This window comes from Neofelis nebulosa, chromosome 11, assembly GCF_028018385.1.
Source record: "Neofelis nebulosa isolate mNeoNeb1 chromosome 11, mNeoNeb1.pri, whole genome shotgun sequence".
Lineage (NCBI taxonomy): Eukaryota > Metazoa > Chordata > Mammalia > Carnivora > Felidae > Neofelis > Neofelis nebulosa.
The window spans coordinates 46,266,563-46,410,741 of record NC_080792.1 but is presented as its reverse complement, the minus strand read 5'-3'; the positions used below and the strand labels follow the sequence as shown (position 1 = coordinate 46,410,741).

General features: G+C 40.4%; 1 long non-coding RNA gene across 1 annotated transcript; it reads right to left on the bottom strand.

Moving 5' to 3' along the window:
* Positions 1-97,260: 97,260 nt before the first annotated feature.
* LOC131490259 (uncharacterized) lies at positions 97,261-143,883 on the bottom strand. Its single transcript, XR_009251008.1, has 3 exons — positions 143,761-143,883; positions 119,364-119,478; positions 97,261-97,522 (listed from the first exon to the last, which is right to left on the bottom strand). It is a non-coding gene; the product is annotated as an uncharacterized LOC131490259 (long non-coding RNA).
* Between the last annotated feature and the right edge of the window lie 296 nt (positions 143,884-144,179).

Below are 144,179 nucleotides of genomic sequence, written 5' to 3'. Positions count from 1 at the left end.
TATGTAAAAGTTAACAGGAAGTGCATACTCTTCCTACATTTCCAGGACTAAGGGAAGAACCCAGGCCTCCTGGATCTGTTACATCAGTGTGACCACCCTGGCTGATTGGAAGAAGTTCAGCGCCATGTGCAAGTAAACTCTATGTGGAGGAAACTTGGAATACAAGACACCAAGGAAGCTGACGGTTTGGGCAAATGCCTCACTCACGTTGACACTCGTATGCATTAGTCACCACTCAACGTGTTTTAAAGTAATTAAAACATCACAATCTGATAATTATTCTTTTATCTACGTATTCAGAGAAATGGTTCAAATTTCTCTGAAAATAATTTTGATCATCCGTGGATTTCTTTATCCATGTTAATTTTCAACACATATATTGTAAAAATGAAATAAGGTAGCAAGTTTACTGCAAAAAAATGTGATAAGTATGTGAAAATATTTTCATAAATTATCAAATAGTACATACATGTAAGGACTTATCATAATTATTACTCATTCAACCATAGCACAGATAACTTAGAGTTGGTTTTATTAAAATATTCTTTATAAAATTGTGAGGATTCACTAAATCCTTGGAAGACACAGAATAATCAAGTAAAGGAGATCATGTTGCTCTGATGTGAGAACCAATTCTAGCCTAAGGAGACGCTATGTTGATAGAGCATACTTAAATGTCACTGAATAGCTGTGGGGATTAAATGAAAATTTGTCTCTGAAAAGTGCTTTGCAATATGCTGTATAATTCCAAAATCAAAATATTATCATTCTGTTCTCATTATTAGAATTTTTCATTATCCTACTACAATGAATTGGCTGCAGAAATATAGATGCCTAGACTAGGCCAACTCTACCTGACAATTAATATCAGAATTCTGGCACACAGCATGGGCAAAATCAGTTAACAGGTTCCTTATACGCAAGTGCTTGGATTATTAAATCCACCTCTGATAGCTTAATTATTATTTATTAGTAGAGGACACAATCTGAAACATAGGGACTCTGCGGCCACTCCATACATCACAAATCAATCTTAGAAATATTTCTTGGGGCGCCTGGGTGGCGCAGTCGGTTAAGCGTCCGACTTCAGCCAGGTCACGATCTTGCGGTCCGTGAGTTCGAGCCCCGTGTCAGGCTCTGGGCTGATGGCTCGGAGCCTGGAGCCTGTTTCCGATTCTGTGTTTCCCTCTCTCTCTGCCCCTCCCCCGTTCATGCTCTGTCTCTCTCTGTCCCAAAAATAAATAAAAAACGTTGAAAAAAAAAAAAAAAAAGAAATATTTCTTATGTTAGCAAAATTGCATTTGGTAAAAGCACTAGATCAATAATACAAGTATGTTGGAAACCTATATCAAGACAACATCCTTAAAAGGAATCATTGAAACCATTTCAATTCTCCATTATCATAATTCCAAAAGGCCAATGGGTAGGATTTATAAAGCCTAAATATTCTATAGATTTGTGTTAGTGGCTTTCTAACAAGATATATCTCATAATCTGGGATAGGGGATAACTAAGAAATAATAAAGCTGAACCTTCTCATTTTACAAATGCGAAAACAGAGGCCTTATCCAAGGTAAATCAGATGGGGAGAATGGACTTAGACAAGAGACAGGAAAATATTACGTAGTCTTTATGGTAAAATCTGACCGCACATTTAACAAAATTACCCATTATATCTGTAAGCCTTTTTTTATGGTCATGATCTTCATGGAATATGTATTATTAAACATGTGAAAGAAGGCCTAATAGAAGTTGGATGTTGTATTCGAAGGGCTATGGTTTATTTCCAGTAATAACCAAAATTACAATCAAAAAGGAATAAAAATGGTACCCAATACAGCAACACACATGAATACACAAGGAAACCAAAATTACTCCACTGCATGTACAAGTTCTGCAAAGAGATATGTTGAGGCATGTACAGCTATGGAAAATATGAAGGACTTGTAAGAAACGTATGATACATTTTGTGGGAAATACTGACCTTGTTTCCACTTGGGATCAAAAAATGCAAAGAGATTCTTTCGTATGTTTTATTTCCCTGGGGACAGCATATGACTTAATACAAAAAAAATCCTTGAACAATGCAATCTCTCTAGTTTCCAGTGGTGCTTTTTTTCCTCCTAGCCCGACTTTACCTCAGAATTATTTTTGCATTGTTCAAAAGCAAAAAGGAAAATTTTGGCAAAGTTTAACCCGGTCAAGATGGATGTTAATTGCAATGTTATAATACTAATTTGTGCATCCTTACTCAACCATAGGAAACTCATTATGGCCTCATTTAACATTCTGAAAACATTTTTAGACCATTTATAGCTTCAAATGGAAATAAATATAACTATATGTGTAGAATTGTCATTTTAATCAAATTAAATTTTCCAATTAGAGAGAGAAGTCTTGTTAAGATCACCTATAATTCATATTCATAGAAGACTTCAGTTCAGGTTATAGAACTCGGGAAGACCATTTGGAACAGGAAATTTTGATCCTTGCAGTGATGTATTTATCAGTTTTGGTGACTTTATTAAACACAGAAATACTATTTTATGATAATGTATTAATGATCCATACTTTAAATCTTTTAAAATGCTGGCTAGTGTAGGACTCAGAGGTTGAATGTTGAAAATGGTAAAAAAGTGAATAAATATATCCCTGAACAGCATCATCTGTTTAGAAGGAACAAAGAGTTGAAATTTTGCTTTTCAAAATAAATGAAAACTCTGACAGTCTCGCAGTACAATTGGCCAAATGCTTATCCATGGTGATTTAAAAATAGTACATGGTTTTGGGGGCATCTGGGTGGCTGAGTCGGTTGAGCATCCAGCTCCTGCTCTCAACTCAGGTCATGTCCCAGGGTTGTGAGTTCAAGCCCCACTCTGGGCTCTGTGCTGGACGTGAAGCCTACTTAAACTTAAAAAAAAAAAAAAAACCCAGAAAAGAAAAGTACATGGTCATAATATCTATAAAGTGTAAGTAAGAGGAACCAAATCAAAATAGAAAGTTGAATCTGGCCAGCTTGAAGAGTTTAATAGTATCCATTAATAATAGATCCATAAACTGTGTCCATTTAAATACCAAAGTTGAGTTCTTAAGCAGAATAAATAAACGCACTCTGTGGAATCAAAGACTTTTTAGGATGACTCATTACTTTCAACCCTGACATTCAGCTAATGATGATACATTACACTGCATTTATATCACATCACATTTATATTACATTAGGAACAATCTCTATGACCCGATGTTCAGGGTCTAATTTTTTCCTTCCAAACTTACACTTTTTAAAAACATTTGATTTCAAAAAGCACAAATCTGTGTGCTATAATTAACATGCTGCCTGAGGTGTATAAGATTTAGAAAGCAAGAACTTCTAGGATTCCTGAAGAGATCTAACCTTACAAGACAGATGGTAATGCAGCCATCTCAAACAGCAGGCTCAGAACTGGGTCTAGGCAGAGGAGGCTGTGTCCCCAGATGTGTGATTGGAGGGGACTGGAAAATGTCTTCTGTTCCACCTCTGGCCTGAAGAGTATGTTATTCTGTTTTTCAAAAATGCATCCCTGTGGCTAAGGCCTGCATCTGCCAGAGTCTCCTATTAAAATTTATTCCACACATTACTGAGAACATTTGTTCAACAAATATTTACTAAGTACCTACTATGTTTTAAGTACTACAAGGAATACAGAGATGTGTAAGCTGTGGGGATACAGAAGTACTAGGAAGTGAAAACCATTAGGGAAGGAAAAATCTGGGTTCACACCCCATCATTATCTCTTACTGACTATAGGATCATGGAAAAGTAACTAAGCCTCAGTTTCCTAGCCTATAAAATGGGGATGATAGTACCCATATATTAGATTGGATTGTGATTAACTGAATATATAAAAGGGACTTAGAAGAGTGCTTTGCACATAGTAAAAGTTGAGTAATTATAGTTGTTGCTATTATTATTATTATTATTATTATTATTATGAACTATAGACACTACCCTCAAGGAATTCAAAGTGAAATAAGAAGATGAAGTATGTGCACGCATAACTGCAAGTCAAAGTGCAAGGAGCAGTTCAGAAAAAGATAAGACTAAACATTAAAAAAAAAAGGGAGGGGGGGGCGCCTGGGTGGCTCAGTCATTTAAGCGTCTGAGTTCAACTCAGGTCATGATCTCACAGCCCGTGAGTTCGAGCCCCGCATCAGGCTCTGTGCTGACAGCCCAGAGCCTGGAGCCTGCTTCGGATTCTGTGTCTCCCTCTCTCTCTCTCTCTGCCCCTCCCCTGCTCATGCTCTGTTTCTCTCTGTCTCAAAAATAAATAAAAACATTTTTAAAAAACTAAAAAAAGGAAAAGAAAAAGATAAGACAACCTCCAGAAGTAGGGGTCAGGGGAAGTTTGAGAAAAGAGGTCACATTTGTGCTGGATCTTGAAGTCTGAGCAACTATTTCTTTAAAAGTACCAAGTACCTTAATACCCAATCAAGATTTAGTTCATTCATGCCTGCATGCATTCATCTATTCATCATAAACATTCTTTGAGTTTGAGAGAGCAACTTGAACAGTACATTTTGATTACCATGAACGATTTCTGGGATTTTTGTGCTTGTAGGGAGGACAAATCTGGATGGGGTGCTGATAGAAGAGGCAACGGTGAGTACTGGGAGTCAGCTGTAAGTGAAGTAGGCTGAAAGGACTCCTAGAGGAGGGGGAAATGGGCAGAAGGCAGGGAGGAAACTTCCCCTCATTCGCCAAAAGTTTATTTAGAGAAGGACAGTTCCATTGGAATAAGAATGAAATGCATCCTGATCACTGGCTCAGGTCTGAAGACTGGAAAACAAAGGATCAGACAGTTTGCATCGAGGAGATTTTCAGTAATGCATTTCATCTCCAATATTGGCTTATAAGCCATGCCTCTTTTTAAATTTTTTCCCGTGATTGCTCTGGACTTCACACTATGCATCCTTAATATATTCTAGTCTACCTCCAAATAATCATTATACTTCTTCACGTACAGTGTGAAAACTATTGACAGTCTACTTCCATTTCCCTTCTCATGTTCTGTTATTGTTTCATACATTTTACTTATACGTATTTTATGAACCCCACAATGTGTTGTTATTATCGTCATCCTTGCTTTAACCAATTATCTTTTAAAGAGATATAACAGTGAGTTGGAAAACATCTTTTATCTTTGCCAACTTATTTACCATTTCTGGGCTCTTCATTCTTTTTCTTTCCATCTGGTATTTTCTTTCTACCTGTAGATCTTTCATTAACATTTTTTTTAATGTGCAGGTTATGAGTAATGAAATCTCTCAGTGTTTGTTTATCTGAAAAGGCTGAAAGTGTACTTTCATTTTTAAAGATATTTTCTCTGAATATAGAATTCTAGATTGACAGGTTTCTGGTTTTGCTTTTTATTTCACCACCTTAAGGATATTATTCCATTGCTTTGACCTTGTATATTTCTGATGAGAAATCTGTAATATTTTTTGTTTTTTTCCCTCTGTACGTAATATGCAGTTTTGCTACGGCTTCTTTTAAGAATTCTTTTTATTGATTTTCCTCAATTTAATGTTTCTTGCTATATTTTGTCTATGTATGTGCCTGTTTATCTTGCTTGTGTTTATTAAACTCCTTGATCTGCAAATTTATAATTTTTGTCAAATTTGGGAGGAACAAATCAGGCATTACTTCTTCAGATAGCACCGCCCCTCCCCCAATTCTTCTGGGTGCTCCAACTGCACAAATATTAAACCACTTAGTATTGCCCCACAAGTCACTGAGACTTTCTTCATTTCTTAAATTGGTTTCTCTCTTTGTTTAATTCTTGATCAATTCTATTGCTGTGTTATCAAGTTCACTGACTTTTCTTCTATTGTATCCATTTGCCAGTAATCTATTCAGTGAAACTTTCCTTTCTGATGCTGCAATCTTTGTCTATAGAAGTTCCATTTAGGGGTGCCTGGGTGGCTCAGTTATTTGGGTGTCTGACTCAGGATCTCGGCTCAGGTCACGATCTCATGGTTCATGAAATGAAGCCCTGAATCTGGCTCTGTGCTATTACTGCAGAGCCTGCTTGGAATTTTCTCTCTCCCTCTTTCTCTGTCCCTCCTTACATCCTCACTCTCATTCTCTATCTCTCAAAATAAATACACAGACATAAAAAAAAAAGGTCTTAGTGTATCTTGCACTTCTCTCCTCAATCATGTGGGTGGTTTCCTTTAAATAGTTTAACATAATCTTATAATAGCTCTTTTAACATTATAATCTGTTAGTACCATAGTCTGTCATTTCTTGTCAATTTCTTTTGTTTTTCTTTGCCATTTTAGGCCTTTTTTTTTTTTTTTTTTGCTTCTTGGCATATCAACTTTTTATTGGGTGACGGCCATGGTTAATTTTCACATTGCTGAGTACTGGATATTACTATGTCCCTTTAATGAGTATAGGCTTTGTTTTCAGTGGTCATGTTACTTGCAGATCGGTTGGGTCTCTTCAAAGTCTGTTTTTAAGCTTTCTTTGAGTTGCTTGAGAGTAGCCTTTATTCCAGGGATTTGACTCAACCTCTGCTGTGTGACTGCTCGATTATTTTGAGCTTACTAGTGCTTGGTTGCTCTTTGCTTAGCCTTGCAGTGATATACTTCATGCATGCACAGCTTGGTATTCAGTAAAGACCCAAGGAAACTCCATTATAGATTTCTAGAACTCTTGTTCTGAGTGGCTCTTTCCTTTCCAAAACCTTGCCATGCAACTTCCAGCCATCTCAGCCTCCCTCCTGTACTCTGATCACCATCTCCTCAACTCAGTAAGACTACCAGCCTCAGTTTGGGTTCTCCCTCCTGGCGCTTATTATCTAGAAATTGTTTCCAAGCCAATAGTGGGAATATTATAGAACTTACATCATGCTTCCCTTCTCTGAAAGGTCACAGTCCTGTGGTACCTGTTGTCCGATGTCTTTAAATGTTGTTTTACACTTTGTAAATAATTTTCTAATTTACTGTAAGAGAGTAAGTCCAGTCCTTGTCACTCCAAGTCCTTTGTCGTGGCCAAAAGGACAAATCCAGAATTGGAGGTGCTGAAGAAATAAATTTAGACTCTTATATGGTAAATGATGCCATTAGAAATAATAAGAAAGAATAAGAAATACAGTGGTGATGCAGGGTCTTTTTTTTCTTTTTTTTCTTTTTTTTTTTTTTTGCAGTGCTTAAAAAGTCTATTAGGGCTTGTAGGTTTTAAAAAAGTACTGCCAAAAAGCATTAGGTAATTTTACTGTGTCCATTTAGAGGAATATTTCTAGAAGAAAATTTTAGGTCCCTATCCTATTCAACATTTTTATTAACGGCTTACATTGAACAAGTCCATCAAATTTGACAAAAAATACAAAGCTAAAAAAGTTAGCTACTCTTCCGAGTGGATTCAAAAAGCTTCCGATAGTTGAGACAGGCTGAAATTTAATGTGAGTAAATGTAAAATTTTTATTTAAGTCCAAAATACCAAGGACACATGTAGAAGATAAAAAGATCTGTTTCCTTAAACAATTTACATGAGAAATGTCTACCATTTTATTTGCCATAAGCTTGTCTTTTTTTTAATGTTTATTTATATTTGAGAGGGAGAGAGAGACAGAGCACGAGCAGAGGAAGAGCAGAAGGAGAGGCAGACACAGAATCTGAAGCAGGCTCCAGGCTCTGAGCTGTCAGCACAGAGCCCGACATGGGGTTTGAACTCACAAGCCATAAGATTATGACCTGAGCCCAAGTCATATGTTTACTGAGCCACCCAGGCACCCCTATTTGTCACAAGCTTAATGTGAACTGTGTTGTGACTGATTTTTTTAAATATTAGTAATAATGAAAGGAAAGAACCAAGGAAAGAAATGGAAAGAAAAAGAAAAGAAAGGAAAATAAACTTCAGGCCAAAGACAATAATCCTGCCTTTAAGCCCCTGAGGGCGTGGACTTTGTTCTACTTATTAATGTATCCATCTCACGATGTTTTTTAAAAAAATCCCAATATGCTTTTGTACAACAAATTGTGTTCAGTTCCAGGCATCACATTTTAAGCAGTACATTCAGTCTAGGGTGCATCCAGAATAGGGAACCCCACATTCTGGATGATTTTGGAGAGTATCCCAATATAGAAATGTTTGAGGGGCGCCTGGGTAGCTCAGTCAGTTAAGCATCCAACTCTTGATTTCAGCTCAGGTCACGATCTCGCGGTTCGTGGGATCAAGCCCTGTGTCGAGCTCTGTGCTAACAGCATGGAGCTTGCTTCGAATTCTCTCTCATTCCTCTCTTTCTGCCTCGCCCCTGCTTGCACGCTTTCTCTCTCTCTGTCTCTTTCTCTGTCTCTCTCTTTCTCTCTCAAAATAAATAAATAAAACTTAAAAAAAGAAATATTTGAAAGCATTTCGTATTCAAAACAAAGAAGATAAAGTTAAGGGGAGAAATGTAGCCTATTTTCAAATATCTGAAGGGCTAGCAAATATTTGATGGGGTTGTCAAGTTGCTCCGTGTCTCTCTACAATAGAACACTTCAACTAAGGGAGGAAAGTTACTGCAGAATAGGTTTGGATCTAGCAGTGGAATAACATCTTTCTATAGGCATGAAGTCCCATGCACTGAACTTAATATATTTAAAATATTAAAATCATTCAAAATATTTTAAAGAGGTGTTTTAAGAATGCTTCCAACTCTGGGGGCGCCTGGGTGGCGCAGTCGGTTAAGCGTCCGACTTCAGCCAGGTCACGATCTCGCGGTCCGTGAGTTCGAGCCCCGCGTCAGGCTCTGGGCTGACGGCTCAGAGCCTGGAGCCTGTTTCCGATTCTGTGTCTCCCTCTCTCTCTGCCCCTCCCCCGTTCATGCTCTGTCTCTCTCTGTCCCAAAAATAAATAAAAAACGTTGAAAAAAAAAAATTAAAAAAAAAAAAAAAAAAAAAAAGAATGCTTCCAACTCTGTAAAATCCACGAATCTCTAGTATCAGTGAAACAGAGTAAATGTTTATGCCTCCCTCTGGATCATGACAAAAAATCCTTGGCATTGTTTTGCTGTCATGTCTTCTGCCACAGACCAGTGTTTTTGCTCCTAGAGGATAATCAGTTTTGAATTTTGCCATCTTACAGAAGCTCTTGATGTAAAGATGGAGGAAGAAGAAGAGATAGAGGAAAAGAGGAAAAGAAGCACGTAAGGGTTCTGTATTGGGAGGCATGCAAAACACACAGAAATAAGCCCTAGCCCTTCCCACGGGCTGTCACAGGTTTGTATTCTATAAAGCAACTGCTAGTGTACTCAAGTTTCGCATTAGTAGGCAGCATTTCCATCTGGTACTACTTTTTGACTGTTCCAATAACTAAAATATAAAAATATACATCTGTGGCAAAGTGCTTAGAAAACTGTTGAGGCTAAATAATAGGCACATTGTGATAACTACACCATTGGCTCTGTTTTTGTTCATGTTTGGCATTTTCTACACTAGAAATCTCTTATTTTTTCGTCTATCAAGTGTCCCCCAATTATATTCAGAAGTGTTCCCTAGCACAACACCCTTTGCTTCTATGACCCCTGACTCCAATTTCCCCTGGGAAAGTGGAGGGACTTGCCTGATAGGAGAGTTTGCCCCCTTTTGAGGAAGGCATAGATGTCATCTACCCTTCCCATGCTGTAAGTTGTACAGAGGCGGCTTCCATAAGAGGAGGTTGGTTCAGTTATACTTGTTGCCAAGAGAGTAAGTTCAGTTCGGTGGTAAAGCATTAGAAAGGCCACTGCTACACATTTAAGGCTTGTCCTCTAATCCAGCCTTCATAAAGCTAATAGTCGAATACCACTAACCAAATTTGTTGTCTTTCTCAGAGAATTCAGAACTCTGCAAAAAAAGGGTGATATATGTCGGTCCCTTAGAGTCCCAGCAATTCTACCCCATGACTATACAGACTTTCCACTCCTTCTGCCCTGGTAGGTTCATCTTTGTTGACCAAGCTTCCTGAGACTTTTCTTCCAAAGTGCTATACTTCCTCATGTGCTCTCTCAGTGCTCTGATCATACCTATCTTACACGACGTACAGAATTATGTTGTCATTATCTGTTTGCAAACCAGTGTTGCCAACTAGAAAGTGCCTTCTAAAGCAAAAAGAAAAAAAAAAAGAAAAAAGTTGTCTTTTTCACCTGTGTATATCCTACACTGACATAATAAGGGGGCCTCATTTAGGTGTGCTCAAAATGCTCTACAGCAGAATGAGCGAATGAATGAAGTACTTCGTTTTTGAGCAAATAGTTATTAATGCTGAATAGTGGCTCCTTTTTAAAACCTTAGTCATAGGGGCGCCTGGGTGGCGCAGTCGGTTAAGCGTCCGACTTCAGCCAGGTCACGATCTCGCGGTCTGTGAGTTCGAGCCCCGCGTCAGGCTCTGGGCTGATGGCTCGGAGCCTGGAGCCTGTTTCTGATTCTGTGTCTCCCTCTCTCTCTGCCCCTCCCCGTTCATGCTCTGTCTCTCTCTGTCCCAAAAATAAATTAAAAACGTTGAAAAAAAAAATTAAAAAAAAAATAAAACCTTAGTCATTTTTGGGGCGCCTGGGTGGCGCAGTCGGTTAAGCGTCCGACTTCAGCCAGGTCACGATCTCGCGGTCCGTGAGTTCGAGCCCCGCGTCAGGCTCTGGGCTGATGGCTCGGAGCCTGGAGCCTGTTTCCGATTCTGTGTCTCCCTCTCTCTCTGCCCCTCCCCCGTTCATGCTCTGTCTCTCTCTTTCCCAAAAATAAATAAAAAACGTTGAAAAAATAAATAAATAAATAAATAAATAAATAAATAAATAAATAAATAAAACCTTAGTCATTTTTGCTGAGACAGTCTAAGACCCTTAATGCCTGAGACAACAGTCACGTATCTCAATTGAATTTTAATTTATATTGACTTTATTAATTTATAATCTACAGGGTCTAAAGGCAATATGTTAATTTACTGAGTTCTTTAATATTACACTATGGAACTAGGAGTCAGGAATCCTGAGTTTTATTTTTGGCTCTGTCAGTGACACATCTCTGCCTTTGAAGAAATCACTTAACCAACTGGTGTCTCAGTTCTATATGTATGAAGTAGAGGCAATAACCTTCTTGGTAAAATGTCCTAATATTCCTTATCAACTAACACTTTCCACATAAAATCGTATTTCAGTTTTAGTAATAATTTCAGACCACAGATGAACCTTAGAAATTATTGAAAGCCATTATACTTAATACCTGGATATATGGTTTTGTAAAACTTTTCATTGGTATAAAAAAATTCTTTAATACTGAAAGAATCAGAGTCCATGAAATTACTCCTGTTCAATGGAGAAGTAATCATTTATATACTTTGACTAAATTAAGGAATAGAGACAAAATTTGGATATTATTAAATGTGGTGATACTTGAGGGGGAAATACTCACATTAAAATATAATAATTTATCTGTTGAATAGTTATTTTAAGAAAGAAAGTCTGATTCAGTATCAGAATAGAATTACATAGCTTCTTAATTTCTAGTAACTGGAAAATCTCCCTTTGACACATTCCTGTTTCTATAATTTATTCTGTGAAAGAAGGCAAATGAACACAAAGAGATATTACTACAATGGCCAGGGCATCTGTAACCAAAACTGCCATTTTCCCACTCAGTAACTATTGCTCCCTTTTTCCTAAATACAAAACTCTAATTCTGTTGTTGGCAGCAAGATGTTGGGATTAAAAAAGAAAAAAAAAAAAAATCCCTCCCTCCTTTGCAGCTAAGTGTGGCCCAGAGATTGAGGTCTCACCAAAAAGATGGCAGCAAATGTATGTTGGATGTGGTTTCTACGGAGAATCCTTAAAAAGATAACAGGTGTCTCTAACATTCCTGTTGCCCTTTGCCTTTCCCTGTTCCTCTCATCTGGAATATGGACATGGTGACTCAATGATCAGTAATCATTTTATGACTTTGAGGATGGAAGCCACAGCTATAAATTAGAAGACACCTGTGTCCTGGGCAACATCATGGAATCATCATATCAGTCCCTGGGCTTTTCACAGAACTAACTACCTCAAAACTTCCTTTCTGTGAGAGAAAATAAACCCTCATCTCTTTAAGCTATTAGGATCAGCTTGATGATGCTAGCTGTCAAATGGAATTTCTGCACAAATTTCTGTACAAAACACATCCCGCTGCAAGATAAAGGCAGTCCCAGACCCACATTAGTTTAGAAGTTTTAAGGGACAAGAAAAGCATTGCGAGATGTTTTACTGCCTTCACTTGCCAAGTTAAATTTTAAAATCTCCTACTGAGAAATAACGAGCTACCCTCAGACACTCTGAATGGGGCTATGGCCCCAAAGGAACTTTTTTTGCCTTCTTTCTACCAGTTATCCAAACCAAATAGCTCTTCACTAAGCACAAAAACAGATTCCATTAAGCTTTTAGCATCTGCGACTCCAAGTATACGTGGACCATGAGGAAGATGAGATTGGCCCCTCTGGATATCGCCACTATTGTTTTTGTAATTACAAATATCTCTCCACAGGTTTGTTTCTCCCTACTGACTGAATTCCTTGAGGGCTGAGATGGCCTTATTAGTCATAGTGTCCTCCACAGATCGATGTCCAGTGAGTGAGTGAGTGAGTGAGTGAATGAATGAATTCCTAGGGTCTGAAGTTCTCAGGGACACTCTTCAGGTGCCTAAACTCTAATATGTGGACTCACAGGAGTGAGAGCCTTCAGCAGGCATCAAGCATATCCAGATGCCAAGAAAAGCCAGTTAATGCTTTCCTCTTCTGAAAAAAAGAGATGGGTAAAATGGGGGATAAGAAAGGAGAGCAGTCCCTTTACCTCCACATTGAGGATTGAGACATTACACATGAAAAGGAAAGTACTTATTGTACCACTGGTTAATCTTTTTAACATTATGACTAAAGGAATCTTTGTCTCCTTTTTTAATGTAGGAAAACAATCCACATTCAGATCCACAGGAAAATAGCATAAATTTTGTGAGAAGAGTCTGGCAGGGTGAGTAAGCAGTCACAAAGTGAAGTGGGGCATTTCCCTCAGAAAGAGAAACGTGGTGGCATGAAAAGACATGGAGCATTTGGGAAGTCTTTACTACTACATGCTATGCCTGCGTCCAAGCACAAAATTCTGCTCAGATTTAACAAGAACAATTCTAAAACCAGTCCCCAGAGGTTGTTTTTTTTGTTTTTTTGTTTGTTTGTTTTTTTTTTTTTTTTTTGGTTTTGAAACACTTTAATCAAAGGAAATCTTTAAATAAAGTCTAATATGCAAAACACCAAAAGTGGAACTTCCATGGTCAAACTTCCCCGGGTGAGAGATGCAAGGACTACCTGCTCCCCATTCTTCCATGTCCCCTTGTCCCCAAGTTGCCCTTGGTAGACAGAACACAGTTTGAAAACCACTCAGGACTATTTCTTTGCTTGGCCTATAAATAAACCTATAGGCTATGGAAATATTCATTCTTTTACTCATTTCCCAGAGAAGCCCCCCAACAAGAAGCTCAGAACTTCAACCCGAGCCTGGAGTCCAAAAGACCTCCCATTCCCCTGCCATGCATTTTACCTGCCTAGTGTCCCTCAATGTGAAACAAGAGATTCAATTATTCTTTTAACATTTGACGGAATACATTCCCTTCATTTGACAGCATACTTCAGTTTAAAAGAAGTAATTTGTTAAATGGATTATGCAAAGTTTTAGCATTACTGCCTAATATCTTTCTTCACATATGCCTTTTGTTAACTTCCCAAAACAGCCTTTGGCTATCGGAAAGACTAGGGGAGAGTCCAATTAGCTACGTTGGTCCATTCTCCTTGAGCAAACAACCTATTTGGTGTTTCACATTCTTTTAGTTTCTCAGGTATAAATGTGATTTAGTGCCGTCCTATCTGGACACCAGATGTTTTATTTGAAAATAGTTACTAGGATATAAGTGGAATGAAAACTAATCAGGTTTTTATAAATTCAAGTAAGGTAACTTGTTTCTTTGAGAAAATCTTTGGTGACTGAGTAAGTAAAGAAGTATTCCATCAGATGAAACTTGGGCACCACACAAGAAAGCACTGTGTAATCTTCCCACACAGCTGTGGGTACTCCATAAATATTAAACAGTGAACAACAAAACCACCACGGCCATGACCTGCAACACCCCTGGATTCTCTTGGCTTTACATGAACATAACCTAATGTTGGTAAGGGAAAACCTGTAAACTAATAGTCTAAGTTTACAGTTAGTAGGAGAGGGAAGTGTAGTTCTTGTCAAGCAAGTTTAAAAGTTCCAGTACTTATTTCCAGATATAGATAATGAACTTAGTCATTTCTGCTATGCTCAGTTATTTTGTTGGGATAACTTAGGGTCAGGTTGTTGGTTTTAAAGCCAAGTTCAATTATAAGCGGTTGGTGTGTGTTCTTCAAGTTTACTTATTGTATGGGGGAAATCAGTGAGGTGGTCAAAGGGTACAAACTTCCAGTTATAAGACAAATAAGTCCTGGGAATGGAATGCACAGCATGGTGACTATAGTTACAATACTACATTGTATGTTTGAAAACTGCCAAAAGAATAGGTCTTGAAGGCTCTCACCACACACACAAGAAGTTATAGCTATGGGAGGAGATGAACGTGGTAACTAACCTTATGAGTGGCAATTATTAGTGGTAATCATCTTGCAATATATGTGTGTATTGAATCATTACATTATGCACCTTAAACTTACACAATACTATGTCAATTAATATCTCAATCATGCTGCAAAAAATTTTACTTATTGTACTTGTTTACTAGAGGTGCCATAACAAAGTTACCACATATTGGGTGCCTTAAACAACAGAAATTTATTTTCTCACTATTCTAGAGATTAGAGGTCTGAAATTGAGGTGTTTCCTTCTGAAGCCCGTCTCTTTAGCTCATAGATCATAGATGACCATCTTCCCCCTGTGTCTTCACATGTCTTTTGTCTGTGTGTATCTGTGTCCTAATCTTTTCTTGTAAGGACATCGACCTTACTGGATTTGATCCAACCTTTATTACCTCAGTGTAACTTGATTACCTCTCTAAAGGCGTGGTCTACAAATACAGTCACATTGTGAGGAGTTAAGGATTGGAACTTCCACATGTGAATTTTAGGGGGATATAATTTGGGCCATAAAACGTATTACAACTAGAAGGGACCTTTGTGTTTACTTTTTACAAATCCTTCATTTTATAGTAGAAGAAATTGGATGTAGAGAGGTACAGTGACAAGCCCAAGAAGAGATTTGCCATAGAGGTAGAATTAAATAGGGACAGGATTAGAACCACAACAGTCTGTGAGACTCAGAGTCCATGGCTCTTACTCTGAAAAAATTAGAGAAAAAAGTTGTTTCATGAAAATCGTGCTTTATGTCCAGTGGAGTTGTAGTGTTAAAAGCATTCCAGTAGTCCTTGATCACCGTTAATCTCTGGACTGGGCACAGTGAAGTTCACACAGAGCTGCAGACTTCTTCTTCGTTCCAGATATAATTCTGGTCTTCATGTATGAGGGAAACTATGTGACTTCACTTACCCACGAAGAAGTGTATACATTCTGGGTGCCCTCACGATAACTCACTGCAGCTGGGGAGAAAATATTAGAATTTCTATCTCCCTCTGCTCATCCTAAAGTAACAAACAAATTTGTTTAGATGTATTAAGTGTGCGGATTGATAGTGGTCAGGTGTCATGTGGCACCTAGGAAGGAATGGACATTTTCCAGAGAGGCACTTTGAAGTGTTGCCATGACTTACAGTTTGTATCATGTGTCTGGTTAAATGAATTTATGGCTTATATCATTTAGTTCGAACTGAATCACCCCCTACAAAATTGACAAATGGCTTTAAAAGATTCTTTCAAAGAGACTGACAATTGAAGATAACATAAATAATACAAGAACAAGTAAATAAAAAAATAGCTGAGCTGAATACTTTTGTTCCTAGTATAAGTTCAGCATCTGACACAATATGAGATAAAAAGCAATGATGATCTAATTATAACTGACATATTGAATCACATGCTCTTCTTTTCTTTTTAAGGGGGCAAAAAATCATGGAATTTCTATAATTGATGGAAAAAAACTTCTTTTTAAAATTTTGCTTATTCTATCTTTATCTCATCTTTTACATACTTAATTGTGGTCATGTGTTCATGTGTACAAAACATGTACATAGGGTGCTATGATGTACTAAACATATTTTACAGTGTTCATAATGAGTACATGTGTAAATTCTTGCTGAAACTATTTTTTTTTTTTTTGCTGATGTATGATCTAAAACAGTTGGTGGCCACTGACCACGGCATTTGGAATGGAGAAATGTCTTCCCACAAGCAGCTACCCTGCCTTTACTCTAGAGCTTTCTGGAACACAATAACAGATCTGTATGTGAGGGTATTACTGCTTGTTTTGTTTTTAGTTGTTTATTGAAGTTGAACATACATGTAGAAGTTGCACAAATTACAATGACTTTTCTCAAAATGAACATGTACATGTCTCCAATACTTAGATCAAGAAATAGAACTCTAAGACCCCCAATCTCCTCTCATGCTCCAGTCTAGCACTAATCCAGCCAAGGCTAATAACAACCCTGTTTTTACACCGTAGCTTAGTTGCGCCTGCTTTTGAACTTTATATAAATGGAATCATGCTGTCTTTTCATTATTGATTTATACTTTATACATTGTGGATACAAGTTTTTTATAGTGAAAATACATATGAATTTGCATGTTTTGAAAATATCTTTTTCCACTCTGTGGCTTGGCTTGCCTTTTTACTCTCTTAAGAGCATCTTTTGATGAATCGTTCTTCATTTTAATATGGTCCAATTTTTCAAAAACCTTTCTTTTATACTTAGAGCATGTACGCCCTGTTTAAGAACTCTTTGTTTATTAAAAGGTCATGAAGATGTTCTCCTCTGATTTATTTTAAAATTGTATTTTTTGGCCTGTAAATTTAGAATCAAAATTTATCTGGAGTTGATTATTTTTATATGCTATGAGGTAGTGGCTACAATTCATATTTTTATATGGATATCCCAATCAACCAGCATCATTTATTTTAAAATACTCTGCTTTTCCCACTGCACTGCAATGTCACCTTTTTCATAAAACTGACTACGTGTGGGTCTGTTTCTGAATGTCCTGTTCTGCTGGTCTATTATCTATCCTTGCATCAATATCACACTCTCTTAATCACTATAGCTTTAAAATAAGTCCTCAATCTGGTAGAGTAAGTCCTCCATCTTTGTTCTTCTTCAAGGTTATTTTGACTGTTTAGATCCTTTGTACTTACATATGAATTTTAGAATCAGCCTGTGAATTTCCATTAAAAATACTGGGATTTTGGCATGATTTCATTCTTTTTTATAGCGGAGTAATATTTCATTGTGTATATGCACCACTCTTCTTTATTCATCCATCTATTGATGAACACTTGGGTTACTTCCATAATTTGGCTATTGTCAATAATGCCACAATAAACACAGGGATGCGTACATCTTTTTAAATTAGTGTTTTTGTATTCTTTGGGTAAGCATCCAACAGTGAAATTACTGGATCATAAGGTAGTTCTATTTTTAATTTTTTAAGGAACCTCCATACTGTTTTCCACAGTGGCTGCACTGGTTTACATTCCCACCAACAGAGCATGTGAGTTCCTTTGTCTCCACATCCTCACCAACACTTGCTGTTTCTTGTGTTTTTTATTTTAGTCATTTGGACAGGTGTGAGGTGCTATCTCATTGTGGTTTTGATTTGCATTTCCCTGGTGACTAGTGATGTTGAGCATCTTTTCATGTCTCTGTTGGCCATTTGTACATCTTTTTTGGGGGGGTGGTATTGACTTGTATAAGTTCTTTATGTAGTTTGGATATTAACCCTTTATTGGATATGTCCTTTGCAAATATCTTCTTCCATTCAGTAGGGTGCCATTTGCAACAACATGGATGGATCTAGAGAGTATAATGAGGAGTGAAATATGTCAGTCACAGAAACATATATACCATATTATTTCACTCATATGTGGAACTTCAGAAACAAAACAGACAAAGAAAAAAGAGACAAACAAGAAAACAGACTCTTAAATATAGAGAACAGACTGATGGCTAAGAGGGTAGGTGGGTAGGGGGATGGGTGAAATAGGTGAAGGGAATTAAGTGTATATTTACCATGATGAGCCCTGAGTAATGTACAGAATTACTGAATCACTATATTGTACACCTGAAACTAATATAACACTTTATGTTAACTATCCTGGGGAAAAAATGCTGGGATTTTAATTGTAATCACATTGAATGTATGGTTCAGTTTGGGACAAACTGACATCTTTACAATATTGAATCTTCCAATCTATGCCCATGGTATATTGGCCTAGTTATTTAGATTTTTAATTTCTCCCAAGAATGAATTACGGTTTTGCAGCCTTAAATGTGTATTTTAATTTTATATCTTACATTAAATTTATTCTCAGACATATGATGTTTGCTGTTACTATGGTAAAATGGTATCATTTTTTAAGTGTTAGTGTCTAGTTATTTGTTTCTGGTATAGAAAAATAGAGATCTATGTTAGCAATTGATCTTGTATCTACATACCATGCAAAATTCACTTATTAATTCTAATCATTTTTCTTGTATCCTGAAATCTTGCTAAATTCACATATTAATTATAATGGCTTGTTTCTAGGTTCATTTACATTTTTGAGAAAATCATGTCATTTATAAATAATATAGATATTTTATTTCTTCCTTTTCAATACATGTGCCTTGTTATTTATTTATTTGAGTTTTGTTTGTTTGTTTGTTTTTGCCATTAATGTGCCAACTGAGGCCTTCAATTCAATGTTGAATAAAAGTAGTTTGGGGAGACTTTCATGTGTCATTCTCAGTCTCAGGGGAAATCTTCCCCTACTGCACCACAAGTATGATTTTTGCTTTAGTGGTTTTCATTTTTTGTAGATAATCTACAAATTTAAGAAAGTTCCCTTCTATTTTTAAGAATTTTATAAATAATAAATTCATTTGAATTTATTATTATTATTATTATAAATTCATTGAATTTTATCATTTTTCATCTCTTTATATAATGAATATTTTCTTATTTTCTTGGCTCTGTAGTAATGTCTCCTATTTCATTCTTGACATTAGTAATTTGTGTTTTCTCTGTTTTCCCCTTGATCGATCTTTCTAAGGACGTATCAATTTTATTAATGTTTTCAAGGAACCAATTTTTGGTTTGGTTCATTTACTCTATCATGCATTTAATTTTCTATTTCATTGATTTCTGGTCCCATCTTTACTGTTTCCTTCTTACTACTCTATTTGGATTTGGCTTGCTCTTTCTGTTTTCTAGCTTCTTGAGAAAGAAGCTTAAATCATTGATTTTTAGCTTTTATTATTTTTCAATATATGCATTAAAGTCTCTAAATTTTCCTCTGAGCACTGCTTTAGCTCAATGCTATAACTTCTGATATACCATACCATTATCTTTCAGATGAAAACATTTTCCAATTTCTATTAAAGCTTCCTCTTCATCTATTGGTTATTTAGAAGTTTATCAGTCAACTTACCAAACAGTTGGGCATTTTCTAGTTACCTGTTTGTGATTCGTTTCTATCTTATTTACACTGCAGACAGAGAACATGCTCTGAATAATTTCAGTATTTTGATATTGGTTGGAGCTTACTTTGACCTGGTACATCATCAATTATAGTAAAGATTTGCTGTGCACTTGAAAAGAATATGAACTTAGATGTTGTTGGATATAGTGTTCTGAATATGTCAATTAGGTCAAGTTATACCGATATCCTATATTCTTAATAATACTGACATATTTCTGGGTCTCTTTTTTAGTTCAACTAATGTTTGCTTAATTTTTAAAGTATATTATTGGGGACATGCAGATTTAAAATTGTAGTATCTTCCTGTTGAGCTGACTCATTTGTACCTATGAAATGTCTCTTCATCTCTGGTAATGATACTTACCTTAAAGACTATTTTGTCTGATATTAGTATAGCTAATTAGTAGAGCTTTCTTTTGATTAGTACTTTGTTGTGTTCCATCTACTATCCTTACATTTATGGTATAACCCTTGTAATCAACATATATGTAGATTTTTGTTTTTCAGTCTTACCTTGTCTTTTAGTGATGATAGTATTTGGTCCATTTACTTTTAATGTAATTAATGACAAATTGGGTTTGCATGTAACATCTTATTGTTTATTTTTTATTTGACCCATCTGATTGGTTTTTTCTTTTCTTTCCTTCATCTAAAATCTAATTATATGTATGTTAGATATTTTCACTATACCCCAAATATCTACTACATTCTTATTCTTACTTCAATTCTTTCTTCTATGTATTGCTTTATTTTGAGATATATTCTATTAATCTGTCTTCTCATTTTTTAATCCTGTCTTGTTCTGTGTCTAATCTATGTTAAATTTATCCACTGGTACTTAATTTCACATATTTTTTTTATTTCTGAAATTTCTATTTGCTTTACCTAGAGTCTAATTTTCTGGTGAAATTTTTCCATTTTTAATCTATATTTCTTTTGTTTATTTTTTTAGCATAATAGAGTTATTTGAAAGCCCATGTGATTTAATTACAATATCTAAATCACCTATAAGTGTGTTATACAATCTAAATTTTCTCTTGGAGTTTGATTGTATTATGATGTTTCTTGTCATACCTAATGATTTTTTGTTTGAATGATAAACATGATGACTCCAGATGATTTTACCTTTCACCAGAGAAAGTTAATCATTTCTTCTGCTAGTTATTATGGACTCAGGAGGAGAATGATCCTCTTTATCCAATCAGGGAATAAGGTGAGTCAAGGCTTATCTTCAGTTATCGTAAGACAGTATGGTTCTGACTTAACCTGGTTCCTTGAGTAAGGCACTTTTAAAAGCAAGAGTATTAACTGAGTCTTTGTTTCCCCACCACCCGACCCACCATCCCCCATCTGTTTTTAAATTTAGATTTATTAGCTTCACAGAAAACATTAGAATTTGGCAAATATTTTTTTAATGTTTATTTTTGAGAAAGAGAGTATGAATGGGGGAGAGGCAGAGTGAGGGGAGGACAGAGGATTCGACGTGGGCTCTGAGCTGACAGCAGCAAGCCAGATGCGAGGCTGGAACTCACAAACTGTGAGTGAGATCATGACCTGAGCTGCAGTTGGGCAGTCAACCCATGGAGCCACTCAGGTGCCCCTGGCAAATATTTAGAGAGAAAAGTAATCATGTGTTTGAGGCTCCCCAAAAAAACACTTCAGCCTAGGCCCGGTACTGACAAAATCTTTCAAAAAAAAAAAAAAAAAAAAAAAAGAATGAAGATTGTTATTTCTAGAGGTTCTCTCTTTTCCAGAACGTAACCCTTCTGTTACTCTTTGCTGCTCCATTTCTATGATGTCCTTAAACCTGTTTTGTGTGTGTGTGCGTGTGTGTGTGCGTGTATGTGTGTGTGTGTGTGTGTGTGTGTGTACGTTTTACCCATCTTTTCTGGTTCTTCTAAGCAGGATCGCAAGTTTGACACAAATAATTCCATTTTACCCAGTAACAGAAGTTCCCAGTGGCTGGTAAGTAAAGAAAGCAGCAGTCTTGATTACTTATTACCTGAAAAAGGCTTTTAATCTCTAAATTCCATCTAAGGAGTTTTCCTTCTTTGGTTGTTTTATGGGGGAAAGATTACTTTAGGGCCAATATTCATTTTTAAAATCTTGTTTGATTAAAAGCTAAGGGTAACATGGAATGGAAAGGCTGAATTCTCCCTTTGTAGTTTGAATTCTAGCCAGGCATAGGGTAACTATAAAAAGTTAAATGGACATAAAGCAGGCTGGCAAGAAAACTGCAGAACATGGTGACTTGTGTAATGTTCTCTTTTCACTGTCAAGTAGAAACCCTCTGTTGCATTAACTAAATGTCGAATGGAGTAGCTGATAACACTGTGGGCTTCTTAAATATACTACACACATCATTTGCCAACTTTCTGTACAACAGGGGTAAGTTATTCATAAAAACTACTTTTTCATTATATATTAATTCTGATCTGAATTTCATTAGGGTATGAAAATTGCATAGAGTAAAATACTTATTCATATGAATACATATCTCTCTGAGGATGTTGTTTTGGAATTATTATTTATCATATTTTTAATAGGAGAATAATCTTTTCCTTCAAGTGTTTAAAGATGCCCAATGAGTCCTAGAATGATGTATTAAATTTTTCCTATTAACATAAGCAAATTCTGCCACTCCACTTTGTTTTTACTTATGATCAATAATAATAAAAATATTCACAGTTTTAATAACATAATGTCTACAGATTGTTAAATGCACACTATGAGACAGGTCAAGTGCTTACTGCTCAAATATGCACCATCTCACTGAGTTATCACATCAGCTGTGCCAGGTAGATATTCTTGACCTCATTTCATCAATGAGGAAACTGAGCTTAGGCTCATACTCATTCTCTTAACCACAACTGTGTGCTTATTTCTGAGGATAAATGAAAGCTGATATAATTATTTCCAACTTGATAGATGCTTATCTCTTGTTCAAATTTCATCAGGTAAATGGATAGATAAATAGAGAAAAGTACAAGTCAAATTTATCATTTGTATTATTTATCAAAGGCTCAAATAAACGTTGACACAGAGAAAAGAATGCAACCATAATGAATTTCTGGAATTTTCTGAATCACAAATTTCTGTCCCATCTTTGTCTACCAAGCACTTAAAAAGCCAACCTTATGATTGCTTCCCATCCCTGATCTTTCTCCCCAGATAGTCCTTCTGTCCCTCCTTTCTTGCTTCCTCTGCAGTGCACAGCAGACTAATCTGATCCCTTACTGTCCAACAATCTAACGCTAATAAAAGGAACTGTGTTAATCCAATCCACTGTCAAGACTAGGTCTATTGAGTTGTGTTTAGTGATTGATTATTGTCTGGATAAAATCATAACCACACCGAATGACCTTTACCCACCCTCACTTCCTTTTTCCCTTCACCTTGGCTTTTAATTATTATTACCATCATTACTGCTGTTACTGCTGCTGAAACTGTTATTATTATTGTTCACATGTCTTAATTAATGCTTTCATTTTACACCACTTAGCCAGACATGTCTACCTTACTGATATTTCTCCACCATATGCCTCTTTCTTGTTATAGTCTTAATAGAGATATCAAAGACTCCTATCTCATCACAAATTAATTTGACTTCCTCTGGGATACTTAAAAGTTTTAGGTCTCTATAAAAGCATCTGGTATAAATTTACTTATTTTTTTCCATCCTACAGTTTTTATATCATTTGTTAATCAAACTAATAATAAAGGTATGTCTTAAATAATAACCCCCATGCCCATGTTTATCTACATGATATTCAATTTCAATTTTTCTGGTCTTATTAGCATTTCATTATTCGAAGTAATACTTTTCTCTTCCCTCACACTGAATCAACTTACAGTTAAAATTATTTTTAATGGTTTTAGAAACTTCCTTAGATAAATTATATAAATTATAGTCTAGTTTTTGGAAGTAACACTCCTGAACATAACCCCTCTGGGCACTGGCAGATAATACTCTAGGAAATAGGGATCGGTGTAGCCAGGCAACAGTTTCAAAATCATCACATGGTCAAGCAGTAAGGTGAATATGAAAAATGCAGGCAGAGGTTCTATAGAACCTCTCTGGAGGGGATGTCTTAATATGTTAGCATTACAAAAATGTCTCCGGCTCCCCAATCTTAAATACATAATTTGTGAATAATATTATGGGTTTGCAGCTGGCAGTGAAGTGTGATATATTGTTAATGCTTTTTGCAAATGTTAGAGTGGGTATCTATCAAGACTCTATTGTCTCTGATGGCTTTCATAAGGCACAATCCAAAAAATACTTCAATCTCCTGCTAAACTAGAGATTTTACTGTTCTGCAGATCATTAGAATTTTTATTACATCTAAATAATAAAAGCTATTATTAGGGTCAATTCATAGCTATGGAGTTTGCAATTTTAAGATTTTCTCTGTGGATTTGGTTTGTACTCTCTAGAATCTAAGCTTTCATTTTAGAGGGGAAAAAAAAAGAGATAAGTTAACTTTTTGTAGCTTTCTTGGATAGGAAGACAGCCCTGACAACATTTAAATACTGTGCCAGAAAGCCAAGCATATCAGTTTCCAATTAACATTCTCAATCCAAACTCATCTCAATTTTTCTCAGGTGGAAGGAGATTGGGCTATATCGAAGGGTTGTACTTATAAAGTGATTATGAAATTTTCTCCTGTCATCCAGTTTTGTGTGATATCTCTGGGCAATTTCTGATGTTGCTACTGTAGCAACAGCATATTTAGTGTTTGTCATAGACAGGAGCATTCTGAATTGTGAGGGAGGGGCCATGATTTATAATGCTACAAATGGCTCTCAGCGCTAGAATACAAATTCAAATATGATAGTTGATACCAATCTGCAATGTATTTTGGAGTAATCCCAATTGCTCATGAAAATCCCTTGATGGTTTGGGGATACATTTTGTCTACCAAACAGTCACTCTGACTGCATTGAGAATTCAGACACAATTTTTAAAATGCAAAAGGGATTTCAGGGTAAATTAGATTTTTTTTAAAACCCCAAGTGTTCAAAATAGAGGCATCTTTGCTTTAAGCACCAAGACCCTGTAAAACTCTGCAGATAGGGTGGCTCTGAGAAAAATTCCATTCCTGGTAAATGTGACTGGGAATGTCAACTGAGAACAACTTTAAATGATGTGTGTATGGTTGGCATTTTCCTACATGAAGAGAGAATAGTGTATATCTCATCATTTCTTTTCCCAATGTCTTTATTGAACAAGAGCACCTAGTATGTGCTAACACACACACACGCACACACACATTCACTGGCAGCTATTTCTACCAAAGCCTAAAGAGTACCAGAGTGGAAACAAGTGTGCAATATAGCTATTGGACCAACAGAGTTAGAACATATTTTGATTACCTATTTAGACTCCAACACATCTATAATACATTACTTGTTTAGAATTTAAGAATAAATTCATCATAAACAAATCTCAAGTTCAAGTGCCTGTATCTAACTTGAGGGAAGAAAAGCAGATAGGCACAACTAGCTAGACTAATCATTATACTGTCACCAGCAGTGAGAAGGAACATTCCCAATGGCCTTGCCTTCAGCCATTGTTATCTGAATGGGATGGCCAGCAAGAAGACATTGAGGGCTGGGAAACAGAGAGGCTGACTTTTTGTAGCAATGAACATGGCCTTTGCTCTTGGAAAGCCCCAAGAGAATTCCTCAACACTAATCCCTAAATCAAGCATAGACCAGAATCATTTGCTATTCTTCATCATGTCATAGATGGGGAGGAGGTCAGTAGACATTTCTCATGTTGTAAGTTAAAACTGGAGATGTCATAAAAAAAAAAAAAAATGTCACGGACTGGGTGACTTAAACAACAGAAATTGATCTCTCACAGCTCTGGAGGATAGAAGTCCAAGTCCAAGATCAAGACGTCAGCAGGTTTGGGTTTCTTCTGAGGCCTTTCTCCTTGGCCTGTAGATGACCATCTTTTCCTTATGTCTTCACCCTGGGCATGAGTGTCTGTATCCTAATCTCTCTTTCTTATAAGGACACCAGTCAAGTTGATTTAGGGCTATCCAAATGACCTCACTTTACCTGACACACTTTTAAAGGCCTTATCTCCAAATATAGTCACACTCTGAGGTACTGGGTTTTAGGACTTCAAAATATGAATTTGGAAGGGACAGAATTCAGTCCATGACAAGCTTGGACTTGTCATGTCTTATGAGTTTCCTGATTCTTCATGGTTTTGCAACATTAGTTAAAAGAATGTTGACACATTTGGGTACCCCGCCCCTGCTTGATATGGTAAGAATATAGTGTTAGGGAAGCTAATAGAGGAATTTAACACTTGTTGATTTCACAGTGTATCCGTTAGTATCACTTGTGCAGCTATCAGCTACCTTACACTATAAGCTGTGGAGTACTGTTTTATAGTTGAAGCTTGGTTGTGTGACTTGCTTTGATCAATAACATGTGAGTGGAAGTGAGGTGTGCCTTCTCCAAGAAGAAGCATAGAGCCATTGCATGCCTTAACCATGGTCTCCTTTCTTTTGGCCATGAGTTCTAAATTTTCCCAGGCAGGATGCATACCATGGGCAAAATAAGCCTTTGTCATAATTCACCAACGTTCTGGAGTTGTTCCTTACCACAATATGGTTTAGGTCTAAGCTGGATGATACATCTTGTACTCTCATCCCTGCCCCGGAGGCTCCTGTCCATCTGTGTGGCACCGTTTGTCAGTTGCTAGAAACCCTACTAGCATGTCCCACTCAGATCCTTCTGCCCATCCTGGGCAGTGTTATAAGTTTTCCCTGCCCAAATAAAACTCTAATTCCTTTTTCCCTCCAATCAGCACCAGGAAATCAATTGAACCAAACTGACATCCCTCCAATCAGCACCAGGAAATCAATTTAACCAAACTGACACATAGGAATATAGATGTCTGGAAATCTCTGCTGCTCAGTTTGACATATAATTTTGCCATAGGAACCTCTGCTTTAAAAAGGGATACAGTGATCCAAATAAAAGTCTCTCTAACATTGAGATTTCAAAAAAAGTTGTTTGGGGAACACGGACATTCCAGCACCTCTGACACTGCCATACGTACTTACCGGATACCCCTTCCTGCTACTGTTAGAAAAAACTTCCGAGCATAAATCCTTATGATAGAGCGACACCTGAGCTGTATATACCTGACAATTACTTACCATGTACGGGCACTGAGAAAGGCTCTTCACATTCATTATTTCACGTAATCTCTTCAATAGCTCTGTACAATAGGTACAATTTATTATCCCCATACTATAAATAAGTAAATTCCTCTCTAGCCATATGGTGGGGGGAATAAGGGGTTAGAAGTGGAGACAGGTATTTCCTCTTAGAATAGCTTGGTGAGTTCAAAATTCAAAGTTGATCTACCTCTTCTGTTTCAAACACTTATAAATAACAGATGAGAAAGAAAACATAACAAAATGAAAAACAAACAACAAACCAGAAAGACGTATCAAGGCTCCAAAGCAAGCCAAAACTCCCTGCGGATCAAAAAAGAGACAGGAGCCCAAAACACAGATGGAAAGGAGTGATAATGCTCAAATCATGACCTATCAGATGCTGGTGGTAGCTGTAATGCTTGCTCCTACAAGATAATGGAGAGCTAAGTTCACTACTCGAAGCCAGAGCTGGAAGGTGGCTCTCCACTAGTCCTGAAAGGAAGTTTTTAAAAATGCTGCTAAATGAGGCCCCAGGCTTCAATTTTTACAAAGCCAGGAGTCCAGCCACGTGGGAGGGACCAAGCTTCATTCTAGCTCTTGTGAATAGATCAGCTATGTCCCCAGTACCATCAGAAATATGGTACAATTGGGGTACCTGGGTGGCCCAGTCGGTTAAGTGTTGGATTTCAGCTCAGGTCATGATTTCACAGTTCATGAGTTCAAGCCCGACGTCGGGCTCTGTGGTGACAGCTCAGAGCCTGGAGCCTGTTTCGGATTCTGTGTGTGTGTGTGTGTGTGTGTGTGTGTGTGTGTGTCTGCCTCTTCCCCACTCACACTCTGTCTCTCTCTCTCTCTCTCTCTCAAAAGTAAATAAACATTAAAAATTTTAAAAAATATATGGTACAATTATAAAACCTTGTCCTCAACTAAGGTGTGAGGGGCCTGAGTAAAGGCAACAGCAAAACCTCTAGGCAGAAAGAGGGAAGCACAAAGGAAAGGAGCAAGGGAAAAAACAATCTCCCCACTTATGATGAGCTTATAAACCCCAATTCCAAAACACAGAGAAAAGTAATGTTAACAAAGAGAGCTATAAACTAATCAATTAGCTAATTAAACTCACTCCAAATAAAATCAATGTCATAAAACAGTCTAACAAAGACTGTAACATATTTATGATTAGTATGGCCATAAAAGCAGCATTATCCAAGAAAATATAATAATGAAATAAAATCAAAGAAATAAAACAAGGTGCTTATGAAAAATAATTAACTAGAAGTCTTATAAAGGAAAAGAAATCAGAGAAATAGAAAAAAGTAAAGGACAAATCTACTGGATAAACCTTACACTGGAAAGGAAGTAGTAAATTTGAACAGTTCCAACATGTATCCAACAGGAGCTCCAGAAGAAGAGAATTGAAGAAATAGTGGCTGAGGATTCCCAGGGTTAAGAAAGACAGGAGACCTTAGGTTCAATATAACTCCAAGTTCTGAGCAAGATAAAGAATAAATCCATGCCCAGATTAAAAACAACAACAACAACAACAACTAAACTACGAGCTGCCAAAAATGACATATGGCCACAAAATAATGGCAATTAAGCTGGCAATAAAACTTTCATTAGCAACAATACAAGCCAAAAGACAATGGAATGATATTTTCAAGTGCTCAGGAAAAGAAACAGTAAGCTCAAATTTTATACACAGCTAAACATTTAATTAAGAGTAAGGGTAAAATAAGGCTTTTTTACACTTATAAAAATAAAAGAGCTTACCACCCACAGATGTTCATTAAAAGAATTATTAAAGAATATGTTTCACAGGAAGGAAAGTGAAAACAGAGCGACAGTGGATGCAAGTGACTTGCAGAACTCACCAAGACCCGACGTTCACCACCGCCCCCCCCCCGCCCACAGAACTCACCGAGGCCGGACGTTCAACCCCCCCCAGAACTCACCGAGATCCAAAGTTCACCCCCCACACAGAACTCAGGGAAACCCGATGTTCACCCCCCACAGAACTCACCGAGATCCGACGTTCACCACCCCGTCGCCAGAAGTCACCGAGATGCGACGTTCACCCCCCACACAGAACTCACCAACACCTGACGTTCACCACCACCCCCCCCCACATACACACGCCCCCATGGGAGAATTATATTTTCCTGTCCCTCTTCAAGTCAGGCGTGGCCATTTGACTTGATCTGAGCAAATGTGAGCAAAGTGATATATATAATTAATTCCTTTAAGTGAAAGCTCTAAGAGCCAGCACATGCCTTCCTGTTCCCTTTCCCCTCTGCCTCAGCCACCAGCACCCTTCCAGATGGACACAGTAGTGAGGATGGGCTTCAGAATGCAGAAGTTGAACCGCCAGCCGACCTGGAATGTGCGCAGGAAATAAAACTTTGTTTTATCAACCATTACTTTTTAAGTTATTTGTAACCATGGTATGTATCATCATGGCTGATACAAAGGACAATTATAGGAGTCCCTCCTTATCCAGTTTCACTTTCCATGTTTCAGTTACCACAATCAACCATACTCCTCTTCCTGACATAGCCTTCGAAGGTCAATAGCAGCCTAACACTACCTCACAATGTCTATGGCATTTACCTCACTTCATTTCATTTTATCATCTTACGTCATCACAAGAAGGGGGAACACAGTATAATAAGATATTTTTAGAGAGAGAGAGAGACCACTTTCACATAACTTTTATTACAATATATTGTTCTAACTGTTCTATTTTATTAGTTCTTGGTGTTAAATCTATTACTGTGCCTAATGTATAAAATAAACTTTGTCATAGGTGTTTATACATAGGGGGAAAAAACCATCATAGATGTAGGGTTCAGTACAGAAATTGATCAAACATGCTGGAAATTTTAATTAAAAATCAATTATGAAAATACTAACTTTTAATGAGCATCTAAATCTCTAGGCAACAATAACATGGAATATGTTCAAAGGAGAGTTAAAGCATATTCTGGAAGAGAATAAAAATACTGAATATTTTTAAGCTTTGTTTAAAAATGTATAGATAAATGCACATGCTTATAATTTAAGGATATCGACCAGAAGAAATCTAAAGCTTTCAAATGGCAGGATAGAGAAAGCTTATTTTGAAAACTCATCCAGCTCATGTGAAATTAGGAGAACAAAGAGAAAATAAGAGGGAAAAAAAATAATAAATAGAAATCATAAAAGAATATGGCAGAAATGGATCCAAATATAAAAATCACAATAAAATGAAAGAAGATAATGTCACACATAGAAGACCAATCAGATAGTATCAAACTGAATCTATTTAAATTGCATTTTTAAAAACCTAGCCATTTGCTGCTTTATAAAAAAACATGCCTAAAACAAAACCACACAAAAAATTGAAAGAAGGGTGCACTAGATAAATACTAATTGTTAAGGGCTGAACAGTGTCTCCCTTCCCCCAGTTCATATGTTGAAGTCCTACCCACAGGGCCTCTGAGGATGGCGTGTTTGGAGATAGAGTCTACAAAGAGCTATTTAAGTTAAAATGAGGTCATTAGGGTGGGTTCTAATCCATTGTGACTGGTGTCCTTACAAGAAGACGAAATTTGGACACAGATACATATAGACGGGAAGACGAAGATGATGTGAAGACGGCCATCTCCAAGCCAACGAGAGAAGCCTCAGAGGAAACCAGCCCCACTGACACCCTCAATCTGGGACATTAAGCCCCCAGAACTGTGAGAAAATTAATTTCTTTGTTTAAGCCACCTAGTCTGAGCTACTTTGTTATGGCAGCCCTAGCAAACTAATACACGTATCCAAAGAAACCTGAACTAGAGTAGAATTCAAGTCAAAAATGCACTAATAGCATTAAAATAGAACACTAAACATGAAATAGATCTAATTCTTCCTTGCATCCTCTCCAATCAAACTTGAGTTCATGCCACAAAAAAAAAAAAAAAAAAAAAAAATCAAGGTTACCAAAGACCTTTATGTTACCAAAACCAATGGTCAGTTTCCAATCTTCATCCTACACAACTTTTTGCGACATTTGACAGAGTTGATGATACCTTCCTTCTAGAAAGCCTTCTAGAAAATCTTCACTTTCCTCCCGAGTCACCATACTCTTTGCTCTTTCTGCTCTGCCTTGCCTCAACCTTTGCGCTGAGGGTCAGGCTCTGGATGTCTCCTCTTTCCATCCTCACACCCACAGCAGAAGATGCTAGCCATCTCCTCAGAACAGCTGCTGTTGTGGGGGAAGGGTGAGAATAACTGCAGTCCCCTGTGACTCAGAGGAATAGGGAGGAGGGATGCAGAGAGTGGATACGAGAGCAGACAGGCAAACAGCCGGCACAATAGTTAAGAGGCATCACCAGAGTAATACTACAGTGTTAGTTATGAAGCATAACTCTTCATTTGTAGATCCTCTAAGTCTTTCCCCTTACTAAATGGCAATCCTATTCAGCCAGTTGCTCAGGCAAAAATCTTAGGACCCATTCTTGATTCCTGTCTTGCTATCTTAGCTGGCATCCAGTTCATCACCAGGATTCAGAAATCCTCCTACATCTACCATCATCCCTATAGTGCAAACCACTGTCAGCCTGGCCACCTGGACTGTGACATTAACCTCCTTGCTGGCCCTCCACTCCCCTCTCGTTTCATTACCTTTATAATTTTTTTTTTAACGTTTATTTATTTTTGAGACAGAGAGAGACAGAGCATGAACGGGGGAGGGGCAGAGAGAGAGGGAGACACAGAATCGGAAGCAGGCTCTAGGCTCCGAGCCATCAGCCCAGAGCCCAACGCGGGGCTCGAACTCACGGACCGTGAGATCGTGACCTGAGTCGAAGTCGGACGCTTAACCGACTGAGCCACCCAGGCGCCCCTCGTTTCATTACCTTTAGCTCTCCATGCAGCCCACAGATGTACCCTTCCAAAAAGAAAGTCCTACCCTGTCACTCTGGCCCTCACCATTCCTCAAACCTAACAGTGGCAGTCCTTGATACAGCATGCTTCCTCCTCGGGGGCTCTCCCTTCATCTCTGCCTGGAACGATCTTCATGACTCACCTCCATGCTTTGTTCAGTCCTTTTCAAGTGTCATCTCCTCAGGCTGCTTTCTCTGATCATCCCGGGAACGGAACTCCCCATCCCAGCCTGTCATCTCCCACCCCTCCCCTGCTTCCTCCTCCTTTACAGCACCTGCAGCTCCTGACCTCAGTTGCTGGCTGTTCACGATAGATCATCTCTCTCCCCAGCTAGGGCATAAGGTCCCCGAAAGCAAGAACTTTCCTGGTTATGCACACTGTTTTATTCCCAGCACCTGGAACCAGTCGGGCACATCAGAAGTACCCAGTAAATATTTGTTGGCTGAATGAATACATACGTTAGTGAGTGAAACATGCCATCATATGTACCTAAGAGCAAGACATTAAGTTGTTCTGTCTTGAACATGCTCTAGTCAGCAAGCTTTGAAATATAGAAGCCAAATATGAGAAGATTAATGAGAAATTAATAATCCTCAAGTATAATGGGTAAATCAGATTTTAAAATAGAGTAAGACTATAAAAGATTTGAACTACAAAGTACTGGGTTTGACCTAAGATACATGTAAATCCCATATGCCCAAAATAGAGAGCATATATCCTTATAAGCACACATTGATGAAAACTAAAGATAACCTAAATCAGAAAGGGAGCCCTAACACATTACCACTCATCTATATTATAAAGCCTATATTTTCTGAACATAATGCAAAAAAATCAACCATAAAAATAGAGTAAATTAAGACATATGTGTTTGGAAATAAAGAATTTGACTTCTACACATCCATGGATTAAAAGAATCAGAGCAGAAGTTACTGAATGTTGCTAAAAGTATTATATTTCAAAACTCATGATATGCAACTAAAGTGTTATTAACTCTATGGCCATTGATGAACTTGTTGCAAAACAATCAATAGTTTTTTAAAGGGATATGTTCATTAACCAGATGGTAAGAATCCATTCACAATGTGTACGTATATCAAACTACTGACATGTACACTTTAAATATCTTACAATTATATTTATCAAGTATACCTCAATAAAGCTGGGAAAAATAAAAACATACATACATACATAAAATAATTAAGCCTTCAAATTAAAAAAACTAGAAAAAGAACAAAAGTACACCATAAAAGGATATGAGGAAGGAAGTAAAATGTAGAAGAAGACATTTATGAAAGAGAAAAAAGGCATGCCTGAGTGGTTCAGGAGGTTAAGCATCTGACTTCAGCTCAGGTCTGATCTCACTATTCGTGGTTCGAGTCCTACACCAGGCTCTGTCCTGACAGCTCAGAGCCTGGAGCCCGCTTCAGATTATGTGTGCCTCTCTCTCTCTGGCCCTCCTCCACTTGCACTCTGTGTCTCTCTCTCTCAAAAATAAATAAACGTTAAAAAAAAAATAGAAATAAACAATAGGGGGAATCTAGAAAATAAAAGTTGATCTTTGAAAAACTAGGATCTTATTAAGGAATATTACAAACAAAAAGATCATAACTATAGATAGAGACGGATACATCCTTAAAAATACTTTGAATAAATTTATGCCAATAAATGGATAATCTTCTATAAAAATATAGTTTACAAAATTGACTGGAGAAATAGTCAGCTGCTAAACTACACACCAAAAAAAGTAGCAGTCAAAAATTTCTTCCACCTGCAAAGTCACCCCTCTCAAAACAAGTTATATGGGTGAGGTTACAGAAATTTACAATCTCCACCTTAAAAATTATTTCGGAAAATAAAATATAGGAAGGCAAGCCAATTAAATTCATGAGATTTCTAGAATTTATACCCAGAGAACAAAGACAATAGAAAAAAAGGAACAAAAACAAAACGAAAATATAAGATTGATACATTTAGCTTATTAAATTAGAAGTTTTCTACCCTGGGGCGCCTGGGTGGCTCAGTTCGTTGAGCAACCAGCTTCGGCTCAGGGTTCATGAGTTCTCTGATGTCAGCACACAGCCTGCTTTGGATCCTCTGTCCCCCCCTGGTTCTTTCTCTCTCTCTCTCTCTCTCTCTCTCTCTCTCTCTCTCTCTGTCTCTCTCTCAAAATAAATAAACAGACTTAAAAAAAAAAGGCTTTCTGCACCAAAAGATACCATAAACAAAATGAAAACTCTAGCCCCGAACTGGGAGAAATTGTGTGTGTGTGTGGTGTGTGTGTGTGTGTGTGTGTGTGTGTGTGTATACAGATACATATATATGAAGTATATGAAAAACATAAAATCAGAAAGAAAAACTCTTAAAAATATATGAAAGACATAAAATCAGAATATGAAAAGGAATATATGAAAAACATAAAATCACAAAGAAAAACTCTTAGAAAAAATAGGCAAAGTATATATCCAAGCACTTCACAAAGAGGAAACTAGAATTTATAATAAACTTAAGAAGAAATGCTCCATCTTGTTTGTAATTAAAGGAATGCAAAGTAAAACAACGAGACACCATTTCATTCCCAACACATTGGCAAACTTAAAAGCCTAATAGTACCGCATGTTGAGGAGAATGAAGAGAAAGACCTAGCACACAGCACTGGTGAGCATACAAACTGGCTCCACAACTCTGGAGAACAATATGGCAATAATTAGTAAAGAGCATGTCTGACAATATAACAATTCCAATTCTTGGCATGTAATCCAGATAAATTCTCCAGCATATGTGCCCAAGTAGACATGCACAAGAATGATCGCTGCAGCTTTTTTTGTTGTAGCAGAAAAAAAAAAAAATTGGAACCAATTTAATGTTTATTAAGGGCGAGTTGGATAAATTGTAGTATATTCATACATGAGAACTGTATGCAGCAATCAAAATAAATGAATTAGAGCCACATGTATCAAAATAGATAAATCTCAAAAGCATTAGATTGAGAAAAAAAAGAAAAAGTCCAATGGTAGAGTATCAATATATTGTCAGTACAAAGATTAAAAACATGCAAAACAACACTGTTTAATGTTTGTATGTGAGATATATATATATATATATATATATATATATAGTGAGTCTAGAATATATATATAGTGAGTCTAGTATATATATAGAATATATATATATATAATGAGTCTAGTACTAATATAAAAACATGCATAGGAATAAAAAGGACAGATTGAAGACAGTGCTGACATCCGGGCAATGAGAAACTATTACAGTATCAAGAAGATGTACCCAATAGGCTTTAACTGAGTTGGGGCGGGGGGGTGGGGGGGTGAGGCAGTATTTTTATTTCTTAATAAACTATAAGAAAGCAAATAAGGCCAAATGTTAACATTTATTAAAGTTTCATAGTATGTGGGTGTTTGTGGCATTAGTCTCTGTGATTTTTTTTTCTGTATGTTTAGACTATTTCATAATAAAAAATAAAAATAAAACTGGAGGCTAGAAAAATGTCAAGAAGAAAAGCTAAAAGACTAGGCAATGAGCCGGTGGGGGGGTGTGAGTGCGGGGGGGGGGGGGGGGGTAAAGTGGTTTAGGTTTATCAGGAATTGGAGAGAAGGAAATAATAGGAGAAAGTAAACCCAAAAGGAAGAGCCAGAGAGACAAGCAAGGTGAGCGGGAGATGGACAAAAGCATACCCCTGCTGGCTAACGTGTGAGGGAATGAAGGCATGCCTAGACCATCTCATCCTCTCTTCCCCTGCTGCCCACACTCACTGGATCGCTCCCCAGGAAGCAGGGCTGGTGGGGAGAGAATCCTGGCTCGCACTGAGCCAGGCCACGGCACCTGTGCTCTCCTCGCTCCCAACAGCTGGGTCTTTAATTAGTGATGGGGGCTGGAGGAGTCAGCTTTATTCATTTATCCCCGCATAGGAGCAGTCTCTGCCATGACTCGTGAAATGTGAAAGCTGAGAAAGAGATGTTAGCACTCCTAAGACTGCTTTTTCCTGCCATGGGGAATCACTCCCTGAGCAATGCCAACTTTAAGAAACTATTGACCATTTAATTCTAAGAAGTAAAACGATTTTTACTTTTAGGAGAAATGTTACTGTGAAAGGGAGAAATCACAGTACTAGGAGAAACTGTACTGTATATTGTGTTCACACAGAATAAAGTAGAATTTACCATCTTTAGCTCCAAATATTTCCACCTCTGAGGTTCCTTCTCCCCACTCCAGTGAATAAAGTGTGGCGCCATCTTGGCTTCTCCTTCATTATCTCCCACATCCAGTCAGTTATGAAAGCTGTCAGTTTGCTCCTTCTCAACATGCTTATCTCCCCACCGTTTATGTCCCCACCTCTTGTGTAATTGGTCTCCACACCTGGGTCTGTTCTTCCTTAAAGACATCCTCTACACCGTCACATGATAAAGGGTGTTCTAGCCCAGTCCTGATTTTATTACACCTTTCCTCAGAAAACACGAATGGTACCCTAATGTGTAAAGACAGAGCTCAAACTCTCCACTCCAGTATTCAAAGCAAGCCTGCCGAGATCCGGTCCCTTATCTCCTGCAGCTGCTCCGCTTGGCTCCTTCCCCCATTCCGCTCCCACACTGTGCCCTGCCACATGGTCATTCTTAAACATTCCCTGCCATTTTCCACCTCTGAATAGTTAGGAAGTTTCCTTTATTTTCTCTTTCCCCAACTCCACCTAGGGAAATCCAATCCAGGCTTCAGGTCCAAGCACTAATGCTGTCTACTCTGTGGAACATTCCCTAAAGCAAGCTCTACCTTCCCCAGGACTGGCAAGTGCTGATTATAAATCACAGAGGGCCAAGGTGGCATTTCCATTTCATTGCCAGATTTCCAGTTAAGTCTAGCACACTATCTTACATATGATAGGTGCCCAACAATATTCAAATGAATGCATGTAAACATGCATTTATATATGTACTACCTATAATCACATGTATTCTTATAATCACAAAATTGATACAGATCTAATTTTAACCCTGCACTTCTGTCATCTAATCGGCCCTCAATATGTAAGTGTGAATTAATGGTTGGCTGAGTAAACGAATGGATGGATTTTCCTATATTTACTTTCCAATGGAATGAGATATCATAGGTCACTATATATCATTGTCAGTTGCCCTATGTTCTTGCCAATATCTTTGCTCAAAATCCTTGTGAGTACATTTCTAAGTTCTGAGAGCAATAGATAAACATTAATTCTATTTAATATGGTTTGAAAGGGAAAATGTAAATGTAGGAATCTGTCTACATGTATATAAATGCATCGCACTTTACGTTGCAAGAGACAATGTTAATCGCATAATTTGATGTTCTTCCACATCTTTTCATTTTTTTTCTGACCCCTCTCTCCTGAGTTGATTCCTTGGCCTTATAATGAGAATGACTCCTGGTGAATACTAGCCATTTGATTCTTTTTTAAAAATATCACTCAATTGCCCTCCTTGGGACTAATAGCATCTTTCCCTACAAATGACTGCTGCAGGTTATTAGGTCATACTTTCTTGGAATATTCTATCCTTCATTTATAACTTTTAAATTAACCCAATTATTTCTAATGGTGAGTTGGAGTATCTTGAACAGAAAAAAAAAAAAAAAAAAAAAAAGAAAGAAAGAAAAGAAAAGAAAAGAAAAGAAAATGTGTTGTTATGTGACTCCATTCATTGTTGAAAGGAGATGGGAAAACTTGCTTGAGTGGAAATTGATCATTAAATCAACACATCCTCCGTGCCCTTTACAGCACCTCCTCCCAAAGGAGGCATCACCACGCAGAGACTGCCAGGGCCTCCAGCACCCTCTTGCTTCTGCACATCTAACTGAGAAAATGACCACGCAAAAAAGGAACTCAATTTTTAAAAACGTCAATCAACTGATATTACTTCCAATGTAATATGTTCACCCACACTGCATTAAAAATATATATGCACTAAACCTCCCGTCAGCTAGAAAAGAGGCTAACGAAGTTTCACTCTATTTCAATAAGAGTGAGTCAATTTAGGGGCCTTTGTTGTGTCTAGAGGCAAGATTTTTCTCTTGGGTTATCACAATACCGTGGGTGTCAATCAAAGAGCCACCGTCGGAGGACCAAGAGAATATCAGATGAGATCCATCACCAGGCTGAATTTTGGGCTGTATTTGTAAATGATTTCCTCGGCTGGGTCATCAATCACAAAGTCATCTGCATGGAGAGGATACTTCATTATTGTTCTATGGGGCTCCAATTAAGTAGGACATGACAAACAGCTATCAAGTTGACAACTCATCCAAGTATTCAGCAATTACCACAGCCCGTGGCCATGAGAGAAACGTGGGTCTCTCTGCTTCCTTCTCAGGTGAAGGTTGACGGGAGTGAAAGATTTACTTCAAATAGCCTTCTGAGTGTCTTGCTCCTAACCAAGAAGTCTCCTTGCAAAAGGCCCCTGACTCAACTTTTCATGTGGAATCATCACGAGTGAACGTCAATTTTAAATTCCTCTACGCATGCAAATAGTTTGACACGAACGCAATGACTTCCCGTGCAAAAAGGATAATGATATATTTTCATTCATTCCCAGAGTTCCCATGAAGCCATAGGCATTGCACCCGAAAGGTAACCAAGTTTAAGTACTGTACTTAGTAGAAGTACAAACCATTGACTTGATTTTCATATTTATGCAGAAGTGTTTAGTCTCTACCACACCACTCCATAGGAATGATAGGTGTTTTCAGATCTTCAGGGGGAACAGCATAGTGGCATTTAAGCTGCCTTTGATTGACTAAGGTGATTTGATTTCCACTAATAACTCACAAGAGCTGTTAGGAAAATTGGATGGTATTTATAATTCTAATTTGTTTTACTCTGTAACTCTAGGAAACATCATTGTGGTAAATAGATTGAAATGTCAGGGTTATCACTTGCCACACAAAGTTTATTTTATTTTTTCCCCACTGAACAAATGCCAGCATCGCAGCCTGCTGAGACCAAGCTTATGTGAACTAGTGATCCAGGCAGCCTTTGGCAGTTCCGAGTGGCCATTTGGCCCGCCGGAGCTTACGCTGCATAGATTCCCCGGGACGGCCTCCAACTTCAGGGTAGTCAGAGACTTCTCAACGCTGCTGGGGCCCCCGTGTCATCCCGCAGCAGCAGGCTGCTTCCTAAGAAGCTGGCTCCTCTCGCCGTTCCAAGAGGGAAACTTGAATGCTGTTTTGGCAGCTTTGCAGCGCCGTTCACTCTCTCCCCGTGGCTGAAGAAACTTTTTGAAAGTGCTAGGAGCACGGTTTGGAATCTTCGTCCAGAACGACTTGGAGGAAAGCTGCTGTGAAAGTTGGGACTGGCTTCTTTGGCGAGCTCTGCTGAGGAGCCAGATGCCATTTTTGTGTGTGATACATGCATACGGGGAACATGGCTCCGAAGACAATGTCCAAGGCGTGACAGCGCTGAGGCTCCAAGAGCTTCTTCATCAACAGACCTTCAGTCCCGTGAGTGTAAATCCGTCTTCCACAAAACGCGGCGATCGGTTTCAGGAATCCTAAATTGTCCTTCACAGTTTGTTTGTTTGTTTGTTTTTTCTCATTCCCCAGTAAATCTGACCAGATGACTTAAGTACATCTTAAAAAGATGTCTTTTTAAAATTGTGTTACCGTTGACTTTGTTAAGGATTCATGTCACATACCTGCGAGACGCCCATTTTCCAAATAAAGAAAGGAGATGCGATGAGAGCAGGTTGGTGAACCAACCAAGATAGAAGAGCAAATCAGATCGTGCCTCTGGCATCATGTTCCATGAGCCAGAAATCAGCTCCCGATGCCTCAGTTTCTGGGTCTGCACAAATGAAGTTTGTAATACCATCTCCTGGCTTGAGTTCATCTGCCTCGTGAGGAATACATTTTTTTAATTCACTTGTTTCATTTTGCTTTTGATTTGGAGGGCTTGCTAGTTTCACTTTGACTTAATTCTGTTTGTTGATTATGTAAAACATATACGTAGATCAAAAGTCAATGCCACAAAACACTGATCCCATCCCCCTGATCTTACACCATCTCCCAAGGGGTAACCATTTTTATTAGCCTTCGGTTTATCCTTTCATTATTTAAGCATAAACTGATATATTCATATCTGCTTACCCTACACCTTTCTTGGATACGAGATAGTTTATTCTGCACTTTGGCGTTTTCATTTAACCAGGAGATCACTTCAAAGCAGTGTATGCAAAGACACTCCACATTTATTTTCACAGGTGCATGGTACTCCACTGTGTAATTGTGTAATTGTTCTTTCACCTGAACCCTTGTGGATAGACAGTATAGGTTATTTCTAGTCTTTTGAAATTAAAAGTAGTGCTACAATAAATAGCTTTGTGCACGTATGTTCTAATATTTTTGTCAGTTTATTTTGGGGGCAGATTCCTAGAAAGGGGACTTCTAGTCAATGGAAATGTGCACATGATTTAGTTAGCTATTACACAATCCCATCCATTGGGTTTATACCATTTTTTCTTCCTACCAGCAATGTATGAGAATGTCCTATTTCCCCTCAGACTCACCAAGAGAATATTTTCAACATTTTGGATTTTTGCCCATGGGAGTCTGTCATGCCCATGGGACGTCAGTCTCCCATGTCCTGATTATCAGACCTAGCTCCATATTTTCTGTAAGAAACAATTTATTTCACCATGTGCTCACTTCAGAACGTGGCTTGATGATATTATTATTACTAACCTGGACTCCCTCTTTCATCAAAAGAGCACTTCTTCTCTTGGAATGAAGGGAAGAAAACCCCCCTTCAATGAGTTCAGGTGATAAAAAGGATTGTGAGGCCACACATCCTATTCATTCAACCAAGATTTGCCAGGTACCTACCCTGAACCTACTAGATGCTACTAAAGCATTCAGGGACTGGAATATAGGCCTGTAATGTGGTAAAGTTCTAGAAAAAATGTCTAACGTGCCAATATACAAGCAAAACCATAATAGGTCTCAAGTAATCCCAGGCAAACGTGAGATCCAGTCCTTGCCTAACGGTCTGTGAATAACAACATGATGCTATTTGCTCAACTCTGACATTCTGTGCAGCCCCATCAGAAAGGAAAATGAGGGAATTTTATGGATATGAGAGTTAGATGAAAGAAAATGAGAAGAGGAAAGGCCAGGTAAATAGGCATGAGATTTCTCCTTCTACTGGGTAGAAGGCTGATTCAACCGTATATTGCCATTAGTACCCAGAAGCATCTCGCACATAGAAATTCACCAGTAAATGTTTGTAGTGTAGGGATCAATTTTGTAAAATAGTATTTGTGCATGCTTGTTGACACCAAAAGAGAAATATCTCAATTCTTCTTTCTTTAAGCCCCATGACATGAAGCACTTTGCTGATTTTAGTCTTCCAGTTTGAAAAAGGTTCTTCCCATTAATCAACTTCTAGAAATAATAATAGCTGACCTTTGTTGAATGGTTTCTATGTGGGATCACTTCTAAGCCCATAACGTGTGTCATCTCATTTTATCTTCTAAACAACCCTGTGAGGTAAACACAATTATTTCTCCCATTGTACAGATGGGGAAAGTGAGGCACAAAAAGGTTAAGTAACCTACCCACAGAGTTCAGTTCTTATGAGTTCCAAGAATGAGGATCTAGAAATAGCACACTCTTCAATTCACTTGTAAACTGAGACCTGCAAAAGAATCCCTTTGAGAATTTAGAGTTACTATACATAGACTGACCTTCTTATTCCTAAATGGGACTGTCACACCATAGCCAAGTCCCATCATCCTCCTCCTGCTACATCTCCAGGAAGTAACCCCACCCCCTACCCATTCTGTGTGGGTCTGATTCTGAGTTCCCCCTCTGCCTCAGACTTTTTCTTCAACTTGATTTTTTTTTCATTGTGAAAGGATTCTGTCTCCTCTAGTTAATTAACACATCTATCACTTCATGTACTTATCTTTTTTTTTTTTTTTTGGTGAAAACATTTAAGTTCTACTCTCTTAGCAAATTTCAACTACACAACACAGTGTTATCTATTATACTTAATGACGTTTTGCATTAGATTCCTTTTCTCAAACTCTCCCTATTTCTCCTACCCCTCAGCCCCAGGCAACCACTTTTCTACTCTCTGTTTCTAAGAGTTTGACTTTTTTTTATTTTATTTTAGATTCTACACAGTCCATCTAGTATTTGTCTTTCTCTTTCTGGCTTATTTCACTTAGCACAGTGATAATGTCCTCAAGGTTCATCCATGTTATCACAAATGGCACGATTTCATTCTTTCCCATGGCTGACTAATATTCCACTGCATACATTTGCCACATTTTCTTCATTCATTCATTCACTGATAGATACTTAGGTGCTTTCTATATCTTGGCTATTGTGAATAATGCTGAAATGAAAATGGGCATGCAGATAACTCTTCAATATCCTGTTTTCATTTCCTTTGGATATATACCCAGAAATAGGATTGCTGGATCATATACATGGTAGAGTTCTATATTCAATTTTTTGAGAAACCTCCATACTATTTTCCATAGTGGGTGCACCAATTTCCATTTCCACCAAAAGTGTACAAGGGTTCTGTTTTCTCCCTGTGGTAGCACTTGGTATCTCTTCTTTTTTTGATAATGGCCATTCTAAAAGGTATGAGGTGATATCTCATTGTGGTTTTGATTTGCATTTTCTTGATGATTAGCGATGTTGAGCACCTTTTCATGTACCTGTTGGCCAGTTAAATATCTTCTTTGGAAAAATGTCTGTGTGGGTTTTGCCCATTTTTTTAAATTGGGTTATTGGGCTTTTTGCTCTTAAATTGTACGAGTGTTTTATGTATTTTGGATGTGAATTCCTTATTGGATATGTAGTTTACAAATATTTTCTTCCATTCCATAGGCTGCCCTTTAATTTCGCTGATGGTTTCCTTTGCTGCTCAGAAGCTTTTTAGTCTGATGTAGTCCTACTTATTTATTTTGGCCTTTGTTGCCTTTGCTTTTGATGTCAAATCCAAAATGATCATTGCCAAGATTGATGCCAAGGAGATTACTCCCTATGTTTTCTTCTAGGAGTTTTAGAATTTCAGGTCTTATGTTCAGGTCTTTAATCCATAAAGTGAGTTGATTCTTAATCTTATTTCTATGCATCCAATAGTCTATTCACCACTTCCCAGAAGCCTAGGCCTGGGTTTATAGCTTAAAATTCTTCACTATATATTAATAGAAATTACATTGCTCAGCCTTTCAGCTGTTTAAATCACTGCGATGATTTTCCAGGACCCAGCTGTCATTTGCCTTCTCCATATGCCATCTAAGGAGAGATGAGTTGCAAGGTTCTATTGCTGGACCTCCTGCCTTACAATTTGATATCAATTATGGCATTTGGGTAATGCTGTCAAACAATGATCAAGAAGCTCAGCGTAATATTTATAGGCAAATTACTATTCTCGTTTCTTAATAAGTTGCTCTAAACTATGAGGTCAGGAAAGGGCCACATCATCTTAACCTTTCCAGAAAACATACTGAGTTTCTTGATTCTATTTTATTTTACTTTTTTGTGTGAATAATTATCTAATGAAAACCAATGCAGAAACTTTCAACTATATATTCACTCACACTGGTTCTAGAAGAAAAAAAATCAGCCTGATCTCCAACAAAGTTGGTCTAAAGAACTATGCTGATTTTACAGAATAATCTGAAACCTCTTGTGTGATCATGTGCTGTTAATGGCTGTATAACTGTAGCCTTGATACAACGGTTGCAGTAACTACCTGGTCATTTAACATAATCATATTATGGATGTGATACAAAGACACTAAACCTATGCATATAGAAATGATTAAGATATAGATCCTGCCTTAAAATATCTCACTTTCATAGGAGACCTGGCACAAAATCAAAAAGTCATCATATAATAGTTAAATGTTATTAGAAAGTAATGCACAACATTTGTCTCACCATTTTCTACTTGATCATATATGGTTTTTGTAATTGAAAAGTCATTTTCCTTACTTTAAAAAAGCCTTCAGACTTTAATGTGTGCCTCTTGCCCCAGCACTGACTGTCTGGAACTCCAGAAACTTGGTGTCTGAAGTTGAGGGCAGGGCTCATTCATCCTTGCCTGCTCAAGTGGGATAAAAATGCTATTTCCCTTTGAAGTTTGCAACTCTGAGTGCTTGCATCTTCTTATCCTCAAGGCAAAGCAAAAACAAATGAACACAAAGGAAAGGAAGGTTTACATTAACACTGCTGGGCAAAAGTGTGAATCCTTGTAACTGCATGTTTATAATACCACCTAAACACAGCAGTTACATGGACACTGAACGGTGCTGTGGTTTCTTTCACTTATTGAAGGCTTTTATGCCATGTTATGGGCTGAGGACTTGAGGAAGAGAAGCAGCTCACTTAGCACTGAGGGATAAACAGTTCACCAGAGAGGACCTCTGCCATAAACCCCTAATAGAAAATATTTCTTTTGTTAAAAACATTCTGGCATTCAAAAATCCAAATCCAACATGACCAATTGGGGATGAGGAATAAATCCAAGATGGTGCCATCAACTGTAACATAATTGAATAGCTCATCACCCAATACTTGCTCCAGCATTGTGATGAACTCTTCCAGATAGATTTCATTTTTCACGTATTCTCAGCAAAAACTAAAATCCAGCATAAACCTAGAAAGATTTACAATATTATCCTCTTTTCTCATTTTTCCAGAGAATACTATTTGGCACAGATATTGAGAAAAGTGTGAGTTGCAGAGGCTGGTTTGACAGTTGGTATATGGAAGAGTCTCAAAGAATAAAGTATTTTGATGTAACTGAAGTCACATGAAACTGAATCAACTTCTGGAGTCAGCCTCTTTAATATGGAACTATGGGGTGCCTGGGTGGCTCAGTTGGTTGAGTGTCCAACTTCAGCTCAGGTCATGATCTCATGGTTCGTGAGTTCAAGCCCCATATTGGGCTCTGTGCTGACAGCACAGAGCCTGGAGCCTGCTTCAAGTTCTCTGTCTCTGTCTCTCCCTGTCTCTCAAAAATGAATAAATGTTAAAAAAAATTTTTTAATAAAGAAAATAAAATGTAACTACACGGGATCCTATGCAACAAGTTTTTCCATCAGAAAATTAAAGCAAGCCTTTCATTATGAGCAATGTCCACCAACGTACCCATGAAAGATGATTATTCAACCTCAGTTTGTTGTTGAATCTCCAAATCTATCTCAGAATATATAATGTCCCTCTTCTATCAAATCAGATAGTTTGCTTATCCCATGTTAAATGTTATTTGACATCTAATTTCTCTTCAGATACAAGGAAAGATCCAAACATATATTTCTATTCCAAACAAAAATATATAAGAAATACCTCTTTTTTTCCCAATGGCTATTCTCAGCTCTTTTCTAATCCATATTTGAATCATGCTTCTATTATTATGAATTAGAAATGCACAATCAAATGTATTTAAATTTTATTTTCTATAAACCACTTCAGGCCACAAATTCCAGTGGATCCATGACTATAAAACCCCAATTCTAGGGCAGAGATATCAGAGAAACAGTGGTAGTCAAGACCAGAACTAGACCTAAGATATACATTGCTCTTCTTTGGTGATATAACAGATTGAATCAAAATTAGTCAAATTATTCAAGTAATATTCATTTATTCAATCAATAAATAGTAATTGAACATCTTCTAGTGCAAAGATCTGAGTGAGGGGCTTGGTATAGGACTGTAAATAAGAAGTTGTAATTGTTCAACTTCAAGACATGTATATTCTGCCTGGGAATTCAGATGTTGAATAACTGGTTGCACAATATATTATTTAATTATATTTGAGATTTGGGTCACCAAGAAGAGATACAAAATTTTTAACTGGGGAAACAGACCTAGTTCAAGGCAAAGTAGAAGGTTTTATGTAAGATTCTCTGAAAAACTACTTTGAGCTAAATTTTAGAAGTGAATTAACTAGGAAAAATGAAGGAAAACACATTCCAAGTAGAAGGAGTACCAGGTGCAAAGGGCCTGGGGCAGAAAGGATGATGTACTACTCCAGGATATGAAATAAAGTCAGAGAAATGTGTGCAAGTATTCTACATTATTAAGTTGAAATAAAGAGTATTTTCTTGGATAAATATTAAGTAAATATGATCATAATGTAGAAATATGATATCTATGCCATCTGGAAGTTTTAGGCCTCTTATTTAGAAATCCAAACCCCAGTTGGTAAAAACAAACAGACAGACAGACAGACAGACAAACCAGGAAAACCATAACTATGGTTTGGAAACAGAACAGATTAATACAAAAATAACTTTATTGAATGCCATTGAATTTTCCTTAGCTCTGCAAAGGCATGTTCCTAACAGAAAAAGTCAGAAATCAATCTCTGAGATTGACTTCAAGGTCATAGCTAGATGGCAATATAAACACACTACAGAAGAATAGGTTTTTATTTTCATAAGCATTTAACTGCAAAATGTCCTCAGAGCACTGTAGGTTCAGGGAGAAAAAAGAGATCAACCGTATGTTCCTATTAGGATTCAATGGAGGTTATGGCTTCATTGGGTCCTTTAGCCTCCTGGTGGTTCCTCTCTATTATCAGAGAGGGGGCCTAGCTTAGCCCATATGTAAGTTGTTATCTACGACCATGTGACACCCATAAAAACCAGGCCCCAAGATAAGAATTGTATAATGCTGACTGGAATAATTAGGAATAAACAGCAACCCTCTCATCCCTTGCTTCCAAGAGTATTTGGGGCAAAGTTTTCTGAATTATTGCTCATGTATCAACTTGCCTATGTATATTTCACTCATTCAAGCCAAATGGAGTAGCAGCTATACATTTAGAAGTTTACACACAGTTGAGAGAATTCAAAATTGTTTTATGGAAAAGATAAACATTGAAGCATTGTGTCTTGCCTTACAGCTTTCGGAAACTTCTATGAGACCTTTCCTTTCACCTAATGGTTCACAAGGACACCTGCTGTAGTAGCTCTGTCTCCTAGCAATTTCACATACAATGGCTACAGCTCTCCCACACTGTGCTTCAGGGCTACACTAGAGAGCCCCTAAAACCTTCGGCAGATCTGGTTCCAGCAGGTTACAGGCCCAGAAGAGAAAAACACACAGGCTTAGTCCTTTCCAATCAAAACCCAAATCCACAGCTTCTGCACAATACCATAAAAGCAAGACCATCACACTTGTGAAAAAGTAGAGAATATTGTAATGGGATCATTAAGATCAACCCTAAAGTATGTTCACAAATATCATGACAGCATTGTGGATGCTAATTGCTGTCTGAAAACACCACTCCAGTCTAAGTGCTGGTATTAGACAAGGGTGCATTCTGTCAAATGTTGTTTGGCCCATAATTGAAAGGGTCATTAAAAATTTACTGAAAGGGATACTGGAAACACCATAGAGGACAAAAGGTATGTTGGAAGCTCCAGTCACTGTCAATGATGCCACATCAAGTGACAAGCACCAGGGGTCTAGATATGGAAGAATGGATTTGAAGGCCATGGTGCAGAGTGGTGGTTTTTTTTTTTGTTTGTTTGTTTTTTTTGTTGTTGTTTTTTTTAAATGAATACCAAGCCCAAGGCTGCCTGCCTTTGAGCTCTTCAGCCACACCATGATGAAGCTTCAGTGGTCTCATGCACTGCCCATCTAAGATGGACCTACTGATCTACATCTTATGAATATTTCATCCAGCTACAAATTTGAAAAAAAATCACTAGTCTCTGAATTATTTAATTGTTTTGTGCCAAAGCCTTAAATTATTTTTCCCGTAATAAAATAAAATGTATTGGGTGGGAAACAAGAGTCCAAAGAAACAAAACCAACTCCAGCCCTCACAGCTGAGGTTCCAGCCGTGCTGATTTTCTTTACGACATAAGTGGTCTACTTGGCTGATAGCAACAGAGACTTGGGTCAATACTGTCATTCCCGCCTGCCAGCGCTGCAGACTTCAAGCATTCTCCTTTGAATTAACTTGACCACAGGCTATTTCTTGTAGGTTATAATGAAGAAATTGGCCAAAGTTCCTGCAAGAGATATAATGTTGACATGAATTCTTTAAAACACATAAACAAGCCTTGAAGACTAGAAAGGTCATGGTGAAAGAAGCAAATTTCCTTCCTTTAATATTTATGGGAAGAAAAGAATTCAAATCTGGAAAGTGACTTATGATCATTAGCAATAGGTCAAGAGCAGACTGTTGCATGTGACCATGGGGACCAGACTGGTGACAAGTCTTTGGGAAGGGCTGTGAAGAGATGCTATAAGGTGCTATACTCTGTGTGTGTGTGTGTGTGTGTGTGTGTGTGTGTGTGTGTGTGTGTGTGTATGCACCTGCGCTAAAATAGTGATATGGAAGAATTGTAACAAAAACTTATTATATGCTGAAAGTTCACAGAAGGATAGCAGGCTTAAAAGTAGAAAAAGAGGGAGCCAAAAAATCTTTAATCAGAAACAGCCAGCAGGTATTTTCATGATAGTTGCAGAGGATGTTGACAAGGAAAATCCTCAGAGAACTGTAAAGGTCATAGAGATATCCAAAAGAATGGATGCTGTGCCAGACAGACTCTAAAAACGGTCTCCATTGTTCCACCTCCTGGTATTCATGCCTGTGGCATCCTCCCACCATGTGCACAGAGCATTGTGACTTGCTACTAACCAACAGACTCTGGTAAAAGTGATGGCACGTCCATGGCTCTGTGCATGTGATTATGTTATGTAAGATTGTCATGCTTGCCTTGAGAAGAGAGCCTCTCCCTTGCCAGCTTGAAGGAAACCATGCTGGAAAGGCCAATGTGGCAAGGAACTGAAAGCAACCTCCAGTGACAGGCAGCAAGAACCTTGGGCCCTCCAGCCAGCAGCCTGCAAGGCACTCAATGCTGGTAGTAGATCATTCCCCAGTCAAGCCACAGATGAGTCTACACCCCAGATGACACCTTGAGAGCAGCCTTGAGAGAGACCCTGAAGCAGAGGATCCAGCTAAATTGTGCTCAGACCCGTGATGTATTGGAACTGTGACATAATAAATCTGTGTTGTTGTAAGAGCCTAAGTTTGTGGTGATATTGTTATGTAGCAACAAATAAATAATACACACCCCTAGGACTTTGACTAGGTTCTTTTATTCCTAAGGGCTCCTCCTTTTTTACCATGTGGTCATCAATTACAAGTGCTACAAAAAGTAAAGATTACTAGAAAGATACAGGGAACCAAATTATATGTGAAAATATCATTGAGGAGACAAATGTGATACATGGTAGAAACTACAGCTCTGGTGCATGTGGATCCCATTTACTCTCCAAGGAGGATGAATTCTGACCTTCGAAAGAAGTGATAGTAATCCATAATCCATGAGACATAAAACAGCATACAGACGTGTCAGCAAATTAGCCTGTGGTACATTAGAAAAAGCTTTGGAGTCAGACAGAGCCAGGCCCAGATCCCAGTTTTGCTCTTTACTAATCTCCATTTTCTCATTGGAACAACTGAAATCATCAAACTAACCCCAAACAGTGCTGAGAAAATGAATAAGGTACATAATACTGGGATGGAAGACAGTAAGCACTCAATAAATACTCATTCTCTTCTCCTTTCTTTTTTTTTTTAACTTTTTAAATTTTATTTATTTATTTTGAGAGAGAGAGAGAGAGAAAGCACGAGTGGGAGAAGCGGAGAGAAAGGGAGAGACAGAGAATCCCAAAGAGGCCCCTCACTGCCAGCTCAGAGCCCGACCCAGGGCTCGAACTCACGAGCCATGAGATCACAGACTGAGCTGAAATCAAGTGTCGGATGCCTAACCAACTGAGCCACCCAGGCTCCCCTCTTCTTCTTTCTTTATGGCATAAAACTAGTGCATCCTAGATTTTTAGAAAAGAATATTTTTTAATTAGGACAAAGCAGTATTGGAGGCACTAAAAATCAAAGTCTGATTATATAATAAGGAATAATATTAACAAAAGGGAAACATCCTGAGGAATCAAGGTAATTGCTTAGAGGATCCTCCAATAAGTTCATTTTTAAATAAATCACATGAATAAAAAAGAAATAAGAGTTATATAATCAGTGATTCAGAGGAGGAAGAAGAGGAGACAATGAAACCAGATGAAGAATGTCACAAAGTCCACACAGGCCAGAAGCTGACTTGGTCTGGTGAAAAGTACAAAGACAAAAAAAGCATTCGTCATACTTGTTTGTACAAAGAGATGAAAAACAAAAAGGATGATGTTTCTGTTTGGGAAGATGGTGCAATATTATCAGGTGATATGAAAAAAATAACTACTTTTACCCTGAAATCATCTTCACTAAGGAGGGGGATCACCAAACAGAAAAGTGAAAAATAAACATAATTAAGACACGACCAAAGAGTAGGATTGTGGAGATGATAGGAAAATTGTATCCTGGCTCAGATAATTACTCCCAGGAGTAAGGGCTTGCAAATGCAACTGGAGAACCACTGTTGGTAATGTTTGAAAAATCCTTTAGAACCAGAGAGGCCAAGGGAAAAAAAAAAAACTACAAGTAGGCAAAATTTTTAATTTTTAAATAGTAAACACTTCAGAATAAATCTTGAAACTGACACCCAACTAAATTCTCTAATGGACAATTAACTAGGTGGCTTGTAAAGCACTTTGAGAGGAAAACAGGATTACCACTAGGAGCCCAAATGGGTTCACTAAGAAGACGTCAAGCCAAACAAATTTCATTTATTTTCTCACAACATTACAGAATTGGCAAATTAGAAGATCCTGCAGGCATACTTATGAAGTCTGGAAATGATAACTGAAAAAAATATTTTATATTTAGCTTAAAGGGCTTGAGGGAAATGCTGTCTTCATGGGTTTCAAAGACTACCTACCACACAGGGTTAGATCTCAGCTGCATTCTTCAGCCCTCAGCTTAGATGGCTCTTGAGAAAGCTCTATGATCACTGGTTCAGCTTTTAGATCGTCCTATACATTGCTATAGCACACCTGTATTTCCACTATCACAATACTTGTGAGAAGGTATTATGATTGTTCAATTAATTGCCTACCTCTCCAGTGGACTGTGAGATCAATAAAGTCAAGGAAAAGTCTGCCTTTTTTATTATTTTCTCTCCCAAGTCTAGCACTGCACCTGATAAATGGTGGGTGCTCTATAAATACTTGCTACAGGAATAAATGGAGTGAGTAAATAAATGAATAAAAAGTATTTGTATGTTGGGGCTCCTGGGTGGCTCAGTTGGTTAAGCGTCCTACTTCAGCTCAGATCACGATCTTATGGTTTGTGGGTTCAAGCCCCACGTCAGCACAGAGCTTGGAGCCTGCTTCGGATTCTGTGTCTCCCTCTCTCTCTCTGTCCCTCCCCGACTCGTTCTCTCTCTCTCTCTCTGTCTCTCTCTCTGTCTCTCTCTCAAAAATAAATAAAAAATGTAAAAAAATATTTGTATGTCACAGACATTATTTTCATCTCAGCATAAGGAAGAACTTCCTTATACTTAGGAATCTTTAAGATTTCTTTATAAATCCCTTATTGTGAAAGTGTTCAAGAATAACCTAAAAAAACAATCATCCATGTGGTATTTGTACAAAGAATGGAAATTCAATTAGAGGATTCTATACTCCCTTCTAACTCTACACTCAAAGCCATATCACTTTTTTTTATAACATAGAGTCAGTCCTCAAGAAAAATTAAAACCTACAACCCCCAAATTCCAGAGGTAAAATAGACATGCAAAACACAAGCTCCTATTCCTTCAGTGTCTGCTATCTGTCCTAGAGCAGGGCTTTGCCCAAGCCGACAGTTAAATTCTTGATAAATAAATGGTTACAATATGTATGGATTCTTTCTCAAGTGAAAAGAAGGATTAGATATTCAGTCTGACCACATCATGTCACAAAAAGGAAGTGCAGTCCTCATGGTTTCAGTGACTTCTCAAGAGTCACAAAGCTGTCTGAGGTAAAGCCAAAATATGAACCAGTTTACTGCTATTTCCATTTCTCTGGGTTGCCTTGGAGCTCTTTCCAGAAACAACTGAAGAAAAGAAACCCTGGATCTCAAGAAAACTAGGCCATTTTGAAACATGGTAAACATGTTTATAGTCAAAAACCAAGAGGTTTAATCATCACTGTAATGACTCCAGGAGGGATGTTGCCCAGGACCAGAAGACACAACACAGAGCCAGAGGAAAAGTCAATCACCTTTCATCTCAGTCACTAAGCATCTATCATGGCATTTCCTAAAGTACCTTACGGAAAGACAAAATAATATAATAGTGATAATCATGTCATATTTGAAGGTTCTGTGGCAGTATGTAACCCAAGAATACGGCCCTGTGTGTACTGAAAGATCTGAGTTAACTCAGTGTCTGTCATTCCACAACAGAAGAGAGAGTGGACAAGAAACCATTACTTCGTTACCTTGGCCTAAAAGAATATTAATGTAGATGGTAATAATGGGGATTTTCTGGCCTGGTTCTCCTCTCTGCCTTCATTATATATATACATTCATTACATATATGCATTATATATAGTCATTACACATATTTATTATATATTCATTTTATATATATTCATTGTATGTGTTTATATTATGCAAGTTAGCAATAAGTTTTGGGGGCCTTTCTTTTTTCTATTGGTGGTCTGTATCGATCTAAATCACCACAAAATTGCCAAATCCTCATGCAACTTTATACTCTGTAGCTACAGTCCACAAGTCCAGAGTCAACCAAAAAGATTTATTGAGCAATGACAGGCATTTCGTTTTCTTTTGTTGAACTATTTCATGAGATGAGAGTTGAACGCTGCATTTGTCCATTCAAAGAATATTCCTGGAGTGCCCATGGCTTGGTCGCCACTGTGATTATATTATGTTGTAAGGTGTGGCCTCTGCCCTCAAGGAGACCATCAGGTACTATGGTATGGCTTCCTTAGACTTCTGTCAGGTTCTGTGGAAGTCCCAACGAGGACACCTAGCTCAGCCTGAGGGAAGCGAGGCCTCCAGAGGAGCTAGTGCTGGAGGTGCCTCTTGAAATAAAATAGAAATTAGCTGGTTGGAAAAGGGGTCAGCAGTTTCTAAGTAGCACTTGCCAAGGCAGGAACTGCGAAGGGTCTCGTGTGGCTGGTTTGGGGCCCATGTTAAAGGAGGGGCTTTAACAACTCTGGTCATTGTGTCGAGACAGGGACAGATGTCAAGGACTTCTTTCTCCCCTTTACCCTATGGCCATTGCCTTGTTTCAGGCTGTCACTGCCTCTCTCTAGAGATATTATAATTCCTTTCTAACAGCTCTCCCTTCTGCCAACCTTTCTTTCCACTCTGCAGTTCATTCCCCACACTTGAGAAGAGGTAGCTTTCCAAAACACAAATCCAAACAGGTCATTCTCCAGCTTCACCTTTGCCTATGAGATAAAGTCAAATTTCCTAACACAGCACATCAACAATTTACAGTCCAGCCTCTTGCCTTTCTAGCTGAATCTCCTCTCTCCTCCCTCCTCGTGATTTAAAATGCAGCTAACATGTAAGTACTCAACATACCCTCCCACGCCATGCCCCCACACTTCTGACCTTTGTGCATGCATGGTATTTCCTCTGCCCAGAGTGCCTTTTCCTGTAGCAGCCTCCAGCTCACCTTTCAAGGTGCTCTTCAGTAAAGCCTTTCCCAACTTGTTTAGGAAGTTGTTCCTCCATTTTTCCATAGTCCTTTGCACATATTTCTACTATATCAATTTGCATCCTGTATCGAATCTTTTTCTATATAACTTCCCCACCCACAGGAGTAACCATATCTCAGTTTTCTTTGTTTTATCATTACCCTTCAGAATTAGCCAGTACGGGGGCACCTGGGTGGCTCAGTTGGTTAAGCGTCTGACTCTTGATTTCAGCTCAGGTCATGTTCTCACGTTTTGTGAGTTCAAGCCCCACGTCGGGCTCTGCACGGGTGGTGCAGAGCCTGCTTGGGGTTCTCTCCCTCTCCCTCTATCTCTGCCTCTCCCCTGCTCATGTGCTATCTCTCTTTCTCTCTCTCTCTCAAAATAAGATAAATATTAAAAAAAAAAAAAAAAAGAATTAGTACCTGGAAAACAACAGGTACTCAGTGTACCTGTTTCCTCATTGAAATTCAAAACCTTCATTAGTTTGACTCTTTATTGAGACCTATCAGCACCATATGTCTGAATGTGGAAAACATGTCTCACCTCTCCCCTTTGACTTACACTTCTGGCAGGCACTGCCCTATCTGTCAGCTACCCATTTATTCCAAACTTTCTCTCCAAAAGCAACAGACAGGCCTCCAGTGCTGTCAAGACTCACGAACCGGGTGAAACACCCTACTAATATGGAGCTACAGACACCTTTGTCAGAAATAATCTGTATGTGTTTTAAACATCTGATGAAATCCGAGTGTGCAAACGAAGGTGACTAATTTGACACATCCTACAATGTTACCACAAATACAAAAAAAGTGCCTTGGGTCAAAGGCCTAAAGTAAGTCCTTCTTACCCTGGGATGAAGCAACGTGCGTAAATGAAAAAAACCCAGGAGGAGTCTTTACACTGTTGTTCCCCAGGAGGAAGGGAAGGGACACTTGTCCCCTCTGTGGGGGATCAGCAAGACTAGCTCACACTGGAGTTCATTCCTGTTCCTTCATGTGAACTGGCTCATAATCCCTTTATCACTCAAAGGAGCATATTTACATGTGATTCGTGTCATAAAAGTTAATTCCAAAGTTCAAATCTTAACTCCAGAATGTGGAAAAACCCTTTGAGATGCTGGTGGTCCAAAAGAATGATGGTTTCTGTAAAAGGTAGAATCAATATTATGAAGAAGAAAAAAAAAATATATATATATATGTATATTATATATATATGTATATATACGAAGTGAAAATTAATGTACTATTTAAAGGTAATCAGCCTTTCTACAATTATTTCATGGTCATGGATTTTGTGTTGATGCTGGCTAATTAGCCAACTATGAATTATATATGTATATTTTAAGTAAGCGTGTGTGCACGCTAAAGGCTTTTTTCCCCTTTATTTCATTGTGAAGCAAATCATTTGATGTGGCTCTGCATAAAGCTCTAATACACATCAAAAAGCAATCAACAAACTCTTTGAGTACATCAAGCAGGATAATTTAGATGGTTTTTAATCATGATTATGAAAATATAATTAGGTGGTTTCATGTTTGTTGCTGAGTATATGTAGAGGAAAGTGATTCTCCAAATAGAAAATGCGGGCAATATTACACAGAAACCACAAGAGAACGGTAGGCATGAGGCACACACACACGCGCGCGCATGCACACACACAGAGAAACCACTGTTTTCTGTTTTCAGCATATCAGCAGCTCTTTATATTTAAAAAGAATATCACTTCTTTCAAGGTGCCAAAAGCAATCTTATTTAATAAACTGATTACATAGCAGTAGGTTTAAAAAATGCCTCCCTTTAATATCATCATAAACTTTAGCTGTTGCCTGCAATTGAAAACAAATCCTCCCTGCCATGGCCCCTACACAAAAAGAGGCGGGAGACTCATCAGTGCTCAAGCAGCTCGTGTGTCATTAGTGACCGCTGGGAGTAGGTACAGTCATGGGTCTGCACAGCTAAATGATTGTGCACTCATGGCCTTTCCTAATCCATTCAAAATAAATGTGATATTTATCTATCTCCAATTGCCCAGTTTAGAAGTTGAAAGGATCCGTGAGTCCTCGTGCAGGAGGGTGAATCGCACGCAAGCACACACTATTTCATGAGAACCTATTCACGCACCCCCACCTGGACAGGACAGATGACAAGAGGGATTCCACTCCCCCCCACCCCCTGCCACATGGACTCCCTTCCCCCACTTCCCTGGTGGACGCGCCCAAGCCACATTTCATTTTTTCCCCTGCACGGCCAGAGTTGATTACTGGCTCCATTAGAAAAACCCATCCTTCCTAGACCATTTCGGAAATCACGTACAAGAGCCTCGGGTTGCACTTGGAAGAATTTGGTCACCAGCAAGCTGGCCCCTTTTGTTGAGAAATTCAAAGAGTCACATCACCATGACTTTAACGAAGCCACAATTAGGGTGGCTTTCTTCCAGCACCACGTGTAATCTGTTTTACCACAAAAATGCGAAGTTGCTGTCTGTGCACACAATTTTAGCATTTCTGGTTTTTATGCCATCTTACTTACAAGAAACTCCCAGCTGTTATAATTTGTCTCATCCATCGCTCTCTTGTAGAACCAGCCTTTGTTCCTTTTTTTCAGTGCCAGGGACTTGCTGCGTTTCACCTGATGTGATTTGTCCAGGCATTAATAATGCATCTTCAAGATGCAAGATGCATGAATTCCTTTAGTAACAGATCTGCTGGCAGAGGGCTGTATTGTATTGTACAGCTTTGCTGCATAAAGGAAAGGCAAAGGGACAAAGGGAAGGTCATCAGCCTCAGGAGTGAGAAATATTGGTTATTTCAGAACATCATTCCAACCAGCTCATGGTAAGGACATGCTGAGGACGATGAATATTAGACCAACAATTCTTAAAAAAAAAAAAAAAAAAAAAAGCTGTTGCCGAATCTTCAATTTGTCCCCATAGAGGACACTGAGTTGCACAGTTGCGCACACAGATGACAGCTCAGGAAGTCCCGTGTATCTGGCTGTTCTCATATCTGGCTTGGTACACATCAAGGGATATTTCCTATTCATAGGTCCTTACTCTCCCTTCAGACCTCAGGGCACACTCCCAACTACCTTCTCAGTGGCCTTGATGCAACTGTCGTTACTGTTACTCGCATGAATTTTTCATCACCTTGCATTTGTGAAGAGCGTGTATTTTCAAGCTGCTTTATAGTCATTAATAAGTTATTTCTCACAATTATCCTGAAAAGTAGGACAGGAATTCTTTTCTCAATCTTACAGTTAAGGGAAAAGTAGTGTGGATGGGTTACAGGCGAGAAGTTCGCAGGGAGTCTGCTTTCCAGAGTTGGAATGAGGACGCGTTTAGAGATCCACCCTGTCTCCTAAACAAAATAGCTGCCTCTGGAGTGGTAATGTGAACAATTTAAGGCAGAATTTAAGGACTCGATTAGGAATAATCAGGTGCTTAGTGGACACAGCCATAAACTCTACAGGAAAATAACCTTTCTTCAGATGATCGGATTTTGAACTCAAGGCTTTGCAATGCCACCTGACTCCTACATCTTAGATTTTCTTAAGAAACAACGACTCTAGGGGCACCTGATGGCTCAGTCGGTTAAGCGTCCGACTTTGGCTCAGGTCATGATCTCACGGTTCGTGAGTTCGAGCCCCGCGTTGGGCTCTGTGCTGACAGCTCAGAGCCTGGAGCCTGCTTTGGATTCTGTGTCTCCCTCTCTCTCTGCCCCTCCCCTGTTCATGCTCTGTCTCTATCTCAAAAATAAATTAAAAAAAAAAACATTAAAAAAAAAGAAACAATGACTTTATCATGTAACACTGAAATCCAAAAGTTCAGCCAAGGAAACGGGCGCTTGTGCAGGTGACCATTTAAACTTCTGGTGTCCGTGAGGACTTCCGGCAAGATTTGTCAATATACAACCAAACCATGATCTTCGGACCGTCATTACAGTGGGTTCACCTGCCTCCTACATCCACGCTCACCACTGCCGGCAACCCCCCCCCCCGCCCCCAAAAAAATCTCATTTAATCAATAACATTTGCTTTCAGGGCAGCTCTCCTTTACTGCTGTTCCATCTCTGTCTGGGTTACCATAGCAACTATTCTCAGAGCAGTGTGATACCCAGTTTATACATTTCAGCCCTGTCACATGACTGACTACCTGCTTCTACTTTAATCGTTGCTGGAGGGAATGCTCAAAAAGTGGCTGCTTCCTGCTTCCTGTTGTAGTCCACCAAACTGCCGTCATGTTTTCCATTTCCTCTCACAACCTAGAAAACACGTGTTAATTGTGCTGACTCCCAAAGGAGAAGGGGGGACAGCTCCAGCGGTAGGTGACAGAGCCCCAACGGCAAGAATTAGCAGAGCCTTCCAGGCCCTCACAGCCAAGTTCTTTTTCCCTACAGAGATGCTCTCAGAAGTAGCAGGCCTCCTTTTTAAGATCTTAATTGCAGAATAAAAGATGTTTCTGACCTCATCCTAGCCTGAGATCCATCATCCAGTGGCCCCGTGACCTCCGCACACTCATCCCCATTCATGTAGCCATTTCGTGGGCCCCCTGCAAGGCAGCGCCTGGAACTTGGGACTCTGAGGAGCCTCCCTTGTTGCAGCTTTGAGGGGTCCGTTTAAATCACATTATAAACCTAATGAAACACAGCTAATGAAGCACAGATGTCCTATCAGATTTGGAGCTTTGACTCCCTGTAAAAGCCCAGTAAAAATAAATGAAAGGAGCCTTGTATCCATGGAAATGGGCAGCTCACATGTTAATCCTTCCCCCTCCCCCATTTATGAGTTCATTACCATTTCTAATTCCAGGGCTTCTGAAAGCATTTGTGGCTTCTGGGTCAGTCATTTCCTGGAAGCTCACATCCCTAGCCTGACCTCTTTGTTCAGAGACATGGGAAAGTAAGCAGGTGCATATTGCTTATCAGTTGCACAAGCTCCTGGCTAGTTTTTTCTGTTTTGAGATGTTGAGATGAATCTAGAGTCCCGTGTCCTCCTGCGACCTAGAAGCTGGCCTTTCATGGACCAGGCTTCCATGTCAGTTGAGAATAACACTAGGGAACTGGAACAAGAATGATCTAATACCAGAGAGTTCTTCTGTCACGGCATGGCTCATGGCCAATATTCATTCCTCCTTTAGATTAAGACACAAATGTTCCCTCATCAGATGGAGATACTTTCAGCCATTGTTACGGTATCTACTATTACTTGCTAAGGTCGTGAGGGAAAATGGCAAAAGAGGGGTAAATTCTGTTGGGAAATAAGATTACGCTGAATCCAGAGTTCGAGGCACTCCCAGGACAGCAGGCCGAGGCAGGACACTTAACTGAGCTGAGAAACACCATGAGGGCGTCAGCTGCCCAGTGGCCAGGAGGTCCATGAGAAGAGAAGACACATTACAAAAAGAAGAAAAGCCAAGTAGGGCACCTTCAGAAATGAAACTTGTCTCCCTTATAGATTCAGCTTGATAAGAATAACGAAGGAGTATAGAACAAGGGATAGAACAAGGGACAATGCCCTCTCTGCCCATCAGCAGCCTTGTTTCTTCTTTTGGTTTTTGGTTACTGGGTAACATTCATTCTCTTTCCTCAGGTATTGGCTTTTAGAAACAACCAGTTCATGTGGGAGCCAAAGTGGCTCTCGCAGGGACATTCTTTGGGGACAGCTCTGGGCATCCTTCATTTTTTTAGATTATAGTTTTGAGTTCTTAAATTTTCAAAGATGTCTTCTGAAGGATAAAGTACATATTCTCAACTGAAAAGTAGATATCTGAGCATCAGTTAGTAATACTTTGCATTAACGTATCTTCTTAAAGAGACAGATTTTGCATGTCTGTCACTTGATCTGTCCTGGACACGGGGGATGAGAGATGTTATTAGATGAGGAAACTGAGGCACAAAGCAACAGACAGATCTTCCTGGGGCCATGCGTTAGTGTCAGCAACAGAACTGAGGCTTCTAATAATAAATTTCAGACCCCAAGTAAGAAAGCATTACAAGCCCTAGACATTGTTTTCAAAACAATCAATTTTGCCCGTCCTAATAGCTGAAAAATGAATGCTTCCTAAAAATGGTCCAAGAAATTAAAGCTTAGGCTTGTGATTATTACAGCGATTTGTCAGTGGTAGTGTATGATTTTTTGGAAGAGTACCAGCTGTATTAGCAAGAGGATAAGAGTGCAGTTCATTTTTCATTTGCCTAATATAGATATCCTTGCCTCGCCAAAGAAAGAGCTAAAAAGAAGTGATAAAGCATCAATGATGCAGCAACATAAGCGACTTCACGGAAAATGATTTAAACCTTCCGCTGCCCGCTAACATGAGAGATTTTTACCACTGATTTATGTGAAGAACTGTCAGAAACAGAAACAAGCCCGAGCAGGAAAAGGGGGGGGAAGTTATGGGGGCAGCTAAGACCATTTACCTACTCTCTACCACGTGACTCGGTAACTGTGAGGGGTGACATGTGTCACAAAAACCCAACACGGTGACCTGGATGTTGACAGGGAGGGTGTTGAAAGAGCCATCTGCTTATAATGACACAAGGTGAGCGTGTGTCAACAACCTGTTGCTTCAACGCTTCCTTGTCCCAGTTAAGACCAAGTGGCTGGACTGGAGCAGGAAACTCGGCTGCCAGGGGGAGCTGGCGACCAGCTGTCCCAGCTTTCTTCGGTTAGCACTATCTCTCCTTCCTCCTCAGCCCTCTTCTCTTCTTCTTTGGGCTTTTATTCAACCCACCCACCCCTGTGACACATTTTGGAGTACATGAGCTCAGCTTCATAAAACATCTTAGAAATTTAAGATGCTTAAATTAGGGCAATTTTCCGTCAACAATTTCCAAAACCACATAAAGACTGAAAGAGTCAGAATTCTTTTTAAGCAACTTTAAGGAATTGTTGACGCTGCAGATTGAGACACTGCCACTACTCGACAGTGGATGCTTTGAAGCGAAGGAGCAGAGGATTTTCAGTTTTGGAGGCCCAAGAATGCACTTTTGCTGTCACGGACGGCCCCAGCCAGAGGGCAGGCGCGTGACAAGGAGCCGACAGACTGGGAGCAGAAACCCGCAGTCTTGCATCATTCCCTTTTCCTCATCAACTCTCTCTCCAAAGTTAACAACAGCTGCAAAGCCTTATCTTTGGGGGGGAAAGTCTGTAAAGAAGGTAATGCTTGGCGTTTGGGGGGTAAAGTCCCCAGGAATACATCTTAAGTTACTAACTCTGCATCTTAACATACACACAGGAATGCAATTCGATTCTGTAGAGAAAGTATGTTTCAAAGCACTTTGGCATGTCTTTGCTCATGTGCGTCTTCATGATCCTACAGGGGAAAGAAAACATTTCACAGATGAGCTCCCAGAGCTGAGTGGAGCTTGACGGCCCCACAGAAGCTAGGGGCAGAGGCAGACGAGGAACCCGTTGCTTAATCCCTGCTCTCAACTCTGCGCTGCCACTTTTTTTCTAAAATTGCATACTCAAATAATAAATCAGTTTTATACTTTGGCCGGGTGTCCCTACTTCTGAAAATGCACAACTAATATATAAGCAAGTAACTAAAATAGCAAACTTCCACATTCCCTATCTTGAAAATGTAGTACTTTATTCCTGGATTAGAACTAAAGCTATTTCTTGCTTTACTCAAAAGTTGTAAATAAATGTTTACCATCATATAATTTTAATAACTATGAATAATTTAACTCAAATTACTAGATCACCATGGGATCACCATCACCATGTCCTGGACTGGAGGCTCTGATATTCAGTCTTGATTTTAGCACCAGGTGATCTCCAGGTACCAATGTTTTCCTTTGTAAAATAAAGAGATTAAACCAATTTATTTGTAAGGTACTTTTCTTGAAGTCTAGATTTTACGAAGCTGAAATCCATCTATTTTTTAGGGCACTAGGTTACCTTCAAAAACGCTATATTGATACGGAACCTGCCTCATTTTCTCCACTAAGAAAACAAGTGGTCTTTCTCCTCTGCTCCCGTTCACAGGACACAGTGTGGATGAACCTTCAGGTAAGATTGTGGGCATGTGGCCCTATCTATTCTGACAACCCAGAGGCCCCAAACGGAGGCCAGCCAAAGCAGGACTGGGGAGAAGTCAGTGCCCAGTGGAGTGGAAATTCACCCAGCCAGCAACCCTCCCTTGGAGCATTGTCGTGCCCTTCCCCAAGGCGATCCCTCCCTATTGGCAGCCAGGGGACCACTGGCCTCTAGGCAAAGACCCTGCTTTTTAAATGGACAAAGGACTGTGAACAGAGAGAGGATCTACTCAGCTCTGCACCGGGAAGAACAGCTTTCTGGACACAGAGCCCAGAAGAAAATTATGCCCCAGCACGTACCATTTCATAGAAATAATGAGGGAAATAACGAGTTAGGCTTCAAAGATGACATGAGCTCCTATACCTCCAAAAGTGCTCTCCAATAGTCTGGTGGTGGTGCACTACTCAACAGCAATATCAATAGATACCAACCAATATTCAAAGAACGAATCAAGGAAGTGGTTTATCAAGCAAAACTACTAAAGTATATCTGGCAAAATGATTACTTCCACCCTTACGTTTGCCCTGATAAACCCACTCACTCCAAACTACTAGCATCAGATCATTCCTAAGGAAAATACATTTGAATGTGCTCTCTCATTCATTTCTCTCGTATTAATTTATTCAACAAATGTACACATCACCATCTGTGTGCCAGGCACTATGTTAAGAAGGAAAGAAGGAAAGAAGAAACGAGGGTGTCAGCCCTCAGAGGCCATATGGTCCAAGGGAACAAGTGACACCAGCATCGGTACAAGTGCCGTGTACTACAAAGTACAGAGACAACCTAGGAGAAGACAGTTGCTAGAGGTACCTTTGAGAGAGAGGGGAAAAAAGAAAAAACCAGCTGCCATTTAGAAGATAAACTGACTTAACCTTATTCCTAGTAAATGATTTACAGGAAGGAGGAAATGGCTGATTATGAGGAAAAGACCATCAAAAATAACATGGACATGGAAAACTTCAGGTGTCACAGTCTGGCATGTTTAGAGAGGCAGGTGCACAGAAGGTCTGCCATCATGTCGTAATGAGACACTGAGGGAAATTTGAGTTATGGTCATCCTGAATTCACTTATAGAGGAAAATCCTTATCTTTCCATAGTGCACTTACTTGCTTTGTGAGAACTGAAAATTGGCAGAACATTTAAAGCATTCTGTGATGTGTTCTATGAGTAGTCCGCCTCTGTGGTAGACGGGTGGAGGGTGTGGGCCAAATGGACTCTAGAAAGGAAAATCTGCTGATAACTCCAGGGCTGATTAGGTGGCCAACTTGCACATCCAGTCTTAAGCATACAAGCTACTCTCCCACGCCCAGACATTCATGGCCCGTGGGTAACATTTGTTGGAGTGGTAATGACGTTTTAGTAGGGCACTGTCACTACTTAGACTAGCACACGGTTGCCAGCAGGGTGTTGGGAAAGCTTTCCTGTTAAAGCTGTATCTACCATTCCCCCTCAGTGTTGATGCATGAAGATGCCCACCATAACCATCCTTACCCATTGTCCACCCTCCATGTCCCCTTCTTCCTGCCACACGTGTCCTTTCTTCCACCCAAAAGGGAAGCTGTTTCTACTGCGGTCTGGGAAGACACATCCTCTGCTGTTTTTGTCTTGCTTTGCTTTTGCTTCCCCTCTCCTAGCTTTTCTCTCCCTCTTTTTCATTCCATTTTTCTTACACTTTATCCCTCATACTTCCTCCCTCTTTTCTCCCCATTATCACTGTACCAAGGAGAACTCTTTTTGAAGACCTATTCTTATTCTTTATACCAACATGCAATCTACTGCCTGCATATATTGTTTTAAAAGCAAGGAAGGGGGGTTTAAGTCATAAAAAAAAAATCTAAAACTCTATTTATACATAGCCAAAACAAGTTAAGTAAGGAGCAAAATAAAACCTCTTCTATTTAAATCAAAGTCAGGACAAGAAATTCTGCCAGCAATTATGACCATCACACTGGTGGGCATAGCCAGAGCAAGAAGTATAGAAAAGAAATGAGATGGGGGTCGGGGCAAAGGGGAGCACCTGGGTGGCTCAGTTGGTTAAGCATCCAACTTAAGCTCAGGTCGTGGTCTCACGGTTTGTGAGTTCGAGCCCCGCGTCGGGCTCTGTGCTGACAGATCAGAGCCTGGAGCCTGGTTTGGATTAGGTATCTCCCTCTCTCTCTGCCCTTACCCTCTGTTCATGCTCTCTCTCTCAAAAATAAATAAATATTTTTAAAAATTAAAGAAAACAAAAGAAACGAGATGGGAAAACTGAAAGAGAGAGAAAGAAAACTATTTGTGTATGATATGATTATCTAACAGAAATCTAAAAGAATCAACTGGAAAATTATCGTAACTAATGTATGAGATACATAAGATCACCAGATATAAGATCAACATACAGAAACCACTGGTATTTTTATTTATCAACAACGTTCACTTAAAAAATATAATGAACAAATGATCTTACCATGGCAATAACAAAACACTAAGATTAAGCCTAATAATAAATGTGCTAAAAAAGTCAATATTTTGTATGTAAAAATCTCTCCAAATTAATCTAGATATTAAAAATAATCTAGGGGTGGGCACCTAAGTGGTGCAGTCAGTTAAGCATCCAATTCTTTGATCTCGCCTCAGGTCATGATCTCACAGTTTGTGGGTTTGAGCCCCGCATTGGGATCTGTGACATCAGTGCAGAGCCTAATTGGGATTCTGTCTTTCCTTCTCTCTGCCCCTCCCCCACTTGTGCACGCACGTGTGTGTGTGTGTGTGTGTGTGTGTGTGCGCTCTCTCAAAATAAATAAACTTAAAAAAAATTCTTAAACTAATCTAAATGAACTTGACTTACTTGATTACAAAGTTCACATAAAGGAGAAAAAACTAAAAATATTCAAGAAAGCTTAGCAAAAAAATTAAAATGTGAACTTGCACAAATATTAAATACACTATGTAGCTATGTAAATTAAAATGGTGTGGCATTTATGCTTCCAGAGCAACACAAAAGAGTAAACAGGGAGGAATGAATGGAAAAGTCTCACATATATGTGAATCTAATACATAAAATTAATCAAACATTTAAAAACTTTTTTAATGTTTATTTATTTCTGAGACAGAGAGAGACAGAGCATGAGTGGGGGAGGGACAGAGAGAGAGGGAGACACAGAATCAGAAGCAGGATCCAGGCTCTGAGCTGTCAGCACAGAGCCCGATGCGGGGCTTGAACCCACAGACCGTGAGATCATGACCTGAGCTGAAGTCAGCCGCTCAACCAACTGAGCCACCCAGGTGTCCTAAGCATTTTAAGTCAGTAAAGAAAGGGCGGGTACCTGGGTGGCTCAGTTGCTTAAGCATCTGACTCTTGATTTCGGCTCAGGTCATGGTGTCACAGTTCAGGAGTTCTAGCCCGGCGTTAGGCTCTGTGCTGACAGTGCAAAGCCTGCTTGGGATTCTCTCTTTCTACCCCTCCCCTGCTCACTCTCTCTCTCTCTCTCTCTCTTTCAAAATAAATAAATAAACATAGATAAATAAACAAATAAATACATAAATAAATCCATAAAGAAAGGGAAGAATATATGCAATTAATAGCACTGGGAAAGTCATTTCTGTACTTTGGAAGAAAACTCTGATTCCTACATCACTCCATATACAAAAATAAATTCCAAGGTAATTCAAGAGCTACACACACACACACACACACACGCACAAATTAATATACAGGAAGAAAATATGGAAGACTTTTATAACCTTGGGATTAGGAATATCTTTCTGAGCAAGAAAATAATATTATGTATGTTCTATATAAAGCTCTATAAAGAAAAAGATAAGTAGATTAGAAATTTTTCAATTCTTTTAGATGAAATACACTACAAGCAAAGCTCAAAGGCAAACAAGTAGGAGAAAAAAATTTGCAACATTTGCAATACATGTGTTTCAGACAACAGATGACTTTCTATAATATATAAAGAACTTTTGCAAATCAAAAAAACAAAGCAACTTAAGAGAAAAAAAAAAGCGGACAAGGATTAGGTAACATTGACCAAGAGGATATTATTGCCAAGCAATAACCTAAGTGCTTCACATATAGAAACTCAACTAATTTGCATAATGACCCTTCGATCAGATGCTATTAGTGTCTCCATTTTATAGGCAAAAAAACTGAGGTACAGAGAAATTTCATAACTTGCCCTAAGTTTTACAGTTAGTAACCGCTAGAGTCAGTGTTCAAATTTTAAAATTCTGACACCAGAAAAAAATTCACAGAAAAAACAAACACACACACACAAATAGCAGATAGATTTAAGAAAAGCTGTTCAACTTTCAGATCAGTGAAACGCAAACACTAAAACACAAAAAGATGTTTTTATCGGCCAGCTAAAAATTAATCAAATGGGCTAAAAGGACCAACATGGTGAAGAATGTAGGGAGTTACTCATACTGTTACTGGGATGTCTCTTGGTATAACGTTTTCAAGGTTAAAATGTTAAATAGGCATTTAGCAGTGTCCCTCAAACTTAAAAGGGCTTACCCTTTGATCCAATAACTCCATTTCTATCCCTTGGAAATACTTGGACATGTGCCCAGAGATGCACATACTGAAAAACTGAAAACAACCTTTATGTCCAACAGTAAGGGAATGGTTAATAAGATGATTACACATCCAATCACTGACTGAATGGAGTAGAGTGAAAAAAAAAAAAGTGATGCATTGTATCTGTATGAACACAATACAACAACAACAAAACTAACACCTGCTACATGCCAGGAACTGTTCTAATCAGTAGAGATAAAGTGGTAACCAAACAGATAGAGTCTCTCCTAATGTTTATGTTTGGGTGGGCAGGTAGACAATAAACAAGCACACCAATGAAGAGCAAAATAATCTGACAGTGTGCTAGTTTTCTATTGCTGCTATAACAAATTACCGCACACCTAGAGGCTTAAATAACACAAATGTATTATCTCGCAGCTCTGTAGGTTACAAGCCCAACCTGAGTCTTGCCCAGAAAGGGCTGCATTTCTTTCCGGAGGCTAAAGGGAAGGATCTGTTTCTTAGGTCATTCAAGTTGTTGGCAGAATTCAGTTCTTGTGATTGTAGGACTGAGGTCCCCATTTCTCTGCCAGCTGTTATCTGAAGGTCATTCCTAGCTTCTAGAAGCCACCTGTATTCTTTGGCAGATGGCCTCTTCCTCCATTTACAAAGCCAACAAACACAGTCAAGTCTCCCTCACACTATCAATCTCTTGTCCTTCTTCTCACTTACCCAGCCTTCACTTTTAAGGACTTAACGGAATTAGATCGGGTCCCCCAAACATAATGCAGAATAATCTCCCTATCTCAAGGTCTACACCTTTAATCACATCACATTGAGTCCTCTTTGCTATGGAAGGTAACATATTCACAGGTTCCAGGGAGTAGGGCATGAACACCTTTGGAGGGGAAGAGGGCATTATTCTGCCTATTACAAATGGTAATAAACGCTATGAAGAAAACCAAAAGGGTATTATATAAAAGGCGGCATGGGGTAGGGCAGAGCTCATTTAAACTGTTTCACCAAAGAAGACCTCCCTCTGGAAATGGCATCTGAACTAGAAGAGACAGTCATGTGATCACCTGGGGGCAGAGCATTCCAAGTATATATTTAAATATACAGAAAGAGGCACAAAGAGCTACATATGGAACTGTTCACTGGCTACCTCCTGAGAGCAGTGGAATTCAGGGGTGACAGAAGATAACAGATTTTACTCATTAATCTATATCCTGATCATTTGTTTGAATGTTTAACTTATGTAATTTTTTAAATTATTAATGTTTGTAAAGACTTAGAAACAAATAGATATAGATATTGCTATCCTATACTATAGATAGAAGTATATCTATATCTATAGAGAGAGAGAGAGAGAGAGAGAGAGAGAGAGAGATCTTTCTCTTAGACCCAGTTGAAACTAAGACAGTTTAAGATTTAAGTATTGGTAATTAAGTAATTCTTTAACACACATATGTAGAAAATAAAAATAAAACCTTGTTGTAGATTCTATGAAAGAAGCAGTTCCGAAAGGGAGTAATAAACGATGCCCTCCCACTCCTGAGTCTAAGGAGGGTATGCTTGCCAATTAGACATTTTCACACATCAGCAACCTTGGAAACTTCTCATGGCTCTAACCTCTTTCTTTTGCTTCTAAGTCCTTCATGTGGTGCTCATTTGCTGAGCGAGAACCCTAGCTACTGCACATTGTCTCGTGTGGTTTTCCAAGGAGATCACTAAAAGCTTCTCTGAGAGGAAGGCAGGCAGAAGAAGTTACTTGAATGGGCTCTAGAGTGTGGCAATCTGTCACAACAAAAAAGTAAGACTGCTGTAGCCCATTCCCACTACTCAAGAAACGAAGGAGAGATCACAGGAGCACATGAGGAAACTCCTATCCAGGAAAGAAGTGGGGTAACCCCTTGGAGTGAAGACTGAAGACCAAAGGGCTCTCCTAGGACACAGGAAGGCAAAGCTTCCAGCAATTTGCTATAATTTCAAGATCCTGGGATACAACTGCAGAAAACAGACTTCTTGGTGGTGGTGGTGGTGGTGGTGGTGGTGGTGTGTGTGTGTGTGTGCGCGCGCATGAGTACACATGTGGTCATCAAAATTACAATTCATGTAGAGCAAAGGTATTATACTCAGAAGCAGTAAAAAAACAAACTGGTTACAGCTACAAATTCAGGAGTTCATATTTATGGACTAATCACATAGATTTGTTTTTTTTTTTTCCAGACACCCTCACTTGTATCAAAGACAGGAATTCTTTGAGCAATATGTTTATAATAGTCTGGTGGGCTCTTCTCTTTGCAGGTCCCTTCATCACCTCAAAAGTGACTAATCCAACACTGAACACATCACTGTCTGCTCACAAGTATTTTCTCCTCCCAGCCCTTCCTGCCTCAGATAAGGATACCTTCTTTTCCTCATCACTCAGGCTTGAGAATTTAGGTTGGTTCGTAACTCTTTCCTCACCTCCAATGGGTCATCCCCCTCAAATCCTTCTAGGAGTGTAAATCATACATAAATAAAAATAACATTTCATCGGCCACCAAATACATTGTCAACAATTATGTCAATTCTTTCCTCTCTGTTCCCTCTGTCACCCTTCTGGTTGAGGATTTTATCCCAGAAAAGTTTATCTGAGCCATTTCCTCAGTGGCCTCCTCCACCCACCGCCTATCACCTCAGACCAATCTTCCTGTATTTCTCTAGCTGGTGAACACAAACACAGCCACATTATCGTCCCATGAGCAAATCATGTTTCTGAGTCTCTTTCAGGTTTGACTGGGGTTCAAAGGCAGGAAGCAGGGCCTTCACACGGTACCACTTCCTATTTCTTTCTGATGTCTCGGGACGGCTTAGCTACATCCACACATTAGCCCCTCACTCCTGGGCCCACACGGTCTCTTCTTCCTGAATGCGGAGATGGAGGAAACACCTGCAGCTAAGGACCCTGAGGAAGGGGTCTGATCCCTTCAGTGCTGGAGGCCATCATGCTCAGTGTCACGTGCCAGTCTAGCTCCCTCCAAGTGTCTTTCTTCCCAGGAGAGTTGGTCAGGCAGGTCTGAGAACTGACCATCTGTCCTCTGCAGCTCAAAGATGAAGCAGGATATGAAACCAAATTCTTTCTCTCAAGAGAGAAGGAGAGAGAGAGAGAGTGAGGAGAAAGAGAGAGAGAGGGAGGGAAGGAGGGAAAACAGAAAGAAAGAAAATCAACAGTGTCCAGAAGCACAGCTCTGACTATACACAGAAACTTAACATTCCCGAATGAAATATCAATTTCTCGTTTATTTCTTCTCACAACAAATATTTTTCAAACACCTACTATGTGCCAAGCACTGAACAAAACAAAGAGGAGCACTGACCTCCAGGAGCTTGAGTTCTGGTGTGGGAAATAGATAATAAAAAAATCAACAAAAGTAAGCAAAGTCACATCAGGCAGTGACAAGTGTATGTGGGAATAAAGAGGGGACTAGGATAGAGGGCACAGGGGCCTCTTTGGAAATGGCAGTCCTGACTGAGTGACATCTGAGCTGTGTTGGCAAAACGGGGCGGAGTCGGCCAAGACTGTGCATTCAAGTCAATGGTGAGTTGACAGTTTTTCCCAGTAGAAATGGGTGGACACGCGCTTCATGTTGCTATTGGTTTGCTGGGGCTGCCGTAATGAAGTGCCACAACAGGAATTTATTGTCTCACAGTTCTGAGGCCAGGAGTCCGAAATCCAGGTGTCAGAAGTGGCATGGCTCCATCAAAGGTTCTGAGGAGGGAGCTTTTCCTGGCCTCTCTCCGAGCTTCTGGTAGTTTCTTGGCCTATGGCAACATAACTCCAATCTTCACATGACGTTCTCCCTGTGTGTATGTCAGTCTCTAAATTTCCCTTTTCATAAGGACACCAGTCATACAGGATTAGGGGCCCATCTTGTCCCCGCGTAGCCTCACCTTCACTAATAATAAGCACATGTGCAAGGGCTCTTTCCAAATAAGGTCACATTCTGAGGTACTAGTCATTGGAACTTCAACATATGAATCTGGGGTAGCACAGTGCGACCCATAACAATGTTTCTGTAACAAAGGGGTCCATTCAGGGGGGTGGGGGACAAGATTCCCCCATAATGATCTGACTAACTCTTTCAGACCGGGGCTGTCTCCCCCACGCCATCGAACACAGCACTTGATAAATGAATGAATGCTTGTTGATGGTTGATTAATGGTACATTTCAGGCTAAAATTTAAAAATGTGTGTGTTATTGTGTTGAGGTAGTTTGGGATTCGTTTGTGTGCCAGCAACAGCTCTCATGCTTCGCAGATACGAGAGGCTTAAATTGTTTCAGGGTCTGATATGATTAGTAAGTGTTCCCAGAGACCGTGCAGGAACAAAAAGAAGAAAAAAAAAAAATAGCTGGCATCTAACGTGGAGCCAGCCCCTTTGTCTCCAGGCCTGGCTCCCAGAGGCAGCAGAGCTGAGGAGCTCAGGAGAGGCTGGCAGAGGTCACATGTGTTGAAGATCCGAGAAGAGATCACGGTGTAAGGACAGCGGTGAGAACGCATCCAGCCAGGCCTCAAGGCAGCTCATCCGCCTCGCCCAGCCTGGGGACACACAGCTGCCCTGTCCTACCTCAGAGGGGCAAATTCACCCACATCAGAGAAGCAGCCCTGGGCCGCTGACGGAAACCGGGCCAGCAAGGAAGCCGTGGGTTTGGCAAACAAAAAACAACGCCCTAGGCAAAAACAAAGCCAGAGGGAGCCTGGAAAAAGCTTCATTCTGAGGAACCACTCCTTCCCTCAACCAATTTTTTAATCCAATATCAGATTCGAAGCCTGTTCTGAGAACACCACGGCCAACTCCTCCAGCCTAAATTCTCCGTGATTTGAAATTCCTAGAAAGCTTTTCCTTCCTTTCCAACCGATTTGCTCCCATAGCCTATCCCCCATTGTGGCCAGCTATTTTGTTTTCCAATATTCTTCTTGAGAGCAGCACAGACAAGCACGAGATCTTGGGTAACTTAATGAGGATCTGTGTTACACAGAATTGCCCTTTTAAGTGCCACTGAGTGTTTTCCTGTCTTTTTATCTCGTGAAATGAACTACTCATGACAAGCTACTTTTGACTGTTGAAAAGTACATTTATGTAAGCACATCAATATAAAAATCTCTTATGAAATATATGCTTAATTCATATATTAGTTTCCCACTGACAAGAACTCGTGGACCTGAAGTTAGTTATGCATAAAGGGTCTTCGGAAAAGAGCAGGAGCTCTACAGATACACACAACACAAGGTCAGGCGAAATTGTCAAAAATCTAGTCATAGTTGGGTTAGAGGGTCTAAATTAGAGATTTTATCATCTTACATTGACGATAATAATAGCTAGGATTGATTATTGAGTTTTTCCGTGGGGTAGGCTATGTGCTGAGTGTGTTCAACCTGCCTTATCTCAAATCCTTTCAACTCCATCAAAAAATTCACTTCAAAACATTATGTAACTTGTCCATGCTCACAGCTAGTACTGTCAAGAGTTGGGATTCAGACTCTAGTTTGTCTGTCTCCAAATGCTACGCTTAGTCCAACATACTACCTAGATAAAAATGGGGGGTGGGGACTACAATTAAAACTTTAGTCAAAGATTAAACACTATAGGAAAAATACCACTAGTATGTTCCTTTAGAAAGTTGATTTATTAAAGGAACTTCTGTAAAAGGCAGGAAGCAATGCTCCAAAAGGTAAACTGAGGCAGAGGATTCATAGCCACGGCTTTTTAGAACTTTCTTAGAAACACAGTTGCATCAAAAACATCATTTTGCACTGTTTTTGAAGGGAAGTTCTGGAAGCACTGGAGACTTATAATGATAAAAATTACATGATAACCTTTTATGCAACAGGCTTATTGAACACAACATTACGTTAGTGATGCTATTCTAAAAACAACTAGTCGTGCTGGGCTAAATTTTCCAAGAATGCAATTTAAGCCCGCAGTAAGGTGTATTATAAAATGAATGGAATACTGTGGTTCAAACGCAGTCCTCCGAATGGTCCATCTGTGGACCTTATCTCACCGATTCTCATTAAACAGTGATTTCATTTCTCTACATCATCACAAGCTCCACTCCTGGGCAGTCATTCAGCGGCCTGGCTGGTCTCACAACACATGCAAATATGAATTAAAGGCGGCCACACAACAAGACAGAGGAGAGTTTGCTGATACCCTTCCCAGTGTGAAGCAAGGGGCCCCAGCCATCACAGATGGGAAAAAGAAATTGGTGGTCCCAGCAGGCCCTCTGCTTATTACCCTGAGGCTTCATTTGGAGTGTGGCAGTCACACACATGCGCGTGCATGCGCGCGCACACATGCACACACATGCAGATCTAGACCACTCCACCCGCCCCCTCAGTTCCACGCGCTGGGAGGTTAAAGACGTGTTTGGACTCTACGAAAATAAAAATCCCAAAGCCTTTACAGACACCTTGTCACTGACTCTCATTGCTCCCAGTAAGACATATCAGAGTAGGTATGTTTTCCTCATTAGACCTATGGGAAATAGGGAGTATGAAATGTAGCCATTTGTCCAGAGCTGGGAGAAGAATCAAAGACAGAAAACAGAAGTAGAAGTTCTCTGTCCTCTGACCTCCTATACTATGCAGTCTGCACCGTTCTTACAGCCTGACTTCGTCTCTACAATATAGTCCAGTTAGTTGTAAATTTGTCTCTTCTCCCTTATGTGACAATTAGCTCCTTTGGGCGCAGGATGATTTCTATTTGGTTTTGCTTTCTCACCACAACACAGTTCCCTCCAGGGTAACTCCACATGTGAGTAAGGATTGGAATAAGAGGGTAAACAAGATATAGATGGAGATTTTGAATAGATCTGGGCAGCACTGGCAACAGTGGCCGTCAAGCAGGGTAAAGGCTCGGCGTGACTTTGCTTTAGGGTGCGCATGTCTTTCAGATCTGTTTACCGCCTGTCATCATGAATGGGGGCAGGGAGCATTTGCTAGAAAGAGAGAAAATACACCCAATAATGGTTACTAAAGAAGCTAGTGAGCATCTGTTAAGATGCTCATGTTTTCTTTTATTTTGTTAAGATTGTGAAGTATATTGGTTTTCTAATGTTAAGTCAATCCTGCCTTCCTGGAATAAACCCCACTTGATCATGGAGGAAAAAAAAAAAAGAAGAAGCTAGTGAGATTTGAAGTGAGGGTGAGGCAGGAGCATGACATGAGAGGCATTGGTCTCAACCCACCTCCTGGGAGGTGTGAAGTACTCACCCTTTCAGTTCCTGGGGCCCGTGTGGTCCTGAGCTAATGTCAGCCCAGAAGGAAACCTCGTGGAGGGGTCACATGTTCCACCTGCTCAGATTAGCCCAACCCTGGTCCAGGCAGAGGTCTGAACCAGAAGTAGTCAAAGTCTGCAGGTGTTTATCATTCTTTGCTAAAGGCCCGGAATGGAAGTATCAGCTGCCAGCCACGTGGTAAGTCATCTTGGCCCTTCTAGCCCAGCCAAGCCATGGATGACGATAGCCTGAGTCAACTTCATGGGACTAGGAGAACCTCCCAGGAGCAGGAAAACCTCCCAGAAGAGCCCAAACAACCCACAGCATCATCATAATAAAATGGCAGCTATTTGAAGCCGGAAGTTTTAAAGTGCTATGTAACAAAGCACCCAGACACCCAGAACACTAAGCCTCATGCCAAAATGAAACAAGATTTTGCAAGTCAAATCTTGTTTGTGAGGGAAGGGGATAGAGTTTTGCACTGAAGAGTGAGTGTATTCTGCATCTGAAGTTATATTAATTATTGGAGGTAGAGTGCAGACTAAGGTAACTACTCTTTAAAGATGCCCCTTCCCCAGTGAATCATACCTCCTGATCTTGTATAGTCCCCTTGCACAGTGAATGTGTGACCAGTACAAAATGTGGCAGAAGGTATTTGGTGTGACCCCCGAAGTTATTATGTCATGAGAAACCTTGTGACTTTTGCTCTAGGAGAAGCCATCCACTGTGTTACAAGTCCAACAACCCTGAGAGCACCATGCTAAGGAGAGGTCCCATGGGAAGAAAGAAAGATGGCTGGCCAGCCCTTTTAACTGACATCAAAAACATGGGAGTGAAGAAGTCATGTGGGTATCTGGTCCAGTCAAGCCTTCAAATGATTCCAGCTTCAACTGTGTCTGACTTCAACCACATGAGACACATGTGACTTCAATCAGGCAAGAGCCCGTGAGCTGAGCCCTATCAATCCACAGAACTTGGAAAGGCGATATGAAATTATTCTTAAGCCAATAAGTTTTGGGTTATTTTGTTGTGCAGCAATAGGTAACAGAGAAATTAGGTCTGTACAATATAAACATCTCAAACCTTTTGGTTCTTTCTTACACAAACAACATTTTCTATTTGGGACAAAGGCAAAGTCTGATATATCCTCCATGTGACCAAAATGTCAAAACAAATCATTCCTATACAGGGTCATAAGAAGAAAACGAAGCAGAGAGAATGACATTCTACCATATATCAAAAGAACTTATGACATCTAGGAGCTATTTCTAGGAGCAGTGAAAATGGGACAACTAGACATTTGGGTTAAAGAACCAACTGGTCCAAAATTACTTGCACCTGTGTAGGAGGTCCCACATGGGAAGCCCACACTAGGTGAGGATGGAATCATTAGACCTTAGTCCACTGTGGCCCAGTGGAATTAAAAGAAATTTCCCCCAGATAACTTACAGATTACAAGCCCAGCAAATCATGCAACATCAAAGAAGTTCCTAAATGGGGCGCCTGGGTGGCGCAGTCGGTTAAGCGTCCGACTTCAGCCAGGTCACGATCTCGCGGGCCGTGAGTTCGAGCCCCGCGTCAGGCTCTGGGCTGATGGCTCGGAGCCTGGAGCCTGTTTCCGATTCTGTGTCTCCCTCTCTCTCTGCCCCTCCCCCGTTCATGCTCTGTCTCTCTCTGTCCCAAAAATAAATAAAAAACGTTGAAAAAAAAAATTAAAAAAAAAAAAAAGAAGTTCCTAAATTATGTAGAAGACTAGATTATATTGGAGAGTTGAATGAACTAAAGGAGCCGCTGTGGGAAAAGAGTTGCTAGGTGGTTTAAGAAAAAGAAATAAGCTTAGGAACCATGCCAGCCATGAGGGAGATGGGGTCAGGGGCCTCCACACCACAGCAGAGCTCCCTCTCCAGTCAAGACTTGGGTCTGTCACCTATTGTCATTTACCTCTCGGTCAGGTGCATATGTGTTCTTTCACTTCCACCCATCCCCAATTTTCTTATACGTTTCCAATACCAGAGATACATACCCATCTTAGTAAAGGTACTTTACTATATGTATTACCATAGGTGATTTAATTCTTTAACTTCATAGAGAGGCATCGTATAATAATTAGAAGATGGGCTCTGGAGTCAGACTGACCTGAATTTGTAATCCTGCTCTGCCACTTACTAGCTGCAAGAACATGAATAAGCTATTTCTCCTCTGTGAGCCTCAGTTTCCCCGCTGGTAAGGTGAGGATAATACCAGTGCGTACATAATGGGATTCCTGAGACTATTCAATGCATGGAAAATGCTTAGACCACTGAACATAGTTCAATATTAGGTATTAAAATATTCTTTTTTTAATGTCTATTTTTGTGAGAGAGGGAGAGAGAGTGTGCAAGCAGGGGAGGGGCAGAGAAAGAAGGAGACATAGAATCCGAAGCAGGTTCCAGGCTCTGAGCTGTCAGCACAGAGCCCAATGCAGGGCTTGAACTCATGAACCACAAGATCATGACCTGAATCAAAGTCAGATGCTTAACTGACTGAGCCACCCTGGGGCCCCAAGTATTACATTCTTCTTGAAAAATCATGTATTTCTTCCTTCTTCCCACCTCCTCCTAGGATTTGTATATGCTGAACTAAAATGACTGAAAGAGACCCGTTTCAGCCTAATTCCCCACAGGGTTGTCAGCCAAGGCCCAGAGAAGATTTCATTATTTTGCAGATACTTCATCCTAAGTCTGTGAAGGCGCCTTTCACCCTCCACTCTCTTTCTGCTCCACCCTCAGCCTCCTGAGAGGCAGCAAAGAGCCAGAGAGTGCAGGAGGACTGACAGCCAGCACAAGAAGAAGTGAGACTCTAGGGGTGCCTGGGTGGCTCAGTCGGTTAAGCGTCTGACTCCTGCTCAGGTCATGATCTCACAGTACGAGCCCTGCATCAGGCTCTGTACTGATGGCTCAGAGCCTGGATCCTGTGTCTCCCTCTCTCTAACCCTCCCCCGCTCATTCTCTCTCTCTCTCTCTCTCTCTCTCTCTCTCTCTCTCTCAAATAAATAAACATTAAAAAAAAGAAGAAATGAGACTCTGGAGGTGTCAAGCCAAGGAGGTGAGGGGCAGGAGATGGCTCTGGGAGGGAGGACAGAGAAGAGAGAGGAAGTCACATGAGAAAGACGTTCTCATGGACCAGGGCCCAGCCCAGTGAGGCAAACAGTTGGAATCAAAGGCAATGGAACAGAGCAGAAAAGTCACCCAAATCTCTAGCTCCTTTCAGGGCTTCAAAATGATTTAGAATATATTATTAAAATCCCAAATACGAGACCTCTCAGATCTTGGAGTGGGTCCTTGGCTGACTAATAGCAAGATCACATGCAACAAAGGTCACGCTATCTATGCCCTCCACACGGGGATGGTTGGGGCATGCTGTTTTCTATATAGGGCAAAGCACAAATCAAAAAAAAAAGTCATTTTCAGACTACAAATCATAATTTGGAGAGGAAATGGGAAACCTACTAACTGACTTTATTTGCTGCAAAGGAAATAGGATATCCCTGATAAACATTCTTCTGTAGCCTCATGGTGTCTAGCTAATGCTGGCGGTACCAGCAGGAAGAGCCTTCTTGCTCCCACTCCAGCCAGGTGTTCTCAGTCATTTCCCAGCCTCAGGCCAGCCATGCTTGGGCAAGCCCCAAGGGAACAATGGACAAGTTGCGGGGTAGTCTTCTCAGCTGTTAGCTTCTGGTCACTGGCCTTAAATATGCTCTGTGGCTTTGCTCAAAACTCCTGCACAGCCTATAAATTTCTGGCTTATAGCCAGTGTATCAGTCAGCTTATGCTTCTATAACAAAATACCATAAACTGGGTAGTTTAAACAACAGAAATTGATTTTCTCACAGTGGTGGAGGCTGGAAGTGGCAGATCAAGGTGCTAGCCAATTCAGTTCCTGGTGAGGACTCTCCAGCTTGTAGACAGTGCCTTCTCATGTGTCAGAGGGAGAGAGTTCTCTCTCTCTCTCTCTCTCTCTCTCTCTCTCTGTCTCTCTCTCTCTCTCTCTCCCTCTTCTTATAAAACCACAGTTTTATCAGATCAGGGCCCCATTATTATGACCTAAGTAACTTTAAATACCTCCTAAAGACTCTATCTTCAGAAACAGTCACATTGGGTAAGCCAACATATGAATTTCGAGAGGACACAAACATCCAGCCCCGAGCACCCAGACCGACTGGATGTCTGTCAGCCTTTCTCTAAACCTCTATATTCTGCCCATCCATGGCTGATCCCAGGCTTCTTTGCCTCTCTAGGGTGCTGGGTCCTTCACTACCAAGAGGACGAAGGGAAAAGCTGAAGAGCATTTATCAATAAACTCAAATTCTCACATTGAGACAGTGGTTTGGCATCACCAAGGACTTTCCCTTGATTCCTCGACAAGTGTTGTTAGCCTCTTTTTCTAGATGAGGCTACAAGGCCAAGAGAAGTTAAATGGCATGTACAAAGTTACACAGCCAGCAAGTAGCAGAGCAGAACTGAGAGGCGAGGTCTGCTGAAGCCCAGTGTCTAGACAATCCACAAAATACTTCACCCTCCTGTCTGTCAGTACTGCCACTGCTGAGGTGCTGCACCTCCTCATTTCTCACTAGGAAACTGGCATGACTTCCTCATTCACCTTCCTGGCTCCTGTGCTACTCACTGCCGATCGCCTATCGGGGCACACTCCAATTATACTTACGGTATTTCTCTTCTTAAAAATTTAGAAGCAGTGACACAGCACCAACAAACACGCCCAGTGCCCCGATACTGGTTTCTAAATACCATTCTTCAATACAAGGAACCAAAGTCCTTTGGAGAAATGGCTGATTCTAGAGCTGAGATAGGATACCATATAAGGTAAGATACAATAGAGTCTGGAGCACCCTGCAATGCCAGAAAGCACAGATGTGACCAAAACACACACAGAGACACACACTCACAGTGATGGGAGCACGTCAGAACAACAGAGGAGACAACCTGAAAGCATTCCCAATGGCCAAAGCTAGAATAATTAAAGAAAAAAATGATAACAATAGTATTGGTTATGACAAAAAATTGACTATAATTAATAAATATCCATGGGTCCATGACGATATAAATGACTGAATAAATAAATAAGTGGGGGAGAAGGGACAAATCTCCCTTACAGAAGACTCTCCAATAATAAAAAATAAAAGAAATGAGAGAAACAGAAAATCGCCATTCGAACACCACAGTAATTGTTGCTGCAGGCAAGACTCTCTGATGAATATTAAAATTAGAAGGTGAACCGTTACGGAGAAACAAGATTTTGTGTAGCCTCAAATTATCTTCCCTATAATATTTACTAATTACTGTGGTGGTTTGAATACATTGTTTGATACTCTTCTCTCCAGGAAGTGCAGCTTAATCCCCCTCCCTATGAGTATGAGCTGGACTTAGTCACTTCTAAAGACTGATGTCTTAGTCAGTGTGGGCTGCTATAACAGAATATCATAAGTAGGTGGCTCAGAAACAACAGGACCTTACTTCTCACAATTCTAGAGGCTGGACGTCTAAGATCTAAGTGCCAGCAGTTTGGGTGCCTGGTAAGAGCCCACTTCTGGTCCATAGACAGCTGTGTTCTCACTGTGTCCTCACATGACAGAATGGGCAAGGGAGCTCACTGGGGTCTCTTTTATAAGGACAGTAATCACATTCATGAAGCCTCTACCCTCTTGACCTAATCACCTTCCAAAGGCCCATCTCCTAATACCACCACATTGGGCATTAGGGATTCAACATAATGAATTCCGGGGGACATGAACATTCATTGCATAACGAATGAAAAGGAAAAAACAATAACATTTCAATGGAGTAATCTAGCAGATACCCTTTTACCAAGAGGTAAAGGTCAACATCACCAGTAATAAGAAATGTTGATCTCGGGGCACCTGGGTGGCTCAGTCTGTTAAGCGTCAGACTTCGGCTCAGGTCATGATCTCACTGTCTGCGAGTTCAAGCCCTGTATCAGGCTCTGTGCTGACACCTCAGGCTTGGAGCCTGCTTCAGATTCTGTGTGTGTGTGTGTGTGTGTGTGTGTGTGTGTGTGTGTCTCTCTGCTCCTCCCCCACGTGCACTCTGTTTCTCTACCAAAAATAAATAAACATTAAAAAATTAAACAAGAAAAAACAAAGAAATGTTGCTCTCATGTATCCCTCGATGTGATGCACTGAGAGGGCACTTCACCTCTCTGGTATTCTTCCCCAAAATCCATCATCCCTGTCTAATCATGAAAAAATACCAGGTGAACCGAAATCAAGGATATTCTCCAAATACCTGACCCACACTCTTCAAGAAGGTCAAGGTCACGAGAACAAGGAAAGACTGAGAAACTTTCACAGTTGGAGGAAAGTATGAAGATGTGACAACTAAAGGCAGGATGGGGGCCTGGACTCAGTCCTAGTATAGAAAAAGGATAGTAGTGGGGCAAATAGTGAGATGGGAATAATATTTATGATTTAGTTTTTAAAAAACAAGCAAAACATCTTATAGTGTCTAAACAGCATACACACTCCCGAGCTGGGGGCACAAGACCCTCTGCGTGTAATTCAGCTGCCCCTTTGCCCCCTTGCCACCTCCCAGCCTGCTCTCCACAGCTCTCCACAACTCAGCTACACCCAGCTGAAGGGGGCCCCTGAGTAAGCCAAGCCAGTCACAACTTCTTGACTTTGCCCTTATTTCACTGTCTGCCTGCAATGGCTTCTCCCCTCTGCTCCGCATACCTACCCATCTATTCATCTGATCGTTATCTTTCCTTAAAGTTCAACCCAAGAATTTCTTCCTCGCTGAATCTTTCTCTGACTATCCCGTCATCCCAGGGGCCAATCTCTCCCACCCTCTTTCTCTTTCATGGACACCCGGAAACCCATACCTACATTTATCAGCATCTATAATATTTTAGTGCGTTTCTTTAAACGACTGTATCTTCCTCTCCTGGGGAATAAAAACCCTTTGAGGGTAACTTGACCTTATTCATTTTGTATAGCCTTGGAGTTTAGCACATGCTTTCTACATATTGGATGGATTAATGAATGAAAAAAAATAAATGAATTAATGAGGAATGAACAAACCCACACTAGAAATATTTTGGTTAGAAATGACAGATGTGTAAATTCATCTCAGCTTTGCAGACAAGTTTGAACAAAATTTTCATTCAAAATTCATTCATTTCAAAATGAACAAAATTTTCATTCAAAATTTCAAAATGCTTTATAGGAATACATACATCCATTCTTTTGAATTTTCATTCAAAATTCATTCATTTCAAAATGAACAAAATTTTCATTCAAAATTTCAAAATGCTTTATAGGAATACATACATCCATTCTTAAAATATATCTTGAGGTCACCAGACATCTGGATGGAGAGCCAAAACCTGCCACAAACAAGCCCACCTCATGGAGGGCCCGGACCCTGGAGCTCACCTCTGGACGTTCCTCATTTCCAGTTTCTCAGTCAGTTCAATTAAACTAGTCCCACACATGGGGCACCTGGATGGCTCAATCAGTGAAGCATCTGACTCTTTATTTTGGCTCAGGTCATGATCTCACAGTTAGTGCCTGCTTGGGAGCCTGTCTGTCTGTCTGTCTGTCTCTCTCTCTCTCTCATTCTCTCTCGCAAATAAATAAACTTTAAAAATATAAATAAAAAATAAAATAGCCCTACACAGAGCCACACTGGGCCTCCTTTAAATGCAGAGCCTTCATTTCATCAAGTCTGTACCTCGAAGTTAAATACCTTTCAAAACTCTGCCAAGTCAACTGAGTTGCTTCCTAACGTGCTTGCAGAGTAAGACTCCTTTTCTGTGGCATCCTTCACCAAACTCGTCATGTGAAGTTTCCTTGCACTGCCATCAACCTGGGCATCTTCATGAACTGTGTCTCCCCTCTGGCGGTGTGAGCATTTCAGTAACTACACAACAATACATCTTCACTAATTGTAGGAATTTGCACTCTCATTTGAATGTTGATGACATGGCTTTCTGTGCTTTTGTTCACACACTACCTAGTGGGAAAAAAAAACCCATGATAGAAGCTGTGTTTCTCAAGGTGTGTTACACGCTAGGGTAGTTCTAAAGTTAAGCAAGGGTTCTTTGAGCAGGAAGATGATTAAGTATGGGTTGGGTTGGATTGAAGAGATGAGATTCATTGATATAGCTATCATCAATAAATTCAACTATTAAGCACCGAATGCATGCATACATACAAAGCATTGTGCTAAAATTGTGGTATATGTACAAAGGTTAACACTGTTTCTACCCTGAGAGGAGGAGATATTTAGAGACAGAGACCACCTATATCCCTTTAAAAAGATGACTAATGGGAATGAAAGCTGGTGCAGCCACTCTGGAAAACAGTATGGAGGTTCCTCAAAAAACTAAAAATAGAACTACCCTACGACCCAGCAATTGCACTGCTAGGCATTTATCCAAGGCATACAGGTGTGCTGTTTCGAAGGGACATATGCACTCCCATGTTTATAGCAGCACTATCAACAATAGCCAAAGTATGGAAAGAGCCCAAATGTCCATCGATGGACAAATGGATAAAGAAGATGTGAGATATATATATATATATATATATATATATATATATATATATATACACACACACACACACACACACACACACACATACATACATACATACAATGGAGTATTACTCAGCAATCAAAAAGAATGAAATCTTGCCATTTGCAACTATGTGGATGGAGCTGTAGGGTATTATGCTAAGTGAAATTAGTCAGAGAAAGACAAAAATCATATGATTTCACTCCTATGAGGACTTTAAGAGACAAAACAGATGAACATAAGGGAAGGGAAACAAAAATAATATAAGAAGAGGGAGGGGGAGAAAACAGAAGAGACTCATAAATATGGAGAACAAACTGAGGGTTACTGAAGGGGTTGTGGGAGGGGTGATGGGCTAAATTGGTAAGGGGCACTAAGGAATCTACTCCTGAAATCATTGTTGCACTATGTGCTAACTAATTTGGATGTAAATTTTGAAAAATTAAAAATAAAATTAAAAAAAAAAAAAAGATGACTAACACTACAAAAAAATATGGATAAACCTCAAAGATCCCTAACTCCCCTTTCTCAGGGGGTGCTAGTTAGTAAAGTTAGGTCCCGGGACATCATCTTGACAGAATGGGATTGAAACATTGATTGCAAGAGTCCCTGCCTATGACCAGGGCCTAGCACTTAGAACGTGTCCCCCAGGCCCAGTCTGGCCATCAGAGAACTAGCTTCACACTCTAGTTCTTTCCCACTGCCTCAGAAACAGGGAACTTTTCCCACATTAGATAATTCTTTCCTAGAACGTAGGTAGAGGAGAGGGTGACTAGTTACTGTTTGCTCAACTACCTTATGTAACTCAGAAGGAAAAGTTCAATAAATCTTCCGGTTGAGCCCCTCCTAGTTGGGTCGGCCCTGTTCACCATTACAAAATTATCTTTTGACTTATAAAATATTTTGAATCAACACAGGATTACTATCTGAATCTTCAGTATTATGACTCTAACATCTACCTTTTCCAAATAGAGGGGGAAAAGCACACCCAAAAAGGGAGCTATTCACATACAAGCATTCCTTTTCATCTCAGCCTCCAAGTTTCAATAGTTGCAAACAGAACTTTAAGAAAATACTCTATAACATTGATAAATAAGTGCTAGAGGAGTTGAGAGAAGGGGAGTTTAGAGAGAAGTTGAGATTTCAGGTCAGCTATGAAAAACAAGTAGGCTTAAAACGGTAATGAGAAGGGCAACAGATATTCTGGGCAGGCAGAGGCAAAGGCACAGGCAGAAATGCATATGGCAGGCTCATTGCACTCCTAGACTCGCCAAAGCAGAGGCTGTGTGTAGAGGCAATGGGAGATGTGGTTAGAGAGTCAGGTTGATGGCATATGGTGAGGGTTTGCAGTGTCAGGAAAGAGATTTTCCTCTGTAAATGTGGGAATGGAAACCATTTATGATCTGTGTTCAGAAGGGAGACATGTTGGAGCAGTATCTTAGAAGGCAGAAAGATGCTGCCTGGATTAGAAGGAAAGACCTTACAAGGCAGAAGAAAGTAGCAGAGACTTTGCTTTAATAGTCTGAATAGAAAGGAAGGGGTACATGAGAAAATGCTGTGAAGGAAACCAACAAGATGTAAGCACAGATGGGGCATGGAAAGAAAGAGGAGAGGGGCGCCTGGGTGGCTCAGTCAGTTAAGCATCTGACTTCAGCTCAGGTCATGATCTCACGGTTCGTGGGTTTGAACCCCGCGTTGGGCTCTGTGCTGACAGATCAGAGTCTGGAGCCTGCTTCGGATTCTGTGTCTTTCTGCTTCTCCCCTGCTCATTCTCTCTCTCTTTCTCTCTCATAAATAAATAAATAAATAAATAAATAAATAAATAAATAGATAATTGAAAGAAAGAAAGAGGAGACAAGGTGGTTCCCAAAGGATCCTGGAGAATAGCCACATCATCTAAAGAGAAGATTAAATACTCTGGGGCCAACTTTCCCTTCTGTCATACTGGCTGTGGGAATTTAGGGAAATTACTTACCTTTTCTGTGCCTCGGTTTCATCATCTGTGAAATGAGGACAATGATAACATCTACCTCATAAACTGTTGTGACATCAAATGAACTACAATATATAAAACATTGAGAATAGTGCCTGGCACTCAGAAAACAGGAGCAAGTAGACGCTGCTCTGGTGTTTTTGTTACAGAAAAATCAAGACTAATAGCAATAGGGCTAAAAACAAATCCCTTCAGAAATTGCTCTGGTGAGAATAGAGAGATATACTCAGAAATGGAATATATTCCAGTAAGTCATTTTTTCCATTGAATGGCAAATCATATTTACCACCAGGGTACAAAGTTCCCCTTTCCTCTCCCCTGCCCTCCTACTAATATTTCCCTAGCTACCCTCAAGGGTCCAAGCCTCCTAACAGATCCACCCTAAAATTTCAAACCCTAGTTTACTTAAATGGCAATGAAATTTCATTTGGAACACTTACTGTTTGGAAGGGGATTGTAAAATCATATTTTAAGTACAGAAGCATTGCTTTAAATGCAGAAGCCTCCAAGGGAGACACTTTCCAAAGGACATTGTTGCTGTGAATATTATATAATTGGGGCATCTAAGGATGAAAATAAATCCTAGGAACATTTGCCCCTTATCCTGTCTCAGACAAGGGCATTGCCAAAGCTCTCAGTCACCATTTTCCCAACTGCAAAGTTAAGCTAAAAATATAAATATTACCCTAACAGGAATTGTATTTGAGAGAAAAGGAACAAGGGAAAAAGAGTGAATAAAGAAAAAAGAGGACATATATTTAGAAACTATTACACATGATTAGATTGTTGGAAGGGAGGAATTGTGGCATCTTAATGCAAGGAAAAAGTTGGAAATTGGGAACACTGACCTTAATGTCTTAACAACTGAGCCACAATTTGGCTTGAAACAAATTGCTTAATCTTTACCTGATTTAGCTTATTCTAGACATTGTGAGACTTCCCTAATGTCTGATTCCCTAGGTTCTTTAAGTGATAGGTGACTTGAGTAAAGGCACATGTTCATTCATCTGGTTTTCATTTTATTTTATATTTATTTTATTTTTATTTTATTTTATTTTATTTTATTTTATTTTATTTTATTTTATTTTATTTTATTTTATTTTATTTTTTGAGACAGAGAGAGAGTGCGTGTGAGCAGGGAAGAGGGAGAGGGAGAGAGAGAGAATCTTAAGCAGGCTCTATATCCAGCCTAGAATCTGACACAGGGCTCGATTGCACAACCCTGGGATCCTGACCTGAGCCGAAATCAAGAGTTGGATGCTTAACTGACTGAGCCACCCAAGCACCCCTGGTTTTCACTTGAATATACTAATGATGAAGGCAGTAAGAATCAGTACTAATGCCATATCCAAGGAGCTCAAGGTCCACTCCAAACACCATCGTTACTCTCAATATTTCTGCTACTTTTGTTCCACGTTTTGCCACCACTGGTAGTACCAGCTGGTTCTAATTTATCCAATGTCAAAAAGCCTCCCTACTTTAGACATAAACCTTGCAGTTGATATTTGATCTGTCTATCTATCTATCTATCTATCTATCTATCTATCTATCTATCTATTTATCTATCTATCTATGTACCTACCGATTTTATTTTTAAGCAATCTCCACATCCAACATGGGGCTCAAACTCACAACCCCAAGCCAAAGTCACGCACTCCACCGACTGAGACAGCCAGGCACCCCTTGCAGTTGATGTTTTAAACGGTTGCAAAGTAAAATCTGTCTATCCAATAGTTGGAGAAAAGAGAGAAGTGATGTTTAAGGCAGGTTGCCAAATGATTTTCATCTTAAATGGAGGCATCACACTTCAAGGTAAACTCATCATTTGATGGCTGACCAAACTTGTCAGGTCTGTACAGGTTCTTGCTAGTGTGTGTCATCATGTCTGTGGCCTCAGCCTCCCCAACCCTCCACCAAAAGGCTAATAATGTCCCTCATTACCACCCTGTTTCCTGAGCCAGATCTTCCTAAGGCTAAAAGTGTATCAATTGTCTTAGCACGTCCTGCTGTTCCAGCACTACCCTGGATTAGCCACAGACCACCAATGACTACTGGGCTCACACATTCTCCCTAAACTCCTTTGTTGTTCATTAGTCAAACCTCAGTCTCTAGATTTCCCAAAACTCCTTAGTGTCAGCTCTGAGTTGTAGCTCTCCCATCAAGCCCCCAAGCCTACCTTACATGGGTACAATCCATAAACCCCACGATTCTAACCAGTTATCTTTCCTTGTTGCCCAGACTAGACTAAACAATGGATGTCTCATCAGTAACTTATGAAGCCATATGACCAGTTTCCACGGGGTCTAACTCTGCCTAGAATCCTATCATGGCTCTAGAGACGGGGGAATTCTGAAACACTTGAAATTAGTTCCTATTAGCCCAGAGGGATGGTAGTTCTAATAGAATTACATTATTTTAGAGACTAAAATAATTTTACACACACCTCTAAGTTTGAGACTGAAGTCCCTCCTCCCCATACACACATCCCAGCACCCATTCTTCCAGGACTGGCCTGGGTTTCTAACAGTTGGCTGGCATTCTGCTGCCAATGGACAGACCTCTCAGGTGCCAAATGACTACCATCAGACTCCATGTTTGAATAGCCTTGCAGTAGCTACTCCCTATACCACAAATTGTACCAAAGCATTTTCTCTGCCATCTTTCCCATCGTCGGAAGGGCAACCCAACCCTCTTGCTACTTGACTTCTTCCTAAAACCTGAGTATAGCCTTTTTTAACTGATGGCCCCTCTCCCTAGGGAGAAACAAGGATACATTCACATATACAGGAAAATATGTTTTAGCCACAGGGGGATCCCTGACTCACCAGAGGCCAAAGCATGGGCTTTAGATTAAGAGCTCCTGCCTTCAAATATGATTTAACACATGCTCAGTTCATCTTGCTCATCCAACAGCTGAGAAGGAGAGAGGACACCCACAGCTCCAAGCCGCGGATGGTAACACCGAAGCTGCAAAGAAGTCATCTGCGTTGGCTGCCCCAAAGATCTAAGAATGATGACTTCCCCAAGTTCTGAGCCAATATTTTATGCCCCTGACATTAATTCATTCAACAAATATTTATTGTGCATATACCATATGTCAAATCCTATTCCAGATACTAGAGATACAACAGAGACCTGCAAAGACCCTACTCTCAGGGAGTCACAGTGAACTAGAAAGGTCGACATTGAATAAATGTTAATGTCTACAAGGCAAAAGAAGTGTGGGCACTTCCCATAGGTGGACCCAACCTAGATAGCAAGTTCTTCTTCATATCTAACCGATATTCGTCTTGTATCATCCAAGCCCATTTTTCCTTGACATCGAGAATAATCATGTCTTTTGTGAAAATCTTCATAAAATGGTTATTCTCATGAAATCATCCCTTATTCTTCTCTTCTCTTCTCTTGATTAAACAGCTCCAGACCCCTTAACATTGCCTCACAGGACATATTTCCTTGCCTTTAATAATAACTTTCCTTGCATTGGTGCAGACCTTTACCATTTATAGGGCACTTTGCAGTTTACAGAGCACTTCCGCATCATTATCACACTTGGATCCTTACAACGGCCCCACAAGGAAGGTACTGCAGATATTTGCTGAGCACCAAGTATGCCCAAGGCACTGTTCTAGGACTATGGGGGCACCTGTGCTACTTTACACTTGTCCCCGCTGAAATTTATCCCAGTTTTGTGGAGCCATTTTCTCAATGAGTCAAGGCCATTTTGAATTTTATTTCTGTCTTGCAGAGCAATAACAACCCCACCTAATTTAGTGCCAGCTGCAAATTTAATGAGCATACTCTTAATTCCTTCATCCAGGCCATCAATATAGTTATTGAGCAGGATAGATCCTGACCCCAATACCTCTGGGATGGCACTCAATATGTGCCCCCCCAGATTGATACAAGGCCATTGATAACTCCCCCTGGGCTGAAGCCTTCCAGCATCTAGCAGAAGTGAAGACAGGAACATACTTTTATAACTTGGCCAAGACAATGCCTAATTTTTAAAAAAAATCAAAATCTTTACTAAAATTGAGATAGATCCCATCTATCGATTCCCCTGGTGTATATAGCCTTTCACAATCATGGAAGGAAATTAAATTGGCCTTGCACTATTTGCTCTTTACAAAGCTTTACTGATTGCTACTTAGTACTTTATGTTCTTTCAGGTGCTATCCAATTGATTATTTGATGATTTATTCCAAGATCATCCCAGGTATTGATGTTGAGCTCACAGGTCTGAAATTTCCAGGGTCATCCTGTCTTTCTCTCAGAGATGGGCACCTCATTTACCCTTTTGCTATCCTGAGGGGCTTTTCCAATCCTCTGTGATTTGGGGGGAAACACTGGCTAATAGTCCTAAGATGAAAGTTGAAAATTCATTCAGTTTCCTACAGGGCAAGCCATCAGGTCCTGCTGACTCGAGCATATTAGGTTTTTCTAAGTTTTCTAACTATGTCATCGCTTTGGCCTTCTATCCTCCTATTACAACTGGGACTTATTCTAGGTGGCAATTTATAGCTGATATTATCTTCCCCCTGGAGGAGGGGAGTGAAGAGGACACTGTAAAAAATAAAATAAATAACATAAAAAGCTCTACCTTTTCACACTGTCTTCTGCATTAGCACATCAGGCAGAGACAGTGCCATCTGTTTGAATCCCATTTCCTTTTTCTCTTCTTGGCCATACAGGAAGACTGCACTTCCCAGCCTCCTCTGCAGTTGAAGTGTGTGGGGTCACAGGATTGGGATCGGGCCAATCTAATGATGAAGGAATGATAGCTGCCATTTTCAGGCCTGGACACAAAATTGTCTGCATGACCCTCTGTGCTTTCTCTTCCCCTCTGCCAACAGCCATGAACATGGCATGTTGATGAGGTAGCAACACAAAAGCGATGGAGATTGGACACCTGAATAATGCCCAGGAGTGCTGCATTGGGTAACTGACACAAAGAAGAGATGCATTCTGGTGCTATGAAACCATTAACTACTAGGAAGTTGTGTGTGTGTGTGTGTGTGTGTGTGTGTGTGTGTGTGTGTGTGTGTTTGATGCAAGATCTCCCTCTCTATCGTCTTCTCACACAACCTGAGTTACGCCTTTTGAGATCATACAGAGGACATTTCTTTGTCATTTACATGGTAAAATGTTATCTGAGTGTCCTTTTTGGACTACTGAAATATTTAAAGAATATCTTTTCTCATTTTCCATTATCTTTCCTAGGTATATATATTTTTTATTTTAACCTTGCCAACCAGTCATACTATTTTATACATTTATGTACATGTTAATTCACTTGAGGAGACCTTGCCAAAGGACCTTCATCCATCATGTGCTGCACAAAGAAGAAAATGACAAGATCAACATTTTTAAGTTCTAGAGAATTAGAATAGGTTAGTTATCTTCATATGTGTGTGTTTTCATTTGAGAACGCTCTGTAACATGTTCAATAGGATGTTGTTTCAATCCATGTTCTAAACACAGTCAGAGTGTATTTATCCATTCCCCTCTTCATAAATGGACATTTTGGTTATTTCCAATTTATCTTTCTTACTATACCACCAATTGCTCTCCAAAGTGGTTGCCCCACTTTTCTTTCCTACAGGTCAAGTTGTGTATGCAAACTCCTATTTTGCAATTCTTTCATCCACACGTGGTGCTGTTAAGACAGTTTGATTTTAGCCAGGTCTTATAGATCTTACTGTTTAAGTTTGTATTCCATTCTATTTAGTCTTCATTTGTGTCCTTCAGTAGGTTTTAAGATTTTTCCAGAAGGTGTTGTTTATATTGTTCATATGAATTCTAACACATTTTATAGCTTTGTTGACCATATAAGTGAGATGTTTTGTACTATTACAGCTTCTATTTGAAAAGTGGAAATACTGTTGCTAGTATTCAGAAATGGTATTGACTTTTGTGCAGTTAATAATTCTCCAAAAGGAAACAGGCTTTTCAACAAACAACCTGGAAAAACATATAGTGAGGAAAACTTAAACAGTTTTAGAGTATTTTGTAGTATTTTCATTCGCTAATATAGGGCTCAGCATTCATTCATTCCACAAACATTATTTAATGTCTACTGGGTCCTAGAGCCTGTGCTTCACAATGAGACAATGCCAGTGAGAATAAGACAGGCCATGCTGGCAGCTCATGGCCCTTCAGACAACCTAAGAGCACTCAAAACAAAAACAAAAACAAAAACAAAAAAGCAAACAAACAAAAAGGGAAATGAGATCTCTTTTATATTTACTGAGAATCCATGTTCTCTGATTACAGAAATCCAGTAGCTCTTAGAATTCCAACGCTTCCTCTGAATTTTCCAAACACAAAGTATTGGGGCATCTGGGGGGCTCAGTGAGTTAAGTGTCCGACTTCAGCTCAGGTCATGATCTCAAAGTCCACGACTTCAAGCCCCACATCGGGCTCTGTGCTGACAGCTCAGAGCCTGGAGCCTGCTTTGGATCTGTGCCTCCCTGTCTCTCTGCCCCTCCCCTGATCGCACTCTGTCTCTGTCTCAAAAATAGACAAACTTTTTTTAAAAATTGAATTTTCCAAACAGAAGTATCTACATTTGCTTCTTTCTGCTACGTGATGTCACTGCAAGAAATTGAACCTCCACTCACTCATAGATGGTACTGGCTTATACAATCGCAACACACTGCTTTTCACCATACCAGCCCTCACATACCCACACCAGTCTAAACCTCACCAAGTACTAGTACTTGGGCTTTCTCTTCTACATCACCATTGCCTCTGGCTCACTGAAGAGTAGGGGACAGGGAGACTGTCACCCTCAGGCCCATCCGAGTGCAATTCAACAAAGTCTCTGGGCACAGGTACGTCTCCTTTTACTGGACGATTCATAGGCGATGTGCAGGCAGCAGGCACTAGACGACCCTCACATGATAGACCCAAGAACTGCAAATCCAATTCTTCCCAGTTCCCCCACTCAGGCCATTGGCTACAATCTCTTACATCCAAGGAAACTTCTGCAGGATTGGCTCATTCCAGGGACTTCTCTGATAATGCCACTGATGGTACTCAACAGTATCTCAATAAACTCACCATGGGCTTCCCCCCATTTCCAACCCTCCCTCCCTTCAGGGCATAAATTTATGCTCCTTTACCCTATGAGGAAAGGTTTCCTGGGAAAAAAATATCGAAGAGATAAGAGAGAGAGAGAGAGAGAATGAGAATCAGAAGATAACACAAAAAGGAAATACTATTTAATTGGTGTCACTGCCCTGCCCCCACCCAATTCCTCCAAGATGAACTGATTTTCCCTGTATCCTTTTTCCAATCGATTGTTATGCCATAAAATCTGTCCTCAGCTTTCCTCCTCTAGTGATTCTTAAGAGAGCCCATCTTGAAAGTCAAATAGACTGAGTATTGAGTCTGTCTTCTTCTATCACAATCCCAAATCCCCTCAAGGAAATGTGGCTACTTTTGACAAAGCAGAGGATGAGTCATAGGTCATAAAATGTAAGAGTAAAAACATACAGATTAAAACTCAAAGGTATGATCATTCCTACACAGTAAAGCTGAGAGGCAAGAAAACATAGAGTTACGGAGTCAGACTACCTGTATTTAAAATCCCAATTCTGCCATTTATTCACATGGAATTTTGAGCACGTTACTCAATGTCTCTGTGCCTCACTTTCTTTATTTGTAAAGTGAAGCTGATAATAATCAACCTCAAGGCGGTATTTAAATAAAGTCAACACATGTTAAGCACTCAAAACAATGCCAGACACATAGCAAACACTCAAATACTAGCCATTGTTATAAAATTTAAAACGACTCATGACTAGTTCACATTCAGTTAATCACACAGCATCTAGAGTCTGGAAGCTTATCTCCCTACTCCCATGATTTGGTCATGCCTGAAGACTGGCTGATCGTCATCTTGGAGCTCCATATCCCCAGTAAGCTGCCCTGCATTCAGCTGCCTACCTCTTTGATGCTTGGTTACCAAGAAATGTATGGTCCAGAGGTCTCTCTAGGCAATTTCACACTCTAATTACTGGTTAGCATTTCAAAGAGAAATCTCTTTCTGGTCTCCTGCCTTGGAGATACCCACATGGCTCACTGCCTCACTTCCTCTAGGTCTCCACTTAAATGTCACTTCCATGAAGTTGTCTCTTAAAAAACATTAAAACAACAACAACAACAACAACAACAACAACAACAACAACAACAAAACCCTGCCTACTCTGTTCTGTTTTTCCCCCATAGCACTTACTATTACCTAACATTTTGCATATATATCTCCTTCTTTGTTTATTGTCTCTCACATTCTACCAGAACAAGAGATGTAAGACAGCAGAGATTTTTGTCTATTTTATTCACCACTGCATCCCCAGCACCTAATACAATGCCTGGCACACAGTAAATCCCAATAAATACTTGTTGAATGAATGGATGAATGAATTCTGATGAACCCTCAAAGATTCCTGCTGCCTTTCTCCTTAAAACCCAGAGATAACAACTAGTTTCATGTTAATCTATTTGTAATGGATGTCCAGATCATCCATTTAGATTGATTGAGGCAGAAAACTGCTGTGATTGATGACTAATGGCTGCCAAGGGATTTGAAGGAGAAATGATGACATATCCTCCATGTATTTTTCATCTTTAGTCAAGGCTAAACCCACCCCAGCCATTCATTCTATGCTTTCTCACTTCTAGACCTCACTTGGTCTTGCTTGTCCTTACCAGGGAAAGAGAAGTTACCTCCTCAGCAGAAGGCATCCCAAGATCTCTCTTACCATCCAACCACTAGGAAGGGAAGATAATGTTCTTCTCTCTTAAGGGGTCGACCTACGATTGGCCCTGAGCCCATTACTTCTGCCCTGAACATGACCTTCAAACTTATCTCTCTGGCTCCTCCTGATCCAACTCTACCTGACACTCCTCCTCCCATAAAAGTTGCCCTCCTACTACAGCAAATCACCATATTTTCTTGGAGAATCTATGTTGGTTGACTCACAACCAAATTTCTTTTCTCTGGTAGTGGAATGAGACATAGAAAAGGCCCTGAGTTCCTCTTTAGCTCCTCAACATTGTGTGTGTGTGTGTGTGTGTGTGTGTGTGTGTGTGTGTTTGTGTGTGTGTGGAGGAGAAGGGAGATAGAGTACTCTGAAATCTGATATACAAGCATGCACACACAACGCTTAGCATATGGTTACAGAAGGCTCATCAATTCCACTACAGCACTTTAAAATACAGATTCCAAGACCCCAACCCAGAAATTCTAAGAAGGTCTGGAAGAGAGTCCAGGAGTTTGCATTTTAAAAGTTTTTATTTTTTTTAATGTTTATTTATTTTTGAGAGAGAGAGCATGAGCAGGGGAGGAGCAGAGAGAGAGAGGTGGACACAGAATCTGAAGCAGGCTCCAGGCTCTGAGCTGTCAGCACAGAGCCCAATGAGGGGCTCGAACTCATGAGCTATGAGATCATGACCTGAGCCAAAGTCAGACGCCCAACAGACTGAGCCACCCAGGTGCCCCAGGAGTTTGCATTTTAAACAAAACCCCAGGGTTATTATAATGCATATCATTTTTAAAACACTTTGGGAAACTCTGCCCAAGAGTTCCACAGACAGCAGATTAAAAACCCAAGGCCATGGGAATGACAAATGAATGAATTTCAAGAAGCATTTTTTAATGAGGGCCATGGCTCTTCTCATCCTTATTCCCAGTTTCTGGTCAAATGTCATCTGCTCAGAGGACTTCCATGACCGACTTATAGTCACTCTCCCAGCTGCTTTATTCCTATATTCATCCAATTACCCTTGACCCTTGAACAATGTGGACGTTAAGGGCACCAACACCCTCCCCGTGTAGTCAAAAATCTGTGTATAACTTTTGAATCTCCAAAAACTTAACTACTAATAGCCTACTATTGATTAGAAGCTTTGGTGATAATATGAACTGTCAATTCACACATTATTTTGTATGTTATATATATTACATACTATATTCTTACAACGAAGTAATCCAGAGACATAGAATTTTATTAAGAAAATCATAAAGAGAAATACAGGGGCACCTGGATGGCTCAGTCAGTTGAGTGTCCGACTCCTGATTTCAGTTCAGGTCAGGATCTCATGGTGGGTCATGAGATCAAACTCCTTGTCCAGCTACACACTGAGCACAGAGCCTGCTTGGAATTTTCTCTCTCCCTCTCTCTGCTCCTCCCCTGCTCACACACACACTCTCTCTCTCTCTCTCTCTCTCTCTCTCTCTCTCTCTCTCTCTCTCTCAAAATAAATAAACTTTATTTTAAAAAGATGGGGCACCTGGATAGCTCAGTTGGTTGAGCCTCTGACTCTTGATTTCAGCTCAGGTCATGATCTCGGGAATTGTGAGATTAGGCCCCACACTGGGCTCTGGGCTGACTATAGAGCCTGCCTGGGATTCTCTCTCCCTCTCTCTTTGCCCATCCCCCTGCTTGCATGCATGTGTATGCACTCTCTCTCAGGATAAATAAACATTTAAATAATAATAATAATGCTAAATAAATAATAATTTTAAAAAAGAAAAAGAAATACATTTGTAGTACTATATTGTATTTATCAAAAACAATCTGCATATAAATGGACCTGAGCAGTTCAAACACGTGTTGTTCAATGATCAACTATACTAATTAGGCTCTTCTCTGAGAGCCATGCAAGCTTTATGGGAACAGGGAATTGTTACCCTCTTATTGTATCCCCAGAACTTAGAACAATACCACAGTAGGTGCACAATAAATGACGAATTAAACAGTGAACGCACTTATGAATGAACAAGTCTCTTAAGTTCATAAAATTATTCAGTTTTTCACCCAGAAGAATCTGTAACTGACAGATACAAGGCCTGGTGTTGTCTGGGAACATCAGTGGAACAATGGCAGAATTATGAGGCTCAAAGAATGCTCTGCCTTTGGTCAGTTCCATTGGCCCTGGGGTAACTGATTTTGCTGAAGATCTGTGCTAAACAGTGGAAATGGCAGCATACAACTGCATCCCACCCTCCAAAGCCACCCCCTGACACCCAGTCCACCATTAACGCACCAAGAAAATCAAACACTGATCATCCAGAATGACTCGACTGTCACAGAAAGGGGAAACATGCTTTAACTTCTCCTGGGTGCCACCAATAGTATTTCCTTTTTATTTTATCTTCTGATTCATTCTCTCTCTCTCTCTTTCTTTCTCTCTCTTTCTGTCTCTCTCTTAATTTATCTCTTGGATTTTTTCTTCCCCAGGAAAACTTTCTCAAAAACTCAAAAAAAAAAAAAAAAAAAAGAAAAAGAAAAGAAAAATGTTCCAGACCTCAGTATAGGTTTACACCCTGAGAATTTGTTATTCATGAAGCAGGCCTTTGAAGTCTCATTTCTCAGGATTGATGCTTTATCTTTAAACAGTTAACATGCACATTGGCTCAAAGGGCCCTGACAATCACTTAGGAATAACTGAGACATTTGTGTCTGGGCAAGGTCTCCCCTACACAGGGAACCTTTTGTAAATATTAGTTACTAGAACCGTAACACTAATAGATGTAGTTAATAATTATCACAATGTGCCAAAACTGCACAGTTTGCTCCCTGATTACAATATTAAATTGCTATTGAGCTGTGGTATTCGCTTCAGGCAATACTAGTAAGAACCCCCCAAAGACCCTGGCTGGCCTCGCTGTACAAAAATGGAAAATGTTCCGCAGCACACAATGCTCAGGCAGCAGTGGGCTTTGCCAGAAAACAAACACGAAACTCAGACAATAGAAGGAAAGTTTTATCAGAGCTGAAGTGTCCTTTCACTTGGGAACTGTCATCTCTCAAAAAGAAAAACACGCACACACTTGATAGCGGCTTCCAAGGCGAGCCATTACTATGGGCACAGTGACTCGCGGTGCAGATAGAGACCACTGCACGGCCAGAGCTCCAAGGCTTTGTTTTATTTGCATCCGATTACGTCTAGAGATAGGCTGAGCCAGCTCTGAAAAGTTGAGGGCCCCTCAGAATGCGAACAGGCTTCTGTCCCTGGGAGCAGGGAGGGGATTTTCCTTTCTCACACACCCCCTCCTCTCTGCCTGACAGGTCAAGTGGCCTGGACAATAGGCCAAAGCGACTGAGAGCGAAACTGCAATTTAATTGAGAGGTGTCATTAGCTCCGCGACTGCACATTCAAAAGCGGACACAATGGGGGCACCTGTCGCATGCAACACACACCATCCCACTTCTCACCCACCCCCATACTGCCATCCCACCTCCACATTTGCAATTTCAGAGACCCACCGTGGGTAAATGAGTACTTAGCAGTCAGTGTGCATGCACAGCCACCCAGCGTGTGCAAACAGGAGGCTGGTCTGCCCACTTCAGGGACACAGGCGCATATCGGGGTACGCCCACTGCCCAGGCTGAACTCAGCACACGCTGCCTTACAGGAATTAAGGCCCCTGATGGCAGCATGGTGACGAGAAAAAGAATGGTGGCTATTAAGCAATTAATTAAAAGAGATTCAGCAGGAAGGATGCCGCTCGTGCCTTGACCCCATCGGGCCGGGCAAACGTGGAAAGAACCAGCAAAATGCTTTTGTGCCAACTAAAAGAGGTTACACGAAGAGCCATCTGCAGTCTCCTCAGCAGCTGTGGCGTCTCTGGCCTGCACAGGCAGACACAGTAATGGATGTTCCTGGCACAGAGGACACAGTAAGGGGATGCTCCGTCCCTACCCCTCATGCAGTCGGGCTACCTGCTCCAGATTACCAAGGTATCCTGGGTTGGGTCCCTTCCATAGGCTAGGAACGACACCCTGGTGTCAGCCTGCAGCCCAATGGGCAATTCAAGCCGCCATATCACCTGTGACACTAAAGATCCCCAGGGGAAACGGTTGGGTGGGGAGGGGGTCCAGAAGGCGGAAGTGTTTATCATGCAGAGTCCAAGAAAGAAGCCCAGGCATGTTGACTCTTGGCAAACCTGATGGATATTAAACATAAAGGACTTGATATTTTCAAAAAGTCTTTCCATTCTCCTAATTTCCAATATACTCGTTCATTGTGATTTTTGTTCACATTAATCTATCCTTTACGAACTCCTCCAGGATAAATAAGGTTCCTACCCACTTTCACCATTCACAAAGCCCCATTTGACAGATGAAGAACATGAGTCTCAGAGAGCTTCAGTAATTTATCAGCAGTGTAAGTACTGGAAGTGGAATTAGAATGTACATCGTATAAAGCCAGAGTTTGGACTCTTACTGCCATTAACTCACTTTGCCGAAGTATTATTAGCTTGAACTCAGGGATCTATTCTGAGATGAGACCTTCTATATAGATCCCCAACTTTCTATTGATTTCTTGTCTTCTAATAGTGGTTTTGGGGAGGAGCTATAGGTAGCACTACTCATATGTGTTCCTTCTGCCCCAAACCTCACATGGGCTTTCTTGAAAATAATCATCAGGAGCTACTTGGCATGTTGTTCCCTTCAGATTCACAGGCTTGTTAGGGTGGAAAACAAAAGACAAAGAAAATCGAACTTCCATTGCTTATCTTCTTTTATTAGGCTGTGGTTGGTAGCTGACAATGAGATTTGGAGAGGTGCAGAATAGAGTAGATGAAATCATATGGTGAGCAAGACCTCCTTATTTCCTGGCAATGGGAGACTGATGATACTGGGACAGCAGCTCAGGAGACAAAGCTGCCTACCACAGAAGGCACCCATCCGCTCACTCATTCAGTCAGTCAATCAGCTGGTCCTGCAAGCAGTTCTAAGCGTCTTTTGTGCACCAGACACTGTGCTAGATTCTGAGGATAAAGGACAGGAGTGATAATAACAATGGCAGTAATAATAACTACAGCAGCTAACATTTGGTGGAAGCTTACTTGGTACGAGACACTTGTGCTAAGAGACTTCATATGCATTAGTGTTATCCCTGCTTGATGTACAGAGTGGATAGCAACACGCCCAAGTCACACAGCTTCGTAAATGGTGAAAATGACTAAGAATCTTATATTCATCTTTGAGGAATTTATAAAAGGTAGACTAGTGTGGAGAAAAATCACAACGAACAAGTATATTTTTGGAAATAAAGAGAATGGAGAGGCCTTTTAAAAATATAAAGTCCTTTATGGTTAATATCCATCAGGTTTGCCAAGTACCAGAGACTGGGAGGCTTATGAAGAACAGAAATTTATTTCTCACGGTTCTGGTGGCTGGAAGTCTCAGATCAGGCTGCCAGCACAGTCAAGTCCTGATGAGGGCCCTCTTCTGGGTTGCACACTGCTGACTTCTCATTGTATCCTCACGTGGCTAGCTCTCCAGGGTCTTTTTTACAAGGCACTAATCCCAACCATGTAGCCTCTGCCCTCATGATCCAATCGCCTCCCAAAGGCTCCACTTCCTAATATCATCACATTGGGGGTTAGGATTTCAACGTATGAATTGGGGGTGGGGGGGGGGGGACACAAACATTCCGTATGTAATGAATGGAGTATGAAAAGGGAAAAATAATAACACTGCAGGGGACTCATCTGACAGACACCACCCTAACCAAGTAGTCAAAGTCAACATCACCAGTAATAAGTCATGCTGATCCCATGTATCCTTTGATATTATGCACTAAGGGGTACTTCAATCCATTGCACAAGGCTTTGGGGAAATTTAAATAAAAAGATGCATGTAGAGAACTTAGGACAGAGCCTAACACATAAAAGTCTGGTTATTTTTTAGTCTAATTGATCACTCTCTACACTGAATTCTGAGCAAACTGAGAAACAGAGTCGGGCCTCCAAATGGAAGCAAAGCTTAGTTCTGCAAACGGTGAAACTGGATTGGAGAAGCCTGATTGACTTGAGGTCAAATTGGGCTTTCTACTCCTCCTAGTTCCAAGCCAATTGACACCTTGAGATCCACAAAGGGAGAATGATACCTATACTTCAGCAACACAGAAACAGACCTTTCTCCTCCTTCCATTAGTCATGGTGCAACAGGCCCCTAATGTTCCACTTCTCTGTTTTTCTGCTCCTCACTGCAATAGGCATTTGAGCTGAGTCTTCCCAATCTTAACCTTCTTTTTTTTTTTATTTTTTAAAATGTTTTTATTTATTTTTGAGACAGAGAGAGACAGAGCATGAGCAGGGGAGGGGCAGAGAGAGAGGGAGAACAGAATCTGAACCAGGCTCCAGGCTCTGAGCTGTCACCACAGAGCCCGAGGCAGGGCTCAAACTCACAGACTGTGAGATCATGACCTGAGCTGAAGTCGGACGCTCAACCGACTGAGCCACCCAGGTGCCCCTCTTAACCTTCTTTTTAAGCTGAGTCTATTCCTCCTCTCTCACATCTAATACTAAATCCCACAGCCTTCCTTCCTTTTGCTTCCCTTTTTCTTTCTAGCCCAGCTATTTATCTCTCTTACCTATTCTTGCATATTCTCTTGGTGCCCCCCGTAAGGAAAGAAATAAAGTCAAAGATTTCTTGGTGGGTCTGAAAAAGGCATCCATTGCTCAAACTAATCTTGACCACGCTCTATTCCCTAACTTGAACAATCCTGCATCAGGAAATACCTCCCTACCAGACAACAATTATCCCAGGACTACACACAATCTGTTGTTTCTCTCCTTATTTCCAGTTGGTGTGTCTATCTACCCTCCCTATCTCTTATCTCTTTTCCTTCCATAGATTTCCCAGGAACCTTCCCTGGCAGGGATAAACAACAGCTGTATTCCCACCTACAATCCCTGTGCTACCGTGAAACTCATTTAATTCTGATTACAATTTTCAATGCTCATCTCTTTAGTCTTCCTATCTCAAATCTGTCCAAAAAGTCCCATCTCCAAGCTTCCCCTTGACTTTTATTTCTACTCCTCATCCACAGCACTAAGAAGAGTGACAATACGGGCTTCTTGACTCCCTGGGCCTCTTGACTCTGAGATCTTGCTGCCCTCCTCTGTTGGACCTCTTTGTACCCTAGGCACTCCCCAGGTTCAAAAGCTCTCTTAGTCCCCCTGTGGCAAGCAAAATGCTTGGCTATATTTCCTTTCCCTTTTCCATTTGTCTAGCATGGTATTAGAGGTGCTTGCCAACATCTTTAGAATAAGACCGAACTGTGTTTCTTCTAAAATCGTCCAGGAGGCAGACATTCCGGGGCACAGAGAGACTTAGAGACCAGAGGCCAATCTCTGCAGGCCTGAACCATTCATTGACTGACTCCAAGGCTACTCCATACATGCTGTGTCACTACCACTTTGTCCTTGATTCTACACAGACTACTCAACGTTTAGATATCATTCATGAGTTTTAGCCTTCCGCTCTTGAGTTAAGTGCTTTCAGACACCTACCCAAGCTGGACTCCCTCCCTTTGAGGGCAGCAGGCATGGAGGGCTGGTCCACAATCAGATCACTCCTGCCAAGTGGGGCAGCAGGTGGATGTGCTCTGGTCCTCTCTATAAAACTTCCTGAGCAAGAAATGATTGGTCAGAAATGATTAGAGGCATCCAATCACTGGGGGTAAGTTTTATAAACTGACCTCAAAGATCAAGCTACCACAATTTTTGAATGCTTGGCAAGCATTGGATTAGCAATAGGTTATAATGATATAAAATTTACCTTCTGGGAAAAATGCATTCACATTTTGAATGTGCTTTAACTTGAGAACAATAACTAACTGTCCCAATGTATCACTTCCTTCTTTCTCTGGAGAAGAGGAAACACTGAATCACCAAATATATGGCAGGAGTTAAGGGGGGGTCAGGCCTGCAGAGGAGAATTTGGCCCAGAGTCTCCTAGATCTCCTGGACTCCAGGATCTCAGCCTATGTCCTCCTTTCAGATCCCTCTTATCCAGCCTCCAAGACCCGGTCTTTTGTTACAATCTAATGGATCTCATTTTTCCTTTTCTTACCTGCCTAGCTTAGGCTATTCAATCTCAACTTTTTCTTGAGGAAATTCTTCTCTTTCTTAGATCTAATAAAAATGACTTTATTTTTCTTTCAATCTCCCACTGTTCCTGTTCCTGTTCCTACTTTTTAGATGAAAGCCTGCTTTTAAATATACCCAGTTCCTCCTGGAGAGTCTCAGCAAACCTGAATCCCTAAGACCTACATGAGACTTTTTAAATTTTCTTTTATTAAGAAGATGAGATTGTGATAATTCCATTGAGCTTTTCTTCCACCTAACTTAAGAGGATGACATCTCTGTATTGTAAGGACCCATTCTTCTTTACAAATTCATTAACAGAATCCTGCCTGGGTCTGCACGCCAGGTTGGTTCCTTGTAATCCACAATCATGATAGAAGGTTGCATAATTGACAGGGGAAGTCAATTTGAGATCATGTTGGGTAAAGAAGGACAATGACTTCAATAGCACATGAGCAAACTACATGATACCAGGAGGATAGTATTGCCATTGTCCTCACTTTGACCATAAAAGTGGTTAGAAGTCAAAACAAGTTAAATAGGATTTGAGGAAGCCAATCAGTGACTGCTACCAATCCCTTTATATTAAAGGCTAGAACCATACACATCAGTGTTCCTAAGTCCTGATCTGCAGAGAAACATGCAAAGAAAACAAAGATGTTTTTACTTATCAATGTCAAAAAACCTATACCACCAAAAAATAATGTTTGTTTTACATCCAGTGCACCTGCTAAGGTCAAAAACAGCAACCTGGCTCTCATAGCCTGTGCCCCATAAAAATAGACATACGCATGTGACTGCCAGCAATAAAGACGTCACAAATTACAAAGAAAAATCTGAGAGACCAACCCTTTCCAAAGCCTTCTTCCAAACCACACCACCAGCTGCCTTAATTTCCTTGCATAATGTTTAGGTCCCCAAGTGGGTGTCCAGTGTCTCGTCTTGAGGCTTCCAGACTTCATATAATAGACAGGAGTTTGAGAAGGCTACTCAATTGCACATCCTCTCTATTCTGAATTCTGAATCAATTTAAAAGTCAAAGATCAAAATACTGATTTTATTACCAACACAAAGAATGAGACAGCTCAATACTTACTGCAAGGAACAAGCTCCAAGAATACAGAGTCACATTTTAAAAGCTAGGTGCATAACTGCATATAGTACATGTCACCTCAGTGCATGCATGTATACACGACCAGACACCAAATCTGGCTTTTTGCATCATCCCATTGATCTGGATTTTAAACTCTGCACGTGGAAATTTGGAAAAACAGAGTAGACCATGAACTAGGCAGTCACTTTGAAAGATTATGGCTTGGGGCACCTGGGTGGCTCAGTCGGTTGAGCGTCTGACTTCGGCTCGGTCATGATCTCGCCATTTCTGAGTTTGAGCCCCTCGTTGGGCTTTGTGCTGACAGCTCAGAGCCTGGAGCCTGTTTCAGTTTCTGTGTCTCCTCTCTCTCTCTCTGCCCCTCCTCTCACGCTCACTCTCTCTCTCTCTCTCAAAAAAAAATTTTTTTAAACAATTAAATAAAATAAATTAAAATTTATGGCTCAACTCACCCCCTGTTCAGTACAGAGTACTAAATAAACAAAGCACATACACATGTAGCCACCTGTAAGCTATTAACCCCTTCCAATAAAGAAATAGTGACCATCACATTCTTGATACCTCACCATTCACGTATGTCTCCTATTTCCCTTGAAATCCACCAGTTAGAGGTGTGGAGAGAAGAGAGAAGGTTACTTCTCAATACTATGTTCCCACATAGGGGAGTTAAACAGGTGTATAATAACAAACTTGAACTTGGTTGGTACACACCGGTCCTTGATACAAGCAGCCAGATTACAGGTATCTGATCAAGCACAGTAGTTCAATGGATGCCTGTCCTTACAGTCTAATGCAGGGATCGGCAAACTTTTTCTTAAAGGGCCAGATAACAAATATTTTAGGCTTTGGGGGCCATACGGTCCTTGTCAAAATTACTCAACTCTCTCATTACAGGGAGAAAGCAGCCATAGACAATACATGTGTGAATGATTGTAGCTCCATTCCAATCACACTTTATTTACAAAAACAGATGACCATAATTTGCTGATCCACGAAGGGACCTGTTAAGCAGGACAATCCCCTTCTTTATCTAAGTACTCTGGTGCAAAAATTAGAAATATTTCCAGACCATCATAGTGACTTCTAACTGATTTCCAGCTGCAGCGTCTTCCCATTGATTCATCCTATACACTCCACCATCGTTACACCTCCAAAATTCAACCCTGATTACATAACTACCCTGAATAAAAACTTTCCGTATCTCCTAGTTGTTTCAAGAATGAAATCCAATCTCTTCATCTTGGCTTACAAAACAATCCCTGTCTAGTTACAAACTACCCATAAAGTCTTTCCTCCATATGTTAGCCTCCAACTCTACTAAAGTTTTCAACATTCTCCAAATATGCTATACTCTTCTCTGTCTCCAAATCTTTTCACATACTACCTCAGTCAGAGTAATTAATTCCAACTACCATAACAGACAAGCTTATTAACACAATAAAATTTCACCGATTTCAAAATACTACTACCAATTACAGGCATACCTTGGACATATGGCAGGTTCAGTTCCAGACCACTACAATAAGGCGAATATCACAATAAAGAGATAGTCTTCATTGACTATCTTATATGAATTTATAACAAATTAATTTTTTGATTTCCCAGTACACATAAGTTGTTTACACTACACTCTAGTATAGTAAGTATACGATAGCATTATTATTAAAAATGCACACACATACCATAATTTAAAAGACTTTCTTGCTAAAAGTGCTCATCATCATCTGAGCTTTCAGCGAGTCATAATCTTTTCATTAGTAGAGAGTCTTGTCTCCATGTTGACGGCTGCTGACTGATCAGGGTGGTGGTTGCTAAAGGCTGGGTGGCCGTGGCAATTTCTTCAAATAAGACAACAGTCAAGTCTGCTGCATCCATTGACTCATCCTTTCATGAACAGTTTTTCTGTAGCATGCAATACTGTTTGATAGCATTTCATCCACAGTAGAACTTCTTTCAATATGGGAATCAACCCTCTCAAACTTTGCCTCTGCTTTATCAACCATGTTTATGGAATACTCTAAATCCTTTATTGTCATTACAGTAATCTTCACAGCAGGGTGCCTGGGTGGCTCAGCTGGGTTAAGTGTCCAACTTTTGATCTTGGCTCAGGTCATGATTTCATGGTTTGTGAGACCAAGTCCCACGTCAGGCTCTGACATCCTGGAGCCTGCTTGGGGTTCTCTCTTGCCTTCTCTCTCTACCCCTCACCCCTCTCAAAATAAATAAACAGACATTTAAAAAATAATAATCTTCACAGCATCTTCACCAGGAGTAGTTTCCATCTCAAGAAACGACTTTCTTTGTTCATCCACAAGAAGCAACTTCTCATCCATTCAAATTTTATCATGAGATTTCAATTCAGTCACATCCTCAGGCTCCACTTCTAATTCTGGTTCTCTTGCTATTTCCACCACATCCTCAGTAACTTCCTCCACTGAAGTCTGGAACCCCTCAAAGTCCTCCATGACTATGGAATCCACTTCTTCCAAACTCCTGTTAATGCTAATATTTTGACCTGTTCCCATGAATTATGGGTGTTCTTAATGGCAGCTTGAATTGTGAATCTTTTCCAGAAGGTTCTCCATTGACTTTGCCCATATCTGTCAGAGGAATCACGATCTATGGTAACAATAACCTTACAAAATAGTAAGACTGGAAATAATAAAATTTTAAACTTATATTATTAATAGTATAATTCAATTACTTATTAGATAATAATCTCTAATTATTTAAAGATAAGACTTGAAAGTCAAAATTACTCCTGATCATGGGCTGCAGAATGGATACTGTGTGAGCAGGCATGAAAACCACATTCATCTTGGGGTGCCTGGGGGGCTCAGTTGGTTAAGTGTCTGACTTCAGCTCAGGTGATAATCTCATGGTTCATGAGTTCGAGCTCCACTTTGGGCTCTCTGCTGTCAGCATGAAGCCTGCTTCAAATTATCTGTCCCCTTCTCCCTCGGCCCTTCCCCCACTCATGCACACTCTCTCTCACTCAAAAATAAATAAACACTTTAAAAAAAAGGAAGAAAACCACATTCATCTCATTGTATATCTCCATCAGAGCCCTTGGGTGACCAGGTGCATCATTAATGAGCAGTAATATTTTGAAAGGAATCTTTTTTTTTTTTTTTTTTGAGCAGTAGTTCTCAGCAGTAGGCTTAAAATATTCAGTAAACCATGTTGTAACCAGCTGTGCTATCATCCAGGTCTGGTTTTCCCATCTATAGAGTGCAGGCACTGTAGATTTAGTGTAATTTTAGGACTTTAGAATTTAGAGGATGGTAAATGAGCATTGACTTCAACTTGAAGTCACAGCTGTATTAGTTCCTAACAAGAGTCTGCCTGTCCTTTGAAGCTTTGAAACCAGGTATTGAGTTTTCCTCTCTAGCTATGAAAGTATTAGATGGTATCTTCTTCCAAAAGAAAGCTGTTTGTCTACAATGAAAATCTGTTTAGTGTAGCCGCCTTCATTAATTATCGTCTATCTATCATTAATCTATCTTCTAGATCTTCTAGATAACTTGCTGCAGTTTCTACATCATCATGTGCTGTTTCACCTTGTACTTTGATGTTATAGAGACAGCTTCTTTCCTCCAACCTCATGAACCAACCTCCGCTAGCTTCAGACTTTTCTTCTGCAGCTTCCTCACCTCTCTCAGCCTTCGCAGACTTGAAGAGAGTTAGGGCGCTGCTCTGGATTAGGCTTGGGTTTAAGAGAACGTTGTAGCTGATTGGATCTTCTATCCAGATCACTCAAACTTTCTCCATATCAGAAATAAAGCTGTTTTGCTTTCTTATCATTGGTGCATTCACTGGGTTAGCACTTTTAATGTCCTTCAAAAACTTCTCCTTTGCATTGCAACTTGGCCAACTAGTACAAAAGGCCTAGCTTTCAGCTTATCTTTTGACATGCCTATGCTTAATCACTATGCTTAATTTCACTATGCTTAATCACTGCTAGTTTTTTTTTTTAAATGAGAGAGGTGCAACTCTTCCAATCACTTGAATATGTAAAGGCCATTGTAGGGTTATTAATGGGCCTAATTTCAATATTGTTGTGTCCCAGGGAACAGGGAGACCTGAAGAAGGTGAGAGAGACAAGGAATGGCCAGTTGGTCAGTGGAGCAGTCAGAATACACACAATATTTATTGGTTAAGTCTGCCATCTTCTATGGGCATGGTTCATGGCATCCTAAACAATTACAATATTAACTCAAAGATCATTGATTGGACGGTGACTACACTTATGGTGAGCACTGAGTAATTTATACACATTTCAAACCACCATATTGTACACCTGAAACTAATAAAATGTTATAATGTCAACTATACTTCATAATGAATAAATATATGCATACCTGTGTGTGCATATATAGATAGATAGATAGATAGATATGTGTGCATATATACATATATATATATATATATATATATATATATATATGATGTTTCCGCAGAATTAGACAAACTAAAACTAGATTAGGAATTAGAAAAACATTTTGTTGGTATGAAAAGGCAAAGATTGGTAAATGAAAAAGTAGACTACAAAACAGCATGTGTATTATGACCTGATTTTAAATTAACAATGCACAAGTATTGGGGCACCTGGGTGGCTCAGTCGGTTAAGTGTCCACCTTCAGCTCAGGTCATGATCTCACAGCTCGTGAGTTCTAGCCCCACATCAGGCTCTGTGCTGACAGCTCAGAGCGGGGAGCCTGCTTCCGATTCTTTCTCCCTCTCCCTCTGCCCCTCCCCTGCTCGTACTCTGTCTCTCTCTCTCTCTCTCTCTCTCTCAAAAGTAAATAAACATTAAAAAAATTAATGAAAAATAATGCACAAGTATTTTAACACACACATATATGATGTATAGGATATGCATATAAACATAATATGCATAAAAAGATCTGTATTTATGCTAATGCTTAGCATAAATATCTTGCGTGTTTATTTTATCATTCTTGTGATCTATATTTTCTAACTTTCTAAAGACATTTATAATAATTACCTTAATCAGCTGGTTAAGAAATGTCATTAGTAATAATGAGATGACTTGTGCTGCTTTTGGTGAGATATCAAAGGGTTGTGAGAATTTTAATAAATGTGATGATTTAATTACATTTTAAAGACCACTGATTATGGATCACCACACCAGATATAATAATAATGAACATTTTGAAATATGGCAAGAATAGGGCGCCTGGGTGGCGCAGTCGGTTAAGCGTCCGACTTCAGCCAGGTCACGATCTCGCGGTCCGTGAGTTCGAGCCCCGCGTCAGGCTCTGGGCTGATGGCTCGGAGCCTGGAGCCTGTTTCCGATTCTGTGTCTCCCTCTCTCTCTGCCCCTCCCCCGTTCATGCTCTGTCTCTCTCTGTCCAAAAAAAAAAAAAAAAAAAAAAAAAAAAACGTTGAAATATGGCAAGAATCACCAAAATGTGACACAGAAACACAAAGTGAGCAGTTGCTGTTAGAAAAATGGTGCCGACACACTTGCTTAGTTCAAGGCTGCCACAAACCCTCAATTTATAAAAAAAAAAAAAAAAAAAAAAAAAACCCCAAAAAAACACAATACCTGCAAAGTGCAGTAAAACAAATGCCATAAAATGAGGTACGCCTGTATGTGGCAGCAGGAGAAGACAGAAATGCGCAAGGCACGCCAACAGTTAAATGACTAGGATACTAAGTGATGCATCATTTCTGCTCGCAATCCCTGTCACTAAGATTCAGTCACATGGACCCAATCCAACTGCAAGGAAACTGACAAATATAGGGATGCACGTGAACAATTAGTGAGTACAAACATCTTGCCACGTACACTATGCCCTTTGCTTTGCTTTCCTCTTCTCTTACCTTTCTACTTCCTTTCCTAGTAAACACCCTGTCATCGTCCAGACTCTGATCAAATGACACCTTCCTGACCTCTTCAAATAGTATTTCACATTCCCTATGCTCCCATAAGTGTTAATATAAATATCTATTGTTCATGTATTATCCCACTTTACGATTATTTGCCTGCGCATCTAACTCCAATTCAGAAGACCAAAAGAATACTGTTCTCATCAGTGACTTCTCACTTCCCAGCACCAGGCTAGGTTCCCATAAACACACAGTACATATTTGATATATGAATGAATGAATGAATGAATGAATTCACCAACAAGGGTTATAGAAGGGTTTGCCCCTGGAAACAAAAAAGCAAAGAGGGCTGACTTCCTCATGATCTTCATCCATGGGTCTGAATTACTAGTTAAGGATGAACTACTTACGGTAAAGGACCTCTCAGTAAGGATGATTCCTGGACCGAATTTATTAAAGTGGAAAATATCTAGAAGAGCCACATGATTATAGTGTACCTGGTAAAGTTTAAAACAATATAATATTCTGATTCTGGAACTGAAAGACTTGAAGAGCTTCCAGTTGGGAGCAGGCATTGTTGCCGAGTTGCACTGTCCTCGGGCTTTCCTCTGAGAAAATGGGAGAGGTAGACAGTGGTGCAAATATTTCCAGGCGGCCAGCCAAGTTAGTAATCCCAGGCCTGTGTGTATGTCCTGAGACTGACTGTCGTTTCTCAACCAGACATTCGAGTCCCCTCCCATGTCTAATCATGCCTGTCTTACAGCTTCAAAATAAAGACCAAATTCAGAAAAAGTCAGTGGAGTCCATCCTATTTCCAAAGTACCCAAGAGAAGTCTCGGGTACTAGAAAAGTCTCTACCTCGCATTTTCGGTAGCATGCTGCATTCTGACTGAGGTTAGGTAACCACAACAAAAAGCAAAACGAATGACTTCAGTGCAAAGTTTGCCCAGGGCCAAGCCAAGAGGTAGGATATTTCTGTTGGATTACAATCAACAGAAGCCTTAAACTGTTGTGGGTATTGTTCAGAATTCCAGAGATAAGTGTAATACGTTGAAGGACTCTTAAAGATTGTTTTCAAGCTCTTGATATTTCAGTTGAACAGTCTGGTTGGCTGCCTTTTATCCCCCCTGCACCAAAGAATTCATTAAGGAATCTTAGTCATGAATTTGGGGCTAGTGTAAAACAGCTGCCTTAATATCAGTGCCTTGCGATTTATAAGTTCACCATTTTCCTGGGAGGATCGAGAATCATATTAGCTGTGACTCCCCTAAACATACCTCTCAATGAAACCGTGCCATTAGCACCAAAAACTCCAGCAGACTGACTAGCTGTGGGCAACATCTCATCTCGCTGACAAAATCTGCCATCGGCCTTGATTAGCTTGGAGAGCCTGTCTCATCAGAAAAGCTCCATGACAAATCTACTTCTGGTGCCGATGTTAAAGCACTGCCATCAGGACCACAGTCAAAATGCATTTGAGTTCCGGACCCGTGTGAAAAGTTATCACTGAAGTAGACTCCTTGCTGAGGGACAGGAGCTTCCCTACGCTGAGGGTGAAAATTGGTTCCATGGGGAAAGCTTCAAAGCCATGCCAGCCATTAAAATGTGACTGGACACATCAGGAAAGCAGAGGGGTTGAAGCGCTGTGTGGGGATGCCATGGGAAGCTGGTAAAGAACTCGCTCCAGAAAATGGCCAGGTGACCATGCGTTCATTCTTGGGACCAGGAAGCACTGGGGCCAGAGCTTCATTACGGTTAGGCTGTTTCCCATACCAATTACTGGAATGTTTACCTTGTTTGGACTAACTTCACGTCAAAAATTAACAATGCCAGTGTGGACTGCCAGTCTGAGATGTGCTAGGGTTTGCTACCCAGAAGGAAAATAACGATTCTATAGTCTTGAATCGGGAAAGCACTTTAAATTTCTCAGAATGAGAAACAGAAGCTGCTGGAAAGCGTCATAAAACAGGCACGCAGGCTCATGCCACATGTGGTAAGAGCCTCTGGCTCTCAGTGGTTCTCAAAGTGTGGTCAGGACGGCGGCATCGACATCACTCACAAACTTGTTAGAAATGCAGAATCACTGGCCCCCACCCGGACCTACTGATCCCGAAACAGTGGCAGTGGGGCCCGGCAATCCATGTTTGCACAGTGCCTGGGTGATCCTGATGCCAGCTCAAGTCAGCTATCCATCACTCTGGAGAATACAGAGGGATCTTCACAGTCAGCAACTAATCCAGCCACCCACTCAACTGATGACCTTACAGAAATCTCTTAATCTTGCTGTCCTTCCATCCTATTCCATTCAGAAAATGGCTGTCATTTCAACCACCCTGGTCCAAACCTGCTGCCTTACCCAACTCCCTAGCTACATAATCAGAAGAACCTATGCTGAACCCCTTGTTTCTTCTGAAGGGGCTCTGGGGATGCCAAGATGTACTCTGACCTCGTTTTGCATAAATCTAGGTTGTCTGAGGAAATGAACAGAACATGGTTGTTTTGTTTTGTTTTCTTAACTTGAGCTGGGTTCCAGGATGGAAAAAACTGAAAGGTTCCAGACAACTGTCCATCTAGATCAAGAGTTGGCCAAACCTGGCTGGCTGCCTATTTTGTAAGTAAACTTTTATTGGAGCACAGCCACACCCGCTCATTACATACTGTCTAAAGGCTACTTTCATGCTACAGTAGCAAAGTTGAAGAGTTGTGACAGAGACCCAGTAGCTTGCAAAGACTATAATATTTGCTCTTTGACCCTTTCCAGAAAACATTTTCAGACCACTGATCTAGATACATAATCAGCCCACATTGAACAGGAATTCAGAATGAGAGGTGGTAGGTATGGGGTCCTGAGCTGGGAGGAGCAGAGGCTTCAGGGACAAAGCAAAGGGGCCTCTGCCGGGAAACCACAGTGTTCCAGTGCCTGGGAGCCCCAGGCCTGAATCTGTGGACAGGTGCAAGGCCCCCAAAAGATAATTGGACTTATAAAAAGGCCCTCTAATGATTCTGCACAAACTAGTCCACAGACCACACTTTGAGAAATGGGGAATGACCTGGCTTTTTAGATGTACAAAGACTTAAGCATATCCTGGTACTCTTACAAAGTTCATCAAATAAAAATCTGGTCTAAACAGAATAAAATAGAGAACCTAGAATTGGACCCACAAATATATGGCCAACTAATCTTTGACAAAGCAGGAAAGAGTATCCAGTGGAAAAAAGAGTCTCTTTAGCAAGTGGTGCTGGGAGAACTGGACAGCAACATGCAGAAGAATGAAACTAGACCACTTTCTTACACCATTCACAAAAATAACCTCAAAATGGATGAAAGACGTAAATGTGAGACAGGAAACCATCAAAACCCTAGAGGAGAACGGGCAACAACCTCTTTGACCTCAGCCGCAGCAATTTCTTGTTTGACATGTCTCCAAAGGCAAGGGAATTAAAAGCAAAAATGAACTACTGGGACCTCATCAAGATAAAAAGCTTCTGCACTGCAAAGGAAACAATCAACAAAACTGAAAGGCATTTGATGGAATAGGAAAAGGTATTTGCAAATGACATATTGGATAACGGGTTAGTACCCAAAATCTATTTAAAAAACTACCAAACTCAACACCCGAAAAACAAATAATCCATTGAAGAAATGGGCAGAAGACATGAAGAGACACTTTTCTAAAGAAGACATCCAGATAGCCAACAGACACATGAAAAAAATGCTCAACTTCACTCATCATCAGGGAAATACAAATCGAAACCACACTGAGATACGACCTCACACTGGTCAGAATGGCTAAAATTAACAACTCAGGAAGCAACAGATGCTGGCAAGGATGTGGAGAAATGTGCATCATTAGTGGGAATGCAAACTGGTGCAAACTGGAAAACAGTGTGGAGGTTCCTCAGAATATTAAAAGTAGATCTACCCTATGACCCATCAATAGCACTAGTAGGAATTTATCCAAAGAATACAAGAGTGCTGATTCATAGGGGCACATGTATCCCAATGTTTATAGCAGCACTTTCAACAATGGCCAAATTATGGAAAGAGCCTAAATGTCCATCAACTGATGAATGGATAAACAAAATGTGGTTTATATATACAATGGAATACTACTTGGCAATAAGAAAGAATGAAATCCTGCCATTTGTAGCAACATGGATGGAACTGGAGTGAATTAAGTCAGTCAGAGAAAGACAAATATCATGTTTTCACTCATATGTGGAACTGAAGAAACTTAACAGAAGATCATGGGGGAAGGGAAAGGGGAAAAATAGTTACAAACAGAGAGGGAGGGAGGCAAACCATAAGAGACTCTTAAATACAGAGAACTGAGGGTTGATGGGGGTGGGGGGGAGGGGAGAGGGGAAAATGGGCAATGGGCATTGCGGAGGGCATTTGCTGGGATGAGCACAGGGTGTTGTATGCAAGCGATGAATGATGGGAATCCACCCCCCAAAACCAAGAGCATGCTGTATACACTGTATGTTAGCCAATATGGCAATAAATTATATTGTTAAAAATCTGGGGAAAAAATCTGGTCTGAACCCCATAATTTCAGCTGTGACTTTTCTTGCACTTTCTAACAAATTTGGCAAGGGGGTGAGAGGATAAATTTAAACTTCCAGGCTCTTTTAATTAATTTAGGCTAGAATGTGTGTGATTACTCATTTAACATTCTTCTCTAAATTTATACTGCTAATATTTCAGGTCCATACTTGTAAAGATAATTTTAAATTTATAGAACCCAACTTCCAAAAGACCAGAAAGCTACATGGAGTTTTAACTTGTACCACTGCATAAACAAATGCTTGTTCCAAATGGAACCTTTAGGAATTCTGGAATCAGGAAGTTCTAATCTCTCAAAAAAGCAGATGGGCAGATAGCTTGCACATGGCAAGGGAGTTTTCAGGGTATACTGAGAAAACTGACGGATACATCCAAGGTAACAAAGGAAATTTTGAAAATTGTCAACTTTATAAACAAATGCAAAACTGTTTAGAATTCCAGAGTCTTTCTGAAAAGAACTTTTGTTCCAAAACTAAGGTATTTTTTAATGCCTTCTTTTTATTGTAAAAGCTATGTAACCCCATTATAGAAAATATACAAAACAGTAAAGAAAACCTACCCATGATCCCACCATCCTAACACAATCACTGTTACTAAAGAGAGAAAATTCTTGAAATGTAAAATTTGAAAGAATCTGTTTTTCTGGTAGGGAAAGACCGGTTTCTACATTGTTGAAGAGCTAATGAAACCTCAAAGCTCAGTGATAACAATAACCAAGACCCAATTAAGTATTAGCTCCTCATAGCATCCATCTACATGGCCTCCATACAGTCCCCTCCTACCTCGGCCTTCAAGGTCCACTGCCACCCCTTTCTTCTGTTCTATTCTTTCTCCCTGATTTCTCTTTCTGTCTTTCTTTCTTAATGGCAGTAATTACAGCGAACATTTATTGATCCTTGTGCTGGGCACTTTCCATGGATTATTTCAGTTAGTCTCAAGAGAACCCTGTGCATAGGTACCGTGTGATACCCTCATGTTACCAATGAGAATCTAGAAGTGGTGTGATAAATTGTGGCTATTACGGTTCCAAATTTGGTCACAACTTCCTATATGCATGCCTCTTCAAAACGTAGAGTCTATATCTATAAATTTTAAATCTGGGCTTGGTCACATGACTTGCTCTAGTCAATGAGATAATAGCAAATGCGATACAAGTCAAGGTTTGAAAGATGCTTGCTCATCAGATCTTATCATCTCTTGCTGCTGGGAGCTTTCAGCCACCATATAAAGAAACCCAGGCTAGTTTGTTAGATGAAAAGAAATACCTTGAGGGAGGGCCCCATCTAAGGCACCAGACCTATGTTGAGACAGCCAATACTATGAAGAACAAAAATAAGTTGTCCCAGCTAAACCCAGGTAAATTGTCAACCCATAAAATCATGACCAATACGTGATGATTTTTTTTAAGCCACTAAATTTGGATAGTTTGTTACACGGTCAAAGCTAACTGACACAAGCTGTTTGCCCAAAGTCACACAGCCAGGACTAAGAATCAAACCCAGATGGTTTTTAGTCTAGAGTCTAAGAGCTTAACCCCATGTTATACTGTGGAACTCCCATGAATCTAGTCAGTACCATGGGCAGAGTCCATGCCCAACAGTGATGGTGTCCCCTTAAAGATAACAATAATGAGGAGTTTCTGTCAAGATGGGCCCTTCCCACATGTTGCCATTAGTAGCTCATTTCTAAATTCAGACCAGAGACACCTGGGAAATAATTAGCTTCAGTGTTTCTGTCCTCCCATAACAAATTTGAGGGCAACTCTTTATTTTTGCTAAAGTTAAACAGTTTGTGGCAACAAATGTTACTTATACTTTTCTAGGAATAGAAATGTATTTACTTTTAATCAGTTGGGGACTCATTAGTGAAGCTGTCTTTATCTCCCTGAGCCTTTGCCTTCTTAGCTTGGGTTTTGCTTTTTTTTTTTCTTTTGGCCCTGTATTAGTGTTTTGTTTGTTTTCTACAGAACTGCCTGAAATAAACTCTAATGGGTTGAACAAATCAGAAGAGAAACAATGTCAACTGCAACACAAGAGTCAACCCTTATAACCTACTTCTTTTCACAACCCTTCCCTATGCCTAACAGAAATGAATGAATAGCTGATTATTAAAAGTAAAAAGTCTGTTACCCAAATAATCGAGCTGTATGAAGCATTAATCTGGTGCAGAACTACTAATAATGAGAGACTATGGAAAAGACTATTCACCAAAGCATTTCTTTTAAATGCAAAGCTCTTAAAATATCTTTCCACAATAATAGACTCTTAAAAGATCTGCAGATGTAGGAATAAAGTAAATGAACTATTTTGACGCATAATAAACAGAGGTCATATAGAAAAGCAAATTTGGTATACCAAATTTGAAAACAATTTTCACTACAACTGAAATGATCACTTCTGGCTTTTTCCTCTTATCTTCCTTCCCTGTAAAATCAGTCTTGTAACCTTTGTGTGTGTGTGTGTGTGTGTGTGTGTGTGTGTGTGTGTGTGTGTAATGATCAACACCAGTATTTCAGATAGTATGACTTAGAAAAAGTCTTTCTGTGAAATTACAATGGTTCTTAAGCAGTTATTAATTTGGGGGGGTCTGCCCAGAATTCTACTATCCACCCCCCAAAACACACACACACACACACACACACACACACACACACACACACCTACACAAATTTCAATGGCATCTGTCACTTGCAGACAGAGCTTCCCTTGGCCCCTGCCCAATCCAAGGAGCCAGTTAGTTGTGATGGTATGTTTGGGGTCTTCCTCACCAGCAAAAGAAGTGTGGACATAGTCTATGGCTCTGGGCTCATCATCCATGTACCTTGGAGATGGATTTAGGCAACCAGGCACTTCTGGGAGCATCTGGTCAGGGTTCCCCTGCTTATCCCTTTTGTATGCCCTAACTAGCCCTTTTCTCTAGTTTCTGGTGTCCAGTTTTTCCTCTAGGTCTCAGGGAGGAAATACAATCTATCCCTGCAGCACAGTGGGGAGAGTGAAGCCTGGCCCTCTCACTGGGTTCTTGAGGCCGGAAGCTGGTCTTCTTCTTCATTCTTGCACATTATCTCTGATCTACTTCTGGATGACCTAGATGGGCTCCCAACAGATGGTAAGAGCCACCATCTCCCAGAAGTCCTTCTTCTCCCATTATACTCTCTCCCTCACCTCGGACTCTTACATACATCCGCTAAGACTTAAATATGTTCAACCCATTGGGATCCAGTATGCTGGACAGTCGGTCCTTCCCTAGGAAGAAAGTTGGGATTGGTTCTATGGAGACTTCCCCTGGCTTCTTGTCTGTGCTGGTTCTAGCAGTTCTAGACCCACACACTTCTACGTGGCCAAGAGGGGGAAATGTTGCACCATTTCAGAGGAAGAAATCTGCTTAGAAACCCCACAGAGCATGAAGATAGCTTAACGTGAGTGAACTGCCCCCAGGTATCGTTAAAAAGAAAAGAGTATTCATTAGCCCTAGCTTCTTTATCCAGTTTTTTCTGCCAATTCCCAAGAAGAAAAGGTCATTTGGGCCAGGAAGAAACTCACCTTTTTTTTTTCTTCTAGATTTTGACTGAAAGTTTTTCTTCTGAGCCCTTCCCCATCATGTGTTTATTTGCATCTATAGAGCTCTCTGCCTTAGCACCCATGAGAAAGTAACCACTTGGCGTGGAATCTGCACCACATTTAATTATAGAATTGCCTTCCTTGCATTCACTCCATCTCTTGTATATCTAAATGAATGCTGTGCCTTTCAAGGATTCATTCATAAAATTTGTATCTCATAACCAGGTTGTATGGCTATTTTAAAAGGAGAGAGTTATGTTGGTAGAGATGAATCCATTTTTCTTACCAAGTTTTCTACCTTTTCCTAACCTCATTCAGAAGAAGATGAAGGGTGCTGGGTGGCTCGGTCAGTTAAGCGTCTGACTCTGGGTTTCGGCTCAAGTCATGATCTCAGGGTTCTTGAGTTCAAGCCCCACATAGAGCTGCATTCTGGCAGCACAGAGCTTGCTCTTGCTCTCTCTCTCCCTCTCACTCTCTCTGTCTCTCTCAAAATAAATACATAAACTTAATTTAAAAAAAAAAAGACTAAAATGTTAAAAAAAAAAAAAAAAGAGGTGGGGGGAGATCATTGACATCAGCTTGGCTGTTGAAATACCTGATCCCATTGTGTTTTGGCAGATTCTTTACACTTCAAAACCCAGAACCTGGTACCTTTTCTCAATTGTAAACCATAAACTACTCAAGAAACCATGAGCTCCTTTTCTTTTCAGTGAAGTGTACTTTGGTCCTATTAAAAGCTCTCTAAGAGACAAATTTTCCTTTAAGCTCAATTTACATGGAATGAAGCGCCTTGGGCAGCGTGTTGTTGGAATTCATTCAGGACCATGTTTGCCTGCAAAAGGGCATTTACTCTTGACATTTTTGGAGATATTCATTTTACAACCCAATTTTCACACTCAAATAATCACCATCTGTGTTGTCCAGTTAAAAACGATCAAGGAAAGCAAGGGCAAGTTATTTCCTCCTTCATTTTGTTCTTTTTTCCCCTTTTGTTTGTTTTAAGTGGTGAGCGCATAATTAAGCCTAGTATTCCATTCCTAAGGACTGTTGTTTTATACAAAAAGAGGCAGCAAGAGAGAAAGGGAGAGAAGAAGGACACCCGGTAAAGAGTAAAATGCACTTAAGCCCTAGCAAGCTTCTTCGTGAATAATAATATGATCATTATTATTATTTCAGCTTTGTCAAAATTTTGTTATGTTGTTCTACCACTTTGGTTCCGCATTTCACCCTAATCTGCCAAGTCAGAAAGAAAATTCATCTTTATCCCAATTTGAGATTCTTCAGCGTCTGAAAACCAACTTAGTCTACGTATCATATTTGGTTTATAACTCTGTACACTTCAAAAATATTCTAATGGCATCTTAATTTTATAATACTCTTGGGTTCTCCTAATCTGAGGAATGCATCTCCGAATGAAGCAACAGATACCCCAGGAGCCCCTAGAGTCCTGTACCGCCCCTTTTACAACACTCATCACATTACAAATGATTTGTTCTTACTACCTGTTAAGTCCTATTGTAATAAATACTATGTCTGTTTTATCTACTCCTGGAGGGAGAGGGCCTCTTCACATTCTGTTTGGCACCTTCAGTGCACCCTATAAGCTTTTGTTAATTGAATTAAGTCAATGAATGAATGTTGACTTCTCTTCCTTTTCTTTCATAAAAGGGACTCTGAGCTCTGAGCCCATCATCCCATAAAAATCTCCATCACAAGAATAATTATCCTTCATAAACCAAAAAAAAAAAAAAAAAAAAAAAAAGGAGAGCACTCAAAATATATCTTCTATAAAAGTCAGAACGGTTCCCTAAAAAAATACATTTTTTTATATTAGAGTTTATCCTGAGGGAAAAAAAATGTTAAACACGGAAAAATGGGTATTCTAAGCAATTACGGAGTTTCATGAAACTTTCCTGTTTTAGCTAGTTCAACAACATTTAAGGCTCAGTCTGGTCAAGAATATTTTTCAGTGGATTTGTAAGAGGATGTTAACACAAGCTGAACGAAAAAGAGCAAATACAGAATTCAGTCTATCGCCACTCTGCATGAAGTGTTCCCAGGACTTGGTGACCATTCACACAGTAAACAGATATTACACCAAGGCGGGCAAGTCGCAGATGGAAACCATGCGGGCTCGTAGTGGAATAACACAGTTTATCTCCACAGGTGAGAGTGAGTGCCGATGGGAGTAAATACCGTATGTCTCCAAATTTAAACCGAACACATATTAAGAGGCCTGTTTTGATCTTTGTTGGCCGAAAAACAAAGATGTTGGACAACCGGAATAAGTAAGTCCCTGTCTGTTCTCTGAGAGGGTAGAGTGTTTCAGACTCCGTGTCGCTCCATTGTGATGGACCCCTGTGCGAGCACATCTGGAGAGGCAAAGGCGTTTAACATCTGTGCTCCTGGAAATTAGAGTGATTGTTGAAACCACATCGGTGACCACGCGTGGGTTGCTATTAGTAAGCCACGTGGCTTATTTTAGCTATTATTTTTACTGTCTTATACCTAGGTTAGTATTTTCCTCACAAAAGCTAATTCCTATGATATCAGGCCACTAAGTAGTACTTCCGTAGGCACTGGCTAAATCTGGAAAAAGTGGATCCAAATTAACTGGACTTTGTAGCAACCCTTCATAAGACAAAAGCAAATGCCTCCATTCATGAAGTTTAGCCTCACGCCAAACTTACTCCATACGAACATTCAGCACTTAGGCTCACAACATCTCCCTCTATAACCTCCATAACAGACAAACATCAGAGAAAACGCACTGATGTTCTCAGATTTTAAAATACAGATTCATACCACAGAGAGGGACTCCGTTTGCCAATGTTTATATGCCATTTTTCTGGCAAGATGAGGCTCGCGGGTAAGAGCAAAGGTGAATCAGAATAGAAATGACCTCTTGGATCGGGGTCTGGTGGTCTCGATGGCCTTCTAGGAGGTTCTCCACCATCTTGTGCTATGAATGTTCACAGTAACAAAATATGCTTTTTTCCTGGATGAATGATTCACTCATTTGAGATATAAAAACCAGACACCATCTTATTAGTGTACTCGGGGCATGCTGGCTAGTGTAACAAATAAGCTCCCACATGTTAATGAACTTGACACAACAGAATTCATTTCTCATCTACCTAACAGTCCGATGAGGGTTTTCTTGGCCACACACATGGTGTTTAGGGACCCAGGCCCTTCCATGTGTGTTGCCACCATCCCCTAAGGCTTTGGAGACCTCTGCTTCCAGCCAAGGGAGGAAGAAGAGAGATAACTGAGAAAACCCTACTTACTTGAAAGTCTCAGCCTGAAGGTGACTATATATCTGCTTTTACTCATGTTTTATTGGCTAGAACAAGTCACATGGCCACTTGTGGATGCAAGAGAAGCTGCACAGTGAACTCCACATCATCAAAGGAGGGACACAAGTTTAATTTTGATAAAACATCCATGACACGGGTTTCCTCACTAGTTCCCAAGACATTTAACCTTTGGCGGGGTCTTTTGGGGGCAGAGAGTAAGCAGACTCTAGGGTTGTTATACCTTCCATCCCTCCACCCGCAAAATGTCTTGGGGACCAGATTCACTTGGAAACGGGTAGTCTTAAGTAACGCTTCAAAAAGTGGTCAAATGTCCAAAATGTACCTTGACCAATTTCTGCTGGCTGCTCTTCAGAACTCTGGAATAACGGCTGCAGCTGAAGTTATGCATTTTACATTGTTCTGTACCTGAACTTGGAAGCCCTTGTAATGAAAGCATCCTGCAAATAAAAAAGGGATCATTAGTTATTGGTTCGGGGTAGCTATAAAGAAAAGGTACTTGCTTTTACTCGTTTCCACAAAAGAGCTTCTCAAGCCCTAATGTCACTTGGCCCAATTAAATATATAAATGGCAAGGGGCCAAGTTAATTATAGCTCTAGGGACTTGGACTAGGCCAGGCTAGAAACAGAGTAACAAGAAGAATGGCCAAAGCTTACACTTTGCTTTGAATCCAAACAAAGCCTTTGCCTTCACTTGCCCTTAAGGGGAATATTCTGATCTGGAGGTGAGGTGGAAGCGTCCTGAAGAGCTTTGGCTCTTGATCCTTATTATGGAAAAATTGGATGAATATTAACCAAACCTGAAAAGAGGACGAGCTGAAATAAGACTCATTAGAGTGTACTGAGAGGCAGATGCAAAATGTTAGCCATTCAAACTCTTCATGTCCCACAACAAAGGTCACAAATAGAGAGTTTCTGAGCGAGCCACTCTCCTAGGAAAATCTCCCAGGAAAAGTGCAATGATATATAAGGGATATTTGCATTTGAGTAAATGCTGATCCTTTCCATCTGGCTAGACAGTCTTAGAAAGCATCTTGGAAGTTCTGCCCCGCACCCCTTCTGCTAATTAGGCTGCTCTATGCATCAAGAGCTCTGCCCTGAAGGAGTGTCAGCAAAGCAGTTAGTGCGTCCAGATGTGGACACTTCCTTAAAGGTGAAGTACAACAGGGGGAAAAGATTAATCTGCAATGCACTGAAGTCAGACTCTGGGTAACCCAGCGATGTGTTAAATGAAAAGGAAAAGATGCTGTTGAATTTTATCTCCAAGTGGTGTCATTATTTCCAACTAACTTACTCCTTCAGGCAACCCAGATAGTTTGTTTTCCTGAAGCCCTTTTCTCAACGTTGCACACACCCTCCTCTTGCTAGACCCTGGAGAGGAATGACAGCAGCTGAAAAAACATTCCATCCCGGGGAAAGGGAAAGAAGGGCTGGTGATTACTGAGCGGGTAAGGCTGGCAGGTCGTCACACGAGGCGCAGGGCTCAGTCTGCATCCGGGAAAGGGGCCCGGGGTTGGGAGCAAAGACCGCTTTCATGGTTTGACAAGTCGCGGAGGGTTAAAGTTCAGGAAGGTTTGCTCAGAACAGCAGAAAATAAAATTCTTAATGCTATGTATAGTGTAGCTAGAATGTGATATTTCCCTCCACTTGTTAAATTGGGATTTTTGTTTTATGTGCTTTGGATTTAGCTCCTGGGTGCTCTCTGCTTAGTTTAAAAGGGTTTTCATCTCCACATTGTCATACATGGAAAAAATATACTGAGGCAGTGCACCGTACATTGTGACTTTTATTTTGCTGTCAGACTGCAAGTTACAATATACCTGTGTGCATTAAAGACTCGGGGGCTTTAAAAAGGGAAAGGATCCCTTCATAAGCCATACAAAGAGAGCTACAGCCCAAGAGGGAAGAGCTGGAAACGACCACCGCCTTCTTACCTACATCAACCACACAGCCCGGGTTTTGGCAACAGCTCCGATTGCTTGTCACCGCATTCCTTTCAATAAGGGCCATTTATTAAAAGCACAACTAAGGAAGTTTTTGTCCAATGGCATGGACTGACTGGGGGGGTGGGGGGTTCATTCCAGAAACATACTCATCATATTTATATATTAGGTGCCTGTAAGCTTGGAGTTGCTTTGTGTTCTTTTTTAGGAACGGTGATGACTACTGGGGTCTATCCTCAGTGCCCTGGTTCCCCATGATGCCAACAGCATGCTTGTCCAGCAGCTGCAATAGAGACGGAGGCTGTCAGACCCCAGGCCAAAGCCCTAACGCTGGCCATGTGCTCACTGCCTGCACGAACGGCTCCACGTAAACATGGCACGTCTGGGGGCTTGAGCAGATGCTGCTTGGGTCTGGACATGTTTTTATTATTCGCAGCCTTATCCTAGCCATACAGTTAGCTCCTTGGCGGGGGACAGCAAGAAACTCTGTGGGAGGCCAGGGATCATCAACAACCCCCCCACCCCAAAACACCGTGGGAGCTAGAAACTTCTCATGCACCACCAGTGTACTTTCCCCAAGACATGTTAGAGCTGATGCTCGGCATGGACTGCACGCAGCCTCTGGGTATCGCTCAACCTTGGAGTTTTGTCAGAGATGTCACAGACAAGGGGGTCATGTGCACAAAGCAGGTCCTTGACCTGGTGTTAAAATGAGGGGAGCTGAGCAAGATGAATTCAGTCGGAGTTTAAACAAAGAACTGGCGATCTGTCAGTCATCTAAGTTCATAAAACCAACTTACAAATAAGTATCCATCTCAGACAGCAAGCTACAAGTTACCAGTCTTTTCTTTTAAATTTTTTTTTCAACGTTTTTTATTTATTTTTGGGACAGAGAGAGACAGAGCATGAACGGGGGAGGGGCAGAGAGAGAGGGAGACGCAGAATCGGAAACAGGCTCCAGGCTCCGAGCCATCAGCCCAGAGCCTGACGCGGGGCTCGAACTCACGGACCGGGACCGCGAGATCGTGACCTGGCTGAAGTCGGACGCTTAACCGACTGCGCCACCCAGGCGCCCCGTTACCAGTCTTTTCTGTTCTCCAGTAAGGTTTTCAAGAAAGATAAACTATTTGCAAGGAGGAAGAAGGAGTGAGCACTTTGAAGCAGAATAGGACAGTGGCAACAAGAGGAAAGAAGGAAGATGTACTTTAAAAAAGAAATCTTTATTTCTGCTGAAAGAGAGTCTGAAACTTATTTTTTACACCATTCCCCTGGCTTTTGGATTGAAAGGTACCCAAAAGAGAGCAACACCTAGCGCAGAGCTGAGAGTACTTTTATTTACACCAGCAGGCTGTTTAGAACTCCCATTTTATTCGTGGCAATTTGATTGTTTGGTCACGCCTCCTAATAAGTGAAATGTTACACTGGAGTATTTGTTTAAACCTCGCAGCTTCAGATACAGTAAGTTGCTGAATGATGTTCGCTAATGGCACACATTCGATAATTCCTATAATGTGAAATCTCAGCCAGATTTAATGTTTCATTTCCCTGGGATTCACTCTGAAATTATTACAGACATTATGTATTCTGTTCCCTGGACTTGGAATTAATTTCAAAACAGAGTAAAAGTGCATCCATTTGGGTGCCTTGTGGGAGTTCAGATCAGTAACATTCCATTTCTCCCGAAGTTTCTGAAGTTTAAAATACCTTTTCACTTTATTGCATTTGATCCGAGTTCAGTAGCTTCACGGCACAGTCACCCAGCGCTGCGTTTTGTTTTTGCTTGTGATCTGGATGTGCCGTTGCTCGATGAGTTTCATCCTCTTGAAAAACTGTATTGATATTCCAAGGCTTCATCTGCCTAACTCGAAGGTGCCTTGGTATGGTTATCCTGATACAAATTTTTTACCAACAAGCAACGATCTGGCAAGAAAAATCATTAAACAGCTCCACCTACATCTTTTTATGGATGTCTGCCACAGAAACGGAATTCACGGCCGGCATTGCTTTGATTAATCAATCAATACATTGGCTACACTTCCAATACCTGGCCCTAGTAGAAAGCCCAGAGGCTGGAAAACCTCCAAACGTTATAGAATAAAACAACCCGACCTATGCTAGGTTGTGATCCAAAAACTCCCAGACAATAAATCTTTAATTTGCTACCCTGGCAACTCTCACCAAATCTGAATTAAAAGAATATTTTCCATGCAGAGCGTTGAAAGGACTTGCCTCCTGAATAGTTATAAAAGTTTAACCTTTAGCTGAGGCACACTTCCTACAGTCCAAAAGGAAACCGAGTGAAGAAAAAGACATCAAGGGATTAATTCGCAAGTTTTACCCCAAAATGAATGGCAGCTGTTTGGGAGTTCAATTGCACTGATGTCCCATCAGGTTCGAAACATCCTGAGCCTTGCAACTATCTCACAGATTTCATAAAACCTTGTTAGTAAAAACTTCACCTCCCCAGTCTGGTCTCAAGCATTGAACTCACACACCTAAGCTACCCTATAACGGCTTCAAATGAGCTCCTAGGCAGCAAAGGATGTCATGTGGTTGGTTCTTCCCAGGATTTTTCATTTCTGTCAGATAGATCTTATTTTAATCGGCTCTCCCTCCCCCACCACGGGAGGAGGGCTGGTGAGAGGCAGTGGCTGTGGCTCTAATTTCAAGTGAACAGAACAATGGATTAAGTGTGGTCCGGGAGTCTGCTGGCGGCGGTAGAACACAGGCTTTGGCAATGTGTAGCTGCTCTTCGAATTTAAACCTTCAGACGGTGGAAGAATTTTAAAGCCTAAAGATGTTTAGAGATCATCCAGAGGTCTACTCATATTTCTCAACTAAGAAAATTGCAACCTAAAGGGAGAAGCCGTGAGCCCAAAGTCCCACAGTGCAATCGTGGGGGCGCCAGCGGGCAAGGGGGCAGTGCCCTCTGGGTGCTGCACAGACCCCTCGGTGTCCATCGTTCCCCTGCCCTGGCCCATGATTCTTATTTCTCTGCCATCTCCTCCAGACCGAGCTCACAGGAGGCCAGAGCAATGGCCTTCTTGCCTCTGTATCCTCAGCACATAGTTCGGGACTGGAAATGGAGACTTACGGTGAAGAGGTTTTTCTTTTTCTCTCCCTCCCCCCACCAAACAAAAAATAGCTTTATCTTTTTCTTATTATATTCATATCTTAGCATAAATTCTCGTAGTTTAAACAAAGAAAGAGGAAGGAAAGTTTAAAGGAAAAAATCAGAACTGCCAGGAAGTTCACCAGCCACCTATGCCCACTGTTAGTATTCCAGTGATAACCATCATGAAGACGTTCTGTGTCTATCTATAATACATATTCACCTGGTGCCCAAATGGAATTAAGCTCCTGTTTAGTCCCCTACTTCTCCCCCTTAACAATATGGTGGGAGGTCCTGCAAAGTCGGTGAGGACAGATTTACACCACCAATTTGAAGCACAGTACAGGGTTCTCTTACACGGATATACCATCGTGGATTTACCATCATGGATTTGTTCCTCTTTTGGAGCTGTCAATCATTTCTCTTTCTTCATTACCAGAAATAATTCTAGTAAATATCCTTATGCAGGCAATTGTGAAGTTTTAAAATTTTGGTACATGTTACAAAATTACCTTCCAGAAATGTTGTAGCAATTTGCACCTCATAACAATTTATTAAGATGTGCATTTCTCCACACCCTTACCAATACTGGGAGTATCTGTCGTTACCTGTTCTAATATTTTGGCAAAAAATATATTTCAACTTCGAGTCTGGGAGATTATTAAATGAGGTTTTGCATTTGTAAGGATTTGAGAGCCTATCAGTCCCCCAGCATCAGGCTATGCCTTGGGGCCATAAAAGTGCATAAAACAGACATGGTCCCTGTCCATGTACAGTTTATTAATTCTTGGAGATTAGGATGATGAAAAATAAATAAGTAATTATCAATTGCAAAAAGGTCTGTGAAGGAAAGCAGCATTGTGCTGTGATAAAATGTAGTGCTGGAGACAACGTGAGTTAGAAGAGTTCCACCTCAGGAAATGACAGCGGAGTCCAAACATGACATATAAGAAGGAGCCAGTCAAGGGAAGAGCAAGGTTGAGGGCCTTCAAGGGAAGGGAGCAGCAGATGCAACACCCTTGAAGAATGAAGAGCAGTACATGGCATGCCTAGGAAATGATGAAAGGCCAATATGGTTAGGAAACAGGAAAGAGAAATAGAATGGCATGCAGTCAAGTCAGGTTGACTTGGGAAGGGGGCCAGAAGTCAGGTCATGTAGGGCCTACAGGGTTTGGAGGACTTTGAATTGTATGTAAGTGCAGTAAGAAGCCACTGAAGGTTCCGAAGCAGGGAACTAGCACGACCTAGTTTATGTGTTTCAAAGCCCACATGGAAAATGGACGGGAAGGGACATGGGGAGCAGTCGAGAGAGCCATTAAGCAATTGCTGCAGTAGAGCAGGTGCAAGCCAGGGTTGGATCCATGGAGACAGGGAGGAGAGACAGGCTGATGATATATTTTGGAGTGGGAACTAGTGACTAGTGATGGGTAGGAAGTGGAGTTTAAATCAGGGAAAGGATGCCTGATGTGAGCAGCTGAATAAATGATGATATCATTTGCTAAGGAAGTCTTGATTTGGTGGAAAATCCAGGATTCCATATTAACATTATTTGTCACAGTAAAAATCAGAAACAAACTTTAAAAACTATACAGCAATTGCAATGATTAAATAAATAATGGTATAAACATAAGTTATGCCCTTCAAGAAAATCATGATTCTGAAGAACAATTATACAAGAAAATGTTCATAATATGTTAAGTGGGGGAAAAAAAACACATTGATGTTTATGATCTACAAAAACATAGGTATAGATAGGGGCATAGATTAGAGACAGAGGTAGAGGGGGAAAGTGTGGAATGAGAGGCACCGAAATGCTCATAATGGTTATATCTTGATGGTGGGATTGTAAGTACTATTTATTATTTTCTCTACACTTCTCTTTATTTTCCAAATTTTCTCAAATAAACAGGTCTTACTAATCATCATCACACCGAAAAGTCATTAAAAATCATCAGTTTATGGGGCGCTTGGGTGGCTTGGTCGGTTAAGCGTCCGACTTCAGCTCAGGTCATGATCTCACGGTCCGTGAGTTCGAGCCCCGCGTCGGGCTCTGTGCTGATGGCTCAGAGCCTGGAGCCTGTTTTGGATTCTGTGTCTCCCTCTCTCTGACCCTCCCCCATTCATGCTCTGTCTCTCTCTGTCTCAAAAATAAATAAACGTTAAAAAAAAATTAAAAAAAAAAATCATCAGTTTACCTGCAGCTAGATACCATCTAGATTTGGGTCAAGTCATGACTAAACCAAATAACCCAGTGGAAACAGATCAAGCACACAGTCGTGCTGTCATGCCTTAGCTGAAGGCCTTGAAGATTATCACTGCTTTTTCACTTGCAGACATACATTTTGCCAAATGAAATATGTGTATGTTTCCAGGCTCATTCATGGAAGACTTAAGACTAGAACTCAAGTCTCCCAATTCACACGCAAGAGCTTTTCCCACAGTACTGAACCCATCACAGCACCAGGCATGCTCACCTGATCTTATCATAGATGCTGAGACCAGTCAACAATTTTGAGACTCCCTCTGGGCCATCCTTGTTCACAGGCAGAGGAGGAGACCACCAAGATCGTACGATTTCAGGGACACCTGCCATTTCCATCCGTCTCCTGCCCTCTTCCACCTATTTAGCTAATACCCGAGATTCTTTTCACGAGGATCAGTTCACTTTATTCCACAGTTAGAAATAAGGCTTAAAGAGTATATATCCCTGGAAGGGGTAATCTCTTGGTTTAAATTCACCCTAGGTGTCAGATTTCTTATCAAATACTCCCCTGAGAAAAGGATTTGAAAGGGCCACCTGAATGCTGGATATCTAAAAGTTAGGGATTTTCAGAACAAGGGGATCCAGAGGGGGTGAGACTTGGGAGAAATGGTAAAGGGAATAAATATTTCACAAATACGTCTGTGTACTGGCCACTTGGCTAGTGGCTGTACACACCCTGTGTCTAACCCCACCATCCCAGCAAAGCAGGATTATTATTGCCAGTTGACAGTCTTTCATTCAACAGATGTTCATTCAACATGTGCTACGTGTGCTCGGCACTCTCATAGTCCCTGGGAATACTGCAAAAATCGAAACAGGCAAAGTCCCTGCTCTCGTGGAGCTAATTCAGGGTACGTAGGGGAAACAGACAACACGTATTTTAAAAATGAATGTACAGTAGAGCAGATGGTGATAAGTGCTAAGAAGAAAATTAACGCAGAGAAAGAGGAGAGCAAGTGAGAGGCAATAAAAAATATGTCAAGATCATACAGCCAGCAGGTGCCTGAGTTAGGACCAAACTCAGGTCTGCTCTCACCGAATTGCTCCCCTGTGAGGTACTGCCTCCCTAGAAAGCGCATCCTATCGGGGCGCCTGGTTGGTTCAGTCAGCTAAACATCTAACCGGCTCAGGTCATGATCTCATGGCTCATGAGTTCGAGCCCCGCATTGGGCTCACTGCTGTCAGTGCAGAGCCTCTGTCTTCCTCTCTCTCTGCCCTCCCCGGCTGCTGCGCTCTCTCAAAAATAAACATTTAAAACAAGAAGAAAGAAAGCAAGCACATCTTATCTGAAAATGCGGCCCAGTATTACTCTGCCACCAACCCCCAAATATCCTAATGGGTAAGCCGTTGGTAAACAACTGGTAGCCTATTGTGAGTCAAGTAAAATCTATTTACTGGTAATTGTTCAACACAATTGGTTTTTGCTTGTGCATGAATTTAAATCTTCTTCAACTGCAATGACTTTCAAAAACAAAAGCAAAAACCTCAGCCCATAAATGAAATGGAGTAACTATCCCCTGAAATTTTTGGAGCCCCAGACACCACTAAGTACAGGCAACATCAATTTCTTCTCTTATAAAATAGAAGACAAAAATGTGAGTACAACGTAAACCTCAGTCTCATGAGGGGTCCCCCCTCCTCTTTTTTTTAGTATTCTATTAAAATGTTTTTTCCCTATGCCAAGGACAAAAAAAGTTCTAGTGCAAAGACTAGGGAGAAAAAATGAGGCAAAGGTTGGTATTTTGTTGTTCAACGCATCTTTGCGTGTCTATAAAAATCCATCTTCAAAACATCTCACCTGCTAAATATAAGGCATTCAAAATACATAGTTTAAACCCATCCGTGGCATAACACCGTGGAAAGGTCAGCCCACCTGGAGTTTCCAGCTTCTTTGTGGACAAATATGGCCTGATCATGAGCTGGGTGAGAGAATCTAAGCCTCTACTGTATCTTAGCAAAGAGAAGAGCAGGGGCAAACAGAGAGAATATTAATTTTCATCAAGAGAAAATCAAACTTGTCCAAGAACTTTATTGGCAGAAGTGAAATTAGTTTTTCTATAGCAAATAGTTAGTGGAGTTGAGGGATTAGTCTATTGCCCGAGAAGGGAAGTAAACCCACTGGCTTTCAGAGGCATCTCTGTTCTCAATAATGCATTTAACTCTCAAAAACAAATAAGATTTGTTTCTGCACTTTCACTTTAAAAAAAAAAAAAAAAAAACCCAAGACTAGATTATCTAAAATTTTCCCTTGCTAAAAATCAAATTATTAAAGAAAGTTTCCTAAATTCATAAGGCTCAAGACAACTCTTAATACTTTTATCGTAAAGTGTCAGCCTGGGCCAAGCCTTCCTCGATTCAAACAAAATTCACTGTAAACAGCAACAGACACAGGACCTTTCAGTTGAGAGACTGCAGCAATACTTAAGTTACTTCCTACTGTGGTCCAGGGGCCCGGCACATACAGGCCATTTTTTTGCAGAGAAGCAAAATAGGATTATTGAAACTCTCAAGGTTAAGGTAGTAAAAATGGTGTTGCAGAATGCCACGACTTTGGACCACCTTGTTAATATTCCTGCAAAATACATCATCATAGCTTGTGGTGATGTGGAGTACCATGATGGCCAGGTAGAAAATAGTGTCAGTGCCGGGGGGAGGGGAAGAAGGCGTGAAATTCTGATCACCAGATTTCTAGTTAAGAGATCCTGTGAATTTACTAAGGTGTTGCATGAAGCAAGGCTCCAGCCAACTGGGAAGTACAATCACTAGACTCATTATTCCATAATTATGAAAACTCTCCACTTGTTCTGAACTTTGAGTGGTTGGCATCAGAAAACCTGAGATTTCTGTATCTCCTCTTGACATCTCCCCTCATCTAAGCAGATGAATGGATTGGGATGCAGGAAATGGGAGACACAAAGGATCAGCCAATGATGTAGAGGAGGGAATGTGGCCAGAGCTCTATTCCACGGAGAGTTTTGCCGGTTCCCTAGCGAAGAGAGGCTGGAGTTGATCTCACTGGCACTTTATCATCGTTTTCATCTGTGGTACAGGTACTTAATTTTAAATGAACTAGTTGGTAAACTGTAAATTGCACACTCCAGAGAATAGGTTCTGCCGATCTCAACAAATCCTTTTGTTCTTTTTCAAAGTAAGAGAACACCTTCAGCTATTGTTAAAATCCCAAGTGAGCCATCAGGTTAGTGGGTATCCTTGCAAGGTGCCTTAACATCTTTTTTTTTCTTTCCTGCTTCAGTGTGCTCCACTGAAGGGTACAGCTGTTAAGGTAATGCACGTGAAGGGATTTTATAAACTCTCCCAATACTTACATATCGTTGACATTGTTACTATTCCTGCTTCGCAATACCCTCCGTTCCAAAGGCCACCCGATATCCAGTAAGAACTGCACACATTAAGGGGCCTTTCAAGCCCATCAGCTTCACATGCTTGTATACCACCCCCAACCGCAATACTGTGTTCACGCATACAGCAATGGAATATAGCCTGTCTGAGTAATATTCACTGGGGGTTATAAAGTAATAACATACCCGTCTGTGGTGATACTCATTTACCTTGAAGAAAGTGCACACATAGACACACATGAGTGTATACCTTTTTTCAAAAAAAAAAAAAACCCTAATAATTTGAAAGTAGGCATTCAATATCTGATGTTTAAAAAAAAAAGTCTTCATTTTTACCTGGTCTCCTATTTTAATTGCCTCCAAAGCTGTTTTCCACTTTGATTGCACAGTTTTACCTAGCAAAGCTGTCCCCATAAATACAGCTGAAATCAGTGGGCAGAAGTAATGAGTATGGGAATTCCTCGTCTTATAACTAACTTCTTCTGTTCCCTTCTTGAGGTTTGAGATGACAGAAGAGGCCCCCAAAACTACAGAGAATAAATCATTATGAATCAACATATTACTTTTGTTGGTATTTCTAGCGCTGTGATCTACCAGCTACCCATAGCGGGATTTTAAAAAGTTTCTTCCAAGAATTTCATTCTCCTTTGTCTCCAGAATAAATAGAGTGCAGTGCAGAATAAGTGCAAATGGGATTTTGAAATTCATCCCCAAACCACATGACTAGGAAGTCTCTTTCTTTCTTTTGGTAAACAACACTTTCACATCAGAGTGACTGAAGGGCCATGCATGCATTTTTTCTCTCACTTGAAATGTCATTTTTTTTAAGTTTATTTATTTATTTGGAGAGAGAGAGAGAGAGAGAGAGAGAGAGAGAGAGAGAGAGAGGGAATAAGCAGGGGAAGGGCAGAGAAAGAGGGAGACAGATCCTAAGCAGGATCCGCACTGACAGCAGAGAGCAAGATGTGGGGCTCAAACTCACAAACCGTGAGATCATGACCTGAGTCAAAGTCAGACGCTTAACCGACTGAGCCACCCAGGTGCCCCTGAAATGTCATTTTAACTTGATCTCATCTGATAGGAAGAGTCATTTACGGTGTGGTAGTGTAAGGAACATTGTATCACAGTAACAACTTCTGTGACCCTGGTTACACCTGGCCCAGGACAGAAGTTGATTTGTTTCCAGTTTGAACACATGTGTGGAAACTGAACGGCTTGCTGTTTTCATTGGTGTGGCCCCTGATGGCTTCTGACTCCCTAGAACCTATCACTTTTACCCTAAGAAGGTGACATGTTGGCATATGAACTACATATAGGTAATATTTAGTTTCCAGGAATCTTGTAGGGTCAAGGGTTCAGGTAAAAGATGTTCTGTGCAACTAAAGGGGAAAAATACGTAAATATATATGAAATTTGAATATATTATATACTATACACACATGCACAAGAGTAATTTTATTCCCATCTTAATCCCACCTGCAAAGATTTTCTTTCAAAATCCCAAATCTCTGTTCTCTAGAGTTGATGTCCATCTGTTTTCGTTTCTTCACCAAGAGGTCAAACTCCTTAGCCTGACATGTAAGGCCTTCCATGATATGTCCCTAGGTTTCAGTTCAACTCCATCCAATCCTTGCCCTATACGTATCATAATTCCAGCCAAACTGCACTATTCTGGGCTCTATGGGAAACCGAGATGCTTCCAAGTCTTTAAATGTCATACACACACCTATACTAGTCTTTCTTCTAGCTTCTCCCATTAAAATCCTACACAACTTTAAGGCACAATTCAAATACACCTAGTTGGTGAAGCATTTCCTAATTTCCCGATTAGGCATTTTCTTTCTAAACTCCCATAGTAAGAGAAACAACACCTCTCTCAAAAACATTTCCTTGTCTTTGAAGAAAGTGAGAGAAAAACACACCTTGACATTCAGATGAAGAAAGGAAACAGACTATAGCTCCGTTTGCTGTTTTACAACTGTTTCGTTTAATCCCCACACGATCCCACAAGGCGGGTATTATTATCCTCATTTAACAGATGATGAAACTGAGGCTGACAGAATTTCTTTTTTCCCCCAGCTTTATTGAGGCATGGGTTGACAAATATAAGCTGTATGTATTCAAGGTATACAATATCATATTTTGATTTTTATGTACATTGTGTCATGATTACCACAATCAGGTTAATTAACATATCCATCACCTGACATATTTATTATTTTTTGTGTCTGTGGAGAGAACACTTGAGATGTACTTTCTTAGCAAATTTCAAGTATTCGCTACGTTAGTATTAACTATAGTCACCAGGCTGTACATTAGGTCTCTGGAACTCAGTCATCTTCTAACTGAAAGTTTGCACCCTTTGACCAACATCTCCCTATTTGCTCTACCCTCCAGCCCCTGTTAACCATCATCCTACTCTCTGGTTCTATGAGTTTGATTTTTTAGCTCTCACATAGAAGTGAGATTATACAGTAGTTGTCTTTTTTGTGTCTGGCTTATTTCACTCACAGTAATGTCCTCCAAGTTCGTCTCTGCTGCCACAAGTGGCAGGATTTCTTTCTTCTTTAGGGCTGAATAATATTCCATGGGATGTATATATCACATCTTTATCCATTCATCCATCCAGAGACATGTAGGTGTTTCATATCTTGGCTATTGTGAATAATGATGCAATAAACATGGGGGTACAGATATCTCTTTAAGAAGGTGATTTCATTTCCTTTAGATAAACCCCAGAAGTAGGATTGTTGTATTATATGGTAGCTCCATTTTTAATTTTTGAGGAAGCTCCATCCTGTTTCCCAGAGTGGCTGCACCAGTTTGCATTCCTACCCATAGTGCACGAGGGCTCCTTCCTCAAAGAGCTTGTTTGAATGAAACCTTTGCTGTTGAACTTAAAGACACATGCTTTCCACCAAACAAATCTATGTCACATTACTCATATTTATACACCTTAGAATTTTGATGACGTATTGGCTTGAATCTAGCTTTTTGCAAATATTTCTTTTCTACCTTACTGGAGCAGCCATTTGTGTTGTTGTGTTGTTGTTGTTAAGAGAAGAAAAGAAGCCATCTGTATTTCACCTTTGTTCCCCAGTCCCTTGCACAGTAAGTCTCTTGCTCAAATATTTATTTAATTAATACACTATCTTTCAAAGGGAAAATTTTTTCAAAAGAAAAGGATAAAGATAAATGTCTCTATCTGTTCATCTTAAGAACACCGAAAAGAAACTAAATGATAAGAAATCTTTCTTAGAAATTTGGCTACTTAAAAAAAAAAAAAAAAAAAAATTGGGCTACTTTGAAATTACAAAGAGAAGATAATTATTTTGGATAATAACAACAGCTCAAATTATCTGAATCCTGATTATGTGCCTGACACCGGACAAGCATTTAATTCTTATACCTGCCCCTGAAGGAGGCAGCATGATTCCCATCCTACAAATGAGAACCCAGAGGAAGACCAAGGTTAGCAAGGAGAAGAACCAGGATTTCAACGCAACCAGAAGGTGGCGCTCTTAAACACTGCTCCATCTCACCTCTGCTTCTATTGGCCTATTTAATATTCGCTCTCAGACAGGACCCGTTTTTCCTCGGCCTCCCTACAACAGAAGGCTTCTGGCTCCACTGACATCTGTCTCACATCTATATTGTCATGATTCCTTAAATAAGTTCCCCTCTTCAGAGGACAGAAGCCCTGAGTACCAATGGAAGGGGGAAAAAAAGTGCTATCTTTTTCTTCTGTAGAGAAATGTGAATGACAGTGATTCTGAGAAATCGGTTCTGCTTCCGGCCACAGTAACAATACCCGTACTACAATCGGTACTTCCCCGTGTAAGCAGCATGACCCCTAGTGGGTGCCAGTGGTAAGTATCTGGATATTAGTACCGGTACAAACACAAAAGGTGTATTTACAATAGGTGGGTAGAAAAATAAGTCACGATGTCGTGATTACAGCTATATTAATTAAGGAGGCCACTATGAAATAAAATACAAAGGGAAAGTAACAAAATGTAAAAGATATTTCATATGTTTAAATGATTAATATAATTTTAGTATGATATATTAAATATATTAATATACCATATTAGAATATAATATTTAAGACCCAATTCTAAAGTATGTTTTTATAATTTCTTTCATTTACAGTCTTTGGCTTCCATAACTCAAATTAAATTCTCTCAATCTTTGACAACATACCTTCAACAAAGATAGCTTGCACTAGAGTGTTTTCAAGAAAGGATTAAAAATGGTGAGGTTGGGACATTTTCAGTTTGTCTAGATAAAATACTCTCATGAATCCATCATTTTAAAACATCCCAGTCCACACTCAATGTTACTTGTAATTTCACTGATGTTTAATTTATTTTACTACATTATTACAGTTTAATTAAACACCAGACAGGAGCTTCACTGGGATCGCTCCCTCTTCCTATCCTGCAATGTTGAGGTCTTGTATTTTGAAGTCAAACAACAAAAGGAATAGTCAAAGGAAGAGTGTTCTGTGTTTCATTTCAATAACTGGGTCATATTCACTTCCTTTTTTACTACCGACAGACGATCTATTAGTCCCCCATCTCCCAACTTTCTTAAAAAAAAAAAAAAGTAAATAGTAATTCTTATTAACAGCAGTGGCACCTGCACTGGGGTGGGCAAATCTGGTCACCAGCCGGTCCCCCTGCTGTTTTACTCAGCTGGCAACATGCTCTCGACCCTGGCGGCTGCTCCTGCTTTGTTGTTCCTTCCAGGCAAACAGGAACTTCATGAATGTTTAGAAATTCTTTTTTGTGAACCAAACTTTGGTTTCAGAAAGGAACAATGAAATTCACAACAGATGATAAACTTTTATACATGTGTTTAATTGCATAAGAAATACACGAATACCATCCTATAAAAAATTTAAACAATACAGAACTGTCTAAATTGTGAACACCCTTTTTCTCCCCCTCCCTACCCATCTCACTATCCCCCCGCCAAAGCATGGAGAAATTGGGGGCATCCTCTTCCCAGAATTAAATATAAAACTGGACAACTTTACTAAAAACAACTACTTTAGATCACTGGAAAATGGTCAAAGACAAAAAAACAACTCATGACGTTTGTGTTTGTTACGATTTGCTTCCAATCCCTCATTATATACACAAATAAACGGTTTGAGTTTGCTTAAGTTTACAAAAACGAGACCCTTTTAAATGTGTTGCCCTGAAATTCTTTTGCTTCATGTTATGTACTGACAAGATTTCTGTGTTGGAACCTACACACCTCTTTTGACCTTTTAATTGTTCTATGGCATTGAACAATTGGATGTATCACCAATTTATTGGGTCGTTTCCCTATTGATTTAAGGTTGTTTCTAACATGTTCTTATTACAAACAATCCTGTAATGAACACTGTGAACTATCTCGGTAAACAGAGGCAAGAATTTCTGTTGGCTAGATACCTAAAGGGGAAACTCTTAAGCCAAAGACTGTGCTAATATTAAATTTTGGAAGACGGTGCCAAATTCTGTCAAAAAGGCAGGAATATTTAAAAAGTTCTCAGGCCTTTGAGAACTAATCCTAAATGCTAGCACTGGAAGGATTCTTAAAATTGCCCCGTCAAAAAGCTTTGTACTTTAGTGCAATACTGAGACTTACAGAATTGATGTGACTGGTCCAGGGTCATGCAATCAAACTCCAGTCCAGGGTTTTTGGTTTCCCAGCCCAGGACATTGTTTCCTACAACGGATCTTCTGGGGCAAAAATTAGACTTGAATTTTGGAGTAATTCTTTCCAGCAAAATGAAGATGTTTCACAAATAATTGAAAACATGTTCTCTTCCTTTGGATTTTTCAGTAGTATTGAGAACAAGTCGGATTTACAAATGTATTTGTAATACATTACAAATCAAACATTCAGAGTGGCAATATAACTCTACAAAGCATTCAGGCAAGTAGGTTCTATACTGAAGACAATGCTGTAAGAGAAACATGCAAAATGGAATCTAATTTCCTTATTAAATGACGTTAGAAAAGGAGCTTGCAGTCCTATCTCCAGATGCCCATTGTTTTATGAAAAATGTACAAAGTGCCATACTAAGCTACTCAACTTATTGCTGCATGACCAATCACCTGAGACTTAGTAACAAAGACCATTTTATTACATCCTCAAGGCAGGAGTCTGGAAAGGGTACAACCAAGGTCTCTCGTCTCTGCTCCACAGTGTCTGGGACCTCTACTGGGAAGACTCAAACTCTGGGGCGATTCGGCAGCAAAGCATGGTCCCTATGCTTCTTTATGGCACAGAGATTGGGTTCCAGGAGCAAATGTCCCAAGACTCACGTTCCAGTAATGGCGGTGTGAGAAGATCAGGCGAGCGCCCGTCACAAAAATAAGTGTAAAACTGAACAACCTCATCAAAACAATCATTTCAAGTCACCGGAAAATAACCAAAGGTAGACAAAAACTTGAGAAGTGTTTACTCCTGAAAACTTCCACTGAGTTGGGTCAGTTTGGTGATTCAGTGGCATTCTTGCCTCGGGGCATCCCCAGCTCAGGTGATAAAGCCCTCAGCTTTACCTGCTGGAAGTGGTGGTCTGGGTGGATGGGCAGATAACCTAGAAGGAGGCACTATGAGAAGCAAGAGAAGCTTAGAAAGGCAGAGATAAAGTCTCCAATCATTACTGGCTAATGCATACTTGCTCAAGGTAAACCCCAGAAAGCCCAGCAAAAACTGCAAGCCCAGGGGATATGTGCACAGACATGGGTGGCAGTGGGACCTTAGAGGCAATCTGGACATCCCTCACTAAAGGAACAGATAAACACGTGTGGAGAAGAAGATGGAAGCTACAGTCTAGATGTATATATGTACAACAAAATGGATAAATCTTAACATATTTGAGGGATAATAATAATTATAATAATAATAGTATCAAGTAACACTTAACATGGAATTTCCTAGAAGCCCCATGAATTGGGGACTTTTCTAATATACTTCTATATATTAACTCTTTTAATCGTCATACCCCTAAAAGGCAGTCTACCAGCCAGGATTCAAACAGAGAAGTATATAGCCACTAAGACACTTACAATAGGAAATTGACTTTCACAAATGTGGGGTTGGCTAAGCAAGTCTGAGATCCACAGGCTGTCGGGAAGGGAAGTTCATGGGCAGACTCAAATTCATGGGCGCAGATGGAAGTTCTCATCAACTGGCAGGCAGGAAGGGAAGATCACAAGAGGATGGAACCTCATTGGCACGGGCTGAAGCTTCATCCAAATGCACAATCTCTTCTGTGAGAGCATGGTAGGCAGAGTTCTAAGAATGACTTTCACCTCTGTACAGTCACCTCCTTTTGAGGGTGCAGGGAATCCATGAATGTGAGGAGATATTGCTCCCGTGGTGATGTAATGTTATCATATATGGCAAAAGGGAGATTATCTGGGTGGGCCTGATCTAATCACATGAGACCTTTAAAAGCAGTTTTCTCTGGCTGGTAACAGATGAGGAAGTGAAAGACTTCAAGCCCAGGAGTGACTGCTGGCTTTAAATATGGAAGGGGCCACATGCCAAGGACTATGAGTGTCCTCCAGGGACTGAGAGTTGCTCTCAAGCAACAGCCAGAAAGAAAGTGAAGCCCTCCACTTTATGGCCACACAGATCTGAATCTGAATAGACTCCTCCCCACAGCCTCCAGATGAGACACCCACCCAGACAACACCTTAGACTTCAGCCTGATGAGACCCTGAGCAGAGAATCCAGTCGAACTGTCTGTACTTATCTAAAAAACTGTGGAGTAATAAATGAGTGTGTTTTAAGCTGCAAAGTTGTGATAATTTGTTTGGCAGGCTTATGGACTGAATGCTTGTATCCCCCCAAAACTCCTATGTTGAAGCTCTAATCCCCAATGTGGGACTGGAGTGTGAGAATTAAGGTTAAATGGGGGCATAAGGGTAGTGCCCTGATTCAATCATATTAATGTCCTTCTAACACAAACCCCCTCCTTTATCTCTCCCCCTCCCTCTCCCTCTCCGTCTCTCTCTCTATATATAAATATAGACCCACACACGCGCGCGCACACGCACACGTAAATGGCAAGAGCAGACATCCTGGTCTTCAGTCTTTTTATCACTGAATATGATGTTAGTTATAAGTTTTTCATAGATACTCTTTATCAAGTTGGGGAAGTTCTCTTCCATTCCTAATTGAGTGTTTTTATCATGGAAATGTATCAAATTTTGTCAAATTATTTTTTTGCATCTAATAAGATAGCCATGTGGTTTTTTCCCTTTTCTATTTATGTAGTGGATTACATCTTCCTTTCATGGAATTGATCCCACTTGGTCATTGTATATAATACTTTTTTTTTTATATTGCTGAATTGGGGTTGCTAGTATTTTAAGATTTTGTTGTGCCTATATTCAGTATAGATCCTTCTCTGTAGTGTTTTCTTTTTCTGTTTGGTTTTTGTATCAGGGCATACTGCTTAGAAATTTGGGGGAGATTTTTGCCACAGTTCTATTTGCCATAATTCATTGCTTGTCATAGTCATATTCAGATTACCTATTTTTTTCTCAAGTCACTTTCAGTAGTGTATGTCTTTCCAGGAATACATACATTTCACCTAAATTACTTAATTTATTGACATACAGTTGTCCATAGTATGCCTTTATAATCCTTTTTTATTCGTTTAGGTTGAAGTTCCATCTTTCATTCCAGATTTAATAATTTGAATCTTCTCTCTTTTTCTTGGTCACTCTAGCTAGAGCTTTACCAATTTTGTCAATCTTCTCAAAGAACCAACTTTTGGTTTCACTGATTATCTTTTTTCTTAAGATTATGTATTTATTTTGAGAGAGAGAGAGAGAGAGAGCAAGCAGGGGAGGAGCAGAGAGAGGGAGAGAGAAAATCCCAAGCAGGCTCCATGCTTTCAGTCCAGAGCCTGATGTTGGGGCTCGAACTCACATGAGATTGAGCCCCAGGTTGGGCTCAATGTGGAGCTTGGAGCCTACTTGGGATTCTTTCTCTCTTCCTCTCTCTCTGCCCCTTGCTTGCTTGTATGTGTGCATGCACATACTCTCTTTTTGTCTCTCAAAATAAATAAACTTAAAAAAAATATTCCAGGGGCGCCTGGGTGGCGCAGTCGGTTAAGCGTCCGACTTCAGCCAGGTCACGATCTTGCGGTCCGTGAGTTCAAGCCCCGCGTCAGGCTCTGGGCCGATGGCTCGGAGCCTGGAGCCTGTTTCCGATTGTGTGTCTCCCTCTCTCTCTGCCCCTCCCCCGTTCATGCTCTGTCTCTCTCTGTCCCAAAAATGAATAAAAAATGTTGAAAAAAAAAAAAATATTCCATGTGCATTTGAGAACAATGTGCATCCTGCTGTTGTTGGGTAGATGTCTATTAGGAGCAGTTGGCTTATGGTGTTATTCAAGGCTTCATTTCATTACTGATTTTCTGCTTGTTGTTCTGCCCACAGCTGGAAGTGGGGAGCTGAAGACTCCAACTATTATTGTTGAATTGTCAATTCTTCCTTCAGTTTTGTCAGTTTTTGCTTTACATACTTTGGGACTGTGTGTGTGTGTGTGTGTGTGTGTGTGTGTGTACACAAGCATACATACAAATATGTGTGTATATACTTTTTTATGTTTATTTTTGAAAGAGTGCAAGTGGGTGAGGGGCAGAGAGAGAGGGAGACAGAATCCAAAGCAGGCTCCAGGCTCTGAGCTGTCAGCACAAAGCCCAATACCGGGCCGGAACTCATGACCTGTGAGATCATGACCCGAACCAAAGTCAGATGCTCAACCGACTGAGCCACCCAGGTGCCCTGTATGTGTATACTTTTTGATAAGACTTTGTCATCACACCTTCCATTACTTCTTTTAGTATCATTTCCTTTAGTTCTTTAAACATATTTATGCTGATTTAAAGTCTTTGCCAAGTCCAACATCTGGGTCCTCTCAAAGGCTACTTCTATTGCCTGCTCTTTTTCCCGCATACAAATCACATTGTCCTGTTTATTTGCATGTTTGATGATTTTTTGTTGAAAACTGGACATTTTGGACAATAGACTGTATCAACTCTGCATATTGATTTCCCACCACCACCTCTCTGGGTCTGTCTTGTATTTATTGCTGTTTATTTGTTTAGTGACTCGATTGGCCTGTTCCTTTGAAGTTTATTTTCCCCACAGTGTACAGCCTCTAATGTCACTTCTCAGAAGGAACATTGTTGGAGACACCTACAGTCACCCTGAAGTGACAGTTGTTTTATCGGGACTCTCTGTGACTGTGTCATTTCTTGATCTCTTTTTTTTAGCTTCCTGTGCATCTGCCTCTATTTCTATCACACTCAGCTATTAGGCTCCACAAATTTCTAGCTGGGGTCTGTATTGTTTTCAACAATGCCCTTTGCCACAAACTGTTCCACAGTCCGATTCAGTTAAACCAGATCTCTTTGCAGAGACAGCCTTGGAGGCCAGTCTTTGAAGATTGTTCCAGTCCCAGAAGAGCTCTTTTTAGCTATCTCTTTCTCTATATCCTTCAGTTATACTTCTAGCTGTACTTCAGGTTAGCCTGTTGCTGCCATGGGGTTATCCACCCCCTCACAACTGCTTACTACCAAACTTCCCATTGGTTTTGATAGCACCCTTACATTTGAACTTTACCACATTCTATTCCAAACAAAACCAATGCCCTTAGGAAGAGCTATGGCATGTCTGTTCCTATAGCCTGCCCTTCTCTGGCAAAACTTCCATGCCACTGCTCTGGAGCTGAAGGGAGGGACAAGGTCCTGCTTCCACTGGACTCACATCCCTGTTCTGTGAGTGATGCATTGGAAGAGAACAGTGGCCCTGGTTTTCTTGATTTGCTTCTCTCCTGACCTAGAACCTTGACCTTATGAATGAAGGCTCTGGTGTTCTACACCTGCTGGGGACAGAGCATCTGCGACCTGCACCTGGGGGTGAGCAATGACAAATTTTGACAGCTTTCTCCTCCAAGGAAGAAACTGTAGCCCTAGGCTGAGAACTGGGGCGGTGGAAGCCCTTCTTGGCCACACACACTCAGAGTGGAGCTTCTATCACACTGAGCTGTGACAGGAGGGATGGCCTGTGACTCAAATGCCACAGAGTCCTTCTTACAGAGATTTAGTAGATTTCCTTAAGTAACTATTTCCCCATTTGCTATATGCCCTTAGGACAATTTCCAGAAACTTTAAATGGTTGTTTTTCACATTTTTCATGAGTTAGAGTTGGGGAACTGAGATCAGTGGAGCCTGCCACGTTAGAAGTGTTGCTTCTGTATTTCTTTAATGGAAATTTGCCTACGGCCAAGAGACCCCTGGAAGGATAAACTGCCAAACCAGGAGACTCAAAGAGAGACCTATGGTTGGAAGCCACCAGGACTGACTTGCAGAGCTGTGAAGACCACACTCTGCTCACCAAGCCATACGCCCATGGAGCTGTGTCAACCCAGAAGAAGTAGTACATTTTCCTTATAGGAAATGTGTACAGGCAGAGGGGTATCTTTTTCTAAATCACACAAAGGCACCAATGTACTTGCACAGCCCCAGAAGCTACAGAGACTTCAGCTGAGGGGTTATGTAGGATGAGTCAACCATCCAGAGCAGTAGTTCCCAATTTTGACTGTTCATTAGGATCACTTGGGGAGCCATTGAAAAATACCAATGCGAGGGTCCCACCTAGACCAATTAAATCAAACTCTCTTAGGATGGGGCCCAGCCATCAGTATTTTTAATAGCCCCTCAGGGTGTTCTAATGTACAGTCAAGATTGAGAAGCACTGATCTAGAGCCTGGAGCCAGGGGAATGGGATTCTTTGTGCCCAAACACCTCAAGAGGATGTAAGCGGATGACGGGGTTCCAGTGCTGGCAGCTATAAAATGCTCTGAGTAAATAGTGAGTAAAATTGGCAAAGTCAGTCAAATTACAGGACATAATTTCTGTCCTGACCAAAATGGCTGAAGTTGTCCTCAAATAATAAAGAAAAAGAGGCAGCGACACCATGAAGATAGTTTCCACACTCCCACCTATCTGTCCTAATTGATACAGTTCATTCAAGCCAGGCCGCTTATGTCCCCTTGTAGTCATGATGACATCTACATGTCATGATGACATCTACAATGGCAGGCTTTGCCCATTCCTTTGGCCACACTCTACTCCACACTATTCTTGGCATGACAGGATCAGAGGCTGCCCTTACAGAGGCATTAATTCCCAAATGCCAGAGAATACAGTGCCTTCTTCTCAAGGACAGGCTGCTGTGCTTTAACAAAAGGGACTCTACTTAGTTTCCAGTATGTTCTGCCGAAAAAATACTCACTACTGTGTAAAAATAAATAACCAAAAAAAAAAAAAAAAAAAAAAAAAAGCTGGTGATGAGAGAATTTATGAACTGTTGGGATGGTCTAGGTCATTTGTGGGCCCTCCTCATCTCGGATGTCCAGGCTTGTAGGTAGTCCTCTCCGTGCTCTACAAATGTTTTGTCCCCTCCCTTCCTTCTTTCAAAGACCCAGGACTCACCCAGAAAGAACCCTAGGACAGTAAAATTGGAAAGCTGTTGGAGGAGATCTTCTAAACAGCAAAGGGCATATACATGGCTTATGTGACCCACTCCCCCTTCCTTTCAGGCCACAGATATCAGAGATTTAATCACAGTGCTCTCTAGCTGTTGACTTCAGCGAGTTACTGCATCTCTGAGTCTTGTCGGGAAATGAGAGAACTAATACCTACCTGACTTATTGGATTAAATAATCTCAATGATCCACTCTGAAGTCTGCAAGGCATATATCAGGTACTCGCACTACTCTTGCTCCCCACCTCAACATGCACACATGCATATGTGCACACACACGCGCCAAGTATACACGCACTCACATGCACACATGTGCACACACAGGCACACACATACACACTCCCTCCCAGGACAGGAAAATAGACAAAGCCTCAGGGAAGAAATGACTTGCTACTTAGTGACAGTTACTAGTTAGCGACAGTTACTACTATCCAATGAAGGGAACTCGATTAATGAAAAATAACAATCTCAACTCAGGATAAATGGCTTTTAAGTGTTACCTGGATAGGTCTAATGAAAAATACACTCTTCCAATGTGTCTGTATCATTTTAAATGTCCTGAGGTATCCCACACAACTGCCCATTCAGAGAAACACGCTAGAGGCCACTGTGTGGGAAGAGGCTGCACCGTGCAGACTTTGCTTGTACAATACAAGGAAAAGTACTGGATTCCTGGGCCTGGCAATGAAGTTTCTTGGAAGGAATGATTAAAAAAGACATTTCTCTCAGTGGCCTTAGTTGGGCCCCCTCTCTTATCTTTCAGTGCCTGGCACAGAAGGAAGTGCCCCCAGGAATTCTAAAGTCATCAGGAGACCCATACATATCTTGAACAGCCTTCCCACTCTCTTCCCCTGCCTTACCCCCTGCATTTTTCCATCTCCCCAGCCCTCCTGTTTTCTCCATTTTTTAAAAAAACTTCTTTATATTTATTCTAGCAGTAGCCTGCCATGCAATAAAAGAATGGGGGAAATCTCATTAAAATTATATCAAAAAGAAAAAGATGGAGGAGAGCTTGGGATTCCTGCAATCTACACACAATAACCTAATCAACCAGAACACACAGGTTAAATGGAGTCCACCCTATGGTGAGCCCAGATGATTAAACCCCCTCCCAGGGAATTGCTACCTTCAGGATACCTGGTGCTGAGCCATATTAAAATGCAGCCATGAAAATACCTCACATTTTAGAGCACTTTTAACCTTCCCACTCACTTTCACAACTATTTATCTTACTGACTTCAGCTCAAGGGCCCCAGGGAGGCAAGAAAAGCTATTGCTATTATCCCATTTTGATAGTTAAGGCAAAGGAGGCAGCGAGGTTTCTCCGAGGTCACCTGGTTAGCGATGGGAGACGCCAGGCTAAGAGCTCAGTCTCGGTTAAAATGGACCCGGGTCAAAAAGATAGCAGATGAGTGACCTAAAAATTGCACTGGCACCTTCCTCTCCCTCAGCTTCTTGTTTTAATTCGACACAAACCTGGGTAAGTGAGAGAACACGGTGTTTGCCCGATACTGAAAGCCAGGGTCCTCATATCCGTTTTGGCCGGGAAACACGGGGGCAGCCCGAAGATCAGAAATCCTCTGTGCAGGGCCACGATCTGTACACTGAATAAACAAATGTCTTACTAAGTTTGCGCTGATCTCTTTCAAAGTTAATTTGTACTAGTTTTGGTCAGGGCATATTTTCTCAATCAAAGAATATTAAAAGTAGAATGAATGGGTGGGTGAGTGGGGTGGGAGGACACTGGGGAGGTTTGAAAACATTTTAGCAGCACTAAAAAGAGGCCCCAGATTCTAAAGGGTTGGAAAGCACCACTTCAGACTATTTCTTTGCTGACCCTCCACTCAGAATTCACCAGTTCTGATTTCCATTCCTTCAGGGGCCTGATCTCTGTT